This window comes from Carassius auratus, unplaced genomic scaffold, assembly GCF_003368295.1.
Source record: "Carassius auratus strain Wakin unplaced genomic scaffold, ASM336829v1 scaf_tig00215022, whole genome shotgun sequence".
NCBI lineage: Eukaryota > Metazoa > Chordata > Actinopteri > Cypriniformes > Cyprinidae > Carassius > Carassius auratus.
In genome coordinates, this window is record NW_020527908.1 from 72,106 (window position 1) to 216,284 (window position 144,179).

The window sequence follows — 144,179 nt, forward strand, 5'->3', positions numbered from 1 at the left end:
GAAATGAATTGCATATGGACTAAATGTGGAGAGCTTTTTAATACTATTACTTGTTGTGATCTACATTTTACTCGCACAGAAATACTGCCACAAGTGGATAGGAATGGAAATGTGAGATTTTGTTGACTGTCGTAATCACAGCAGTTGCCAGTACTTCATTCAGGAATCAAAAGAACAGGTGAAAGTACGCTGCTGTGTATCATATCACTCCTCGAGGGTCATGTCATCTGAATTAGTAGGCCTTGTAAATACAAATTCATTAGTAATGGCATTTATTTATTGTATTTCACAGTTTCAGTCAGTGAGTCAATCAGAATCATTAACCTCTCTGAATGATTCAGTGAAGGATTCGCCAAAATTGAATTTGACCGAGAACACAGTGCTGTATGTTTTGATTAGCTAAAAGAAACAGCTCATATTAGTCATTTGTTTGTGAATAGAACTGTATTTCTTGTGCCGGGTGTTTGTTTTGAAAGTGCAATTCAGACTGCAAGTTTCCATTCACAACATGGGTAAAGATGGCGGCTTAAGAGACTAAAGAAAACAATTTAAAATCAAGCTTCTGACTGGTTCTTAGAGTGCTGATATGTGGTTGCTAGGGCGCTGCTATGCAAGCTGTCCTGGGTGGTTGCTCTGCAGTTGCTAGGGTGTTCTGGATTATTGCTACACTGTTGCTATGCAGTTGCTAGGGTTTATTCTAAAACAAACAGATTTTTTAAAGATTTTTTCACAGTCAATCAGAAGCAAATTCTAGCTCTTGACCTGTAAACCTTTCAGTTTGGACGCCCATGGAGGGAATCGGTAGTTTGTATGTTTGTGGGGGTGTCCATGTTTGCTCTGAAAGCTGAGTTCAGAGGCAGGGGGTTCATGTGAATGTATTTGCATTTTTGTGAAAGCACGCTGCGCTCTCCGCTGTTCTGGAATTGATTCCATTTGAAAACGTTTCATTAGCCGTGCATAGAGGGGGAGCTTTGATTTGACTTCCTGTTTCAGTCCTTCTTTCTTTAATCCAGGGCCTTTCTAATATTTGCCTGATAGCGAATAACTTCCCTTGAAACATGGGACTAATCAGGCATGTCACTGTGCCGTGAAATTTGCTTTCAATTCATTCGTAATAGGCAGGATATTAGCAATGTCAGACAATCAAGGCTTCACAGGAGCCAGGTCTGAATGAATGGATCTGCTTTATTTGCTGCTCTTGTTTTTTGTTTCCCATTGATTACGTTATTAGTGTTTGTATCCCATAAGCAACGTCGAGCTCATCTGGTAAACAAATAAAAGATCTCATTAGTGATGCAGTGATGGGTTTGATTCAGACAGACTAATGTGGGACCATTTGTTTCAGTCCTATCATGGAATGAAATGATGTTTTTAGCGCATCATGTCTACTTTGCACATCTCACAGACATGTCTTCTTTGCGCTTCGGATCTTCTGATTTGAGAACGTGTGGCTTTCAAACCAAAGGACGCAGATCAAACACTTGGGTGTTTTACTTCAGTGTCCACTCATGATCTATTCAAGCTTTTTTGTAATGGCTCCTGTCAAATAAACAAGCAGTTGCATCTTTTTATTCTGTGTACTTGCTTATTTGCTTAGCCTCACAAGGTTTTGTGATTTACACCCCCCCCCCCACCCCTCGACTCTTATTCCTCAGGGATTGTTGTGATGAAAAAAAAAACAAAAAAAACATCATACTTCCATGAAGTACATACAAATTGATTCACCTTCTCACAGTCAATCAGTATGCTTCCTTTAGGCTGCTCCAAAATCCCTCCTTTGATATTTTTCCCTGAACACAGTACATTTTCTCAGAACTAAGCTTCATCAAGTGTCCACAGCATGCTTGGGTTTCTTCCTTTCCTTGTCCCCTTGTCCCAACCTCCATAAAAGCCTGTCAAACCCATCCATCATATCATATCATCCTCATTCTCCTTCTGCATTGCAGAGAGGTTGTTGGGTCCAATGTGCAGGGTGGTCCGTGGTGAGGGAGAATCTGACTTGGGAGTAAACTAAAGGGATTTGGTGGCAGTTGAGGAGAGACCAGACCCACAGGCTGTGTTTGGTTCAGGCTGGTGTCTACATTCCCTAGAGGACACGCTTTACACATGGAGCTCAGGGCAGGATGAGGCCTCACAAGCCAACTTCCCTGCCCTTCAACTCCGCTCTGTACTCTTAAGATAAAGGATGCCTGTCATGGTATATTCCCCTTTCTGAAAGGAAGGCAGAATAGATACTGGGCATTCTTATCTTCAATGAAAAGTGGGAGAACTATGCATACTAAATAGTGTATTTTTAGTGCAACTTCAAAAATACTCTTAATAAAAATAAATAAATTTAAAAAAGTAAGGTTATAAAAAAATGAATAATTTTAAAGTTCTGAATAAAACAATAATTTCACTATAAGATTATATTATTTTTGCTAATTGTTTGTGAAATTTACTAGCAATTTCTGAGTGAAAAATGTTTCTATATTTAAATATAGAATATGTATATATATTAAGTTTTCAGTGCATGGTCCTACTATAGTAATTACAAATATAACAGTAATAGCATTTTATTATATTATGTAAAATGACAAGTAACTAACCATTAACCAAACCTTACCAATAATCGAAAACCCAATATTAAGTACAGTACATAGTAAATAGTAGTTAGATAATATTACTCAGTATTTATTTGTGTAATTACACGTCACCTTATAATAGTGCAATCAAAAAGGTTTTTTTTTTTTTTTTTTTTTCACTTTGACCAGTTAGTTAGGTAAAAACCAGCAGTGAAAAACTGAAAGATTGCCCAAGAAAGGAAGCGACTCTGGTTGGCAGGTTCCCATGGGTGCTGTACTTACGCATGTTCACATAAAGGCAGTTTCTGTGCTTCTGTGCTCTCTCTAGACCACAGTGTGGATTAGCATATCTCTCAGGGTTTATGTGAATATTTTCAATCTGTATAAAAGCATACTGTTCTGAACAGCACTAAAATTGCAAAGCAGTGTGTAAAGTCTTTCTGTAGAAAAAGGATATTCATACATCAGTAATGAAATGTAAACTCTGAAAGAGCGCTTACAAATGTGAATAATGAGCAATACTTTTCATACAGGTATGGGTGTTTCTTCAGCTATGTGCACTTTTGTATCCCAGGAGTTGATTTTTATTAAATCTAATAGATTTACTTTTTTTTCTCCCTTCTGTTGTGGATGGTGTACAGTGACGAACATCATGGACCAGGTAAACAAACTAGTGTGAGTGTGTTTCAGTTCATAGAAAGGCCTGAGGCAATTCCTCTACACAAGCCTCTGACAAGTGTGATGTATGACATCAGCAGTGTCATCATCATGTTCATGGTAATGAAATCACATTGTGAGTAGACTCTACACAACTACACATCACTCATACACTGGAAGACCTGCATATGTGCCTTTACTGCCTTGGGTGCCATGACCAAAGGGTGTAGGAACAGCCAAAAATAGAGCGTTTTTACCTTCAGAGGAATTATCCAAATGTTGTGATGATTCCACCCTATCTATCGAGAAGAAGAGAGAAAGTCAGAGCAAAAGGAAGCAGAGCAAGCCAAAGTAAAAATCTAGGAGACTTAAATTGTGTTAGGTTATTTTCAGCATTTTATTTTTCTTCAGCAAGGATGCACTGAATCGGTCAAAAGTGACAGTGAAGACATGTTTGATGTTACAAAAGATTTCAAACAAATGCTGCTCTTTTGAACTTTCGAACAAAGAAATACATAATTATTTTCAGAAAAAATATTAATAGTTAACATTAATAATAATAATGATGTTTCTTATGCAAAAAATCATATTAGAATGATTTCTGAAGGCTCATGTGACACTGAAGAGGGGTGTAATGATGCTGAAAATTGAAAATAGCAAATCATTATTTTAAATTGTAATAATATTTTTACAGTATTACTATTTTGGACTGTATTTTTATGAAATAAATGCATCCTTGGTAAGAGACTTCCTTTAAAAGATATCCTACCAACCACAAGACGTGTATAGCTTTCCTTCTACTGACCTTGTTCAAAACAAACAAGTGGAAGTTTTATTTTTCCTTACGCGTCCTTCTCTATTTGCCATCATGGATTCAATTAAATGGATTTTAATACATAGCTATTTGCACAGTCATATAGTATTTGTTCATGGAGAAATTATAGTATCTTTTATGTATCAATTAAAATTTTCAATTTATCTTTGACAACATTTAACTTTTATTTCTGGATATCCTTGATATACAGTACGTAGACTGGTTGATAAACATTTAAACAGATTTTAGTTTACAAATGTGAGTGAGGAATGAGAGCAGACTGCCTATAGACTAGCAGCATGTGTCAGTTGACATATGCTTATGGGTCATTTGTATGCAGCAGTTGCACTGCTGAGAAACCCCACAGGAAATAGACCAGCCACCAAACAAGCCCCAGATCCTCTGAACTCCCACTGTCAAGGTACCAATCTAACTCAATTTTATCATGCTCTCAAAGTGCTACCCAGCCTTGTGCCTCTGAAGCTATCCTCCTTCAGTCTCTTTTCTTTCCCTCGACAAATTGTGTTTCTGCTCATGCTGTGTTCTTGTGTTTGCTCTCACAACAAAGGGATCGGGCAACAGGATCTGACAGAGAAGGAATGGCAGCGGACAGGACAATTACGCAATCCCCCAATGTGGAGGATGACCTTAAACACTTAAAGCTAAAAGAGCCTGGCCTGGGCCGCTTGTGCTTTTTCTCCAGTTACACTGCTTGACCTGTTAGTTGATTTTCTCCCTTTCTTTCTTTTATATCCTCATTTACCAGACATGATAAAATAAGAATTCAGTCTGGTAGGAAGTGTTTAAATAATGTATTGCAACAGTGACTGGCCAGTTTTTCAGCGGCCTTGGTTTTCAGAAGTATTTTTCCCATTCATCAGCACTGCGAATCATGAAATGCAATGGGGCCTGGCTGGGGCACTGCCTCAAAAGAGTGTGGTCGCAAAAATTACCAAAATGAGCATGCTATTTCTACCTGATCTCTTTCATTTCATTTTATCACTATAACCTAATGTAGGTTGATTAGGTTTTTGTTCTGTGCTGAGTTATACAATCAAATCCTCTCATTATAACTTACACAAAATGTAAATAATAATTTTATTGCACATTATAGAGAGATTCATTGGTCATAACAGAACTTTGTGAGATCGCACTGAACAAAGTACACAGGTTAAGTAATTAAGTACATAGAAGAGAAGAATGCCACCCTAGGTAGCTGCCTATATTACCCATGCCATTATCCGGCTCTACCTGATGCAATCCAATCACATGATATCTGGTGGGAAACACCTGGGGCCATTTATGACATCCACAATGCTGCATTTCAAATAAACAGTTCTTTTGAAGTTCAGCAAATAATCCTAAAAAAAATTTTTATCAGTTTCCACAAAAATATTCATAATATCTGAATGATCATATGACACTAAAGACTGGAGTAATGGCTGCTGAAAATTCAGCTTTGCCATCACAGAAATAAATATTTGATTTGTTTTAAAATATATTAAAATGCAAAACCTTTTTTACAGTTGTAATAATCTTTCACAAATTGTAATAGTGTAAAGTACCAACCCAGTGTATGTCATTGTATAGGAGCTTAAAGTACGTCTGTAAGATTTGTATGTAAAATTAAATGAATGGAATTTATTTTTTTTAACTGGGAGTCTCGATTGGCTGAAATAAAATCTGTTCGAGAGCATTCTTATTTTGAGGGACACAGTGGCAATTTTTTTTGTCAGATATGGCCTGATATCTTGCTGCCAACGCGTGAACTGAGGCCATCTCGACATCAATACCACCATTGTACCTGAGTGAGTTCTGGCAGGCTGAGGGGCATTACAGGAAATTACTGTTATCTGCCTGTGAGATAACAAAGACCCACCCCCCCCAAAAAAAAACATTGAACACGAGAAAATGCACAATACGCTCTCCAGCAGTTATTCACACACTGCATTTGTACAGTCTCAAGAGAGACTCAAGTGCCTCTTAAAGACAGTAACACTGCACTGCATACTAAATGTTAAATTAGTTTCATTATGTTTCAATCGTCTATTTCTTAAATTACCATTAAAATGTTAACCTGAAAATGTAAACCTTATATTACAATTAAAACTGGCTACATTAAATTAATAAAGAGCTTAAAATCAATCAATCAATCGGTCCTCCCTTGTATAGTACACCATCTCTTACAAACAAACACAACATCACTTACTTACACTGATCTGAGCTTTAAAAATTATTATTGACTTTACTCAGATCAATTAAATTTGTGTCATATTACAGATTTTTAACTAGTTATACTTTAACTTGGTTACTACAACTTTTATATATTTGTATTTTTATAACATAAGCTCTGTCATAAGATTCATTGTGAGACCCTGAGCCATCTTAGCCTCTTTCCTCCAACCCACCCCCCACCCCAGATATGAACGTCAGAATGTAATTATACAGCAAGGAAAACAAAGACAAGCGTCCTGACCCTGCGCCCCTTAAATCCAAAAGGTCATGTTTGAGTGACAGGTGGGATGTTTACGAGGACCTGTGGGAAGAGTGCAAAGCCCTCCACTTCATGTACTCATGCTCTTTTCTTCTCATACCTCTCTGTAACATTATGTGACGGTAGTAAGAATTCAGAACTATAGTATGGAAGTGTAAGCTCTCCGTGTTTGTAAAGTTTGTACTTTTTTGTTGTTGTATTTTTTATTTTATTTTATATATTTTTTAAATTTTAATAGCTTTTGATATCACTTTGGAATCAGCACTAGATTTGGTTTCCAAGGTGCTCGACTATAAGAATGAGATAGCTTTACAAAACGGCTTGCATCAGTGACCTCCCTAGACTGATCATCCAGACTTGTATCTCACATGAGAAGCCGGCAAAGAAAAATCGTGTGTGGTTTGTGAAACGGAAGTGAGCACTAGGATTTAGGAAGACAATTTGATGTTCACCTATATCTGTGCCAGACAAAACAATCTTGCTGGAGGAAACATTTAATACAGCAAGTATTGCCCCCATAATATTGCCCTCACATACTTATTATATGCCCTCACACTATATATATATATATATATATATATATATATATATATATATATATATATATATATATATATATATATATAGTGTGAGGGCATATAATAAGTATGAAATTCAATTCAAACACTATTCTTCAAACTATTTGTTCATCAAAGAATGCAGCAGTTATGTAATACTGTATATTGTCAGGCTCAAATGGTGTTTGGTTAAGCCTTGGGTCACAATACAAAAAAACTGTTATCTTCACAAGGCATTATTATGAATTTTATTCATAAAACAAACAGTTTGTTGTGGATGCTGCTGTTGTACACCTTCCGAGTCACAGGGATTTATATATGGAATCATTTATCCTCAAGCAACAGCAGACCTCATTTTGCAAACTATGATTTTATCTGATGGGATGCCAAGCACTTGCACTTGTTCATGGGTGAACATTAATAAATGTTGCTATTTTTCATGTTTGTTTGAGAAGACATTTGACAAAGAGTGACACAGCTGACTGTTTAAAATAATTACTGTAGATGAGCTGCAAGGAGGTTTAAAAAGTTTAATACAGCTTTAATTTATTTTCCGCACATGTCTACTATTTTACCACGATTTACAGAAAAATGTAATTGAGTGTAACAATAGCTCATATATCAAAACATTTTGTCAGGCATATTTAGAACCATAATGGTAAAATTATATTAGAAGGCTTACATTTAAGAATCACTGTGCAGCCCCTCAAAACTAATTAACTGTCATTTTAAATCTTTACCAATTTTTGTCCTTCAAACCACTTTTTATTTTAATAAATAGAGGTCAGAATAAGTACAGTATGATGTTTTTGTTACACTAAATGATGATGGAACATTGTTTTACCCACATTTTACAAAAGTCGTCTGAAACAATAAAGCAGACACAAAACAGACACTTGCATTTGATATGCTTTCTATGTATATGAAATCATTTTGTAAATATAATTTGATGTGGACACCAAAATGGGACATTTCATCTTTGACCCAAATAACATAATTAGCTACAAGATACTTAAATGGAATATGTAGATTTTTTTCACATAATATTTTGCTGATTTTGAGAGAAAATGAACTGGAATTCAGCTGAATGGTCATAAATAAACAAGATTTTTGGGAAAACAATCATGTACAGTATGGGGTAGGGGGTTTACTGAATTTAACAAATGGCTAGTTTTTCATTCTTTTCATTCAAATTTAGAGTATCTGAGATTACATGAGAGCTCAATCTAAACCCGTTACAATGAATCAATGAATGATTCTGATGATTGTCTTATTAAATATAAAACTATTTATAAAACAAATTTGTTTGCTTCATATGCTTAGTGAACAAAATTGCCTGACTCTCTGAAGACTGAGTATATTTGAAAAGAGGTCAACGCCAATCTGTGATATTTGACTACTCACGTTCAGCTTTGATTCAGATCTATAAATACAAAGCACATCAGACTTTTCTTTCTTTTTTCCCCTCTTTTTTTATTAAGGGAGAGTCCATTTAATCCATGTCTTATTAAGTTGTACGTGAGGGATAGTGAGGGAGTGAGATCTTCACTTGTTATTTGCACTCAAATCTCTTGTCCTTTTACAAGCCATGACCCTGGAGGAAACACAGTGGGAGCTTATTAAATGTTTTAAACCTCCCGGCCTGGCTTCGGATCCACACCAACAGACTCTGCTCAAACAAGGTCTTGATGCTTTGGATTTGTACACATCTTTCAGTCTGGGGTAAGCTGAGCTAGGGTTCAGTTAACATCTGTGTTTGCTGTGCTCTTAATGGCAAGGTAACATTTCTGTACTGGGTCTGAAGTGGGAAAAGTGAATCTTATCCTCACTCTGAGGGTAAGCTCAGACATCTTTCTTTCATATGCATTGCTGCAGTGTTAATTTGTATATATATATATATATATATATATATATATAAACCTTTTAGTCAACTGAATATAAGATTTTGGTCAACTAAATGATGACGGCTGTCATGATCCTGCCCTCGTGTCCTTGATTTTTCCTAGTCTTGAGGCAGGATCATGACAGACCCTTGTTTTGTGTACAAGCGCATGGCCTTGTCTTTGGGCCATGTGCTTGTGTTGTCTCGTTCCCTTGCCCCGCCCCCCTTGTTAACCTAGTTGTGTCTTGATTGTCCCATCTGTGCCACCTGTCGTGTCTTGATTGTTTCCCCTATTTAGGTCTCCAAGTGTGCTCTGTCTTGCGTCGGTTCATTGTGATTGTGATTGTGCCTCAACTGTGTCCTACATTGTGATTGTGTGTGAGATTGTGCTGTACCCGCTGAAGTCCTTGTATCACCGTGAGTGTTTATAGTTAGTATTTAGAGTCCTTGTTTATCTTGTCAGTCCAGTCCTGTTTTAGTTCTTTAGTCTTTACCTTGCTCCGTGTTTTCCCCCTCGTGGGTTTTGTTTTCCCCTTTTTGTTAATAAACCCTTTGTTTGAGAATCCCTGTCTGCACCTGAGTTCCTCCCTTACCAATACCTGACAGAATGAACCGACCACCAAGGAACTCAGCAGACAGGAGGCAATGCTGGATGGCATCAGCCAGCCAGCGAGATTGTTTTGAGGGCTCTCGCCTTGTGGTGTTCCGGGGGACCAGGGGAGGTCGTTCCGGAGTGAGCGGGCGAGAGGAGGAGCCCCAGAGGTCCCCACCTACCCAGCTGCCGGCGATCCCGGAGGGTCGTGTCCTGGCCGTGGCAACCCTGGGGGGTCAGGCAAGCCCCTCCCAGAGTCCTGAGGTGCCCTCCTCAGCCAGCAGTCTCCCCATGAAACGAGGGAGACGGTTTTCATGGGAGTCGGCTTCAGAGTCTTCGGCGTCCGAGTCTGCCCTGTCCGAGACCAAACTCCCCCAACCCGCCTCTGACCCAGCTGTAGCCTCTGCACCGCGCCCGAGGAGGAAGAGGAAGAAGAAGGGGCCTGCCGGTCCTGTGACCCTGTCTCCTCCCGAGTCAGCAGCGGTGAGCGTGCCTGAGCCAGCAGCGGTGAGCGCTGGCGTGCCTGAGCCAGCAGCGGTGAGCGCTGGCGTGCCCGAGCCAGCAGCGGTGAGCGCTGGCGTGCCCGAGCCAGCAGCGGTGAGCGCTGGCGTGCCCGTGCCAGCAGCGGTGAGCGCTGGCGTGCCCGTGCCAGCAGCGGTGAGCGCTGGCGTGCCCGTGCCAGCAGCGGTGAGCGCTGGCGTGCCCGTGCCAGCAGCGGTGAGCGCTGGCGTGCCCGTGCCAGCAGCGGTGAGCGCTGGCGTGCCCGTGCCAGCAGCGGTGAGCGCTGGCGTGCCCGTGCCAGCAGCGGTGAGCGCTGGCGTGCCCGTGCCAGCAGCGGTGAGCGCTGGCGTGCCCGTGCCAGCAGCGGTGAGCGCTGGCGTGCCCGTGCCAGCAGCGGTGAGCGCTGGCGTGCCCGTGCCAGCAGCGGTGGGCGTGCCCGAGCCAGCAACGGTGAGCGTGCCCGAGCCGGCAAAGAAGAGAGCTGCAGTCGTGAGAGCGGAGGAGAGAGCCGCGGCCGACTCTGCAGCAAAGACTCTTGTACAGTCGGTCTCTTCCCATAAGGAGCTGCCTATTATCCTAGCTGCTAAAGCTTTTTCTGATTATTTGTCCCGTCTTGTCCAAATTTTAGAAGTCCCCGTCAGTCCTGTTTTGTCCCCTGACCCTGTCCCCAGAAGTCCTAAGTGTCCAGCCGTTGTCTCCCCGTGTCCTGTTGATGTGGCCCCGTGTCCTGTTGATGTGGCCCCGTGTCCTGTTGATGTGGCCCCGTGTCCAGTAGATGTTGTCGTCCCGTGTCCAGTAGATGTTGTCGTCCCGTGTCCAGTAGATGTTGTCGTCCCATGTCCAGCTGTCGTCTCCCCGCGTCCCGTAAGTCTTGCCCCGCATCCCTTGTCTGCTCCTATCATGTCCCCTGTCAGTTGTCCCGAGACCCCTCCCCGCCCCTCACCACCCAGACCTGCCCGTACCCCCCGTCGTCAGCCTTCGTCCTGTCCTTCTAAAACTCCTGCCCCACCCACTCACCCTGGTCTGCCCCCCATGAACTTTGTGGTCCCGCCCCCTCCCCTTCCCTGTTTGTTTTTTTCGTTATGTCACCCTAACCCTGCCATTGTGTTTTCATGTTTGCCTTTGTTATTATTAGTCATGTCTTGTTGGTTTGTGTCTGTGTCCCAGTCTGTCATGTCAGTCATGTCCCGTGTTTGATGTTCCCTTGAGGAGCGTCTGGAAGCCGCTCCTTAAGGGAGGGGTTCTGTCATGATCCTGCCCTCGTGTCCTTGATTTTTCCTAGTCTTGAGGCAGGATCATGACAGACCCTTGTTTTGTGTACAAGCGCATGGCCTTGTCTTTGGGCCATGTGCTTGTGTTGTCTCGTTCCCTTGCCCCGCCCCCCTTGTTAACCTAGTTGTGTCTTGATTGTCCCATCTGTGCCACCTGTCGTGTCTTGATTGTTTCCCCTATTTAGGTCTCCAAGTGTGCTCTGTCTTGCGTCGGTTCATTGTGATTGTGATTGTGCCTCAACTGTGTCCTACATTGTGATTGTGTGTGAGATTGTGCTGTACCCGCTGAAGTCCTTGTATCACCGTGAGTGTTTATAGTTAGTATTTAGAGTCCTTGTTTATCTTGTCAGTCCAGTCCTGTTTTAGTTCTTTAGTCTTTACCTTGCTCCGTGTTTTCCCCCTCGTGGGTTTTGTTTTCCCCTTTTTGTTAATAAACCCTTTGTTTGAGAATCCCTGTCTGCACCTGAGTTCCTCCCTTACCAATACCTGACAGACGGCAACTGTAAAAAGCCATACAAAACTAAAAAATATTATCCATATATTGCCTACACCCACTTTGTATTATTGCAACATCTCTAATATATGTAAATGAACAATAGTTACACATACACACATAAGAGTTATGTGTACCTGTGTACTGTAAATGTCCCCTTTCTATTTGTAAGCAACAGTCTGCCGGATGATGTAAAATGAAATGATGAGTTTTGACCAAATCAAAAAAAATACACTTTTTGCAGCATAAAAATTACAAATGCTGTGTTTAAAATGAACTTGGTCTCTCAGAAAAACAATAAACATCATTCTTTTACTTTTTTGAATGTTCTTAGAAACGCATCTTACCTCGTGACAATGCATCTAATCAAATAATCTAGATTAAACTAGTGGACTGGGAATTTTGGGAATGTTGTAACATGTTAAGACCATTATAATAATCAAAGCTGTCTATGCCCATTTGCAACAAATTTTGCAGAGATTATAATTTTCAGCTTGGTATATGATTTTGATTTTTTTAATTAAAAAAAAAAAACATTTCCCAGAAAACAACACATAAAAGGTCAGTTTATGAATCTTAAGTATATTAGTAATCAAGGCCTGATATCACTTCCTTGATGTTGAGTGAGTCTTGATCTTTGCTTTGCCTTTTGTGTGATAGTTTTGACAAGGCGGCTGAAGAGAATCAATAGGGCACATGAGTAAGTGGAGGTGTTGAAGAGGGGTTAGTGGAGTGGTCATGCTGTGGAAACAGATGAAGTATCAACTGCACATCACCATCTGCCCAGCCGCATCTGACTTTTAAAAACCCAAACAAGTGCCGCCGGGGATTTTATTATATTTTTTCTGCCTGCTGCTATCTGATAATACAACCCCTGTTTCTGCTCCTCCTCCTCCCGCTGTGCTGCCTACAACAACTTAGTACACTTTTGGAATGTTTTTCCTTGTCCATTATTTATCCTAGGCCGAATACTGGCTGAGCTTCACTTCAGATCTTCTCTTTTGCCTTTATTCAACACAACCAATATGTCGCTCTGGTGTTTTCTTTCCTATTTCTTTCCTTAAATTCCAAACATTTAAGACTAAATTTAAGACTAGGTCATACATTTACTCTGCCTTATATCATTCTAATGGGGCGGTCACACTGCACTTTTCTCTCCATTGACTTCCATTCATATGCAAGCTTATGCGAAAAATTTCGCATTTCGCTGGTTCCAAAGTTCAAGTTTGGTGAACTCTGACCTGTGAATTCACATCACGTGAAGATGTGGGACCAGTAGAATTATGATTCTACGTAGGATAAGTAGAAGTATAATTTTTTATTGCTTAGGGTGTATATATTTAAATAAAGAGAGAGATACTGAGAGTCCAATATAATAAGATGCTTTCGATGCCGTCGCAAGAGACAGTACAAGCACATATTAATCCATGTTGTGATAATTGAGGAGAGACCATTTTATCTTGCTCCCGCCCATATTCGCAGTGGCGTCCGAAATAATTTAGCACATTTAAAGTCAAGTGTGACCGCGCCTTAAACCTTATGCTTCTCTGTCTTGCTCTATTGTTTTTATTTTTTACAGAATGTCTAAGCTACTTTTTCCACCTTAAACACAGATTTTTACTGTGAAAGAACGTTACTAAGTGCACTAAAAACTGTTCATTTTACTTGTGCACTATTCATTGTGCACTCAAAGCTCCAAAATCCAACTCAACATGCATCGCCAAAAAATATGTTTATGTTTGAATGTTTTTGAATGTTCACAGTTAAGTTTGAAGGTAATTTTTTGAATGCAATTTGAGAACCATTGTGGAGGAGAATGTTTTATCTTAAATTAGTCTCACATATTTAATACATTTTTACTTTACTTATATAGTATATTTATAATATAAATATACACTTCATTGCCATGTTTGGGGTAAGACTTTTGGGGCGCAGATGTTTGTAAACGAATACTCTTTTGTTCAATATTTTTTTAAATATTTTTTAATACTGCAGAAAATAGTTGTGCTGCTTAAACAAAAAGTGTGGAAAGATTTTGTCAGGTTCTTTGATAAACAGAAAGATTAAAGAGCAGCATTCATGTGAAGCATAAACACAAAAGAAAATAAATCTTACTCTTTTTTTTAAACCACTTAAGTAGGAAGTAACGTATCTCTTTATGCAATTTCATATTGCCTTTGTAGAACAAGCTCTTATAGTAAAATAAAATATTTTAATTTATTACATGTAATATATTTTAAATACATTTGTAATTTGCAATAGTAAAGTATCAGTTTAGTACATTTAAAATAGATCATTTTTAACTGTCATAGATGACATACTACAGCTAAATGCATAATCAGGTACTTAAAATGTGTTGTATTATGTTAGTCAACACATGTATGTGTACATACAGTTTACTTTAAACTACAACTAAAGGTAAAACTTTATTTTGATAGTCCACTTTAGACATTCTACTAGCAGTAAGTAACTTTGCAAATACATGTCAACTAGCAGTTAGTAGAGTATTAGTAGACTGTCTGCTTAATATCTTCTAACACTTTCTTTGTCTACTTCTTGTCAACTTATACAGTACTAAGCCTAAACCTACTCCTAAAACTAACCCTAAACCTACCCTTACAGTCTACTCTGAGAGATAGTAGACATGTAGTTGCAAATTTCTGAGATTTAGTTGATATGTAGTTGACATGTAGTTACAAAGTTACTTATAGTCAGTAGAATGTCTAAAGTGGACTATCGAAATAAAGTGTAACCCAACTAAAAGATTACTAAAACATTTATTTAAAAAGTACTTCAAATTGAACTATATTTATTACAAAAGTGTACTTATAATTGTGACAGAGTCAACAACATCCACAGCACCAGACCCCTACACACCACCCATTAGTTCTCATTCACTAGACCTCTTCACACCACCCATTCGTTCTCAGTCACCAGACCCCTACACACCACCCATTCGTTCACATTCACCAGAGTTCTGATCAGCTGCACCTGTCTCATCCAATCAGCACAGGCTATATAAACTGCTCACCTCACTATTATCTGGTCTTGTTGTTGTTACCTGTAAACTGAACAACCCAAAGCATGTTTTATAAAAGCAGTAGTTTGTTCAATGATAATTTGGGTCATGAAGCCATAACACGTTTGTTCAGCCAATGACAATAAAGTGTGATTACATCACCAGCATAGTTAAATATGTAATTAATCCCCAGGCTATATATTACCACACCAAATGGGGTTAATTTACCATGTGAGGACACAACAACCAACCCCTAAAAACATGGGAGTAGAAGGATAAAATAGAAAGAAAACGCATTCAAGGCAATGTTTACAGAAATGTGTTTGGACGGGATAAACAGTATCCCTGGCAATAGATTAGAGTGGCATTTCCCATGGCTAGAACTCACTCTATACCCGTTCCCTCCATTTCTGCTTACAAACTGATTTCCATTTAGAAGAAAACACGGCCAGTATGTGTGTATATGTCAGTGTGAGCAAGTCCAAGTATTCACATAGTGTATGTGTGTGAAGAGTTGTATAATGTAAGTTAACAGGATTAATGTTTTCTCATTAAGTAAAGACAGATTCTTGGCTTTTTCTTTTCATTCCTTCCATTCATTCAGTTAATTTTACATCACTTGGCAAGGAACCAATTAACTACTTCATCGATGCCATTGATGGAGGGAATACAAACCCATTATAAAAGTATGGACCAAGCTGAATGGAGCAGGATGTCTTTCTCACAGGGTAGACAAGATCATCTTAAATATTTACAACACTGTCATTTTAAAGTAATGCTATTGCATATAGCTTTGCAAACACACTATTTTAGTGCTACATTATCGACAGTTTAGCGGATTAAATGCAGCAATTTATGGATTTTGAAGCATCTGAGTGATATTTAGTGCCATGTAACTTTGGGCATCTTTTTTTTTAAAATAAAATATAATTAAAATATGTCAATATATACTTAAAAAATATGTGCAGTCTTTGCTTGCCTAAAAGAAAATTTAATTAGGCTCCATTGTTGTTACTTTTGGCTTTTGAATAATTGAAGTCCCCATTAGTGCCTCATTTTATAATCATGTTAAAATCTTCCCCTGTGGCAGCATTAAATTAAAAGAGGAAAGGCAATACGCTGTATTTAGAAGTTTTAAAATGCATGAAACTCCACCTATTACATTTATATTTCACTTTTGAAAAACCATAAAAGAGTTGTTGTATAAAACTAAAAAGTGTGTGTGTGTGTGTGTGCGTGTGTGTGTATCTGGTTCTCGAATCTGACTGCTGAGAGCCTTTTCCAGTGGATATTGATAACAGAACTCCAACTTTTTCACTATTTCTATCACTGTTTGCAGTGTTTATCACATTAAGTGGATGTCCAATTCACTATAATTTTTTTAATAATACAGTTTTTGTGTGTCAGAATGTAGTTTTAAGAGTTTTTTAGGCAGTAATGTAGTTGGTTAGACTTCAAATATGTGGTTTGTTATTGAAAATAATGTAATTTGAACATTTGCCTCAACGTTTTTATAAGGTTTGAAATCCAGAGTGTCATCTGCCGTTCAGCGCTCATGAACCTTCCGAGAGCAGCCATCTTTTTTTTTCTTCTTTTTTTTTTTTGGTGGGGGGGGGGGGGGGGGGGGGTTTGCCGTTGGCTCTTATGTCTCATTTTTGGGTAACTCTAACTGCCAGTTTTTAGTCTCATTGATCTATTATTTTGTTTCAAAGCAAACTGAGATTTGAATCCATGATGGAAGGAAGTAGTTTTGCACAAAACATGGTTTTCAAAGACACTCCGATGTTGATACTTTTTTTATTTACCGTATTTTCCGGACTATAAGTCGCAGTTTTTTTCATAGTTTGGCTGGTCCTGCGACTTATAGTCAGGTGCGACTTATTTATCAAAATGAATTTGACATGAGCCAAGAGAAATAAACCAAGAGAAATGAACCAAGAGAAAACATTACCGTCTCCAGCCCCGAGAGGGTATACTGTGACTTATAGTCCAGTGTGACTTATATATGTTTTTTTCCTCATCATGATGTATTCTTGGACTGATGCGACTTATACTCAGGTGCGACTTATAGTCCGAAAAATACAGTACACACTTGTGCTCTCAAACTGTTGTACAAATGCTATAGCACGAGTAGCAGTGAGTTATGGGTGTATATCAGCATGTATATTATTCATATATTATTATTATTATTATGTATATTATTCATATATTATTGGTATCAGCTTATATTATAACTGAAATGTGGTTACATGGAACTCCAATTATTTTATTCAGTCAAAGTTGTTATATTAAGTCAAAAATATTATTTAACATCACTGAATAAACTTAAATGCACCGAAATAATAATAATACAAATAAAATAAAATAAAATAAAATAAAATAAAATAAAATAAAATAAAATAAGGGTGATTGCACTCCTGTTAATTGCACTCAGGTGTCTTCACTTGATTGTCATTACCCTGCCTATATTAATCGGTCTCTTTCTGTTTGTTTTCATTGAGTCCTTACCTTCTGTCAGCCAGTTTCCTCGCGTTCCTAGTTCCTAATTCCTATTCTTGTTCTTGGTCCGGTTCCTATCCCTGTTTGTTTGTTTGTTTTGGATTGATTTTTGGTTTTGACCCCCTGCTTGTTGGATTATGATTTGGATTACCCATTTAAACTCACACTGCGTTTTGATCTCTCGTCTCCTGTGCTCAGTAATTTGTATGTAAACTCTTGGAACATCATTAAAGAGTAACTTGTGAGATATTGCTCCATCCAGACATCAAAAACCACTGGTCTGGTCTGATCTTAGAAATAGAGGAGAAACTGCACTCAGTCTGTTCAGATCAGGTCATCTCAGCCACTGTATCTGAAGAGCGCTGCAGGACGTCTCCCCAGGATAACATCATAACATCAAAGGAATCATGTGCAGCCATTGCCTCAGTGTCAGTTAACAGTGGGAAAGTAACAGCATAACTTTGCAATACAGTCAGATGAAATATCTGTTCTCGAATAGATATATGATCTGTAATTGTCACCCCAAAAATGTATTACTACTCTATATACATCAAATAAATAAATAAACAAATAAAATGTAATGTAACTTTAATTTGTCAGGTCGATTTTGTTAGATGATATGGAAATTGTATGTTGCCAAAAAAAAAAGAAAAAAAAAAATACATAAATGTTACAATATTAAGCAAATATATATCATATGTATTTTTTAAAGTCTAGATGCACGCATTATTTAACATCACTGAATAAATCTTAATAGATTAGCTTACACCAACAATACAAATTTAACGTTGTAAAAAAATAACAAACATGTTTTACAGTCCAGATGCATGAAAGAATTTTGCCAGACAACATTTAATATTTAAGATCAGGGCTGTTGTTGATCTTTTTTATCTAGATACGTGCTGCAATGCAAGAATGTATGTACCCGTCTTCAGATATGGTGGTGCAAATGCCTCAGGGTCTGGCCTGCAATCATGGAGGTAATCATGAATTTCACATCATACCACTTGAGGAGAATGTGAAGATAACAGTCAGAAAGCTGAAGCTGAAGCTGAATTATAATTGGATCTTTCAAAAACACAATCACTCAAAACACTGAAGTACATTATGAGTAATCAAAACATGTAATGAATCCATGTTGCTGGCTAATAAATTTATTAATTCTATATAATTCTAAATGTAAAAGAATCATAATATCTTTATCCATTAAAATACTTAAACTATTAAATGAATAGTTTACCATAAATTAATACAATTTGCTGAAAATTGCTGATAAATCTCACTCTCAGGTCATCCTCAGATGACTTTTTCACAAAAGTAATATTATAAAGAACTTTGCAGTTTAAAGTTAAATTAAAAAAAAATAATTAAAAGCTTTTCGCTTCACAAAACTAAAAATTGATGGACTGGAGTAGTGTTGTCAAAAGTACCAATATTTCAGTGCCAAGTCAAACTTACAGTACCAGCCATTTCACAGTAATGAGCAGGTCAATCTACTAGCCACTAATACTGTAGGTGACTGCTTTCACTGTAGCCAATCACAGAACTCAATCAGACCGTTAGTCATTACAGCATCGTTACCACTCATACCTCAGGTTGTTAAACAGGGGACTTTTTCACCTAGTCCTAAAACATAACTGATCATCTGGATCCACCCAGTGACTGCTGTGAAGAGAGCAACTGGCAACTAGGGAATGACCTGGTGACAGCCTGGAAAGACAGCTAGCAGGAGGGAAAACCCCCAGTGGGCCTGCCCCAGGTTAGTTCCCTGTGGTAGGAGGGACCTGTCACTATTAGTGTACAGATCTCAGCCACTTGTGGCTACAAAAAGTTCAAGGAAGAAAACACCCCCAGAGTCAGCAAGAGTGGGGGATGATGATGACTCACTGAAAGACTACATGGCTTCTGACCTAGGAACGAAACAGACATCGAGGATGATGATCAACAAGACACCTTAGATGACAACACCTACTCCAGGAATCCCCAAGGAAAATAACTCTGTGGACATCAGCCAGTTCCGCCAAATCAGCCTCTTGAACGTTGAAGGCAAAATCTTCTTCAGTGTAGTGGCTCATAGACTGGCAGTCTACCTGGAAAAGAACCACTTCATTGATACCATGGTGCAGAAAGCAGGGCTTCTGGGCTTCTCTGGTTGCTTAGAGCATACAGACATGATACAGAATCAAATCCAAGCTGCAAAAAAGGATGGAAAAGACCTCAATGTTGTGTTTTTGGACTGAGGTCTAACTCAGCTCAGGGCCAACAGCTGGTTGTCGAGGAGGTGCGTCGACAAGGGCATGCAACAATGTTTGCAAAGGCTGTCTCACAAGCCAAGCAAGGACAGTGGATGAGATGGGAGGGATTTGAGAGGAGAAAGTTCTCTTGGAGGGAGCTGAGGGGTATGGAAGCATTTCATATCAGCTTCATCCTGCGTGCTATGTACGTCGTCTTGCCTTTCCCCTCAAAGTTGGCTGCAGATCTGAACCAAAGGCTCTGCTTCCCTTCAGAAATCACCATAACGAACCTCAGACAAGACCTTGTGCTCTGGTCCTTCTCACTCCACATTGTGTACATCATAGAGTATACTGTTCCTTGGGAGGCTGCTTGCAGAGTAGGCTTTTAAATGCAAGAGATTTACTGTAAGTACACTGAGCTGGCAGCTGAGGCTGAGCAACGCAGATGGAAAGTGCCCAGTGGAAATCGGCTGAAGAGGTGTCGTGGGCAAGTCAACCATCAGTCTGCTTAAGGAATTGGGAGTGCAAGGCCAAACTCTACACTGAACCCCCAACTTTGCGCTTGCTAATGCAATGCTCTACCACTTATAGTTTTATAATGGTACTGAAATTGTACCAAAAACCATGTATTTTTACTGATATTGATAGCGACTACTAACATTTTGGTACAGTGACAACCATAGTTGTGTTAATTATTTGTGATGTTTTTATCAGCTGTTTGGATTCCCATTCTGACAGCACCCATTCACTGCAGAGTATCCATTGATGAGCAAGTCAGGTAATGCTAAGTTTCTCCAAATCTGTTCTGATGAAGAAACAAAATCTACTTTGTAAATGGCATGAGACAATTTGTATTTTTGGTGAACTATTCCTTTAGATGCATTATTTTTTGCATGAGAAAATAAAGATGAGATCCATGCACAAATACACACATTGTGCACTTTATTTCAGTTTGCTTTATATTGCTGTTTGTGTTGCTTAGAGACAAAAAAGAAAATTCATTTAAAGCAATACCTAACTGGGACAGTATTCTCACATTAAAAGAGAAATGAGAAAATCATCAAAAAAGGAGAGTTTGGGGGCCTTGAACATAAATAGGCTTGTTTCTTATTGTCCTTCTTGGGGCTCAAAGTAATCTTTTTTCTCACTTTCATGTTTCCCCCAGACAGCTTCAGGATTTTCTGTCTCCAATTAAAAACATTCAGAATAAATAATGGTGTGAACTTACTCAGCCTGATGTTCAAATATTAAAGTGGGACTGATGGAAATGTCTGTCAACGGTAGTACAACGGCAATGTAATTATGATTGAATAGTAATAGTAATTACATTTCTTAGAGACTTTTGATGTTTTAATGAATTTGGGTATGGAAGTGCCATCATATTTAATTTGATAAACAGGAAGATCTGAGGAGACTTCATTGTTAAAGGTGTGTGTGAGCTTGTATGTATCTGTGTGCTCAGGGCTGTTTCTAGCCAATTTGACGCCCTAGGTGAAATACCGCCCCCGGCCCCCTCCAATTACTTACAATGGGCTGAATCTCCACAAATCAGTGTCATTACTATGTCAACCAATTAGAATGTGACAAGAAACTGGTGTCTGAAAATAATTTATAAGTATATATATATATATATATATATATATATATATGAAGAGTTCAGATGCAAAAGCCTCTAAGTGCCATCTGAAATTTTCATCTAAAATTAGGATTTTTAACAGGCTCCTATATTTATATTCAGTTATTTCACTTTACTAGCCTGGAAAAGGACCTGCACATCACAATTAAAGTAAAATGACTCAACCTAAGCATAGGACCTTGATAAAAATCCTAATTTTAGATGAAAATTTCAGATGGCATTTAGAGGTTTTTGCATCTGAACTCTTCATATATATATATATATATATATATATATATATATATATATATATATATATATATATATATATATATATATATATATATATTCTTTTCAGAGTTGTGAGTTCCACAAATTTGAATGCATTATTTGTAAACTGACCGTTAATATAAACATTTTGCATAATTTATTATCTGTAATATCATTGTGTTTTCTCTACAGCCTTATGTAACAATCCCTAGTAGACAAAAATCATACATAAATTAATTTTATTACATGTTTAGATATTATCAGTGCCTACGTTTTTGTCTTTATCTTTTTTTTGTTCAATTGTTTTGTTGTTGTTTCTTGAAACATTGAAGTGTAATTTGTTGCATTATTATTTCAGTCTACATATTCACTACACTAAGTATATATAAAAGTCTGATCAGTGGCATAAACGAATAGGTGCATCTCAATAAATTGGAATATCATGGAAAAGTTAATACATTTTAGTAATTTAACTCAAATTGTGAAACTTGTGTATTTAAAAAATTAAATGCACACAGACTGAAGTAGTTTAAGTCTTTGGTTCTTTTAATTGTGATGATTTTGGCTCACATTTAACAAAAACCCACCAATTCACCCTCAACAAATTAGAATACTTCATAAGACCAATACATATTTTCTTTCCTTTTTTTTTGTGAATTGTTTTCCTTCTGGAAAGTATGTTCATTTAATATACATGTACTGAAAGCAAAAGGAGCCCCTCCTTTTGCTTTCTTTTCTGCCTTAATTCGGCATGGTATGGAGCTGATCAGTTTGTGGCACTGCTGAGGAGGTGTGGAAGCCCAGGTTTCTTTGACAGTGGCCTTCAGCTCATCAGATTCTCTCTGGGGTTCAGGTCTGGTGAGTTTGCTAGCCAGTCAAGCATACCAACACCATGGTCATTTAACCAACTTTTAATGCTTTGGTGGTGTGGGCAGGTGCCAAAACCTGCTGGAAAAGGAAATCAGCATCTTCAAAAAGCTGTTCAGCAGAAGGAATCATGAAGTGCTCCAAAATTTCTTGGTAAATGGGTGCAGTGACTTTGGTTTTCAAAGAACCCAATGGACCAATGCCAGTAGATGACATTGCACCCCAAATCATCACAGACTGTGGAAACTTAACACTGGACATACGGAAACTTGGGCTATGAACTTCTCCACCCTTCCTCCAGACTCTAGGACCTTGGTTTCCAAATAAAATACAAAACTTGCTCTCATCTGAAAAGTGGACTTTTGACCACTGGGCAGCAGTCCAGTTTTTCTTCTTCTTAGCCTAGGTAAGACGCCTCTGATGTTGTCTGTGGTTAAGCAAATTCCTCGACACGTCTGTGTGTGGTGGCTCTTGATGCATTGACCCCAGCCTCAGTCCATTGCTTGTGAAGTTCACTCAAATTCTTGAATCGAGTTTGCTTGACAATCCTCATAAACCTGCGGTTCTCTCGGTTGGTTTTGCATCTTTTTCTTCTACACTTTTTTTTCTTTCCACTCAACTTCCTGTTAACGTGCTTGGATACAGCACTCTGTGAACAGCCAGCTTCTTTTGCAATGAATGTTTGTGGCTTACCCTCCTTGTGAAGGCTGTCAATGATTGTCTTGTGGACAACTGTCAGATCAGCAGTCTTCCCCATAATCAGGTGTGCCCTAACTCGGTCCTGGGTTTAAATCCTTCCCCAAGTAGACACACCTGAAACAGCTAATCAAGCTAGGCATACTATAAACCTACAGGCAGGTGTGCTGAAGAAAGTTGGAGCTGAACTCTGCAGGACACCGAACTGAATATCTGGACATTTTGGAGAAGACCAGAATGGCTGTCGGGCATTCATGATGTCTGGTTCATCATCAAAGAAAAAGTGTCATATTAAGTGACGCTGAAAGCCAACAAACGGGGGCGCTATGCAATCTATTTTTGCTTATAAGTAACTGAAACTCACATGACAGAGAGTGGGCTCTTGATGGCAAGCAAAAGAAGTGAAGATAAAGGGGTTGGGAGAAGCTAATAGAAAAAAGAATGAGGTTAATCAGGTTATCATCAGGTTATCTTTGACTGCCGCTCTCACTATACACAGCATGTAGCCTATTGCACTATAGTAAAATCCCAGGCTATTTATCATTCCGCAGTGTTTGGCACTAGTATTCCATTCATTCACAACGGGACAGCAGAGATTCTTCAACAGGTTGCATTTGAGAGATGTTGAGTTAGCGTAGAGTAGAAAATAGAGTAAAAGAAGTAGCCGAGAAGGTGATTAGTCTGATTAACATGACACACACAGACACACACACAGAGAGAGAGAGAGAGAGAGAGAGAGAGAGAGAGAGAGAGAGAGAGAGAAATACTCAAATTGATGTATCCTGTTGTTTCAGGTTTCTAGATTCTAGGTTTATTTTTATCATTGTCATATACAGTTTGCCTTCTGCTTTTTTTAGATTTCAAGTATTTTAGTTCATACAATAATACTTTTATTTCAGTCCTCTGAGTTTTTTTGTTTGTTTGTTGTTTTTTGAAACATCACATAATTTGTAATGGTTTTACTGGTTATAATGAAAATTGTATTGGTTTTAATGGAAACTGTAATGGTGCCTCTTGGTCTCTACAGGTAATTGTTCACCTTCATTTGGTGGCTTTTGTAAAAACCACTAAATCCTAATGTAATATGACCCAAAACACACTACACGAAACCATTATTTAATGGTTTAATTGATTAAAAGTTGATGGTTTGTAATGGCTTTTGTAGTGGAAATCATTCTCATTTCTATTGTTTTTGTCAGCAGGGTCACAATGGGTTTTGTGATGTTATTTGCCATCAGTGTGATAGGATTGCTGTAATATTGTGAGATAGTAGCGACTGTTTGTAGTTGTGGTGGACCTATTTGAGAGAAATTCCAGGGCCGTTTCTTACTCCCAGTCCGGCCCTGGATTCATATTCCTGACACTCTTATCATCCATTAATCCATCCATCTGTACTTTTTCACTGCTAAATGTTCACAAAAAAAAATACTGTTCAATTGGATTTTCTACTTTTCTTCTGTGTATCTGCTTGAATTAATCATTTAGTGAATCTTCCACTTAAAAAAGGTTTAATGCTTAATGGGTGCTGTGTCTTTTCTAAACATTTTCATCAGTGACATTTACCTTGTTTGGTGTCAGTGCAATGAAATGATCGCTGTGAAATGTCCCTTCACCTTGGTCAGCGTGTTTCTTTCCTCTGCGTTCATATGTTTAATTGGCAGCATTGAGAAGCGTGAGCTCTTGAGATTCTCTTGGTGATTTAATATGATCAATAACGTCAAAAAGGATAAAAGGAAATCCAATGAAACAGTCATTACCTTTATCTCATTATTCATCCCTGCTCGGCCCATCGTTAGTCATTTAAACTCATGCACAGAGGCGTCCTGACTTAATGAAAGCCCTGAATCTCTTCTTTTCCAGAAGCTGAAAAAGAAAACAGAAAATTACCCAGAGTTTGGGGATTTGTTTTCCCATCTGTGCATGCACTTCATGTTGAAAAGTTATGCAATTGTATCCTTTAGGGTTTCACTGTCTTGAGGACATTATGTTAAAAAATAAAAATAAAAAAAAATTCAGTAACAGATGGACAAATATGAAATCTTTCATATCTTTGGAATGCTATTAATAATAATCTCGCTACTGTAATAATCTTTCAAATGGGTGCTGAATTATTGCATCAGACAATCAAATGAAAGGTACAGTATCTGGAGCATTACATGATGAAATACTCTTTCTGAAGTGACAGATGTAAAATATACCTCATACCACCCTGTCTGAGAGATTTTTTTTTTCTCCAAAACTCCAAATGGTTTATTGTAAAGGTGACTTTCAGATAAACCAAAAATGCTTAGCAAGCTACTGTATTAAGTTTGACAGAAGTGCAAAGCAGTGCTTTTCTGTTCTGATGATGTATCTTTAGGTCATTTATGATGCTTTTATCCTTAGAAAAGCATAAAACACATATTATCAAGTTATGAGTCCAGTTTTGAACGAGCTTCAAAATATCATATATAATTTATAAGCTAAAAATGCAGCCCTTGTAAAAACTCTTCAAACAGCTTGTCCTTGTCTCCATCCAAGCAATCATTCATGGCCTGGATTCATAGTGTCAGATGTTCACACATTGTCTTTCTGTTGCCCAGCACTGTCCTTCAAATCGATGCCTTGCTGACAGTTTAATGGCCCTCTAGCATGTGTAGTCTCAATGGTGTTCTAGTGTTTCAGAATAAGATTTGATTATGCTGACCACAAGTGTACGCATTAATGCCCTCACCTTCTCATAAGTGCTGTTCACAAGCTGCCCATCCTTTCACCATCCATTACTGTAGAGCATTTTCTGAGGAGACCAGCAGATGCCACAGTGGCCGTGTTGTTGCACACTATTGGATAAAAGTCATTTTGTTTTAATGGAGCAGGGCATGATTTGTGGGAAATGCAGTACACTTTGTTCACTAATGTGAGTAATTCAGAAGCAGGAATCAATCTGTAATGACAATGCAAATCATCATGCTTCATGAAAGTCTGAAGGTAGGGATGTAGGAATGGTGGTGAAGCAATAGTTCACCCAAAAATGAAAATTTGCTGAAGATTTACCCTCAGGCTATCCAAGATGTAGATGTTTTTCTTCATCAGAAGAGATTCAGAGAAATTTAACATTACATCACTTGTTCACCAGCAGCATTCTGACGGCACCCATTCATTGCAGAGGATCATTTGATGATCATATCATGTAATGCTAAATTTCTACAAATCTGTTCTGGTGGATGAGGAAAAACCACATTTATTTCACATAAAACCCTTGGTTTTAACTGAAAGCTTACATTATGAAAACCATTTGAAGTGCATGTAAGGTAAACAGAATCTCAATATCAAAAATGAAAGCAAACGCCTGTAAGAATAATTCAGCTGCATGGCAAGCTATACTCTAACTAACTTACTCTGAGAGGGGGAAGAAAACCAGACTGTGATACACACACTGTGCTTGGGGGATACTATGCCCCGTGGCTCTGTTTCTATTTCTCAGAATCATTTCTGTGCCTAGAAAGATCTCATGTTTTTCACAACAGAATCAAAACCAGAGATGACTTATGATAGAATCATTCGGAACACTGGCAGAATATAAATAGCATGCTGAGATGCTTCGTTTCACCACCCCAAAAGAAAATTACCGTAAAAAAGACCTGCAGTTAATTTTTCAGGTGTATCCCTGCTGAAAAATCTAGTTTAAGCTTCACATGCTTTCAACTGAGTAAATAATGATTGCAGAGTGCTGTGAACTTTCAGAAATTACACTCTCTTAAAACACATTTTTCAAAGTCTCAATGGCTTATTTAATTTGTGCCCTAGAAAGGTGTATAAATGATTTATTGTGTTTGATGGTATTCTTTCTGTGCTGGAGATTTTTGGACTAAAATGCCCACACCTGTATCTTGCTAATGCTAATTCAATAGCTAACCATATATTGTCACGTTCGGTGATACAGAAAACAAGGAGAGATCCAAATGCAGGTATGATGTTTATTTAAGGGCAAATCCAAAGGGGTAAACAGTCCAGGCAGGGTCAAAACCAGAATATCCAAACAAACAAGAACACACTACAAGGGTCAGACTACGGATAGCAGGAAACATTGACAAGGACTCCGTGACACATACTCAGACAGACCGGGTATAAATACACAGATGGTGATGAGGGAACTGGAGACAGGTGGGGAGTCATCAATTAACTCAAACAAGGAGGAAGGTGACCAAATAAGGGAACAGACAGTTAATAAAGTGCCAGACACCGTGGGAAAGGAGGACACCTAGTGGAAACCCAGGGAACACAACCCATACATTGTGACAGTGCCCCCCCTCTACGGAGCGGCTCCAAGACACTCCACGACCGACACAAAACAGAGACCAGGAGGGAGGCGGACAGGTAGAGGCTCAGGGGGAGGGACAGAGGGCCAGACTAACAGAGGGGAACAGGGACAGGAGTGAACACAAAAAACAAAACAACAACAACATGAAGCCCCCCCAGGGCGGAGCAGAAGACCACCACAGCCGTGTGGTCAAGGCGGAAGCCCTCCAGGGCGGTGGTCGAAGCCAGAGTCTAGTCAGGTTCCGTTCCGTTCAGCAGTGACTAGCCCTGACTCTGGAGAGTCCTCTGGAACCAGCCCTGACTCTGGAGGGTCCGCTGGAACCAGCCCTGACTCTGGAGGGTCCGCTGGAACCAGCCCTGACTCTGGAGGGTCCGCTGGAACCTGCCCTGACTCTGGAGGGTCCGCTGGAACCTGCCCTGACTCTGGAGGGTCCGCTGGAACCTGACTCGACTCTGGAGGGTCCGCTGGAACCTGACTCGACTCTGGAGGGTCCGCTGGAACCTGACTCGACTCTGGAGGGTCCGCTGGAACCTGACTCGACTCTGGAGGGTCCGCTGGAACCTGACTCGACTCCAGAGGGTCAGCTGTGACTGTCATCCTCTGCAGAGGCGCTGGGCAAGCAGCCATCTTGGGCCATGACTCTGGACAGGGGGCCCTCTTGGGTTGTGGTGCTGGGCCAGCGAGCATCTTGTGCTGTGGCGCTCGACCGGTGGCCAATTTGGGCATTGGCGCTGGGCTGACAGCCATCTTGTGCTGTGGCGCTGGACTGGTGGCCATCTTGTGCTGTGGCTCTGGACCAGTGGCCATCTTGGGCATTGGTGCTGGGTTTGCGGCCATCTTGTGGTACTGGGCTGGTGGCCATCTTGGGCATTGGCGCTGGGTTAGCGGCCATCTTGTGCTTTGGTGCTGGGCTGGCGACCACCTGGTGCTGTGGCGCTGGGCTGGTGGCCATCTTGGGCTGTGGCGCTGGCTCAGCAGCCATGACGTGAACCGTTTTGGGAATCTCTAGGATCTTTGACAGCATATCGAAGTAATCGAGAAACGTGTCAGCGGCCATCTTGGGCGTTGGCGCTGAGCTGGCAGCCATCTTGCACCGTGGCGCTGGACTGGTGACCACTTGGTGCTGTGGCTTTGTGCTGGCGTCCATATTGCCTCGTGGCGCTAGGGTTGGTGGCCATGTTGTGCTGTGGCGCTGAGCTGGCGGCCGTCTTGCTTCGTTGTACTGGGTTGGCAGCCATGTTGCCTCATGGCGCTGAGCTGGCGGCCATCCTGTACTGTGGTGTTAGGCTGGCTTCCAACTTGCCTCATGGTGCGGGGTTGGTGGCCATGCACCGCAGCGGCGCTGGGTTGGCGGCCATCTTGTGCTGTGGCGCTGGACCTGCGGCCATCATGGGCAGTGGCGCTGGCTTTCTCCATCTGCCATGGTGAGACGGCAGCTCTGGTCCCTCCCACATGAGCCCCGAGTCGAAGTGGGGCCATGGTGGAGAGCGATGCTGAGCTTCCTCTCGCCCACTCCCTCCTCGGCGACCTCCCCTGGTCCCGTGAAACATGACCAGGCAGGTTCCCTCAAACCGATTGCTTCTCTCCCGCTCGGTGGCTGGGGAAGAAGCATCAACCGACGTACCGCTGGATCTCATTTGGGACGGAGTCCTTCTGTCACGTTCGGTGATACAGAAAACAAGGAGAGATCCAAATGCAGGTATGATGTTTATTTAAGGGCAAATTCAAAGGGGTAAACAGTCCAGGCAGGGTCAAAACCAGAATATCCAAACAAACAAAAAAACAGACAAGAACACACTACAAGGGTCAGACTACGGATAGCAGTAAACATCGACAAGGACTCCGTGACACATACTCAGACAGACCGGGTATAAATACACAGACGGTGATGAGGGAACTGGAGACAGGTGGGGAATCATCAATTAACTCAAACAAGGAGGAAGGTGACCAAATAAGGGAACAGACAGTTAATAAAGTGCCAGACACCGTGGGAAAGGAGGACACCTAGTGGAAACCGAGGGAACACAACCCAGACACTGTGACATATATGAATTCCTTTATGTAAACCTAATAAATAATATTTCCGCACTGTTTGGATAGTTTGATCATCAGTTTGATTAGATATGACATATTATTAAAAAAGATATATTCTTTGTGAAAGTTTTTCCTTCACACATCAGATATTTCACATCTGATTTTTCATCTCTTCATGGTTGTCTACTTTGTTAACAAGCATATTAACTCTAGAAAATAAATAAATAAATAAGGGCAGAATTGTTTGTTGTGGAGGACTTGATGCTACAGCTGTTACTGCTGCTTAAGTACAATAAACATTTTATGATTTTCATACAGTAGTTTAAGATCGAAAGTAAAAGAACGATGAAATCCATACATAAAAGATCCATCTAAAGAGGCCAAAATTAATAATATAAAATCATTGTAAAATGTTGTTTTAAGTGACCTTCATAGGACAAAAACAATAATGATAGTAAATCTAAAGAATAAGATAAAACATTCAGATTTAAATAAACTCTAGGAACATGAAATGGCCTAAAGTTAAAGAAACACAATTCATTCCATGAATTAATTGGCATGTCATTTAATCAAGCAAGTTAATCAGCCTCAAAATAAACATGTGAACAACTGGAAACATTACATGACTCTTGCTGGAGATTGCAGATTCAACAGAAGAATAATAATATTGGTTATTGTTTAAATGTCTCTTGTTGTTCGCCTAAAGTATCAATTACCATTGAAACCAGACTTTAGGTTGGCTAAAATGTTTTCAATCTGATTTATCCATTTGGACAAAACGATTTGTTTTGTTGACATCCAAAACCCATTAGCCTTCCTTCAAACAAAAACAAGCAATAACATGGCAAACTTTTCCATTTTTCTGTCTTTCCAAGGCCGGCAGTAAGTGGTGGGTGGATGAGTATGGAGTTTGTTGTGGCACATTTACTGTGTATTCATTCACCTCAGACTTCAGGGTGTAGCAAAAATTCCCCTATTTCAGCTGAGGGTGAATGTCTGTTCTTTCCATGTAGATTAGCGGTTCACAACTTGTGGGTCGTTACTCAGAAATGTGACAAAGATAATGTCACACACAGACATAAGACTGCTTTTAATGTTTAAATGTATAGTAAACACTAATAACCTTCACACCTGAACTTACTTATGGAATAACATGTACGCTGTATATGTGTGTGTGTGTGTGTGTAGTATACATATATTGGTTGTTGTTGTTTTTCATAATTGTGAAAAAAAAAATTAATTTTCTATTCTTTTTCTGTTATATTTTGCAACTATTTTATGACGTTACTAAATGGTTGCAAAATATAATATTGTCTCATGATCACACACATACATCATGGAGGCATCTATTTGTAAAACATTTTTTTGAGTGTTTGCTCATCTGCAAAACGTCTGTATAACATTTCCTATCAGATGTTTTTAATTTAGAATGAATGTAAAACAGATCTTTAACAGATATCTTGCAGACGTACGTGTGCTATCTGGGTCTATAAAACTTATAAATGAGTCTAGCAACACTCATGTTTTTGAAAGACCACGGTCACATTCTAATGCTAAAACCTGTGTCATTTTCTGAGAAAGCAACATCAACACTCAACACAGAAAACAAAAGCACGCATTGCACTCAATTGTCAAGCCACGCTCGTCACCAGAGGGCTGTGTTAGGATTGGGATCCCGCCAGACCCAACACAAATATCGCAGGAATAAGCAGTTTTACCTTTGCTGCAGGCGGGAGTGGGTGGTCAAAAATATAGCATGGTGCACATAACCGCAATTTGGCAAATAACTATGGCGTTAGATTAACAGTAGATTTACTTTGGGGGTGCAGACTTGACACTAGCGCAGCGCATTCAACACGAGCTGAAAGAGTCAGATTTGACTGATCACTTGGAGAGAGTATGGAGAGATGACTGACAATCTATGCTGGAGGATTTGTTGCTCAACAGATCCTGAGCTCATTGACAAATCTGTAAAATGTGCTCCTTTTACACAGAGTATGCATGATCACGAAATCAAAAGTGAACAGTGCCAACGCTCATTCAAAATGTTTTCAGTGCCATGCATATTGAAAGCGGATCCCTGATGAGCAAAAATTACAAACAATATAAATACAGGTTTACCTGAAAAAAGCATACAATCTTTAGTTCGTATCATGAATTATTGGTTACCCAGAGCACGAAACAAAGAAAATAAAAAGTGAAAGAAATTCAAGAGACATTTACAAACCAAATAGGCCTAGTAAAAATTTTCCTATTCAGGCAACAGTGCAAAATGTAGCTGTTAATTCATCTAACCCTTTCAAAAATAAAAAAAAATAAAAAAAGTTTTGAATGTTTTGATGCCCAGTCTAAAATCTGTGTCCTGAAACAAAACTATTTTTACTCTTTTCAGTCCTCCTTATTCTCTTTGCTACTCACTCTTTGCTTTTGTGCATCTCTCTTTTTGCTTCTCTGTTGAGTGGAAAATTAACTCACAGATACTTTACGTTCCTCTGTCCCCTCTGTTTGGAGGCCGGGGGGATGAAAGCGGAAGAGAGAAAAGAAGGTGTGAGATGAGAATTCATACTTTAGATCACAAGATCTGGCTGATAAATGGCAGCAGACATGTCATTTATCACCGGGCTCACTAGGGAATGGAGACTCTCTAACTATATGGGAAGAAACAGATACTTTTTCCACAAGGGCAGATAAAGAAAAAGAGAAGAGAAAAACTGCCAATCAGTTGAGCAAATTAGCTGCAGAAAATGTCTGGCGGAAAAGAAATATAAGTAATGTGATGTTGGTGTTACTATGTCAGAGTGATTCATTGCCTGGACCTGTAGTCATGCATGAGGAGTATGTGGTGTTTCACACTTTCTGATGCCTGAAGACACCTGCAGCCTTTTGGCTTGTGGCCTGGTTGGATTGGGAAATATTTTGTAATAGATGGGATCATGAGGAAGGTATCTGGAGAGAAATGTCTATGGTGCTTAATCTGTCAGTTGAGACAGGGACTAGTTGTCATACTTTATGCTCGTTAAAATGTTTTTAGATTATATTACAGGGGATTAAAGATCCTTTTTACATGCTTTATATGGGAGTTTTATTTATAAACACAATTCGGTGTTCAGAATTGTAAGAAATAAACTCAAAATTGTGAGATGGTAACTTGTAATTCAAGTTTATAATGAGATCTAAACTCGCAACTCTGTGAAAAAATAAAAACAAAAAAAAAAATCTGAATTGTGCGGTATAAACTCCAAATTGTGAGAAATTTCCTTTTTTAATTCAAAGCTAGAAATAAGTTTATATATAAACTGAGAGACAAAAACTCTGTCAAAAAAAAAAAAAAGATAAGTAATTGAGTTTTGTCTCAAAACCTCTCAAAAAAAAAGAAAAAAAGAAAAAAAGAAAAAAAAAATTGTATAATGCTTGTGACAACTAGCCCCGGTGTCCTCTGTATATTATAAATGTAAACCAGCTGCCTTTTGTGTAACAAGTTTTACAAATTCTCTAAAGTAAAGATAAGAAGGTTCCAAATTAAAAACAAATGCCAGTTTGTTCTTACTGATGAGTTTCTCATTATATAAACATTAGATGATAGTCTCAGAATCTGTTCAGCTGTCGGTTGTGGCCAAGAAATAATGAAGCTTTTATTCTATTGAGTATAGCTTGTACTGTGAACATTCAGATCAATCACTGGGTCGATGAGAGGTCTCTTTTGAGCAGAACAGATGCAATGATGTGTAATCATGAAGCTTTTGATATTTCAGTAGTTAAAATCAATACTCCTGTGTTATTGGCTATTTGAGGGGAAAGCAAGATGACTGTAGAAGACAGCCTTCAAAGATTCAGAAGAACGTAAGCTTTACATTCACAGAAGCTTGTGTGAGAGGTCCCTTGGTGCAATATCTTTGACTGTTTTGTAAACAAGCTAAAAGACTCTTAAGAAAAACATGGATTAAATTCATATATTGTCTGCATGCACTGTGTGCATCCAAATGTAGTTTTTTTAAATAAACATTTTACTGTATTTTTTTTTTGTCCAGATAACGCAGCCCTATGCTGATGTAAATCATTAAAGCAGAACAAGCATATATTAATGTGTGTAAAGCTCAAAAGCTTTCTCTATATTGCTTTTAATATGTGAATTACTTGCCCTGTGGCTAATATGTGTTTCTTCAATAGAACAGAATACACTGCTGTGAAAACTAAACTAAAATAATAACAATAATATAATGAAGGATAAAAAAAAATAGCCTGAAGATGTTGGAACAACGCTGAAATCAATTTGAAATAATATATTCCCATATTGACAGTCTAATGCACATAAAAGCATATCTACAAAAAAAAAAAAAAGAAGAGATGAAGGACAACATTTTTACTGACACTCTTAATGTGCTCAATGAAAAACAGACACAATGAAAAAAGAAACTATTAGCTTTCATATCGCATCATCTTGGATTCAGCTCATTTTCATTTAGGAATATTTCACCTGAGACTTTTGGATTAGTAATGCTCTTTCACTGTGTTTGTAAGTTTTTTTTATTGTATTTTATTTTTCTTGTGTATTTTATGTGTTAAGAGCACTTATCTGATCACTGCACGTAAAGATGAACTGAACCCATGAATGTTGTGCAATGGATATGATTAAAGAACGATATCTATTCATTAGTCTTCTTCCCCATGCTTTAGGAGAGTTTTTAAGAAAGATTATCTGTTGACTCGATCATCAGTCCAATTGAAAAAAAAATCATTTTAGCAAATGAAAGTCTGTCTTTATAAAAGGCAGAATATAAGTGAGCATACAGTGACAGAGATCCTTTCCATTATGTGCTTATATGATGATCCTTCATCTAAACACACCAGAATGATGACTGGTGCTCCAGTGCACAGCAATAAAATGTCAAAATTATGATCATTCACCAAGAGCTACAAAATTCTCCTGATAGCACAGCTTTTCCTGCATTTGTCAGGCTGTATAGTCTATCCATAGCCAGGTCATATGCCTCTCACATAATGGGGCCTAATTGCAAGCAATTACAGGCTCCATTATAGAAAATAATGGTCAGAATTTATCATCTTTGCAGACAGAGAGGAGTAAAGGGAGTTTCATATGGTTAAAATGTTAGATCAGCCAAGCTATTATTATTTTTTATTTTTTTTGTGATGAAAGAGAAGAGATATTTACAAGAGCCATCAATTAATGTGTTCATTTTGACATTAATGGATTTATGTGGAATTCATAGTTAAATTGAAGTAACAATGATCTGCTTTGTTGAACTGCTGACACTAATGGCACAGCTAAATGTGAAAAATTACAAGGGTAGTTTAACAATAGCTACTTGGATTTTTAAAGCTTTTATCGTAAGGTATTTATTAATTCCTGATGAGAATATAATGAATAAAATTAGCAATTATGATGTTCGTAACTACCCTGAAATTAATGTTATCACAGCATAATTGATTTATCATTCACAATGAAACTACGAGTGTGTTTTATCATAAACAGCGTTCACAAAAATACAATTTATTGAAGAACTTTTTGTCCATATACCGTTCAAAAATTTGGGCATCTATAAGATTTTTTTGATGTTTCTGAAATCTCCTGGACTGCATTTATTTGATCAAAAATACAGTAAAACTGTAATAATGCAGAATTGTTACAATTTAAAATAGCTGTTTTCTATACTAATATATATTTAAAATATAATTTATTCCTCTTATGGAAAGCTGAATTTTCAACATCATCAATCAAGTCTTCAGTGTCACATGATCCTTCAGAAATCATTTCTAAAATGCTGATTTGTTCCTCAAGAAACGTTTCTTATTATTAGATTTGTTAAAACTGTTGTGCTCCTTCATATTTTTGTGAAAACTTTTTTTATTCATGTTGTTGTGGTTTATTTATTTATCACTTTAACTATAACATTCTGTATTTTTCCTGGTTGGGTACTATTGGTTGATTTCAGATAATGCCTGCGAGGACATTTGGTCCCCACAATGTAGACAAATCATGACACACACATACTGAGATACACACACACACACACACACACACACTTTGTTTTTGTGAAAAGTGGGGACATCCCATAGGCGTAATGTTTTTTATACTGTACAAACTGTATTTTCTACGACCCTACACCAACCCTACACCTAACCCTAACCCTCACAGGAAAGTTTGTGCATTTTTACTTTCTCAAAAAAACTCATTTTGTATGATTTATAAGCGTTTTGAAAAATGAGGACATGGGTTATGTCCTCATAAGTCACCGTCTCCTTGTAATACCTGTGTCATACCCATGTCATTATACAGAGTTGTGTCCTGATATGTCACAAAAACAAGCGCACACATTCCATCATTTGTAAAATTTCACGAGAGCACATAATTAGCTAGAGCCCTGCAAAGTCCATTGATTTGTCTTTTGTTGTGATAAATTATCTCTCACAGTTCTCTCCATGTGACATTTGGCGAACTGAAAGTCAATAGGACCCCGGAGGCAAACGTTCCCCCTCAGCTGCCATCATACTGTCATGTTTGTGTAAGTTGCATATGTGTGAAGTTGTGCGGTGTGACACGCTCCTATACCTACTATAATCAAAGTCCTTTTGTTGACGTTGTGTTAACTGCTATCATGTCTTCACGTCCTGATATGATGGGTCTTGCTTCTCAGATTTGTCTGAGATCAGAGATGTGGGAACGAAATAATTTTTTATCTAAAAGTAAGTGGCATGAGTATTGATTATCTCCTAAGAAATATGCGGGTGTGAATGAGGAAAACGGATTGTGTTTGGGTTTGTATGAGGTTACTACTGCCCGTCAATATGAATTACAGGCTATTTAGTAGCAACTATTTGTCTTGTGTGACTCCAGAGTACAATGGAAATTGCGTACAGTATAATGCCGCAATCCACACAATGACCGTAAGGCAAGATTGTATTTGATTCTGTCTCAGAGTAAAAAATTGAAAAATAAAAAGGTAATTGTGATATTTCACAAGGTCTCTTTTCAGTTTTGAGAATCAGAATCAACAGCCCTTTGATTAACGATCTAAAGGTTGGTGCTGCGTGATTTGATGTTGAATTTTCAGTCCAAACTCTTTCCACCTGCTGTGAAAGGCAGCTGTTTGACCTCCATGACATACAGTAGACAGAACATTTACCTTTTTTAAATTCAATCAAAAATGTTTAGAACCTGAGACCTTGACACATCTGGCAATGTGATTTTATATCTTGCAATGTGACTTTAAATCTTGTATTTTCTATTTTTTTTTACTAGTAATTACAACTTTATATCTGGTAATGGGATTGTGTATATCTCATGGTGTGATATATCTCATGGTGTGGTCTCATAGGTTGCATATCCTACACTTTGTCATGAAGAAGATCTGTAAAGTTACAAAGACTAAAGTCTCAAAACCAAAGAGATATTCTTTATAAAAGAGATGAGGGAAGATTTGCATAACGCCGCCCAAATGGTCACACAAAGAAAGAAGGTGTGCCTTTGATTCTCTCTGTTGCCGCTGCCATGTTGTGGAGTCGCTGTTTCCTTGTGAAAGTGACAATAATTAGTTTGGCCTTCCAAAAGAGGACACAAGTGGTTAAGTTGTATTTACAACACTGTTTCAGAACAGTTCAACCCAAATAATCAGATGTATGCAGCATATTTTATGGAGGACTGTTTCCTGATCCTGGGAGAGAAGACTACAATGCCGGCTGTTCTGACTCAAAGTCTGTAAGTACATTTACATATGTACAGTATTTGCCACTGATGATTCAAACGCAAGTTTTGAGCAGCGCTTGTTGTTGGTCATCTCTCCGATCATAAATGTAGACATGGTTTTATTTTTACACAGCACAATGCAATGCAATACGAAAATAGACAGTATAAGTCATTATAATGAGTAATTATGTCCACACTGGATGCAAAAAATGCCTCGTTTGTAATGGGTTTTATTGTTTTTGTTTCGTTGTGCCAGGACACGGCATCACAATATGTTAAAGGGTTAGTTCACCCAGATAGCAAAATTATGTCATTAACAACTCACCCTCATGTTGTTCCAAACCCATAAGACCTCCACTTATCTTCAGAACACAGTTTAAGATATTTTAGATTTAGTCCGAGAGCTCTCAGTCCCTCCATTGAAGCTGTCTGTACGGTATACTGTCCATGTCCAGAAAGGTAAGAAAAAAGTTAGCAAAGTAGTCCATGTGACATCAGAGGGTCAGTTAGAATATTTTGAAGCATCGAAAATACATTTTGGTCCAAAAATAGCAAAAACTTCGACTTTATTCAGCTTTGTCTTCTCTTCCGTGTCTGTTGTGAGAGAGTTCAAAACAAAGCAGTTTCATATCCGGTTTGCGAACGAATCATTCGATGTAACCGGGTCTTTTTGAACCAGTTCACCAAATCAAACTGAATCATTTTAAACGGTTCGCATCTCCAATACGCATTAATCAGCAAATGACTTAAGCTGTTAACTTTTTAACGTGGCTGACACTCACTCTGAGTTCAAACAAACCAATATCTCGGAGTAATTCATTTACTCAAACAGTACACTGACTGCTGTGAAGAGAGAACTGAAAGTGAACACCGAGCCGAGCCAGATAACGAACGAAAGATTGACCTGTTCTCTTTTTTATATTTTATCATTTTTATGTTTTTACCCTGAATAATGCTATGTTAAAAAAGGCTATTTAAAGGCTCTATGTGTTTGAGCTTGAAAAGTGTTGAGTGAATCTCATTCACACTGTGAGCAAAATGATATGCTATGCTTTTCACACATTTGCCCTAAACCATAAAGAATTTGACATGTGCTTTTCTTTATCATCTTCAACGTATGCTTGATGTGTACATAATGAATCTTTATGAGATGAAAAGCCCCCTCCTGTGATCCAAAATTAGTTTAACTCAAAGAAATTTCAGAGTCTACATTCTTTGGCCTTAAAGGAACAGTATATTCATAGTGTCATATTTACTCGCCCTCACATTGTTCCAAACTCATGTGCTGTTCCTATTATCTATTTTTTTATTTGTACTTTATTTTTATTTTTTTACTTTTTTTTTTGGAACACAACATTAGAAAAAAAAATATATATAAGTGACTGAATTAAAAAAAAAGATAAATGTTCTGTCTACTGTATGTCATGGAGGTCAAACAGCTGCCTTGCACAACAGGTGGGAAGAGTTTGGACTGAACATTCAATATCAAATCATGCTGCACCAACCTTTAGATCATTAATCAAAGGGCTGTTGATTCTGATAGTGTTTTATTAATGGCTTATCTGAGTAATATAGATCCATGCAAGGTGGATGGGGTGCTGGTTGCTTCTGCTGTGAGAGGTGCTTTGATCAGCTGCCTGATACAAGGCAACTCAAATGCAACCTGGGACGGGGTCATTGTGTGGCATGACAGTCACGGTGGAGAGATATCAGCCTGCTGCTGACCACACCATCACACTGAATCTGTACAACATTAGAATTATATTAAAGATATCATTATTGCATTGACATGCAAAGAAACACCCTGACTGCCCAATGGGAGAAGATTGTTAAAATGCATTTGCTGCTGAATTATGGATTTGAGATGATACTGAAATGTTGGGTTACACTTGCTGGAGATTTCATGTACCATGTATTTCTTTTTTGTTCTTGGTCAACAGCTAATAAGAAAAAAAAAAAAAAACATGCCTAAACATTCTGATAATAATGTCTTTGTTAAATGTAAGATAAAGGGTGATTTCAGATAAGTAGATTTCCCCTTCCAGTTGTTATGTATTCCTGTGCCTGGTTAGAAGTGAATTCACAACAACCTTCAAAATGAAATAATATCTGTGACAAAGGGTGAACAGCAGTTTGATTTGATGAACAGTGGTGGTGATTGCTCACTACTGAAAACTGGGCCAGCAGGGCATATACTTGCTAATAGTGTTAAATTGTTATTTATAAGGTCTATTAGTTGCATTTCAACTGTAAGTGCTCACATATAGTACAGACAGTCTTTAGAGTTCTTCTTCTAATACTGTAAATTACAGTAGTATGATACTGTATGAAATGCCATAGTTCATTACAGCACTACATTTATAATGGTCCAAGTACTTGACATCTGTTTTTGTCTTTTTTTTAACTCATACACTGTAAAACGTAGATTTTTACAGAATAGGACTGTAAAATATATGTTAAACCTGCTATTAGGTTAAAGGTGAAGCATGCTGTTTCTCCTCTATTAGTGTCACTTAGCAGAATTAAAAAAATTAAGCATATTTTCAAACAACCTTTGCAAAATGCCCACTCAACACGTCCTTTCAATATGATATCTTGCTGTACAATATCTTACCAATTTATCTTGGGCTTGAAAAGAAAGAACTAATATGTGGCAAAAACATAAGTTTAGTAATTATTTTTTTTTTGATTATTTTAGTGTTGTGTCTTGTGTGTTTCCCTAATGGTGTTCTAGTCTATGTAGTAGACTAAAAGTATTATGTAAAAAGTGTAGTATTTCTAAATTAATTATATTCAGGTAAAAAAAAAAGTAGGTGAAAGTTCTTGGATGACCTTCTACTTCCACAGAGATTCTGAAGTGCACATACGATTCCCATGCAGCCATGGGAAAGGATAATTGGACAGGCCACTTGTGATTAACCTGAATTATCACATGGCTTTCTGTTGTGCCATCTGTGTCATTATGGTGGTTGTTCTTACATTTTAAAAGCAGATTTTGGTAGTTCAAGTACAGTAGATGCTACAGTAGATGCTATACTTGTCACCAATTTTTTTAATGTATTTTTTATTTTTATAATTTTTTAATAAATGTATAACTAGATTTCTATATCAACTGCCTTTTTTTTTTTTTACACTGTAAATTGAGCAGGACATTTTTACAAGAAATTATAATGTGATATTGACCATTTGACTAGAAATGGCTGAAGTTTTAATACGCGTTACTGTCATTTGATATTTTTTTTTAGTAACAGAGTAATTTAACAAGTTATAATTTTCAAAATAGTAATTAGAGTATAGTTCCAAGCCGAGGTCTCTATACGTTACTGCCGCGTTACATTGCTGACAGAATGCAGTGTTTTATAATCTAGAGATTGTAAAAAGGATATAGCACACGCACTGTCAAGTCAAGAGCATTAATTTGATTACATTTTCAGAGTAACTTGCCCAACACTGATCTACACTGAACATGTAAATTAATACATTTAATATACATGTAGATAAAAAAAAAACTGATATTAGCCCTCCAAACCAACAAATGAATTAAAATCCCATTTCTATACACAAAATTGATAAAACATGAATAAATGACCACAAACGTGTTTGACGGTCTTGCACAAAGGGAAGAAGGATACCCATTGCATTGTTCATTCATCTCATGATCTATAATAACACTCTACTCCCATTGCGCACATGCAAACACACATACCCACACAGCAAATGTCAGTATATCTGGGAGTATAGCATCAGCTCAGACCTTCTGCTTGTGCCAGTAATATATGACATTATACACAGTCCCAACCATCTGCTGGCGCTGCCTATTTCCCCCTAAACTTTCTCTTTCTCTTTCTCTCTCTCTGTCTCTCTCTCTCTTTCACCTGAGCCAACATCTCATCATCTCAGCCAAACAACCTATTTAAAGTGACATGTAATTCAGAGCAAGGATGCCTTGGAAAAAATGAAAGTGTTCTCTCCCACATGAGGGACATCACTGCTGTGGAGATGCACTCTCTGGCTCATTTGGGAAGATAGATGACTTTTGTTTACTGTTGAGACTTTTCAGGTGAAAGTCCTCACGCCTGCAGAGCTGAGTTTGCTGCAGTGCATTTTTTGGTCATAGATAATGTGGGTAATGTGATAGCAAACGTAACCCCTTTTAACGCTCTCTTATACAGTTAGAAAGAGATCAATGTACTGCAATGGAGAACATGAAAGGCAAATTTCCAGCTTGAACTGAGCACTGCATTTCATGTCCTCACTCTTTAGCATTATGTGAATCATAGTGATGCTCTTTATAACAGTCATATCTGGCTTTAGAACAAAGACAAACCAACAGGCATGAAAAGGTAGGCTGCTTTTAGCACAAACATGATGAAACATTTAAAAACAGTCGCCACTCTAAATGAGCAATAACACAGTGGGTCATTTGAGGTTCATCTGAACAAACACATAAATCTAAAGAGAAAATTAATGCAGCTGTCTGAGACGTTGCAAATGGAGTCAACATAAGCCATGCATACATTTTTATAACTGGATTCATCCAGATAAAACTAGGAATGCCTACATCACCAAAACCTTTTTTTATGCATAAACTAGTGTTTGAGGTATGTATAAGGACTAATTTACAATTAGCACTTTATTTTACAGTCCTGTTCCCCATGTACATACCATGTACTTATTATTGTAATTACAATAACAATGTAATAACTAGGTACTAACCCTGAACCTACCTATTAAACCTAACCCTACCCTATGTAGTTACCTTGTATTACCAGGACTTTCTTTGATAAATACACTGTAAGTACACTATAAATACATGTAAGTACACGTACTGTAAAATAAAGTACAACCTTATATTTATTTGGTGGCAAACATTTTAATAAAGTATCTGTAGTAGCCATTACAGGAATACTCTTCTACAGTAAGGTCAAATGTAACTGACATTGGTTCTCTGTGGTTGGATATGATCTGGACAATCCAACCTGATCTCACGGAAATTCGTACTTATTTTACGAGGTGGCTTATTCGTACGAATTCGTACGACCACACTCGTACACATTCATACGATTGTTGCCAAATCGTATGTATTTTACGATTTGCACAATTCGTATGAATTTGTACGAATGACCTACACCTAACCCCGCCCCTAAACCTAACCATCACTGGGGTCGTATAAAATCGTACGAGTGTGTTCGTACAAATTCGTACGAATAAGCCACCTCGTAAAATAAGTACGAATTGGTCGTGAGATAGCGTTGGACAATCCTGGAGGAGACTCTTCTGGAGCAGTAGTTCAACATATTTTGAAAAAAGTAAAAAGTTACACTTTATTTTTATGGTCCCCATTAGACAGTCTGTTGACTATAACTAATTTTGCAATTGCATCTCATTACAATATTAGTAGACTGCTAGGTTAGGGTAAGGGTTAGTAGAATAAGTTGACATGTACTTGCAAAGTTTCCTACCGTCCGTAAAACTTGTCTTCAAGGTTTTTATAACAAGATTTCAAACAAATTTGCCTTGAAAATGTATACATTGCATTTAGTTAAAACATCAATTTATGTGACTTTCTTTGAAATTGACTTCTGTTTCCATCAAAGGCATTTTCAATTCACTTCTGAATGATGCTTATTCCTGACATTCGAAACTATTACTAAAAGGATTTGAGACTATTGACAAAAGACTTGACTTAGACTTGGCCCCTAAAGATCAGAGATGTGTATAGAACATGTCTGCTTTCTGCAATAGGCTGTATTTGCTATTGGTTGTAAATTCATATACATTCACTACCCTATCTTCCAATTGTATTGTTGAAATCTGCTGTGACCCTGGTTAAAGCAATATCATTGTCATCATTCTTCCTGTACATGGTAGAACAATTGCACTTGGTTTATTTGTAAATTGGAGCTCTTTCTCACCTTACTGTGGCTAGTTATTGTTTGTATGTGTGTGTGTGTGTGTGTGTGTGTGTGTGTGTTGTAACCTGGGGTAGTGGACAGAATTAGACCCTGGCTGCTTTTTAACTTAGATTCGGGGGCATTGGCACAGCTGCAGCTGGACAGAGAACAAAGGCCGTGAGCTTAAGCATCCATCATACATGCAAGGGAATTGTGTGGTTTTCCTTGTGACACTGTATTTCCTCACTGTACAGCATTTATTTATGTTTTGCCCTATTTAACACATTATTAGGGAACACATCATGACTATTTAAACCAAGAGGGTTGGTGTCTGCTCAGATGTTTGATCCAAATATGCAACTTTTATTTATTTATTACTTGAATTTGTGATTGAAATCTGTCCTATTTACCAAATGTATTTGCATATCTGGAATATGTGTGTTTAACTCAAATAATAGCAATGCATTTTATTATTTTAGTGTTTAATGTTTAGAGTTTAGTGTAGTTGATGCAATATTTTCAAATTTGATGGATCATTAATATTTTAGTTACACTTGCCGGACATTTTATACCTGATCTACCATGATATACAACAGTCATAAACATCAGAATAACATTCATCTGTTTCAGATAAAACAGAATGTGCTTTTAACACTACTCATTGGACCTTTCACTTTGAAAGTGTTGAGAAACATGCAAGAAGCAAAGAAATATCACAGTAATGTCGTCACAGGTACTGAATGAAAATGTTACACAGATTTTGTTTGTTTAAAATGTTGGCCAATCGAGTGGCATCTTCCACAGATATGCATACAACAAACATGCATGGTGATCACAAATATTGGCATGTTTTGGTTAAAGATTTTTCTTGTAGCTAATTAAAAACTGTACAAATAGACAAACATATATTACATGTATATGATTAATTTCTTTGTTAACTGTCTTTATGTTTTATCTGGCCAAAGGCTTCTTCCAGTGGCCCTTCAAATAAGAAGTAGGTGCATGACGCACATGTATGAGTCTGATTCAGTAACCTGTCATGCATGTTCTTCTGTTTGAGTGCCAAACATCAAACCAACAAAAACACAGGTGCTGCTGAACAATTGAGAGCAACAACCACACTGGATTAGAGTCACATAATCATGCAAAACCAGTTTGGTTTTCCCAAGGTGTCTACTTGAGGCTGTGTGGGTTTCTGCAGAGATTAAGCAAACTGACAGGGTATGGATTGGGTGTTATGTGATGGGTCTTTGTGCAGGGGGACTCATGCTTGTCACAAACTATTTGGAACACTTGAACTGTGCTGATGTGGACTGAACTAAAGGCACAGTAGAAGATATCATTATCTGTGTAGGGAGCCACTCAGAGTGCCTCAGATGGTCTATTCGGTTCATGCCATGAGGTGGATTCAACCAGGAAAGAGGCTGTGAGTCACTCACAGACTGTGTAAACTGCGGCAGACAGACTATAGACACCGAACACCTGTGAAGGTGTGATATGTGTGGAAATGTGTACTTAAAATAAATAAATAAATAAGAGGCAAGAGAGCGATTCTGCTGTTCTACATTCTGTCAGATGGTTTGACTACAGCTTGCATAGTTTTGACATTTTATTAACAAACATCTGAATGTGTTTACCACTGTAGCTTCTGATCAAGAGACTGTGTTAAGCTGAACACACCTGCTTCGGAGATTCTGTTATGCATGAGGTTGTTTTTCTCTTTCTTTTTCTGTTTCTTCTCTTTGTTTTTTGTTTAACATTTCAAATGTTTTGTCTGTTAATCTCTGAATATTTAATATTTGTACTCTTCTTGACACATGTATAAATGATTATTTAGATTCGAGTTCAGGGTGATTAAGTGGATCAAAGTAACACAATCTGCAAAACATCTTGTACCCTGTATTTGTGATCAGTGATTTCTGTCGTACTGTTTTAGAGATAAAACCTTCTCTTGCAAGTAAAAATAAACAACAACACCTGCCTTCCAGCCCAGTTTGAGTGTGATTTGTCAACGTGGAGATGGAATCATGGCTGTAGAACTGTACACAATTGCACAGTAAAAATGGTAACAGGTAACTATTTATACCAGATCTGTGTGTTAACCATTATTTTGATTCAGTGAATTTATATGAGATATAATTTAGATTTATATGTTTTGAATAAAGTTCCTATAGAATGAAACTTGCTAAAGAGTAATTTTATGTAATTTGGATTACCTTCATTACCTTCCTTCCGATAATTCCTTTATACAAATTTAAATCATTGCATGATTTGATATAAAAAACTTTTTTATTAATATGTAGATATTTTAATTTCTAACTTTAACTGATGCCAAGTACCAACTCTTTATAATCAGTAAAGCTGTCTATACACTGTTTAATGATTTAATCTCTCACTTGCATCATGTGTTCATCTGCACTTTGTTATTTATGATGAGAGAACACACTCTGGTGTTTCAGCGATGACTCCTCTAAACGCCTCTGATTGGCTGCTGCATTCATAAACTCAACATACTCATGTGTGATTAGTTATAATGCACAACATTGTACAAATGTTGGAAAAAAAATGTGTGGTACAACATTTAGCAGATCTAAATTTAATGTTGCAGTAAACACTTTTCATTTCATTTTCATTTTATTCGCGATTGCCATTGCCAATGGATTTAGTTTAAATGCAGCAACATTTTTTTCCATGTGTGTTTCCATAGTTTCTACAAGCGGAAACCGATAGCGCAGATATTACGTAATTGATTACAATGAACAGGGATGAGCCATTATTTACATTTTTATTTCTCTAGATTTACAAATGTGCAAGTGGTTTGTGGATATTTTATTACGAAAATCTTACATATTGTGCCTTTAACATTAAAATAGTAAAAACTTCAATTAATTAAATTAGAGTTGTTTCCAATGCAAAGAGGGCAATCAATCAATCATCAATCAATCAATAACTAAAGAAAATACTTTATTTTCAAATATTGTACTTCAAACTTTTAGTTATTTTAAATTCAGAGTGTTGCTTGCCATTAATAAGTGAAAAGTGTTGCAATTCAGATTATACATAGTCAGTTACTACCCACTGATCTGCATAGCCTTTTTCACAGTGTGCTTTTTATCAACAAAATAAACTATTTGGCTCGAGAAAATCTAAGATCAAACATCGATGTTTGTGACTCTCCATTTTCCCTATGGCTGTCAGATGAACTGTGCATTAATTTTACTCCCAGAGATAACAGTAAGGTCAGAGACGGTAAATTGGAATTCATCAGATCCTTTCACATACACACAGACAGATAGGCAGGATCACAGAGGTCCTCCATGTAGGAGCACAAGCAGCAGCAACTGTGTACCTGACATAACCTTGTCTTGTATCGGCTCTGGCCATGTGCAGTCCTGCAGAGGAGGACAGTTCAAGAGAGGATTACAGTTCTTTATCCGTTGAGGAGAGAGGGTGGGTGTTACAGTAGGTCACATGAATATAACTCTAACAAGGAGTGTTAAGGTTTAAACCTCTGGAAAAACAAAAAGTGAGAGCAGCTCTTCTAAATTAGGAAGAAGAGGGCAAGGTTATTAGAGTTCAGAAAGAGTTGTAAAAGGAGAGTTTTCTCCGTTTCTTATTTTGATATTGACTAATTCTATCCTTTGCTCCAGTACAGCCATGAGATTTAAACTCAGATCTTTCTCTGCACAAGCTAAGCACAGCTTGAGGACATATGCTCTTCTCTTCTCTAGTTACAGTGCTGCCTGATGTTCACGTTAGCTCATTTACAGTAGCAGAACCTGGTTTAAACCACCATCATGGTCTTCTGCCAAATCGAATTCCTCTTATTTAAGAGAACCTGATTGCATTTTGCCTTTATGACATTACAAAATGATTATATTGTTCTGGTGCAGGACTGGTCAAGAGGGCTTCATTTTGGAGTCTGAAGACTTATGCAAATTATGTTTAAAATTATACAGATGACTTTTGGGATGATGGCAAGCCTACAGCTTGGACATGATTATATTTCTAAGAAATATAATACACATAGGAATACGGGTGTCTGTTTACACACTCCCTATTTTTGTCTGCTTTCGGAAGCTCGTGTAACTCACAGGTTTGATATCCAAAACCAAAGGCATTTTGAAAACGTTCCTACTTATATGCAGATTAAACTAACCCACCAACTGCGATGCCGCTAGCCTCCCTAATGTTTCTGGCCTGCTAGCAGCTGTTCCAACATTAATATACAACAGACTATTCCCAGTGCACCGACTACATTTTGGGAAATTCTCACTGAGCGTGCCTGCCTGTAAACAAGCTTTGCCATTAAGCTGAAAGTCCATTCGCACCCAAAAACACACCATTGGTATATAATAAAACTGATACCCCACAAATACTGTAATACAGCCAGAAGGTGTTTTCTCCAACATGAAAGAACATCTACTTTCCCTCTTGGCGGTGTGTAATCCCCTTGTGAGTCTGCTGGTGTGGTCTAAATTTGGCTCGGTGACTCACTAGACCCAACGGAGGCTTAATGGCACCAAATCGGTGGGATTCTTACCATGCTGAAATGAAAGACACTGGCCTAACCAAGGACACTGCTAACCTGACAGATTAGACAGCAGACGGATTAAAAAGAGACATTAATTAACATAAGAAAACCCACAATGGTTCAATGACAATGCAGCAGATTCAAACCTAGAGCCGGCTATGCAAGCTTTAGCTTCCCATTGCTAGAATCTATGAAAATAACAAAATCCGTTCAGACAGTCAGACTGAACCCATGGCAGTTTGGCGACTGATTTCGGAAGACAACTCGAGCATTAGAAAAAGGGGCTTGACAGCAACATGTACATGTCTTCATCATCAACTTATAGTCGGGTCATTTTTCTCCAGTCCGTTGTCTTGTCTTTCAATAGAGCTGCTCTGTGATTTATGAGAGGTCTGGAATGTGTTCAGGCAGTGACATACAGCAAGACTATTATGGCAAGTGATCTATACAGCCTTTGATGAGTAGCCCTTCCCGCCACAACACTGGGAAATTCCATTTTATGAAATTTTAGTACATTAGGAGGGCATTTTATCTAATAATCCAGCCAACGTTTGTTCTTGTAAACTTTTCTCTTCTGTGATGGGTGCAACTGAACAGGCAATGAGAGATAACTTTAACAGTACATTGCATAAGAGGTTAATCTGAATGACACACTTTCATAAAGAAACAGCACACTAGTGATTTTTACCCTGCACCACTAAAACATCACTCTAGTTCCCATTTCAAAACGTATACAATTACTTTAGAGTTGAATGTTCGAACTACGGTTCTAAAAATTACTAAAACAAATCAAAAGTATCATAAAACTTCTATATGTGCACTGTATTTTAAGTTTCTTTCTATTCCAAGCTTTATATGAGGAACAGACCCACATATTTATTCAGTGATATCTTATGAAGTGTTACAGCAGGTTTGATATTGTGTAGAATGACATCACGATGGAGGCAAACATTTTAAGTAACAAAAAAACAAAACAAAAATTTTTTAAATGTTTTTGTATTAGTACATTATAAAATATGTTGAAGCTAAACACATTTCAGTGTTTCATCTCATGCAAGCTTGTAATAGTATCTGAAGATTTGTGAGAGTTTAAGAGGAAACCTCTGAAGGGGAAAATGTCACAATATCGACATTTTGGAAGCACAGGATAAAAGCTGCCAGTGACACTTGCCTTAGGAGAATGCCCTGATCTGAGAGACAGATCTTAAAATCTGAAGCCTGTATTTGTTATATCTAAACATACATAAAATGCATTATAATATAACATTTATAGTCATTAATGTAACTCAGGCATCAACATTATGACAAAAAAATAGTCAAAAAATACAGTCCAACCCAGTGTTCTGAGATATTTATTAACTTAAACCTTTTACATGTGTGCTATTACATGTGTTTTATAGTTGACCTAACAATTTAACGCACTCTTTTCATTTACACAAGTCCCCTCGCAAGTCTGCCAGTGTGCTGCAGGAGGAAAATACCAGTTAGCACAGCTTTACTGGTAAAGTGAGCGAGTAAAATTCAAATATTTAATACAAGACGATGAAGAAAAGTGTATACATGTGTTTTAACGTGTACCTGCAAATTTAACATAACATGGAAACCATCTAATCTGGCACTCACCTGAACCTTAAGTCATGATTGACAAATTCATCTAGAGATACAGAATAGTGGTTGATGGTACCAAGAATTTTCCAAATACAAGTCCATTTTATAAGTAAAATAAATAAATGTTGACCAGCAAGACTCCTTAGTACAACCAAACACTGCAGAGTCATCCAAAGAACAACAAACTATACTCTTGTCTTTGGCCAGGGTTCCTTGTCTTGTGAAATCCATATAAGCATTCCTCCAGCAAATTACCATATCTGACAATCACCATTATTTCAGCCACCTGTTTCTAGAAATGATGTCAGGTTTATGTTTCCCAGCAATATTTACATCAGACTTGCGAATAGCATAATTAAAGTATGATGTTTTCACAAGCTGTGTAGCTAATTATATCAGAAGATTACATGAATTAACTTGGGTGATGATGATGATGATGATGATACGGCATCTCTGAAGAGATTTGAGTCTTCAAACCCATAACATAAGTATCTATTCCTAAATAATTTAGCTTAATGGTACATCTAAATCCAGCTTGAGGAGTTGAAAAATGCCCCAAACCCTATTTAAAACCAGCCAGCCTAGCCAGGCAGAGAGACCATATGTCCTTGAATGCTCACAGATCGCTGTTCTTCCAATTGTAGTATAGTAGTTACAGTTGCAAGAGCAATACCTGATCTCGTCAAAAGTTGCATGTATCCTTTGCCCTAAAACTTATTAATTAGCCATAGTGTGTTGAGTCAGCTTGATCCCCTGTTTGTTAGCGCTTTGATTTACTCACCCGTCGCTGGATCATTTAACATGTGGACTGGAGCGCGTAACCGTGGCACGCGCGCTCGCTTATGCCTCGCTTCTCAGGAGCGCACTGCCTCCGTCAGAGCCAGAAGTCTATCTGCAGAGCTCCGCCATCCGAAGTTTCTCACTGCCTTTGCTTGGGAATTTTATTTCGGAGATAAACAGGAGTGGGAATATCCTATAAAGGAGCGTTGCTTTAGTAAGCCAGACGTGTCAATTGTGCGTCCTTTTTGCAGTAGTAGAACATCAGCATTGGGAAATATGCGCCTGTCCACTCGAAACTGCCACAAGTAAACGGTTCAGACGGAAACCTGGGGTTTAGTTACCCTGCTGAGAGGAATAGAGAACTTTTACCTCTTTATATGAGGCTTTGGATTATTTAGACGGAAAAAAAGGATCATGGTCCGACAAACGCTGGATACAATTTGGGATTTTTAAGGTCACAGAACGTTTAGAGCAGCATCGGTATTTTAGGAGGGTTAAGCAGAACACAGTCATTTGGAGGGAACATATGACAGCACGAACGGCACCCTTTAACGCACGCGGACCGTCTAACAGAAACAGAAACATGTATATCTATATCTACGGCTTTCTGCTCTTTTTAGGTAAGTTTGTGTTTAGATTTACAGCTTCTTCTTTTTTTCTCGAGATTTAGCTTTTTTTTTCTAGTCGAAGTGACAGCAAAATCTCCCCATGCTATTTAATTTTATTTTAATCTTTAGGTTAATTTTATTTAAATTACTTTCCTGTACCGAGTAGGATAATGAAATGAGAGAATTATATTATATTTTGTTACCATGATAGTTTATGAAGTTATGTGAAATTAAGGTGAGGTCAGTTCGATAAGGAGTAGGAAAAAAAAGAAAAATACGACATTCATTCATCACATGTCTGTGGGATTTAAAGACATGAATTTGTCACTTCATAGTACTCGCATATTTAAATATGTGGTAATTATGTATGTAAAGTTACATGAGCTGGGTTTTTTTTTTTGTTCTGAAGGAATGTAACTGATCACGTTATCTTACAGTTTTATTTGACGTCTAATGGTAAACTAATTAATTAGTACCCTATAGTTCAAATCCCACTCATTAAGAGTCAGTGTAGCCTATAGAAAATGAATTACAGTATATTAAAAAATGTTGCAATAAAGGTGATATTCATCAAGGTCACTTTGTAGATTTATCACTATCCATTGCACACTGACAAGACTTGATCCTTAATGCATACCATATGATGAAACTTAAGATAAATATTTAAACAGTCTGCAGAACATATTAACCATTCAAACATTTTGATATAGACATTCAACAGCCAGTCACGCTTTAAATTAATGTTGCAGTGTTATAATATAGGTGTGGAACTGCCTTATACAGTAAGTAATATTAATATCTATTATAAACTGTAAAGTGTTACCCAACTACTTTACAGATTTTCTTCTTTTCACACATTTGTATTAGTAGAGCATCTTGCAGCATTTCTCTGTTTTTTTTTCTTCAAAAAACAAAACAAAAACAAAAACATTTAAAAACAATCAGGAAGCATTCATCTGTGATTGTCCAAGGGTGTGTCTGCATCTTTCATTCTGGTTCTTCTCACTGATGTGTTCTAAACAGTTTTAAGGATTAAATAAATAAATAAATAAATAAATATGCTGATGTGTTTACACCTGTAGGTGTCACTGGTGGGTTGCACCTCTGTTGTAATGAACATGACCAAAAAAAATACACTTTCATACACTTGATCTTGCAAAAAAATAAAATAAAAAATAAAAAAATCCTTCTTTCGTACACACAGATAGAATTGTAAAGGCTAATAATTGTGAAAAAGCCATATTGACACATTAATATGAGGACAGTGTACAGAACATTTGCCAGCAGCAGCATTAAATCCATTTTAACAAATACAAAAAAAAAAAAAAAAAAAAAAACTAAGACTGTTATTTAATAGTGACTAATGTCATGCTAATTAGAAGTCTTTTGTGCGTTGTATATAATTCCCTTCGAGGCATGTTTTTCATAGTTTGACACCACTCTGAGCTGTCAAGTGATCCTTGTGAGTCATTCAAATGGTTCAACAACCATCTGGTCATTGCCACTGGCTTGATGGACTTTAAATTGCACTCTTTGGCTGGATTAGTCATTGACTAAAATAATATTTTATAATGACAAAATGAGCGGATGCAGGCATTGATGTCTTTATAGATTAATTTGTCATAGATAAAGACTTGTTAAACTTTTATCCTGTTATTCTATTAGAGAACAGTTTTACAAGGGCATTTCTCAGCCCATATGTATGTGTATGTATGTGAATGCATGCATGAATGAATGAATGAATAACCTGAACATCCGTTTCTCTTCACCCTCCTTCATAGATGAGCTTGTGTTGTCCATGTCGGGCACTTCCTCTCTCTCTGAGTCTGGGCACCAAGACTCAATGGACTGTTTAAGAGCCACCGAGAATTGTAACCAGGACCAAAAGTGCAGCCATCGCTTCAGGATCATGAGGCAGTGTCTGGCAGGCAAGGACAGGAACACCATGTTGACCAATAAGGATTGCCATGTAGCCCAGGAAGTGTTAAAGGAGATGGCTCTGTTCGACTGCCGCTGCAAGAGGGGAATGAAAAAAGAAATGCAATGTCTGCAGAGTTACTGGAGCATCAACAAAGGCCAGACTGAAGGTAAGGCTCTGTGGGATTACGGATCCATGGGTAAATAGTCAGGTAGATACACATGATCGATCGCAGGAAGGCATTGGGTGAGGTTGAGGATAGTAGTCATATATTTAATATACTTCAACGTACTTCTATAGCATTTATTAATCTTAGTTACACTTACATTACATTTATATTTAGTCATTTAGCAGACACTTTTATCCAGGGAGGATTCTAGAGGGCACATAACTCTGAAGAAATGAATTTAGGTAAAGGGGTGCAGAGCTAGAAGAGGTTTTGTAGGCAAAAATTAATACCTTGAATTTTATGCGAGCAGCTACTTGTAGCCAGTGCAAATTGATGAACAGAGGTGTGATATGCGTCTTTCAGCTCATTAAAGATTAATCTTGCAGCAGAATTTTGGATTAATTGTGGAGGTTTGATGGACATGCCTGGAAGAGACCTGCCAAGAGAACATTGGAATAGCCCAGCCTTGATAGAACAAGAGCTTGAACAAGGAGTTGTGTTGCATGTTCTGAAAGAAAGGGCCTAATCTTCCTAAGGTTGTATAAAGCAAATCTGCAGGACCGGGCAGTTTTAACAATGTGGTCTGAGAAATTCAGCTTATCAATCACAACTCCAAGGTTTCTAGCTGTTTCTGAAGGAGTTATCGTTGATGAGCCTAACTGGATGGTGAAATTTTAATAAAGTGAAGGGTTTGTTGAAACCAAAAGCAGTTCTTTCTTAGCCAGGTTGAATTGAAGGTGATGGTCCGTCATCCAACAAGAAACGTCTGTTAGACATGTTTAGATGCGAGCAGCTATCGTCGGATAATCAGGATGGAATGACAGGCAGAGTTGAGTGTTATCAGCATAGCAGTGATATGAAAAGCCATGTTTCTGAATGTCAGAACCTAGTGATGCCATGTAGACAGACAAGAGAAGTGGTCCAAGAACTAAGCCCTGAGGCACCTCAGTAGCTAGATGATGGACACCTCACTTCTCCAAGATACCTTGAAGGACCTATCTGAGTTAACATAAGACACATAGTTAATGTTAATTTCAACAGTTACTTATGCATTATTAAAATCAAAGGTTGTGCTTGTTAATATTAGTTAATGCATTGTGAATTAACATGAACTAACAATGAATGACTGTATTTTGATTAAAGGGGGGGTGAAATGCTCGTTTTCACTCAATATCCTGTTAATCTTGAGTACATATAGAGTAGTACTGCATCCTTCATAAATCCAAAAAGTCTTTAGTTTTATTATATTCATAAGAGAAAGATAGTCTGTACCGATTTTTCCTGGAAAAACACGACCGGATGGAGGCGTGACGTGTGGGCGGAACTAAAGAATCACGAGCGCGAATAGGCTTTTGCGTTGAGAGCATGTGGAAGCTGTGACATTACCGTGAGGGAAAACCCATCATCCAAAACAAACCATGGCTTACAGTCAGATTCAGCCGTTTATTTATGATCCAGAATCAGATCCAGAGGCTGAAACTGAACGAAAGCAGCAGCAGCAACGACTCGCTCCGAGCGGGGATCGAACCCGGGTCTCTGGCATGGGAGGGGATGCACTAACAAGGAGGCAGAGATATTTGAAGCAGTTTTACTCACCGCCTGCGGTTCCAACACACGATCGTGACCCTTTTTCCTTGGGATTGCATCATCCTTAAGAAATAAACGATACGCAAATCCGTCGTCAAACTGGGCCTTGTGAACAAGCATCTTCGAAATGCAGGGAACAAACAAAAACACTTGCACTCCGTTGATGCTCTGTAAAAATAAACTCCATCCACTGGTCCCTTAATGCTGTTTTTTTTTTGGTAATCTGTGCAGGGTTGTCTTGCCCTGGCAACCAAAAACACACTTCTTTTGTGACTTTTCGCGACGCTATGATCAGTGAATCGCTCTGATCAGTGAATCGCTCTGATCAGTGAAATGTCTCTGCTCTCTCTGCTCTGCTGTACGGGAGCCCGCGCTCTTCCGGCAGAAGTGCCTTAGGACCCATATAAGGAATTTCCGCTCCATCTAACGTCACACAGAGCCATACTCGAAAAAAACTTTCCGAAACTTGTGACAAACCGGAAGGAGTATTTTGGGAACAAAAATACTCCTTCAAACGTACAACTTAATTTTTGAAACTTTTTCCATGTTTAGCATGGGAATCCAACTCTTTAACAGTGTAAAAAACTCAGTATGCATGAAATAGCATTTCACCCCCCCTTTAACTAACATTAACAAAGATTAATAAATGCTGTAATAAATGTATTTTTTCATTGTTTGTTCATGATAGTTAATACATAAAAGTGTTACCAATATAGCTATATACTATTTAGAAACTATTTGAAAACATACAAATATGTTACTGTGATTGTACAATTATTCTAATGTAAGAAGGTTTTAACATCAACAGCTAGAGAAAACACATTTGTGGAGTAACTAAGTTACCATAACCTCCCCACATGACAACTAGCCCCAGTCTTTCCTCTGTCACAGAGAGTGCAAAGTGCATCGCTATTCATATATACAGTGCAATGTGGGAAAAGAGTCCAAGAGCAGTGGATTGAATGTGCATTAGCTGGCAGTGCTGTCCGGCCCATTAATGAAAGAAAACTGTCCTTGTATACTGACATTACTTCTCACTGGGGTAACAGCCAGAAGTAATGCAGCATGTGCAGACAAGGGAAGAGGGTGAGGATGGAGCATTGCGTTGTCATGTTGGCATGAGCTGAATATATATGACTTGATCAGCTTTGGCTTAACACCTCAATGTGATGCAGCTTGTCCTTCTGCTCTAAAGCAAACACAATCCAGTTTGCAAACTTTTTTATTTTTTTATTTTTTTTATTTTTGATATTCACTAAACATTACTTTTCGGCTGGAATGTAATTTCTGATTTGTAGTCAAGCTAGACTTTGATGCTTGAGAGGGTTTCCAATATTCTCACTGATGCATTTTTTTCATTAATATATTATGATTTCATATATTACTTTTTTTTTTTTTTTCACCATCAAACTATCCATACATTTGAAAGCACTGAAGTAAGACTGGTTGGAAATCATCTTGGGCCTGAACAGAAGAGTCATACAATACCATGATGTAGCAGTCTGACTCAACTCACAGTTAGCTGAGCACACATTCACTGTGTTGAACACACAATGTGTCATTCCCTCTGGTTATGTGAAATGCAATGTCACCAATTGATCTATTGCATCTGATCTGAAGTTGCATTGCAAGAAACTCTGTGTAGTTATACAGTGCTTTTACAGATAAAGAGTCATTCTGTTTTGGTAGTATGGCTCATGTGCCCTGTGGCTATGGAAAATTATTTATGTCTGCACTGATCAAGCAAATGCAAAGTGAACTGTTTAGAGTCAAACCGATTGATTGACCTCCTTTTGAGCAGTCATGCATACAGTACCAACCCCTATATGAGCAGAGCATTCAGAGCTTATTGGCTCTACTCCCTTAATACTGTTAACAAGATGTTGTTATAGATTGTTTATGAGATGAAGATGCATCCCTTATTGCCTTATTGTGCACTGTTCTTGTCCTATTCCATAATATCAGAGATTGCATCCCAATGCAAGCTTACAATACAAATCTAAGCTAAAATTTAATGATGGGAATTGTTTATAGTATGAAAATATTACATCGTTACAATGAAAAAAAAAGTTTGTAACCGACAAAAGAGGAGCGACGACAGTGAAGGACGAGAGAGAACCAGACCATCCACAAGCTGGGTGAACTCCTCCGCGGTGCCTGTCAGTGGCACTGGACGGCCCTCGGTGGACGGCACGACACTCCTCCGCCACCCAGTGGACTGCGACGGCTCCTCCAGTTTTGGCCAGTTCGCTGCTCCTCCTCCTGCCGAACGGCGCCAACACCTCCGCTCCCTCACGGACGGCCAGCAACTTTAATTACAAAATAATCACAAAACAGCTTGACAGCCCCTCACGGACGACTGTCACGCACAAACAAAAGCAAAACACAAAATAAAACCCAGGCCTGGTCCTCTCTCGTCCTTCACTGTCGTCGTTCCTCTTTTGTATCCTTCTGATCTCCTCCGTGGGACGCGAGACCGGTGAGTGTCGCAGGTGTCGCTCATTTCCCAATCACTACTCCGGCCTCGCGTCGTTCCCACGGCTCTAAGGCCCCGCCCCATTCATCACAGAAAGTTTTATGAAAAGCAAGATCTAAAGAACAACAATCATTTGAACTAAAATGTTTTTGTTGTGATTTTTATCAATTGAATGCACCATTGCTGAATAAAAGTAATGATTTCTTTAAATAATTATCGACCCCAAGCTTTTGAACAGTAAAACATTGTTTAATTTTAGGAGACCACATTATGTAACACCACTGTAGGGTCATTTTAAGGTACAACAACTGCATATATCATAGTAGCTCACATAAATACAATCTTATAGTTTTGTTGTGTTTATCTGCAGATTTCCCATGTCAGTTTGGAATTATTTAGATAAACAGTTGTGTTGTCCCACTTAAGAACTTTGTAGCTGAGTGTTATCATTACAGCAGCTGATTTTTCTGCTGAATGTATTTTATAAAACCTTTTTTTTTGCCATGACTTTACAGGCACATTTCCCAGCAGAGCAAAGCATGCGGAACATGCTGAAATTGCAGTCAGATGCAGCATTATGCACAGGGGTGGATAAATGTAGTCTAAATCAGAGACTTTATAAAAGGGTGGAGATGGACCACTTGTAAAAAAAATAATGGGAGAACTGATTTCATGAATTAATTTATGATACCATTGTTAACCCAGAGGTTTTGCTTTACCATAAATGTCTTTATTTGAACATAGTGTTGAAAAGAATATGTGCACATATATAAAACATTTTCTGACCCTCCATCTAGTCATCTCTATAGCCATTCATCCATCAGTGTATCAGCTAAGCCTAAATAGGCATGACAACACTCCATGCCGGTGCAAAAGGGAAGAGTGCTGTTTACCTTTGGGTCCTGAGAGCCGAATTCATCCGATTCTCCACCAACATCATAACAATAGATTAGAAAGTTGACAAAGAGTAATTGCTTTCTGCGATGTGTGTGCAACGGAGAGGTGGGAAAGCAGTACAGAGGCATGACCTGATATGGGAATAGTATTAGATTTCATTTAAAGGCTCCAGTGTTTCAAGGCTGCATATCCTCTGTAGGATGAATATATATATATATATGTGTGTGAGCAGTTCAGCGGTACCGGTAAAAAGCTCCCTGTTGCTATGTAAGGCTATGCAAGCTCTGTTCTCTGTCTCTTTGGGTTATCGTGAATACCTTTCTTGTGTGAATACACAAGGGAGAGTGATGTTTGCATACAGAGAAAGCTGGTCTAACTATCTCCAAATGACCTCGCAAACCTACTCAGTCGAGTGAAAGCTATGCATTAGCATTTCCCTTTATCTCTTGATGGAAGTAAACTTGAATTAGAAATTTTTGCTCATAGGCATGAAGCTGTAGTGTTCATGCCAATCACATAAGGCATAAATGCCATGTGTAATAACTCTGAAGCAGGAAAATGGCATAATGATAATACTGATTAATTGATGCCTCCACAGTTACGTATATCAAATATTTTTTTCTTGCAAATATTTTTCTTTTATCATTAATGCTTTTGCAATCATTGAAGACGTTTTTTTTATGGCCCCCAGAATGTGTCTCACCCATGCTAACCAGCCATTATGAATTTCTATGGTCTTCCAATGACTTTTAAGTGATTTGTGATGGATAATGATTAACCAAAGATGTATAAAAAAAGGAATTTTTTACAACAATATAAGTCTTTATATCTTCTTTCAAATATGTTAAAAGTAGTAATGTATCCAAACTTTTGACCGGTATACAAATAACCATATTGATCAAACCTTATATTAGATGTTGAATTGTTTCCGTAAATATGCACTATATCCTTAAGTCAAGTGGAAGTGAAAAAAAAAATTAATTACTAAGCAGAAAAGAAGTTAATTTCTAGTCAGTTATAAATAACGTTATTATAACGTTATCATCCACAGAATTTATACTGTAGTATACAAACAATCTGAGGTCCTTTTTTTAAAAAACATTAAACAATGTTCTAGTGTGTTTGCTTTTTGACTTTGAATGCAAACTTCATTTGCTTTTGCTTTTGTAGCTATTTTGCTAGTCAGTTCCCTATGCGATGCCATTCATTGTACATGCAAATTCAAGCCATCATGTCTGGGAGGGTCAAACGGCGCTCACGCTCTTTTAAACTCACAATAAACCAGTGAACAATCTGTCCAGAAATGACGCTGATTAACAGAAAGGGTTAATCAGCTAATTAAGTTAGAATACATTGCAATCACTCGTGCATCAGGAGCTGTACTTCTTTCCATATATTTTTATCTTTTGCTACAGCAAACATTCATTCCGCTTTGAAACAGCAACAATAACTAGTTGAATTGCAGGTGAGTGACAATTCAACTATTTCCAAAGAAGAATGAGGCTAGGAGCTATTGTGCTGCCTATCTTGACAGGTGATGTAGTGTATAAGGGAAGTTATGGGTATGAAGGCCCCATCTCAAAGCCAGAGGCCCTGGGCAATTGGTGCCGGCCCTGTGAAAGACAAACATTCGTGGACAAAAAAGAAGAATACAAAGTAGTAGACTATTGTGATCAACATAGCATGCATTATGTGGTGTTTTAATTAAGACTGAATGTTGATTGAGTACTCCCTGAACTGTAGTACTTTACTAGCACTGCATTAGTGAAGCTTTATCACCTGCAATTGCTTGAGCTGTGCACTTGTGGACACTGTCAGTATGGCACAGAGTCAGCCATAATTAATTTTGAACCATTGTGCAGTGATCCAGGTTTAACTTAACAGAAGGCTAATTGATTTTGACACAAGCTCCCTCGGTTGCCTTGCCAAAGACGAACACTTTGTAAATAATTTTACCATAGGGAAAACTAAAGACACTGAGCGGTAGGAAAGGCTTGTGATCTGAGTTTATACCTGAAGGAGATTCTGTCTTAAGATACAGACAAATAGGGCTAGGGGAGTTACTGGGATCATAGTACTGTTCTTCAAAGTTGAGGATTTAAGAGAGACTCTGTTAAATGTTACATTAAAATATTATGTAAGTGCTGCTAAACATGACAAACTTACAGATGGAAAAAAACCTATAGAGATTTAAAGAAACAAATACATGTTATCTGGTTAGTACAATGTGCCTGTGCTCATAATGATTAAAAAAATAATATTTTACAATCTTGACAGTGTCATTTGTGGATAAATAGAATCGCAGGGTTTTTCTACTTATCTGTCTTATATATATATATATATATATATATATATATATATATATATTGATCTCAGGTTTAAGGGACTGAAGGGTGAAAAAATTATACTAATATAAATTTTATGAGGGCCTCAAAGGCTAAAATCTATTTTATTATTATAATATGCTTAATCTGAATGCTGTATACAGTTTTGTCAACCATGGATTTCATTTTTCCTGGTTCCCATGGATACTCTGGATTCTACGTATGCATCACATCTTGTAAATTAAATGTCTTTAATTTCCTATAACCCGCTGGTCTATAGTAATAGACTTATCACCACAGGGGATGTCCAAGACTAGATGAAATGTCATGTCTTCTTAAATATTGTTTATGAGAATTATGCTCTAATTCATTTTTGTATTTAATTTGAAAGTGAAAGATGAATAACTTTCGCTTCAAGGTCACTGTATTGTGTGGTTGACAGGTACCTGAGCAGGTGAATAAACTGTGTGAGATTAGCAGCAAGGTCCAGCAACAAGCATTTCAAGGTTACCAGATAGCAACAGAAATGTAATGGCATAGGGCTCCCATAGTTACATGCAATATTATTATTATTATTATTATTATTATTATTATTATTATTATTATTATTATTATTATTATTATTATTATTATTATTAATCAACATTCTTTATCTTAAGTAAAAAAAAAAGTTTTTTTTTTAAAAAGATATTAAGATCAGCAAGTATTTTTAAATTGAAGACATGTCTTATCTTGCACAATTTTGCTTTTATATTGCTTAATTTATATTAAGGGCACTTAGAAAAATACTGGGTCTCACTTCATTTTAAGTAATTTTTTTTATAGATTTAAATTAATAATTTGGCCCAATGCACTTATTGTGTACATAAATGTTTTACATTGTACTAATATTTTAAAAATATACCTGCATCTAATTACATCTGTAATAAATTTCTGTAATTACATTTATAATTACATTGTTGACCTTTCTCTTATACCTACCCATACCACCAAACCTGTTCCTAACCTTACCCATATCCCACCTCAGTAGCAGCAAAATTGTTATACAGTGTATTTATTTTTTTGATGTAGGCACATAGTGCTTAAGGCCACTTAATATAAAGTGGGACCAAATACTGGTGCATATTACATATCAAAGAATTATATATTTTTATTTATGGGCCTGAAAATTAATAAAATCTTAATTCAAGTGAAGGTTATGGAAATCTCAATAACAAACATACACTTTTCTAGTTATGCTGAGCTCTAAAGCATTTAATTGCTTAGAAATTGTTAGTGCAGTCTCTATAAAATGATTTAAAAAAATCCTTATAATCACAAACCACTGAAAAAAATCATGGAAATTCATTGATTAAAATGTATGGGAACCCTGACAGCTGAAGACTTACGAGTTCAGACCCTAGAAGGGTCTGTGGTTTTCCCAATGGAACCATAGCCAGCAAAAGTGGGAAAAAAAGAAAACATAGAGTTTTGCTTTCCGGCATTTTTTCCCCTCTCTCTGTACGCTGGCTCTCTGGAGCTATGATACCAATGCCAAGCGCAAAGTATCTTTCCCCAGAATCTAGCTATTAACTCTATGACCGATAGGAACAGTCAAAGTCTATTACCTCAGTCATCCACTTTCATAAAGACAGGCTGGCCACAGGGAGGCGATAGGACGCCTCACCCCCACCTGCTCTATTTGTCCTCTGCCCCCAGCCCCCTCTACCACAGCCACTAAATCATCAGCACTGGCCCTAGGGCAGCTCAATTGCTCTACACTGGATCATAGACGGTTTCTAAAACTGCCAGCCAGCCGGGTGGACCCACACACACACACACATACGCACATCCCGCATTTTCCCTAGAAACATTTTAGTGCGTATGTTTGTGTGTGTACAACAGAGAAGAAATACGATGACAGGCACAGGCACTTGTATCTTCTTGTGAATCTCTTTTTAATGATTTCCATTACTGTAAGTGGAGATGCAGCGAGACAGTACTGTAAGATTGATGAGGCTCTAGGTGTAATGTTAAAACAGTCTGGGCGCTGTGCTGGGACTCTGAGCAGCCAGTGTTAATGCCAGGGCTTAGACTGGGGAAATACCTTATGACTGTACAGGACTGTGCATCCAAAACCAGCAGCCACTGCAAAACTACAATCAAAGATAGGACAACACATTATACTCCCTGCTGAAAAGACCAGCTTAGACCAGCATTATTATCCAGACTAGCTTATGCTGGTTTACTCTTATTAAATGCTGGTCCAGTTGGTGTTCATTATAAAAACAGGACATTAAATCGGCTCAATATATCGATCTACAGTTTGAAGTCTGTAAGATTTTCTTAAGTTTTAGAAAGAGGTCTGTTATGCTCACCAAGGTCATGTTAAAAATACAGTAAAAGCAGTAATAATGTGAAATGTTATTAGAACAAAATAAAAATGTCTTTTAATTTCAAATTAATATTTGTTTTAATATTTAAAATTAAAATATAATTTATTCTTGAGATGCAACGCTGAATTTCCAGCATCATTACTCTTGTCTTGTTTCACACGATCCTTCAGAAATCAGTCTAAGATGCTGATCTGATGGAAAAGAAACATTTCCTATTATTATCGATGTTGAAAAAAGTTGTGCTGCTTCATATTTTTGTGGAAACCGTACTACTATATATTTTTAACGAGTAAAATTTTTAAAGGAGCAGCTTTTAAATGTTTTATTTTTTATTTTTTATTATTATACCAAACCTTAGAATGGTGCTTGGGTAGTGATGTGTTACACAAAAAAGCAGCATACAAAGAACAGGCCCCTGGTGTTTTCAGCAGGCTGGACAGAGACAAATCTCACACACCATTCATGAACATTTAGAGTAAAGCGGTTTTAAGGAATTAACGGCAGCTGCAAAACATGTATTTAATGACTGAGACAATTGGAAGAACTTTATCTGTCGAATCACCAATAGTCGGACATGATTGAATTAATAAAACTACAACAACACTGATATATATTCACCCATGCCCTCAACATAAAGATGATATGGGAATTTTCCTTAAGATTTCCTATTTCAGTTATGCCTTTTGGCACTTTCCATTTCAGAGAGTCTCCCTCCTGCTGTTCAATATTGCCACTCATCTGGAATGATGTAGTTTGAGGAATAAATGCCACCACAACACGAGTGAACATGGTTGCCAGGCAAAAAAGGACAAGCATTCTTGCTGGGAGGAATATAGGCTCACAGGTAGAGGATTGTTTTAGCTCCATTAAACTGGAAATGGATGTGCTCTTAGAAAATGTAATGAAAGAAAAAGGCAATTATTCTGCAATATGCTGAGGGTTATTCTTCACCTCACTATGCAACTCCCATTTGAGCAAGCACGTTTCCTTTTTTTTCCCAAAAAAGATTGTGGGTAAAAAGAAAATGTTTAGAAAACAAACAAGAAATCAGCATATTAACATGCTGCTCTGAAAGAGGCATTGAAACCCAACTGAATTATACCTGCTTGCCAAATGTAGATGTTAGTAGGTGGCCTAATTATGGTTTTGGATAGCTGAATTGGTTAGTTTTCTCTTTTTTTTTATTTATATGTCCCTATTGCAAAAGTCTCAATCACGAGGAAACACTGTTGTGGTGTTTGTATTTTGGCATGTAACATAATGTTAAACACTAACTGTCAATCATATCAAAGTTCTAAAAGTACTTGGTCTCATGATGCAACAACTGTTCTGAGTTTTTAAAAACAACAGCAAATGCAGCCATATCCATTATTTTCTCTTTCCAAAAGAACCATGCAAGATGGAAAAAAACTATTTTCCACACTGTTGAAGTAAAACATTATTTATTAAAAGGCCTAGGTTTTCCCCCACTAATAACTGATTGAAATTTTATTCATTTTTAATACACCATTGCATATAGAGCATGATTACCCCCCCCCCTTTTTTTTTTTAAATATGCCATAGAGGTGCATACTATAACGAAATGAAAATACCATGAATAAATAAAGCATGTTAATCAAGATGGTCTTGATTTTCCCCAGCCTCAATGTATATAATTGTGGTGAACTAAAACCAATAAACAAACAAATCAAATTTACTTGAAAACTTAAAAGATAGCTGTTAAATATCAAGCAAATTTAAAGAGGACCTATTATGCCCCTTTTCACAAGATGTAAAAATAAATCTTTGACATCCCCAGAGTGTTTATGTGAAGTTTTAACTCAAAGTACTTTACAGATATTTTTTATAGCTTGTTAAAATTGCCACTTTTAAGGTATGAGCCAAAACGCATATTTTTTGTGTCTTCCCCTTTAAATTCAAATGAGCTTCAAGAGGTTTAAAGAGCTCCAGCTCCGGCAAAACCATTGCTAGCCTGTTCTCTTTACAGAAAATGCACTTGGTTTAAACGTCAGTAATCTGATTGTACTGTGCATAAAAAATGCACTTTATGAATTACACAGACGGGAGCACAGCGCTATAAAAAATAACTCATGGTGCCATCGAAGCCCCACTTAGAAGCCCCACTTGTGATTCTGAGCTCGACTAATGCTAGCAGTTGACTTCACATTGCTTTCCTATGCAATTTAAACCCCCACTTTCCCATTCACAATCATTCTGGTAGCACGTGAAGGCAGCATCAGTGAAAACAGACAGACAACATTAGACACATTAGTGTCAATAAGGTCTTTCAGAAAGGCAATTTGGAAAACGAACACATTATACATAGTTCTTCTGGAGGTGTAACGTTAGCTTGATCACGAACAGTTGGCACTACTCCATCCTTTAGGAGAAACTTTTGTGCAAAATTTGCTTTATACTGACCCTCAAAAACTGGTATTATTTATATTTTATATATATATACTGAAAGCGGAGTGATATAAACAGTGTATATATTATGTTATATTATGCACATCCGAGGTGGTGATGTGGCCGTTACACCTCAGGTGTGCATTATTTTGTAATAATTCAACGGCCCATTGTTAATTATTCCGCTTATAATATGGTAAGTTTATTTTTTTATAAATTTTTTTATTCACAGTACATCAGTGTTAATTTCGTTAACAAAGACGAAAAATATTCGTTATAACAAACATTTTTTTCTGAGACTAAGACGAGATTTTGACAAGCTAAAAATAATATCGGATGCCGAAATTATGACGAAATTCATGCCACGTCTTCGTTAACTAGACGAGACTGGACTATAACGTTATTTGTTATGCATTGCTATTGTCCTTCAAAATGTGCATCCCTGTCTTTGGATTGTGATCGGATAAGGGCCGGAAGAGAAATGCACAAAATCAGTGAGCACCTCAATTAGACTTTTGGTATTTTATTTTTTTTTGTCTTGTTCTCATGATCAAATAGCTTCTTTTTCCGTGAGCTAAGACATATCTCAGGTAAATTCAGACTTGAGTCTGATTAATACCCCAGCTGTGAATGAATCGGGCTGGAGTAAAAAATGATCACTGGGTCGAACAGGAGGAGCAGCCAGGTGAAATTAAATTAACTCAATCTTGTCAGCCACACAGAGACTGATTATTGTCCTCACCCCTCTCACAAATCTCTCATCTGCCTCTGTTTGCTGTAGAAAAGGGGACAATGTGGTGGGATTCCAAATTAATCCTCATCTCTCTTGAAGAATGTTAAGGCCCTTATATTGTTAAGGTAATTCATAAAGCTATAATTTATTAATGAATATGATGCAGTTTACATCCATAATGAGGTTTAGCTAATCAGAGGTAATGCATATTAATTCTCAATACAAATGGAAAAAGTGGTATAATTTAGAAATTTGTTAGATGAATACACTTTTGAAGTACTTGTACACAGTAATTAATTATATAATAATTAGTGTTTTAATATGTAAAATGTATACAAATGTATACAAATAGTACTCAAAATATTAAAAACATGCTTATTTTACGAGACAATACCTGCTATTGATTGTTTTTTTTTTTGTTTATAAATCTAATCTTGTTTGGTCACTTTAATAGAATATTAAGGGTTTAAATGAACACATTTCTGATTTGATTTTGGAACAAGGCTCTGTGAAGACATTTGGGTTAGGAAGACAAAAAAGATTGGGAAACACTATGCAATCCTTTCAAAAGATCCCGCAATACCTTACTCATATTGAAGTATAAATCTGATTCATGACTACATGTCTCATGAGGCAGAAGACGACATGGTTTTGAACTACTGAGTATGAATCAATCAAAAAGATATAGTTTAAAAGTATTTTCAGCTGTTTATTGATGCAGTTCTTTAATGTCACCCTGCACTGTGTTGTAGTAGAAATGTTGCGGCTCCACTATTCCTCAAGAACTCTCTGATCTTTACCTCCTAATTACCATCTTGATTTCCCTAGAGGTGTCTGAATGCTCTTGATAAACAGAGGTTTGCTTCTGTAATTAATGTACAGATTTTATGCGACACACAATAGGTGTTAATGCAGGATGATAGTTTTCTGACATTTGTATTAATATAAGCTTACAAGTTCCTTACAAGTTCAATTTAGAGAAAATTATCACTTGTCTCAAATGCTTAGTGCTCAGCTCAGTGGTTCTTTTATATCTATATCTATTTTTATTTTTATTTTTTATTTTTCAGAAATGTGTTCATGGTTTTAAAGAATGATAGGATCTAATGCAATCTGTACATCTTGGAATTTGGGTAAATTCTATGAATTTAGATGAATTTGCACCATAAAGTATATCTTTGAAATAGTTTTTAGTTTTTTGCTCTCCATAAATGTTTTTTATACTGTACAAAACATATATATTGTATCACCTCATACACAAACCCTACACCTGAACCTAATCCTCACCAAAAACCTTATGCAATTTTACATTTTCAAAAAAATAAATAAAATAAAATCATTCTGTATGATTTATAAGCTTGTTTTCCCATGGGAACCTCAATGTAGGTCCTCACAGTGACACGAGTCAGTGTGCATTCAGATTGAGATCCCCAGATAGAACCGGGATAGAAACAAACACACACACACACACACACACACACAAACAAACACGTTTGTTTTTGTGAAAAGTGGGGACATCCCATGGGTGTAATGGTTTTTATACTCTACAAACTGTATATTCTATGGCCCTACACCAACCCTACACCTAACCCTAACCCTCACAGGAAACTTTGTGCATTTTTACTTTCTCAAAAAAAAAAACTCATTCTGTATGATTTATAAGCGTTTTGAAAAATGGGTTGTGCCATTATGTCCTCATAAGTCACCCATTCATTTTAATAGCTGTGTCATGCCCATGTCATTATACAGAGTTGTGTCCTGATATGTCACAAAAACAAGAGCACACACACACACACACAAAGGTTATGTAAATTCAGGAACTTTGTAAGTATACCAACAGGATGTCTCTAAAATAAACTATTGGATATTGAGGATTGAATCTCAGTCCGTTTCTGTATCCTGTGTCTGTTTTGGAACTGGATCAAAGACCTTGTTCAGTCAAGCTGATATTGAATGTCTTGGCTGATGTTTTTTTAGACATTAGTGCTTGCTTTGCTTGAATTACTTGTTTCCTGCTGACCTAATGGAGTATTAACAGGATAGCCGGGGCTTATTAGACACAGTTTTTGTTCCAAACATCAATGTGGTGAACAAAGGAGGTGGTGACAGCACTGAAGAGAAATATGTCACTTATTAAGGAAGGCTGTTGGAGTGTTAACTACATTCTTATGCCAATGAAGTTGAAAAAAAAAAAAGAGATATGGATTACAGCTAAACATACAAGGTTGTACCAAGAAAATCGGTTGTTTTAGTGTCAACTCATTACTGTATTTGTATGAAAAGGGTCTGCAGGGTCTAATGGCATGACATTATTTGAAAATGTTGTCAGGAGATGTCGTAGAGGTCACACATGTTTTGAATGTCTAAGGATAATGGTGCGGCTCCTCATTATCTGGTCCTTCACAAACAATTATACAAAAGCAATTATCCAGCATGCATCAGTGAAGCGTACCACACTGTGATTTAGCTGCAGATTGGGAGCTCTGCTGCTATCATCATTTTGTTCTGTGCTAAAAATTTCACTTTGTATTTTTACGACTAACTACACAGGCGAATAACCCCGCATTTGAAGCCTAACTTCAAATATTCCTTTTTCTTTCAACAGAGCAGCTGATTCTTAAGCATACTTCCTCCATTATACTGTGCTCATTGATTATGTGTTTATTTTTCACAGCGAACAGACTAGGGTAGAAAGTAGACTGTGGAGAAATGATTCTTTACAGTTACGGTCTTCCAAAAAACATCCATCAAAGTGGTTGCTCCCTTCACAGGAGATATTTTATATATTCATCTTCATCACCTCAGGACTTGAATTCTTTTCTAATGGTTTACATATCTTGAAGCAAGGAATGACAAACAGCACAGGGAAACAAAAGCCTAGGATGAGCCGCACCTGTATCATGTTAAATCCATATTTAGATGCATTTTATTGTGTACTAAATCGCTCTCGCTCCATTTAATACAGATTTTTGACCAGAAAACAACTGCAAGGACTAACTCAACTGAACAAAAGTGACAGTTACGACTTTTACAGACAGCAATCTAGAATGATTTCTAAAGGATAAAGTGATCTTGGAAAATTGAGTAATTTTAAATACAACTTATTCAAGTAGTTTATGACATGTTGGCATAACTAATATCTAACATCATTGAATTATTCTGCATGTTTACAATGCTTGATGTTGTAAACAAATAGATAAGCAGACCATATGTTTGTTGTGTGCTGTACTTGTCCATGTCTTTAAACTTACTGTAAGCACAGAAAACAGCTGTTCAATATGTTGAACACAACACGTTCTCAATAGAAAAAAAGAGACCACCCAAGAGACACTTTTTATCCAAATAGTGGCGTGATATTCAGAGAAAGCCACAGCTATATTTGCACCATTCGCTCTTTTATGTCCACTCATTGTAAAACTCGCAGTTTTGAAGAAGAAATCCAGATCTGTGGTGATATTCATGTTAAGACTCCTGCCAAGATTGCCCGCGTGCAGCTGTGGAAGCCGAAAGCAGTTCGGCATCTCTCACCTGACGCTACAGTGAGATGCAGAGTGTTCTCTCTTAGAAAACCTTCAGACTACGTCTGCCTGTTCAGCTGTCACCTCGGCACTCCTGAGCTGGGCTTACTGACAAAAAAGAGACAGACACATACCAGAGACAAAGATACAGAACACAATAAAGAGTGAGAGGGAGAAAGACACGAAGGGAAAGGCAGAGACAGACTCCCTGTGGTCTCAGGTAATAGGCTGTCTCTCCAAATGACCACCAGAGTTCACTTCACATTGCGATGATTGCAGGTGAAGGATTGGCAAAGGGAGAGCGAGTGAAAGATGGAGCTCGTATTCAGATTGAAATGTCACTCTGGAAAGGACATATGCTAATTTATATGTTCTGAGCATTTAGGAAGTGCTGTTTAAAACAGCTTCACACTGTGCATTGTGTTGTCAATGTCAAACACAACTATTCAGTCACAACAAAGAGGAAAAAATAAGAGTCCCAGCGGAAAAGCTGATCACTCGGAGGTTGCTCTGTCACAGCACAGGATATATAAAGGAGTTCTCGTATAACACTGGAGTATCAACTTCTCTGATGCTTCTCGTAAAATTACTTAGGGAGAAATAGAAATAGACACAAATGAGACCATTGCTAACACGCTGAAAGAGTAATGGGAAAAGCATCTCAGATACTTTATTTTTTATTAGAAATGTTCACGTTCATGTTAAGTCTGACTTTTGGTTAAAGACTTGAAGTCTTCTTCAGAAATTCTAGTCTTTTAATTTCGGAATTAAAATTCATTTTGTAATATTTTATTGAAATGATTCAAATGTGTACTCAAAATAATGACTAATATCATGACTAGAGTCATTCAATTGAAAATGATCTTGACGTGTTTTATCCGTCGTTGACCCTTTAATATTTCACATTTTCAGTTCATCTGTAGTATCTTTCATGTGTAATAACTTGAATGACAAAATTTTTATAGCCTAGGTTTCCAATCCTTTTATAAAATTGTATAACTAACTGTTTTTGCTGTTTGGCTTTGACTGTACCAGACATTTTATACTGTGGTCTGTTCATTTCAGTTAAGGTAATTCATGCCATGCTGTTTGTCTGTCTAACTGCAGAGTGAGTACTTGACACTCAGTCAGCAGGTGGAGTGATGTTTAATATGCACTGTTCCATGATAGTGATCTAATGTGAGTTAGGGACTGTCTGAAGACATATGTCATCTGCCATCACATCTCTACATGTGCACACGTCCACACATTGGCCGTCCGCCTTAGAAACCGCTGTGACAGTGGAGCTCACAGTATGATAAAATGAGACTGACACATCTTAAATACTCCAATGATCCGTATTCCCCAACAGAAAAGAGGACCGAGTGCCCCCCACCTCTTTGAAGGTGTGTGAATCACATGGAATTATTGTGAATTTTCAATTCTGGATTAAAACTACCGAGAGAGATAGTCACAAGGGAGTATTGCAGGAAGGGGCTGGAAATTTTATGATTTTATTTTGACAAGCACAAGCTTCACACACTCAAGGCTGAGGGTTTTCCCTATCTTCCCAACTCAGCTCAAGAGACACAAAGCTTCATTTGACAACTAGTATACACAGAATGTAGAGTAAAACAGAAAAGTTCAACTGCAATCAGTTCAGTTTAATATACAGTTTACACCGTTTTTGAGACATTGCTCTTTTTATGACACACACACACACACACACACACACACACACACACACACACACACACACACACACATATATATATATATATATATATATCCTTCTGGAAGTTTTATGATGGTTTAAAACAGCATTCAACAAGCTTGTATTATTTTTACATACTTGTATTTCTTCTTCTGCTTTTTTTTTTTTTTTACATTCACATACTTTAGCACTATTGTATACCATTTGCATTTTTGTACAGTACTTCATTATTGTATTTCCTTCAATGGGGGAAAGTGTGAAATGCTGGACTGCAGTTTTTCCTAAGTAGTGTAGCTAACAGCAAAACAAGAGGTGCATTTGACACATCTTTTCCTTCCGATGAAAAAGGGCAAATGCTTTGTGTAATAAACGTTCTCCATTTGGTATTACACCATCCTCTAAAATAAATAAACTTTAAGTACATAGTATGCATGTAACCCACAATACAACACACTCTACTTGGCCTTCCATTTTCCAATGTGATGAATGAAAGCAAAACTAACTGGGAATTTAACTTTGTTTTTGGCTCATCCTTTTGTCGGATGGCATTTTTAGAACAGAACTGGATTCAAATGCAAAATTCTCCCGGATGATAATTAGATGTCAATCACTGCACTAAACATACAACATAATGAGATCATGTGACAACAATGTAACGTACAAATACGATGTATGTAAATGTAACATTCAAATGCCACGTAGCATTTAAATGTTTATTATTGCCTAATGTGTACTTTAAAAAAAAAGTATGTACTATGCTCAACATGATTTTAATAGCCTTATCTTGTTGTTTGTTTGTTTTAGGTGAGGACTTTTATGAGCCCTCTCCTTACGAACCCATGACGCCTCACCGACATTCAGATGCATTTCGCCTGGCGTCAATCATCTCAGGTAAACATCAATATTTTCATTACAATTAATTTTTGTGTTATATATACATTCTTGCAATGCAATGCTCTGTTTATTGTTGATATTGGCTTCTTTTTCATTGCAATCTCTTGTGATACTACGAAAATCCATCACTGAGTGAATTATTATTATGTTCCAGTGCAGACCGGTAAAAGAAGCTTCTTTTCCCTAACTTTTGCTTTTAGTACATTCCAAACAATTTACAAAGAGAAATGAAGATAAATTAGTTTTTTTCCCCTTCTTCTTCTTTCTAGGATAAAGAAATAGGAGCAAGTGATTATTCCAGTGAAATAAAAACCACTCTAGGCATTTTTCACCTTGGCATGAGTTAAGTTTAATGTTTAATTCAGTCATTACAGACAGTAGAGGACAGAAATATTGCCTCCAATCCATTATCAGAGCCTCACAGAGCCTGGAACAACCAGAATAACTCAGTTTTATTCAGATTTGGGGGTGGGGTTCTTTGCATATTTTCCTTCTTCCTCTATGCAAAATAAAAACATCACAGCTGGGAAATGTGGACACACAAACAGCCTCCATTAGTTGATGGTGTAAATATTAGGTGATTGTGTAATTCTACTAAGAAGTGAGTTAAGTAGCATTTAATGTTTCTGTTGCATGATTGTATATATTGTTATGGTCATCACATCTTCGGTTGATTAAATATGACAACATGAAAGGGGAAAATGAGTTTTGGATGAATTGGAGACTGATTTAAAGTGATAGTTCACCCAAAAGTGAATATTCTGTTAACACTTACTCAACGTCATGCTTTTTCAAACCTTTTTTAGATTAACTATTTCTCCAAATCAAATCAAGACAGTGATCCAAAGGATTTAGCGTAATGAAACCTTTAAAACCCTTTCTAAAGAAGGAGCCCTGAGATACATCTCATTGCGTTTCACTCACAGCCCTCACTGATTGAGATGGCACCTTTTGATTTGATGTGACAGCTCAAGTCATTAATCCAGACCGGCTGTCTCTGTTCTTTTACGACAGAGGGTGAGCACTAACCGCAGCACTAACACTGACATATTGAGGGTAAAGCTAGCAGACACGCTGAGCCCGTATCCATTCCCTGGCGGGAATCTCTCACAATCTGGAAATGGAACAGCCCTGTGTGCCATATTTAAGATCAGGCAACATTAATTGTGATCCATTTGTGGTCCGTCTGCTGTGATACACAGCCTTGGATTCAAATAACACTGGAAGTGCCATAGTGTTACTGATATTTCTCTAAAGTTAGTAAGTGGATAGTATTAGCAAAAAAAATAAATAAATGTACATACATATGGGGAAATTCACTAGGAATTAATTGTCTATTATTTTGTTAACGTTCGAATTCAGAGACAAAGTGTGTGAAATATAAAGTCACATTAAGGTATGAAGTCTCAATTGGTAGAACTGAAATAGTCATTATTTAGGCTATTTATTTATTAGGCAGAATCAGGCTTCTATAAATACTTGCATAATTAATAACCTGTCCTCCAACCAATATGCTTGTATAGGTCGTTTGTCCAAATCCCTGAAATGCGACCCATCAGAGCGTATACTACAATTGCGCCCCTATTGACAAAGGGTCATTTTCATATTAATGTTTTGCACTCTTTTATTTGCCCTCTGGTTTGTGTTTCGTGAAGCTCAGTTGGTAGATTATTGCGTTATACCTTGATATGTAATCATGTTATCATGGGTTTGATCCCAGGGAACGGACGTGCACGAAAATGCCTATGCTCAATAAATCATAATTTAGCATGATTTCTGTGAGGGTTAGGTTTAGGGGTGGACTTAGGTGTGGTCATTCCAACAAATAAGCAACCTAGTAAAATATGTAGGAAATACTGAGAACGGTGTAAAAAGCCCACACTTTGCATTTAAATAAACGTGCGTTTTGATTGGTAATGACGTTAAACGTAATTTCATGACGACAGACGCAATGCGATACTATCATTATTTTTACGCCCGCTAGAGGGCGCTTTACTTTAAAACGTGACTATAGGTTGTAATAAGGTGCCTATATGGTCGTTTTTTTGTTGGAGGACAGGATCATAATTAATTACTACTAAAAGTTTCAGATCAAAGGACTCATTTTCAACTGTATGTCCCATAATGCTTTGCAATAAATTTTTTGTTTTGAACACCCCTGTAAACATTCCCCTCACAAGGGTCAATAGTTCAGGATCTCTGAGTGCCTTTTCATGTTGTGGTTCACATTCTGTTCAATTTGATAAATATCTGGCCAGGGTGACAAATATTTGTCATCCTGAAATACGACACAGCCTTTTATGACACAACGTAAGACTCTCTTCGTGGGTCATTTCAGGTGGCAACGAAGACTCTATTAACAGGAAAATCTTTTTTTTTATGCTTGTTCACTTTCTTTTTTTCTTTCTTTTGACAAATCCCTCAAGCCTAGCGAGCCGGAAACACTTTCCAACTGAATAAGCCAGTAGAAAAAGAAAAGCAGATAAATAGAAGACTAGAAAAAGTAGAATGTAAATTAAATGAACCCTTTCAGACACAGTGGTCTGTGAGAAATCACCCATTATTTTTCACCATTCAATTTGCTTTAGAGTTTAAAGTAGGAATCTTTACATTTTGTGAAATTGTGTTTCTCTACAAAGTTGGGTGCACACAGTCTCTTGGAGCTTCTGAAGAAAAACAGAGCTACACTAGTTAAAGCCATTTCTGTAATTGTTATTGATGTAAACAGGCTCCACGGTCAGAATTAATGAGGTCAATGATAAAATATTGCTATTTTTATTAAAGAAATAAGGGGTTTTGCATAACAGCCACTGTGGATTTACAGGAAATATAAAATCATATGACAAATCAAAATGTTGATAAGCATTCTGTGTTTGAATTGGCATTTTACATAGTCAAACCATTCTGATCTGTATGCAAAACACTTCTGAAAGTGCACAAAAATACAGAAACTGTAGTGCTTTGGACTAAGAAAACACCTCAAAAAAGTGCCTGCATAATCAAATTCAACAACATGGATGTTAGTTTGACCATTTGCCACCCATTCAATCAACTAAAATTGAATGTTTGAAAGAAATTCAATGACTGTGTCTGAAAGGGTAGTTGCAAAATAGCAGAAAGGAGATTATTGTGGCATGAGAGCATAATCTCTGCAGGTTCAGAATAACATAGTCATGCAGTTTTATTATACTGATAGTGGCTTTTAGATTTACACTAGCTCCTGATCAAATCTTCTGTGCCAATAAAACAGCATTCGGAGTGACAGGTTGAGTGATGGCAGTCTCTTTCATAACCATTCCTTGTGTTTAGTATCTCCATGCTGCGTTTATTTGCTGCTCTGTGTTATAATGGAGGTCCACTCTTATAGTCACTGCCAACCATTACTGTCACAACAGGCCAAAGACGAAGGTAATAATAGTGCGAGTATTAAAAGTGAGACTTTATGTGCTTTCTGCTCATATTCAGAACATGCTGTGCCTCACACATGCCCACAAATACACATGTGTAAAGGGAACTGGGCAATATACATGAGTGAGATTGATGATTGATAGGGCAGTCTTGGCCTAATGGTTAGAGAGTCGTACTTGTAAGGTGATACCCTTGAGCAAGGCACAGAACCCCTGACCCCCACAGCAGTATCGCTGCCCACTTCTCCGAGTGTGTGTTCATGGTGTGTTCACTACTGTGTGTGTGCACTTGGATTGATTAAATGCAGAGCACAAATTCCGAGTATGGGTCACCATACTTGGCCACACTTCACTTGCATTTTACACGTTAAATTGTCTTATAATGTCATGTTAAATTACATCTCATAATATTCAGGATTCATTTTTGTCCGTATTGCCTCAAGCATTTTTCTATTCAGAGTTCAACATTGGAAATGATTGGGTATATTTGCCAGGCTAAGTCTTTAGGGGAGATGAAGCAATAGCTACATGCAGCGATGCTCTGAGACAGCATGCAGAGCCAATGATAGCACACCTGGCAATGAAAACTCTCTAATTTCTGGCTGAAATTAGCAAAGATGACAGCGAAGTCAATATGTTTGGTTCCTTTAGATCAAACATTCATGAACACGAGTGTAAATCATCAATTTTAAATCTTACAAAGTGTTGATTTTGAATTCTGTTTCATATTACTAGTGGTGGGACAACTTTTATTAATTGATCTAACATCACCAGTGACCAATTTTCAGTAAAAATTCACAGTTTTAAAATTACCTCAAAATACACACATCCAATCAGATTATAATAAAATTAAACATTAAGAAAAACTTTTATTTAAAACTATTCAAAACAAATATTGAAAATTGATTTTTAATTGTAATTATATATTGTATATATATATATATATATATATATATATATATATATATATATATATATATATATATATATATATATATATATATATACTTTACCTAACAAATATAGCCTTGATGAGAATAAGAGACTTCTATATAAAAATATATTCTAATATTATAGTATTATGATGACTGAAAAATCACATTTGACACTATTTTGATAATTATTTTTTTTTAAATATATCTGAATAAATATGAATTGCACTTCTAATTTTCAATCTTGCAGTATGCATATATTGCTACAGAACATTATGTTTTATGAGATTCTGACAAACTTAACCTTCAGCCTTCAGACCAATTCACTCCCCCCCCCAATTCTTTTCAAAGGAAAAACATTGTTAAAAACACCCAGCACAACCTTAGTTCAATACATTGTTATCTTCTCTCTTCTTCCTATTACCTTATGCATATTTTTTTCCCCCTTTACTGCTGGCTATATTAACTGTAAAAGCACATTTGAAATTCATACTTCACTTTTGCCTTTGTGCCCCTTCAAGGGAGAAATGTAATGAGACTTTGTTTATCATGTGGCATCGCTGTCAAAAGGGAATGAGATATGGTCGGCGTTACACAAACAAGCCTAGGTCATAGCCACTGTTTATTAAACCAACAACAAGATGGTGGCTTTGCGGTCCATGCTGATGGCTAAAGTTTGAAAGTAAACAGGAACCGCACAGAATTTTTTTTGTCACATAATGAGGAATTACATTTTTTCTAGATGTTTTGGGATGAAAGAGATCATTACTGTAGCTTTCAGCAGTCAAAACCTCCTCCCCAGTTTAAAATAAAAAGAAGTTTACAGAAATTCACCACAAAAACAAGTTGTTCTGTACTCCTTCAACACATGAGTCCATTTGAATGCACAGCCGCCTACATATGCCTGTCCCGTCAGTATGAGGTAATATGGAGGATAGATGCTATTATTGTTCTTGACTCTGTGTAGCACCTGCAGCTCTGCAAAAGGATCTCTCTCAGGCCATCCAAGACGTAAAGGAGTTTCTTGATCTGAACAGATTTGGAGATATTTAGCCATGCTCGCTCATCAACGGATATTTGCAGTGAACTAATTTTTAGCCTGAAGAAATGGTTTGAAGTTAAAAACACCTTAATTATATATTGGATTATTTAAATTGCCTGTGGATTGTGGATTGTGATGTTCTTACCAGCTGTTTGAACCCTCATTCTGACGGCACCCATTTAAAATGTCAAGATAATGATTTAAGGCTAAATATATGCTAAATGCTAAATCTATTCTGATGAATAAACAAACTCATCTACATCTTGGATTGCCTGAGGGTGATTAAATTTCCAGCATATTTCCATTGTTGGGCGAACTGTTGCTTTAAAGTTCCGGTTTTTCGTGCTTTTTTGAAGCATTGATTGTGTTTAAAGTGTGCAATATAACGTGTTCATATTTTGTGAGTAAAAAAACACAGTATTTTGCACACAGTTCACTTATCTGTATACCGCTGTTTTCACTGTCATAAAAATGGGCTGATGTCTTGTTCTATGAAGTCCCTCCTTCAGAAATACGTAACGAGTTCTGATTGGGCCAGCTGTTCCTGTGTTGTGATTCGACAGCAGCTGAGCGCAGGCTGCCCTCCTGGAAATGCGATTGGGCTAGTTTTGAGAAGCAAGTGGGCAGGATTTTTTGTTTTGAAAACCTGGAAATCCTGATCTGAACCCACGTGAATTTATAATCACAGGAGCGTTTTTACTGATGAGATTCACATGGAAATCACATTCAATTTTTTTGCACAGCCCTAACATCTAGTTAACAAAGCTAAACAGCGTTGCCCTTTGTGTATTAAGTTACAGAAAATGTTAAATGCACCAACTTAAATAATAAAATACACTTACCAGTTGTGGTCTGTAAACAACGCCTTCTCCAGACAAAGAGGGAACTGCTCCATCTTTCAAGAATAATCTTTGTGCGAATCCAGCATCAAACTGATTGAGATTGTGGAAGCTGTCCTCAGCAAAATGTGCTGCACATAGTTTTACATGTGGATTATAATTTTCGGGAACCGAGTTAAACATAAATTGTAACCATTGATCTCTAAGTACCATGTCCCTGGGAAGGCCAAACAAAGGTGATTGGACTCCGAGATTAAAATAACAGCGTTTCGATGACATGGCGACAAACACAAACACAAACCCAACCTCTTCCTCTTCCTCTTCTCTGTCAGAGGGCAACAAGACCACGCCCACTTTTTTGTGTATTCCTGTGGTTTTAGTGACGTCATTACTGCAGGAGCTAGAGGGATGTAGTCCAAACGGGTCGTTCGATGTAGGCGAATTCTGTTATAAATATCTCGCCTGGCATTGAACTTTGAGCTTTAGAATTTTACAGATATTATTTATACTCTAACAACAAAAATTACACACTAACTAAATTTTAAAATATGGGATCACGAAGAACGCATTGACTAATGTTAACTAATGTTAACTAATATATATATATATAGAGAGAGAGAGAGTTTTCTGTTGTAGAATTGTTTAACTAATATTATAAGTGAATCTCGGGGATCCATTCTGTATATCAGACTGAAAAAGTGTGGATCTCTCTTCCTCTCTCTCCAAATAAGTATTATAATAGAAGGAGATAATGAGTAATGAGAAGTAAAGAAAGGCTTCCCATTCTCCTCGCAGCAACAGCAGAAGCTAAAGACTTTCTAACGAGCTCACGCACCTCAGAGGAGATTACATCTAAACTGTGGCACTTCTCCTAATTGCAATCAACACAGGCAGTGCCAAGAGCTGTGAATAACCCAGACTGAACCTGCTGTCCCTTCAGCCGTAAGTTACACAAATGGGCATATTATTCACATTATATGCCTATGAGTGATTAGTATACACTGTAAAAATAAATAAATAAATGTTAGAGTAGATTTTCAGAGTAAAGTTGTAAATAAAACCAAGATTATTAGGATACCGATCCAATAAAATACTAGTTCAGGCTTTCTACTTCAATTTGTTATGTCACTTGTCATTTCTTTATAGTTATCTGTGGAATTTACTAGCAATTTTTGAGTGAAAATTGTGTAAAAGTAAATCCTACACCAGTTTAGTAGGTACTGTATGCTTAAGAGTATTTGCACATTAAACCCGCATGCCTTACAAACTCAAATTGGTTCATTAAATTATACTGGTTATCATACTTTTTATGTTATTTCCTTTATTATTGTGGCCCAAATGCTTGTCTGCAGATGTCCAGAACAGGTTTATGGTTCTCTATTTCTTTCCAATAAAATTCAGTCTTGATTTGAATGTAAGAAATCTTTTGAATTCACTGTACAGTTGCACCACCATTCTTGTGAACTTTTGGACAGCTGCAAACCTTCGTCTATAAAATATTGCATGATATCTGAACATCTCCCAATATTTTGTCCTGTTTGCTTCTGTTTGGTTCCCATCCCTTCTTTAACCAAGCAAATGCTTTTGCATGCAGAGCGTAGTCTGTGCTGCAGCTTCCTCTGACCTCCAGACGCTGGACGTATTTTATGTACATTCTCACCAACCAATTTCATACCTCATTTACGGCTTCTTCCTCCACTGTGAGACACAACTAAAATTGCTCTCTAGCAAACACACACACACACACACACACACACACACACACACACACACACAACAAGAAAGCTTGAGAGCTACTGAATCAAATTTAGAAACACTCTAAAACCACACAGTATTTTTAGATCCGGGTAACCTTTGCTTGCCATGCATTCAGATCGTTGCAAATGGCTTTTGTCGACTTAGATAAATAACATTTAGGGTGTTATTATTGTTATGGAAACACAAGATCGCACCAATTACAAGATACGTCCATGACATAATGTTCTCTCAGTCTAAATAGCCATAGATTGCTCTGCAAAATAATGTTCCTAATTGATATTTTTATTATCTTTTCTTCTGGGGGGGGGGAATATATCTACCAAAATATTAATATACATTATTAATTGCTTTATTATTTATATATGCATTATTAATTATTAACTGCTCTACAGTATGCACACACATAAAATAATTATACCAATATATTAAGAATTATTGATAAATCTCTCTCTCGCTCTCTCTCTCTCTCTCTCTCTCACACACACACACTAAATATATATATATATATATATAAATATATATATATATATATATATATATATATATATATATATATATATACTTTTACTTTTTATAATATATATTTTTATTAGATAATTAAATAAATGTGATATATTTATTTATTGAATGTGACAGATTTGGTTTAGTTGTATTTTTTTAAGATTTGGTGCAATTTCAAATTTATTTCAAATTCAGAGTCAGTAGATGTACCTCTATGGATTTTGATCCTTGGGGAGTGAATCTTTTTAAGTTTAAAAAAGCAGAGGGAGTGAGGTTAACAGGAAGGGAGGTTTCATGCATTGATTTCACTTGCCCTGAATTGTATTGATAGCATGCAGGAGTCCCTCCTGTATTTAACTGTAGTGATACTTGAGCTCGGAGGCAATCTGTGCTGTTTCATGATCAAATATCTAACAGATCATTTTATTTGCATTGAGCAGCCATAGTGGGGGTGAAATCACAAGTGCAGATCTCCATAAAGTATATAAATCTGTAAAACAGTCGTGGTCTGTCTTTAATGAGGAAAGATGTTTTTAATGTAAACATTTCCATGTCTTATTAATGGGTCTGAACATGCGTATGAGCAACGATGTCTTCTCTGAAACCAAGATATCTCCGTACAAACATCAAGATAGTTAATAATATCAATTAGTCTCAAAATATCTTCAAAGGGCTTCATGAAAACCCCCGAAAGTCCTTTGCTGCCATAACACAAGGTAATTTATATGCCTACTGCATTTTATTTACATAAATATTATATTTCCACTCATTTAGAGAAAACAGTTTTGACATTTAGATCATTAGCACTTTATTCATAAGTAACACAAACCCATTCGGAATGAAATTCATCTTTTACTCTCCACAAGGGGTCTGATAAACCATCTGTTCTCAAAGTTATACCAACACCCACTGGGTTTTATTAGTTTCTCTCGCTCCATCTCTCTCTCTCCAATCACTAGAGCTGCAGTCAAGGCTGGAGACGCCATTAGGGCAACATATCAGTGCCGACCTTCATACTCTTTTAGAGGTCCAGAACTTCCCCACAGTCTCCAGCTGATAGTTCCCCAATCCCCAGAACACTTCATTCAGCTTCCTTCAACACAACACTTAAAGACGTTGCACAGCTGGATACATGCTCTTGTATCCCTTTTCCCACTTTTTCTTTATCTTGAATGTACTTATCAGTCATTTGCACTATATACTATTACAGTATATATACACCACTTGAGGGATCAGTTAGGTAGGTTTCAGTTGGATTTTAGATAATATATTGAAACATCTTCAGTTTTAGCAAGGGTACAGCTAATAAATTAGTAGCCATTATTTTGTCAGGACCTCATTCAGCAAGAGGTCGGGATTACATGGGATTATGCACAGCAAAAAAAATTGCTGTGCCCATTCAAACTCAGAGTGAATTTGCACATTTTGAGTGCAATATAATTTTTTTATACAAACAAAGTTTGGGGTTGAAAAATAGAATTTGCTCAGTATAAAAAAGAAAGAAAGAAAGTTCCCAGAATTATTATACAGTATGTGTACCAACATCTCTGTGTGTGTGTATTCTGAAAGTGTCCCAACCGGGACACTGACTTGGAATCAGATCTTAGAGTTCATTGTTGTGCTGGAGTTGTCCTATTCATCTAACAAGGAGTGTATGTGGGACAGTGCAACTTGTAGTCTCTTTTTTCTTATGCACACCCACTCTCAATTCCCCTCTCACTCTCTTTATAATATTCTCACAAACACCCTCATGTTCAGTTTCACTTATCTTTTCCTGCTCTCCTCTCATAGGCATACAGTCTGGTACAAGTAAAGGCCAGCCACACTGCTCAGATCCCAGCCGCCCATGCAACCCCTGTCTGGACGCCACCAAAGCCTGCAACCTGAATGAAAACTGCAAACGTCAGCGCTCCAACTACATTTCCACCTGCACCCGTGCGCAGACACAGGGCCAGCAACCCTCACAACCTCAGTCGCAGGACAGCTGCAACAGAAAGCGCTGCCACAAGGCCTTGCGTCAGTTCTTTGAGCGTGTTGACTCGCAATACAGCTACGGGTTGCTCTTCTGCTCCTGTAAGGACCAGGCCTGCGCTGAGAGGAGGAGACAGACCATTGTTCCCTCCTGCTCCTATCAGGACAAGACCAAACCCAACTGTCTTCAGCTGCGCAACACCTGCCGTCTGGATGTGCACTGCAGGTAAGCGAGTCAGTGCGTTTCATGATAGTCCTGAAATAAAGAGGCATTTATTCATTTACCGGATGCTTTTTTATCTAAAACCACTTACCATAGCTACAAAACAAGTGATTCCCTAAGAAGACTGTTACATAATAAGGTACAGTTTCCATAAATCTTTTAAATTTCCATAAAACTTTTGGATCTTTATTTATAACTATGGCTTTCCCACAATGTCTCCATGGAACAGCAACCACAAACTTAATACAGTGAAAATTCCCTTGGATCTGGGATTATAAGGGTAGTTCATCCAAAAATGAATTTTCTGTCATCATTTCCTTTTCTTAATGTCATTCCAAATCTGAATGACTTTTGTTCTTCTGTAGAAACACAAAAAGAGACATTTTTAATAATGGGCTTGTCGCTTTTTTACATGCAATTATAATGAATGGGGACAGATGCTTTTAAGCTTAAAAAAAAGAGAAACATCATGCAAGTTTACATTTACATTTTTATGTATTATAAAAGTACACTGTAAATTATCAAATTTTTTTTAGTAATCTCTCAGTAATTTGTGAAATTTTGAAGCAGACATTTTATTTTCTTGTTAAATATAATCAAATAATCTTTGTTTTATTTATGCCGAAAATAATTTTACAGTGCAGTCCATTCAACTTGTATGCCATATTTGATATTATTCATTATAAGTCTTATATATTATTAGTATATCTTATAAGTGCTACCATGAAGTCATTATTCACTGAAAATGTTATTAAATGATTTCATTGTATGACTTCATAAGAAGGCTTAAACAGTTTGTACTCTTTTTATAATATTTGGTGCTTTTGTTTTCTTTTTGAAGCTTTAAAGCTCCAGTTCCCATTCTCTCATGCTTCAAATGGACACAAAAGCACAATAAAAGTATTATAAAATATAAACCCGTTTTTCATATAACACAGCTGTATTGACTTTAGAAGATTTGGAGGAAATATACTTTAGAGACATTCACTTTCATGCTATTGAAAAAGATTGTCCAATGTATGTGCAAAAAAAAAACTGCCTTCTTAGGTTTTAAGGAAGAAAGAAAGCCATATGGGTTTGGAAGGTCTTGTTGGATGAACTGTTTCTTTAAGTGCTTTGCTCAGGGGCTTTAGTAGTAATGTGCATTGTTCTCAAGGGTTCAGTGGTGTTGGCTCATGGCTCACTCTTTGCTGAACCAGCAACCTTACAATTAACTGCTCTGGACCTTAACCACTACAACACTCCAGAAAACACACACTACATTTGAAGTACTTGTTAAATTGAATGTAGAGTTTATATTTGATGTTTGCTAAAGCATACCTTGCACTCATTCCCCATTTAATTTTAAGGTCATACACAATGCATTTAATGTTGCTTTGAAATTAAAGCCTGCTCTTTCCATCCACCATATTCTATTACTGCCCTGAGCCTTTGCCAGGAAAGTAATTGCAGACATTTTAAAAACCTTCTATTAGAAACAGAAGAGACTTTCTGCTAATTGACAAGACAGTGTTCAATTAGGCTGAACTGAACATTAGTACATCACTTTTACTGTTTCCCAGTGATTCAACAGCCAACTGATTTATGAACACAAGCGTATCCACGACCACTTACCAGTGGACCATTGCTGGATTATTCTGTCAATGCCTGTCAAGAAATCAGGTCTCTGTAGAAAGAAGGTTTGGATTAAACACAGATTAGTTTTGTAGTTTTTGTTATAAACGATTATATATATATATATATATATATATATATATATATATATATATATATATATTAGGGCTGTCAAAAATAGCGGTAACGACGTTAATTAGTTGTTTGTCGTTAATTATGTCAAATGTTTTAATGCATTTCACGCATGCGCAGTGTGACAAATTATTCAGGTCAGGAAAGTCTCGTCGATCTCTGAATTCTCAAAAACAGCGGCGAGCGCCGCGACGAAAACACCGAAGAAGCTAAAGGTTTTACCCCAGTTACTCTCAAATACATTCATGCCAAGCTCGATAAACAGAGATGTCTTTGGTAGTTGATACGCTGGAGCTTCTTCCTGTTATAGCGTCCTGTGTTTCACACTGCGCATGCGCAGAACGCCTACATGCAACGCAGCGAAAATTACAGCTGTTTGGAAAAGCATATGCATTTTTACTTGGTTTTACTGGCACTTGAAGCCTTCAGAACGTGAAAATATCGATCCTAAAGTATTGTGGCAGAGCAAATGAACACCTCCCAAAAACAAGAGTGCCCAGAGTGCTGCTTATGTGATGGTGGCGCATGTTTGTGTTTCTGAGTTCATTCTTTCGAGTTTCTCTATGCATAATTTCATAGATATGTGGCTATATTTAACCACTGGTTCACCTAAAACTCTTACACTATCTGTAGTTAAATGGCATGGTTTGATATAGTGCTCAGGTAAATTTGATTCAGTAAATGTTAAACTTTTGAAATTCAGAAAAAAAGAACCAAATATTGATGAATCAATACATGAAAATTATGTATCTGTGTCCTGTTATTTATCTTTTGGTATTCATTTCGGGAAAAAAAAATGGTTAGGATTCTGGTGTAATTGCAAATAGTGATTAATCCTGATTAATCCACTGAAAATTCTGATTAATTTGATTAAAAATCTTAATCATTTGACAGCCCTAATATATATATATATATAACTGTGTGTGTGTGTGTGTGACCCGCAAAGGTGTAAAGTATTTGAGTAAATGTAAATAATTACTGTGCTGGACTATATTTTAGGATAATCTGTAGTTTCCAAGCTATTAGCAACTTTTACTCTCTACTTCACTACGTTTTCTACAAAGTATGTACTCTTTACTCCACTACATTTGTAATTGTATTGTTGCAGTTACACATTACATTATGCATGAAACCTATCTTTTATGTAGCAGTTTTCTGATACAAAATAATTGATATCACCAACTACAGGGCACCAAAGGAACTATATTTTATGTATTTTGCCCTTACTCACCCGAACTTGTCAACAAGGCTACTTTACGTGAATGTGAGTTTGTTAGCAAGTAGCTCAAGTGAATCACAGGTGCTTTATATATGAGATAAGGACATGACTGTGAGGCCTAAATCAACACGTCTAGGGCAAGAAGGCTTTGACTTATTAATTTTGCTTGACATTATTTTATTTATCCGCAAATTTATCCTTTTTGAAGGTTTTTTTTTTTTTTTTTGAGGTGTTCAGTTTTATTTTGGTTTTAGTCAAAATGTACATGATTTCTGTCCTCACAAATCAACCTTTTCTTGTTTTTCACCTGCATGTCTCTTTGACTAGTGCATTTTTTAGCCCATATTTAGCATAAATAAAATACGTAAGAACTGTTAAAATCAGATACTTTATTTTACAAATAAGACTTTTACTCAAGTTGTTTTGGAACTGGTGACTAGCAACGTGTAATGGAGTAAATTTCACTGTAAGGTTTAGGTACTTTTACACAAGTATGGTTTCAGGTACTTCTTACACCTTGTGCTGGCAAAATGATTCTAAATGTGCACATGCTAATTACAAGCTACATGAAAAACAAGTGAAAAATGTCAATTATGTTTGAATTTTAGGTTTTCAAAAATGTGTTAATTAAGCCCTTGTCTAGCAATTCCAGTGCTCCAAAAAGTAATTTAACATTTAAAATTATCTTTATTTGAACTTTTTTGCAGAAATCTACCTTCTTTGTTTTAAAAAGTTTTTATTTTTATTTTTTTTTTTTATTGGAATCCAAGCACTTGTGTCTGACGTTTCAGTTTTGAAAGGAATGTGGAAGAAAGACAAAATGTGTAGGACTAGATTGATGTTAAGAGTTAAGTCACAAAACGTATCTTACTCGTCCGATCCCCATATACACATACAGTACAAACAGAATTACAGTATTTTAAAATATCTTCCTATGGTAGGAGGAACAATTAAACTTTTGTAAAAAAATATTTTAACAGTGGCTGGCAATTAAAAAAAAAAAAAAGAACTGGTGGCGAAATAGTTAAAAGCTCACTGTATTCTGTGGAGGTGAGTATCATGAGAGAGATGGACTGAGCGAGTGTGAGTACCTGCATCTGATACAGCATTCATTCTTCAGCTCAATCTCATCTTCACAATAAAATTAGTTTGAATGTCCATTGAGGACAGTGATATCTTTGTCATACTAACCTTTCATCTGTTAAGGCCAAATTCCAATGATAGCGCTAGTTGTTAACTGCATCTTATAAGCTGTTTATAAAAGTAATAAATACAGAAAGCGGAGTGATACAAATGGTGAAATAGTTGGAGGAGTTCCATTATCACTCTAATATTGTACTCTTGTAAGCCAGTCAGATTTGAGGACCAGAAATAACTTTTGTTTAAGTAAAGAATAATTGACAATGGCCCATTGAATTATTGGAAAATAATGCACACTCAAGATGGTGATGCCGCCATTATTTTAATTTTAATTTAACAGCAATATGGCAGCAGCGTCTCTACAAATAGTGAAACTTTAAGTTAATTTTCTACAAGACCAGCGCCGCTGTTACCTCACTTGTGATAAATGTCATGCAGCTTTTAAATTTCTAAACTGTTTTAGGTTGTACTCACACTAGGCACGGTTGCCATGAACCGGGCCCGAGTACGATTGTCCCCCCTCCCCACTCCCCCTCTGGCCTGCACTCACATATAGGGTTTCAGCATTCGTGCCGGAGCACGCTTACGTCATTATGGTGCGACATTTTCGGGGTAAACAGGAAGAACGGCGCACACTGAACACAATGGATTGCATCGCTCTGTTTTCTTTGTGGATAATTTTGTGTTGTTTGGTCCACAGCCTGTTGTTAAACAGATGTGTCGCCTTAGTGGCGCGAAATTTTTCACGTAATCGTGCTGCTCGTATGAGGATGTTTGCAAGGTACCAGCTGAAGTGCAGCAAGGACTTTGCAGTTTTTAGTTTTTATGCGTTTTGCACCTCTGCCGTAGACCAAAGCGACCCTTTCCCTGCCATGTTGGTTTTGGAGCGTCGCAAAACCGTGATGCAAAGCGTCCTTTTCCGTGCTCCGGCACGGTTAGCGCTCACACTGCATGCGAACCGCGCCCGAGTCCAACTGAACCGTGCCCTGGCCCACCTCTTCCAAGCGGGCCAGGGCCGGCTAATCGAGCCGCGCCCGGGCACGATGCGGAGCACTCACACTAGTCAAACGAACCGCACTTTGGTGGTCAAACGCACTCGGGCACGGTTCAAACTGGCAGTGTGAGTACACCATTAGTGATAAAATCATCAGAGTAGGGCTAAGTACATTTGTGTATATATATATATATATATATATATAGGGAGAGAGAACGGGTGAAATAGAGTATATGCTTTTTGTACATAATAAAATTTAATTTTGTGGAAATATGTCATTTTTTATCATATTTTTAGTATATTTATTTGCTAGGTCAGTGTTATTGTGGGTTTTGGGTTCTTTTGCTGTTTTAGACTGTAAGAACCTTTGAAATAACTAAAATAATTTGGCTAAGTGATATGGACATGTATTGCAGTCAAGACCTGCCTGGAACTATGTTCGCTGTGCATTTCCCTGAAAATAATTGGACACCTTAAATCATTTGCCAATCAGATTCCGGCATTCAATGGCCCCATAGTAAAAAAAAAAAAAAAATCTGAATTTTCCCGTTAGGGCTGACAATGTTTCAAAATCATTACATTGATTGTGAACTTTCTTTTATATCTCACAGTATTGACTTTAAGTTTAAATCTCATATCTGCAAGAGAATTCTAATATATATAAACATAAATTTCAAAGTGTGATACTTTTATCCTGTGTCAGAAACAGGCTTCTACAGGTTTCTAATATATCAAGTATATATATATATATATATATATATATATATATATATACTTGATATATATATATATATATATATATATATATATATATATATACTTGATATATATATATATATTAGGGATGCACGATATTGTCACGGTTTTACGCTGCCTGAAGGAACACGGAGCCGAGGATAAACGAAATAAGGCTTTTATTACATCCAACACAGGGGATATCCAACATGGAGCACAGAGGTAGACACACGTAAGTAGCAAGTGATCACAAGTGAGGACAAGTGAGCACAAGTGAGTAGCTAGTGAGTAGCTAGTGAGTAGCTAGTGAGTAGCTAGTGAGAAGACCCGACCAAACAGAACTGAAGGACAAGGCTTATGTACAACAGATAATTGGGGAAACACAGGTGGATGGAATCATTAAATTAACAGGGACATGGAACACATGAGGAAGATAATGGACACACCTGGGAACTAATCAAACACGGAAAGACAGAAACTGGGTCACGGGCAAAAACACATTAAATGAGTCCAGGTGTGTGACAGTACTCCCCCCTCCCGGTAGGTGCGTCCTCGCACCGTAGAAACAACAGGGGGAGGCGTAGGTGGGAACTTGGGAGGAGGTTCCGGTGGAGGACGGACTTCCAGGAGGGGGCCAGCAGACAGGGACCACAGAAGGAGGAGCCAGGGAGGAGACGGAGGAAGGAGCCAGGGAGGAGACAGGAGCAGGAAGAGCCAGATGGTCCACCAGAGACCAGCCAGGACGGAGATCCAAGGTGGAGTCGACGGCGGGAGGAGCCATGGTGAAGGAAGGGTCGACGACACCAGGGGGCCGACAGGCGGAGACTGCACCGGTGGGTGAGGAGCCCAAGATGGAGCAGCACAGCCGCAGAGCCAGGGGGACGTCGAGTTTCCGGAGGGCCTAGGTGGAGCAGAAGGCTCAGGCGACCAAGGCGGAGGCAGGGTCCTGGCAGACCGCTGTGGAGCCGGAGCGACCGAGGATGGAGGTGGAACCGGAGGGAAGGAGGAGCCTGACAGAGCCGGAGGGATGGAGTGACGAGGTGGAACCAGAGGAGTGGAGTCCCGAGGCGGCGGATGGTCGACGACTGACCAAGGTGGAGCCGGAGGGACGAGGGAGCCCGGTGGAGCAGGTGGGATGACAGGCCACGGTGGAGACGAGGGAGCTAAGAGCCAAGGCGGAGCCGCTGGGTCGAAGGACCGAGGAGGAGTCCAGGGCTCGGAGGCTGGAGGCGGAGACAGGGCCTTAACACGCCAAGGCGGAGCTGGAGACTGGCAGTCCAGCGGCGAACCACCGCGCCCCGATGGCGCGGACTGAGGGTGAGCTGCGGGACTGACTGGCACCAGCAGGGATGACGAGGAACTGGCTGGTCTAGGAGGAGGAGAGAGGAGAAGGATGGGGGGAACGACAGGAGGATCAGGGCTGGATGGAACCAGCGGAAGTGGAGCAGAAGGACCAGCAGGTTTGGGAGGAGGTGGGAGAGGGAGGCTGGGAGGGAATGCAGGAGACACAGAAGATTCAGGGCTGGGTGGAACCAGTGGTGAAACAGAAAAATCATGGCTGGGCGGAACCAGCGGAGACACAGAAGATTCAGAGCTGGGTGGAACCAGCGGAGACACAGAAGATTCAGAGCTGGGCGGAACCAGCGGAGACACAGAAGATTCAGAGCTGGGCGGAACCAGCGGAGACACAGAAGATTCAGAGCTGGGCGGAACCAGCGGAGACACAGAAGATTCAGAGCTGGGCGGAACCAGCGGAGACACAGAAGATTCAGAGCTGGGCGGAACCAGCGGAGACACAGAAGATTCAGAGCTGGGCGGAACCAGCGGAGAAACAGAAAACTCAGGGCTGGGCGGAACCAGCGGAGAAACAGAAGATTCAGAGCTGGGCGGAGCCAGCGGAGATACAGGAAACTCAGGGCTGGGCGGAACCAGCGGAGAAACAGAAAACTCAGGGCTGGGCGTAACCAGCGGAGAAACAGAAAACTCAGGGCTGGGCGTAGCCAGCGGAGAAACAGAAAACTCAGGGCTGGGCGTAACCAGCGGAGAAACAGAAAACTCAGGGCTGGGCGTAACCAGCGGAGAAACAGAAAACTCAGGGCTGGGCGTAACCAGCGGAGAAACAGAAAACTCAGGGCTGGGCGGAACCAGCGGAAATGGAGCAGAGGAAATGACTGGAGGAGGTAGGAGTGGGAGACTGAGAGGGTATACAGGGGAATCAGGGCTGGACGGAACCAGCGGGGAAACAGGAATATTAGGGATTACCTCCGTAGACCAGTCCATCAGATCCAGAACTTGCTCCATATGGCTTTCAGAGACTGCAAACAGCTCACCCTCAGACGCAGGAGTGTGGGCAGGGCTTTCCTCCACGCCCTCGATCTCCACAAGGACTCCCACGATGCACGGTGTTGCCGGCTCACACACCTGGTCAGTCGCGCTCTCGAGTTCCGGCTCCCTGTCAGTGGATGGCTCGGGCTCTGCGGCTGCGGTGGGCTCTGGCTCCGTGCGGCGTGATGGTGGCTGGCTGGTCTCTGGGTCGGGAGTGGGGCTGGCGAGGTCCTCTATGGGGCAGACGGTGAGAGAGGAGCCATTTCTCGCCAGAGTCCACTCCACGAATGCGGCGAAATCCTCTCGAGGACCATCTTCGGACGACAACGCTCTGCATTTGGAGTTCAGGCTGGTGTTGTAGAAGGTGCAGAGCGCGCCGTCCGGGTAGCTGGTGGCATTAGCTAATAGGAAAAACTGTCTGGTATGGTCCTCGAGAGAACGCCCTTCCTGCTTCAGCAGGAGGATGAGGAATTCGGGACGATAGAGGGGATCCATAGACACTAAGAAAAGAAAAGACTGTGAAAAAACAAAAGCAAAACGGAGGGAAGAACACGCAGTTTTCTATTTTCTCTTTTGAGGTCGGGTCTTCTGTCACGGTTTTACGCTGCCTGAAGGAACACGGAGCCGAGGATAAACGAAATAAGGCTTTTATTACATCCAACACAGGGGATATCCAACATGGAGCACAGAGGTAGACACACGTAAGTAGCAAGTGATCACAAGTGAGGACAAGTGAGCACAAGTGAGTAGCTAGTGAGTAGCTAGTGAGTAGCTAGTGAGTAGCTAGTGAGAAGACCCGACCAAACAGAACTGAAGGACAAGGCTTATGTACAACAGATAATTGGGGAAACACAGGTGGATGGAATCATTAAATTAACAGGGACATGGAACACATGAGGAAGATAATGGACACACCTGGGAACTAATCAAACACGGAAAGACAGAAACTGGGTCACGGGCAAAAACACATTAAATGAGTCCAGGTGTGTGACAGATATTGGATTTTGGCCGATATTCGATATGCCGATATTTTCTAAATAATTTTGTCCGATGCCGATACCGAAATCGATATATATACAAATATATACTGATATATTTACAAATATATACTGATATATTTAAACTTTAATTTTACTGAAGATAAATCCATGTATCTCTTCTGTACTGATTCTACCATAAATTTATTATTTTACAGATGTAGACAGACATTCACATCTGAAAAACAGGTCAATTATTTCACTTGGAGAATATCGGTTTGGCTCATCGGCAGAAATATTCATATCGGCCGATACCGATAATGGTCATTTTAAGCTTTTATCGGCCGATACCGATGTTGTGCCGATATTATCGTGCATCCCTAATATATATATATATATATATATATATATATATATATATATATATATATATATATACACACACACACACACACACACACACACATAAGAATTCATTTGTCATTTTAAATGACCATTTTAATTCATTTTATTTAGTTTTAGAGTTTAGTTTTATTAAATGCATTTAGTGCTGATACACCAAAGGAACAGAAGCCTGATCATTCACAAATATGAAAGAGTCATGCATATTATATGCAAATTACAGAAATGGCATCGAATATGGATTTTCTTTTAGTCTTCAGATACCGTGAATCATCCCAATGCTTAATCCATGGCTGTGCTGGAGGATGTGGGTAGATGAGCAGTTATCTGTAATTCTCAGCAATGTAGCAGAAATAGCCACACAGTGTGAGCAGTTGATATGTTAGAATAGAGCATTTCAAAGAAAAGTATTCATTCGATTTGATACACATTAATGTCTTTCAAATTCTAAGACAATTTGGTCTTGTTAACATGGCCTTTGGTAGTAATGTGCATTTAGCAATGACTGATAGGTTCATTGAACACATATGCATAACCAAATAATCACTGGAGCATTAATGGAAGCCAATTATATGAATACTCCCATGAACGATTGAAAATAAATAATCATGCAAAGACACACATGCACGAATTACTTATAGGACAGAATACACTGTTCCTGTGGTTTCTTTAAATAAGTGAATGTGTTGTTCAAGTACTCAATCTGGGAATCGTCTATACTGCATGTTTCCCTGCTCATTTTTGACTCTGAAGTGGTATGAAAGCACTTTGAAGGAGAGATCAGAGATATAAGTTAACTGGAGATTTGAAGCAGAATTAATGAGCTATTTTAAGAGGACAGATTTGTTCTTGTGTGGCATAAATGTGCTATATTTAGCATTAGGTTCTTTGGTAATAAAGCACTGCTTCATCCAATGTATGCAAGCAGTCATACAATCACTGTTTGTGTGATTGCAACGGATCGACATAAATCTATTATTTGCTCTGCGTGGAGGCACGTCTGTGTAGGTGTTTACGTGGGTGTGTGTTTATGTGAAATAGAAAGAAACGATAATGTAGGCGAAAAGGCTCTTCTTTCTGATGACTGCTTCGTGTTTAGGGTCAATGGAGGATTTACTGTTTCACACTGTGACACAAACCAATAGTGCTGCCAACTATATGTATAAATCGTCGCCTTGGAATTATAAGGTTCTGTCTGACATTTCTGTCAAAATTTAGTTATCCGCATATTTTTATTCGGTGACAACTTATTTACATTGTGAATTTTAGGAGAAATGTAACAAAAAGTTTCTATCTAAAAAGTCGAGCACTAACTTTGTTCTATAAGGTTCTATCTGTGAACCAATCAGCACATTGGTTGAATGGCTTTACTGCAGAGCAATTACTGTATGTAATGAAATATCAGTGTCACTGTTATTAGACAGTGGATGTGGTGAAAAGATGGTTTTGAAAATATGGTTGAGATCGCAAATATGAGCTAGATGCTGAATGTAGGCTACTAGGGAAGTGCGATCTTAAGAGAAGATAGTGACGGTAAAATCATCTGTTCAAATCTAACCCTTCCAAGTCTAAAAAGGTACTGGAATAGGCTATGCTTCATTTAATTATTTTTGTAATTAAAATATCAGGAGAGTTTTACACTATTGCAGCAGTTACGGATCCATCTGTGTAAAATATAGCCTAAGTCTAGGTCACTAAATACCTGGATATGTAATGATTGGTGAAACACTGATGCAGTTTAATGTTTAAAAATGTCTTAAATTTTACAAAATTAAGCTTTAAAAATCAAATTGTCAACAATTTAACTGATGGGTTCTTAATTACAACAATAAACCTCAGACTGTTATCTCGGCCATACTGATCTAAAGAGAAAGCCATTTTCCCTGTCCTGCTTTTTGTGGAACAAAGTCCTGGTCAGATGTATTAAAGTAGCTGCCTTAACTATAATCCTACCTAAAATTATCATCTGGACTGACTTTTTTAGAATTAGAAGGTGCTATCTGCATTTGACCTGTTTCCAAAATCCCCATTTACACATTTAAAGGATTTTAATATTTTATATTTGGAATATATTTAGATTCTCTCTCTGTCATTTTTATTTATGAAAGAGACTTGTTCCCCATATCAGTTTTGCTATATGGAATCCAAAAGCTCAAAACTACTCAGAGTGCAGATAGAACCTTTTAATTCCAAGGTGGTGAAACATTAATTATAGTGTAAAAAAATGGTCAGGATTTTATATATCATAAATGACTGTAAAATGTTGTTGGAAAATGTTTATGTTGTCACCATTGTGGTGATAAGTGTTCCCTTGCAAAAACAGTTTTCAACATAAATTTTTCTTAAGCAGCAAATCATGTGACACTGCAGACTGGAATAATTGCTCCTGAACATTTAGCTTTGCCATCACAGGAAATTGAAATATATTCAAATAGCTAATATTTATTTCAAACATAATAATATTCCATATTAATATGTCAATTATTGCATTCAAATAATATGCTTTATAAGTTCATGCATACCTTAGAAAGGTTACTGTTTTGGACAGAAACGCTAACTCAATTCCTGGTCTATAAAAATATACTGTAAAAATACAGCAACTAGTAGCCAGGACTATTCTAGAAAACCACAATAATATTTTACAGTGTAGCCTATGTATGTTTGTTCATGTTCACAGTAAATGTAACATTTTAAAATTGTTATCAATTTGCCCATCTTGAATGACAGATTGCTATTTGGATTGGCATTATTAAACATGCTTTATAACTGTACTGGGCCATCTTAGAATAAGCCTGTCTTCCCAACCGTCTCCAGAATCCCCATCCGTCCTCACCTGAAGGCTTGAATACATTGCAGTGGAAATTGGCCTCACATCATGAATGGATAATGAATGACACTGTAGCCTCATATAGGGCATGAGTATTTAAAGCCACAGGAGGCCCCACAACCTCACTAATTCAACACTCTTTGGGTCAACCTCAATAGCCTCATTCATGGACAGTATCTCATCCCGTTAAAATGTCACTGGAGGTCAGTAGCTTTGGGCCTTGGCAAGGAGCATCAGAAATGTATGTGCATTGTGTTAGGGTGACATGAGTTTGAATCTGGTTTCTGGATTCATTCTTCTTCCCTTCATTTTCTGTTTTTTCTCTGGGATTAATTTTTGTTGGAACATGAAAGATCTGGATTTTAGTTTATTACCATCATCATATGCCTCTGTAATTTTTTAAAACTTATAAATAAAATATGAGTACATATGTTTAATGAAAAAAAAATATATATCTGCATGTTATCATTTTGTCAAGAACTTACAATATAAACTCCAAATGTGTTTTTTTTTTTTTCTTTTCTTTTCATTTCTGGTTCCCCAAACAACCTTTCATTGAGCAGATCTTAATTTATTTTTTAATCGTGCTTATACAGTGGCAATTTTTTTATAATAATAATAATAATAATAAAATTTAATTATATATATATATATATATATATATATATATATATATATATATATATATATATATATATATATATATAATAAAAGAATCAGAAATCAGTTAAATGGCATTACATGTTTTCCCTCTCTTTTTGAGAGTCTATTCTCTTGCTTTCATAAGGCATGTTGAGCTTGAGTGGACTGCCCCTAACCATGCCCTATTTATGTCAATGTGACAAAAAATTAATGCATTTGTTTTTTGGCCCAAATCCTAGTCTTGGTATTATCCACCTTATGTAATAGTTTTCATTGGAGAATAACCAAGGTTTTTAGCAAATCTCATTCTTTATTTGGAGTTTTATTCTGAGCAGTTCTTGGGCATATTTAATTTCCAGAGACTGAATAAGCAGCATGACTACTGATATTATATGTTTAATTAGTTCTAATGTTCACAACAGCTTTAGCATTTACACTAATATAGACATTGTTCTTGGTGTGAACAGGCCTTTAGATGTTATTATGAGGCCATATGGCCTCAATTATATTTGTGAAGGTACAAATGGAATTGCATATGGTAGATTCACTGAGATCATATTTTTTGTATTATTTATACTGTCATATTTGTGATTAATTTTACCGTTATTATCATTAGGTATAATTCAAAGATGATAGCTTTTTAATGGATTTTTAAGTAGCAAAATGGTTGTACATTTTAGACCAAATGATCTGTAAAGTGGTCATACAATCCTGGTAAAAAGAGAACAAATACAGCTTTCACCAGCTAAAACTGCTGGTATTAACTGGTTTGAACTGCTCTTTTGAACACTCCTTCCCCTAAACATGTTTTCCTCCTAAACATTTAAGTTGTAAGTTGTATTAAATGCTACTACTTGTTTCAAAATGTCCAGAAAACATTCAGATGTAACATTCCCATAATGTTTGCAAAATTATAACATGGAATGTTCCTTTGACATTCAAATAGCCAATAATTTCTATTGATGGTTTGAACATTCAGAGAACATTTGGAAATAATATTTTCATAATGTAATGGGAACTTTAACAAAATGTTCTGAGAAAATATTTTTGCAAAGTCTCAAGGCAAGTCATTTGACTTGGTTTCATATTTGTAACCACAAATGAAATCAGACAACTTTCTCATTAATGTTGTTTCTTTTGCTCAAATCGCATTAAAATAAAGCAATAAGCCCCAAGAAGCCGTGGGTTACAGTTAATTTATAATAGCTAAGGGAAGTTGTTAGGCACGTGGAAACAATGTAGTTCCTCAGAAACAATTGTGGTTCCAACAAAGTGTTTTCCAAGCAACACACTGAAGTAAACAAAGGTGTAGTTTGTAGTGTAATTTATAACAGCTTCGAACACAGCCCAATAAGAATCAAGGACCGGAACTTGATTCGGGACCAATAAGAATCAAGGACCGGAATCAGTTTTATAAAAAGCTTAAGCTAGACCTGCCAGTGCATATGCACAGTCCTAAGTATGCATCTCAGAACGCTGACTGATTCTACAGTAACCAATACTTAGATTAATATTTAAGAATTAAGCAGAAGCTTTTATCTCAAATGACTTACAAATGAGAAAAAAAAAAAAATAGAATAGAATAGAATAGAATAGAATAGAATAGAATAGAATAGAATAGAATAGAATAGAATAGGTAAGTGTTCAGCTGCTCAAATTTAGATAGACATGTCATTCCACCATCTGGGAGCAGTCCAGAAAAATGTTAGTGAGAATGACTTTGTGCCTCTTTGGGATAGCACCACAAAGCTTCATTCACTTGCAGAATGCAAGCTTCTGGAGGGCACAAAAGTCTGAACTAGTGAGTTTAGGTGTGTTGGTAAAGATCCAATGGTTGTCTTGTAGGCAAACATCAGTACCTTGAATTTGATGCAAGCAGTATTGGCAGCCAGTGCAAAATGATGAAGAGAGATGTGATGTGGACTTTCTTTGGCTCGCTGAACAGCACTCTAGCTGCTGCATTCTGGATCAGTTGCAGAGGCTTGATTACATGCTGGAAGAGAGCATGTCAGTAGTCTAGTCTGAAAAGAACAACAGCTTGGACAAGGAGGACAAAGTGTATGTTAAAGTCACCGACGAGTACCAGAGGAGTACCCTCCCTGAGGAAAGTTTGAGAGTAACATATCCAACTCATCCAAGAAGCTACCCAGTTGATTTGGGGGAATATAAACAACTACAAAGTGAATTCTAACAGGGTGGGTAATAGTAAATGCATATGATTCAAATGAACTGTTGCCAGGCAGAAAGAGATCGTAAAGGATCAAATTTCCATTAATTTGAGATAAGTAGACCAGTACCTCCATCACCCCCAATTTGGCGAGGGGTGTGGGAAAAGTAAAATTAGTGGAGAGGACTGCAGGAGTGGCAGTGACCTCAGGTTTGATCCAAGTCTTAGTTAGGGCTCATGAGGGGGAGACTTGAATGAGTAGCAACAGATGATATAAAGTCTGCTTTGTTTACAGCAGACTGGCAGTTTCAGACACTATTTGGAATAGATAGTAAAGTAATTGCGGACATAGGGACAGAATGCAGATAGTTAGGATTGTGCTGCCTCTAACGTACAGAGTGCGATAGATGTTAGTAGTGATAGTAGAGATTTAAAAGAACATAGTGAGTAAAATTGACTAAACCAAGTAGATGAGAACAAGCTGTAAAAAAAGTAAAGAAAGGCTAGAAAAGCAATACTCAAGAGCCTTGTCAGTGTCCTTGCTCGGTGGAGTCGTGCAGGTAGAGTCACCGGTCTTTACACTCGTTGGTCTTTAAACAAGGGCCGCCGCAGCTGTTGCGGTTTATTAAGCAATCATATACTTGCCTTATACCTCATTATTCAATTTAGCAGGCCATGCCTTACCTCTTAGCAAAATGAAATTGAAAAGCCACAGGATACACATAAGAACAAACGCGACTTCAGCAAACGTTTAACACTGTAAACATAGTGAGAAAAACAATGTATCCTAGCAACAACAACAGCTAAAATTTACTGAGAAAGGAAACAAAACAAAACACTTACAAGCTGATGTCCTCTTCAGTTGCTTCACTGCTTCTTCTAATAAGCACTTGCAAACACGGTAAATAAGTACTTTACCTGGCTTTGGCCATGCCTTACTACTTATCAAACAAAACTGAAAAGCCACAGGATACGCACAAGAACAAACGCAAATTCAGCACATATTTACCACAGTAAACACAGTAAGCAAAACAATGTTTCCTAGCATACAACCACACTAACATTTTATGAGAAATATTGTCCTTTTATGAGAAATATTGCAACTGTCCTCTCCAGTTGCTCGACTGCTTCTTCTGGGACCGGCATCTGCAGTTACGCGATGACTTCTCCGATTAGCGATTGGCTATTTTATTCACAAGGCCAAGATACCTTCGATAGAGTGACCATATTGAGCATCGCATTTCTCCCCATTCTAAATTATAACGACACGTCTTGGGTATTCTATAGTCTTTGATTTTTGTTGCCTGGGTTAGCAGATCAGTCTGTACCCTTACCCCCTCTAAAAACCTGCAAACCAGACCACTCTAACCAGCAAATCTAAAGTTGTTCTGACAGATCGGTTGTTTCAGTGTCTCCAGTTTTGATTATTCAGAGGTCTGTTTTCAGTATGATTGTTGTTGTAGATTCTGTTCTTTGATTGGGAGCATTTCAAGCCGGCCAAATTCATTTAACATTTGAATCTCTGTATATTGTGATGCTACAGTGATGATAGTCATGACAAGTCATATCAGTTTTTTTTTCTCAGAAAGAAGAATGTAGTTTAAGGATATCTGTCCAGCACCATTTGCACTGAAGTTCTTGCTTGAGCATGCAAACAATTTTTGCTCTGATTAATAGTGCAGAAATGTTGTTTATCTGTTTTGATGGGAACTGGTGGGAGGCCAAATATACTGTAGGAGAGTCAAGACTGGTTTGGAGCATACAGCCCAGGCAAATAAAGCACAGACTTATAGGGTTAGCTTCTGATGCCTCCAAAACAGGAGCTGGGTCAAGGTTCTGCTGGAGAAGTATATGGATCTGACAGACTTTCGTACAGCAGGATGTGGTGTGTTTTCCAAATACGGGTAACATGCCAAATGAGCAGGCTGTCCCACTGCTGAGTTTATTTATCTTTGCACAGCAATGCCAGATGTGCGAGAAAGGCTTAAATATGCATGTTGCAGCAAGAGGTAAGTGAATAACAGAGCTATCAACAAAGTTTCAAACTCAGTTTTTTGTGTTTGACTGAAGAAACTGCACAAATGAGCTGTGCTCCAAAACATAGAGAGGTGACGTGTTGCCTTTTGTCTATGTAAGGTGCTGTTAACAGAGAAGAAAAGTGCACACACACACTGTGAACACACACCCAGAGCAGTGGGCAGCCATTTATGCTGCGGAGCCCGGGGAGCAGGGCACCTCAGTTGTGGTATAGCCAGCCCGAGACTCGAACCCACAATCTTAGGGTTAGGAGTCAAACTCTCAAACCATTAGGCCATAACTAACAATGAAACAGAACAACAAAAAGCTGAACACATAAAACCATATCATCAACATCTCTCTTGTTTTTCTACAGATTTATATATGTACTAAGCACATGCATTCTGCTGAAGTACAGAAAAAATTCTTGATCGGCCAAGTGAAATGGCTTTTATGTGGAGTGATAGAAAATCTAGATGACCAAAATTGGATGTAGCCAGTCACATCCGTCTGAGTGCGGTGTACAGTTAAATAATGGATTACAGGTAGAAGGGCGCCAAGCCAGTGATTGCATTGGCTAAAAACGGTGTCTTGAATATGATTCAGGCAGCAGCTGCCAGTGCAGAAACTTGAGTAAAGATGTAACGTGAAAAATAACTGGAGGTTATTAAGTCAAACAAAGTCAAGGGTTTAGGATATATTTGATGAATTGTGTAGTAAATGCTGTTTTGATGGTGAGAAGTGAGTTCCATTAGACCACTCACATAATAATAAAAGCCTGGACAAGGAGCAGAATTAAAATAGTATCATGAAGGACCTTGTTGTACTTCTGTTGTGTAAGCAACATGATTCAGCTGTTTTCATAATGTGCTCCACAAAACCAGGTCACCTGTGATAATGCAGGGATTTTACACACCTGGAGGCTGCTTCTGCATATCTTTAACTAAGATGGAGAGACATTTATTGTGTAGTTGTTGGTCTTATGGCTGAATACAGACCTGTAAACACAATGCATTCTTCTACAAAAGATGTTTGTGATGATTCCCTAAAATGCTAAATTCTAAAATTCCAAAACTAGGGATCTGCCATAGGCTAGATGACTAGAACAGCTGTTGTGCTGGGAGTGTTCCAATAATGAAATGCCTCTTTAGGCAGCTCACTGGGTTTGGAACAGAGAACATGTAATGACAGAAGCAAGTGATTTAGTGTAAACATTGAATAATGTAGTAAGAACAGACAAACCATGAAAAATGTCTTTGCCATCACAGAGATCAACAATGATTGACCAGAACAGACATTTAATAATCATTCTTCATTACTTAAGAGGGGAATACCTGATTTAACTAAAACATCTGTCTGGGCATTACAGCTGTGTTAAAATATCACAACAAATGAGTAAGAAGACCCATAAAAGACATAGATATAGGAGGCACATCATGAGGCATCACATCATTTGACTTGTTCCGCTCAGAGCTCTGGATTGCCTCTCACAGAGAGAAAGCAAAGAACCGATAGATTTTAACTCAGGTACTTTGACCCACTTCCCTGCTTTATCACAACCCTAACTAGGATGAGCAAGATTTGTGTAAGCATCAGGACTTCATATGGAAAGAGAAAGGATTAATTGAAGCAATGTGTTAGTGGCGAGGTATCTTTGGTAGAGCAAAAAAATTTAAAGGGTTTTCAGAATTTTAAAGGGTTTTGGAATATAAAATATGATATGATATGATGTGATATGGCAAGATTCTGAAGTGTGCATCCGATGGAGAGGATTTGTAAATGTAAATTATTTTCTAACAGAAGCAAAGTAATCACCTATTCAAAAGAAGTACCTACCAGTGGATGCGTGGGTCAATGTATTAATAACCCGCACCCGACCGACGTTTTCAACTAACCCGCCCACAACTCGGACCGCAAAAAAAGGAAAATAAAATATTGTACCCGACCCGCTCCCTGACCTGCATTTTTTTTTGAAGTAGTAAATGCTCATCATTGCATCATTGGGCCATAGGCGTAGGAACTAGGCACAAATTTTGTCAAGAATTATAAAAAGAAATGTCAATAAGCTCATAATTTGTTCATAATTAGTCTAGTCTGGCTATGTCTATTTTGATGTTTCTGTTCAGCAGACAGTGAGGCTAGGGTTTGTTTCAATCAGTGCTCGTGAGCGTAGAGATAAAATACGGGCAACTGATTGATAAAACACTGATCAAAATTAAGATGCAATTTATACAAAAAGCAAATCTTTTAAAAAAAGTTTTCTATAAGACAAAACTTAATGAAGTCATCAAAATAATGTTTTACCAAAAACAGCATCTTCACCTTTTCTCTTGCCACCTCCATCTCTACCTGCAGACTGAGCTCATGCGTCATCTTCACGCCAGTTATTCAGCCAATAAAGTGTAGGCCTATGTATTTCAAAATTGTGTCTAGTACTATATTAATTACAAAGGTTTAATTGGCATCTTTATTTCAAATGACCCGACCGACCTTGACCCGAATATCATTAAAAATATTTTTGGATGACTCGTAACCGCGGGCAACTGCGGGTGACCACTGGCACCTGCTCATTTTGGATCAACCCGTGCATCACTGGTACCCACACACAGAGAATGCTATTTTGGATGCAGCCATTTTATTAGTGAGCCATTGAATTATTCACTCAACTGATTCATTTAGAAAAATGTTGTGTTGCTCAGAGACGTGCAGTAGTTAATGTTGTCGTGGTGTTGAACTCTTTTCAAACTATTTCACTTGTAATCATGCTATGGACAGAAACAGTTGAAAAATCCTTCAAAATATCTTATTTTGTGATGGAGAAAATAACAATGAACCCTACTGTACTTCTATCCTCTATGGCCTTGTTTTAATTTGTGTTTCATTATGCTCTACAGTTTCTTAAGCCTACAATCATCTAGACTGAAAAAGCTGCGCTGTCTTCTTTTAAGTTAAACATTTAAAATTTACTATATACAATATGAGGAGAAATGATTCTCTCTAGGGTGAATCAATACATCTGAATGTGCCCCCCCCCCCCCACCCACTCGTTGTTGGAAGATGAATCTAACGTAATAAGGCACAGTAATGGCCCTCAACGTCGATAAATCTGAAATTCAATAGAGATTGGACCATTTCAATTGCTTTCTTGACGTAAGGTGCAGGGCCCTTTTGTTTGTCTGTGTCAATCATTAGTCTCAAAGTGGCTCAGCTCTTTGTCCTTCAAGCCAGCATCAGAAGAGCTCTTTCATTCTCAAGTACAGGGTAACTCCGTCATTTGCCCATTGAGAGGCATAGCTTCAGGCGCTCCATGTGCAATGAAAGCAGTTTGAATCTTTATTCACAAAACGTTAAAATGTAAAAAAAAAAAAAGAAACTGGCCTCTGTGCCATCAGATTACGTAATTTCACGTAAACATGTACCATTTGAGCCTGTAAGGGTTAAACATGCAGTATGTACAGTATTTTCAACATGCTGGACATTGTGCACATTTCTGTCAAGCATCTGTCCTTCAGTCCTTCAGTAAATATCCAACTCATTTGGATGATTCAAAAATACTGGAAACTAGAAATGATTAATTACAAACTACCGCTCCATTTAATTCCTGTACACTTTGAATCCTAAGATAAATGTTAATGCTGCCTCTGTTTCAGTGCAGTCCATAGCAATGAGAAGCACTGTTTAAAATATATTAATTACTCATTTGCCTGAAGAGCACTGAATCGAGATTCATCATCAAAAAACAAAACAAACAAAAAAAAAAGACCTGACCAAATTACAGTATTTTAAGCATCATTTATTATTGTTATTATTAAAAAACTATTAGTGGTGCTCATTTTGGGGTTTTCTTAGAGAATAGAGAATCTAAAAGGACCTTTCTGACCCTTCGAAGGCAGACAGGCTGTAATTTGAGCAGTGAGTGGTCCACTCACGTATAATAGAGGAGTCCTAGCGAGAACTGAAATGTGCTTTATCTTGATGCCAGAGCACTTTCTTTCCAAACAATCCTAGAAAGCCTTTTCTAAACTTCAGATGAACAGTAAATTATAGCAGTTATATTGTCCTCACCTAAAAGGCAAAACCTGCTGCTACAACCTTTCTATCTTGGTCTATCCTATCAGCTTTTGCCATGAAAAAGTAGGTTTGGTAGGTTCTTGCATCTTCTCTGCTGATAAGATACTTTTCAGTTACCATAACAGCTTCCCCTTGACATAAAAGCACACTCCTCTTGTGGCTTAAACACATAAGCAGGATGAGTACTTCATTTGACCAAGATGGAGAAAAGTCTGTCTAAAATGAAAAAAAAAAAAAAAAACTAATTACACTGAAACAAAAAGAAAAAGTGCAATGTCCTCTGAGATTACAACTAACACCGTTAGATGGAGAGAACAAATAAGACGTAGAACAAATAAGACAAGCCTTATACGCTTCATTAGCTGAGTAATGCAGTAGAAACTAAAGGAGATCCGGTTTCAGAGTCTTTCGTCATATGATAATGTCGCTGCTGTAGGTGAGAGAATAATATATATATAACTATTGACTGAGTCTGCGACAGGCAGCAATTTCAATTCCTGATCACATGGGGGGAAACAGCATCCATCACTTGTCACTATGACTTTGAGCATCTCGAAAGATGTAGCTGAAGAACAGGAATGCTTTTCTCCAGAGGGATATAGAGGGAAAATAAGCAACAATACAAAAATAAATCAAATATTACAAAATAAAAGATCAAATAATGTATAAACCACTAATTTCTCTAAAAAAACAAACACAAAAAATCTCTTTCAGAAGGAAGCTGCATCTCTTTTGTCTACCTTGAGCTCCTTTTTTTTTTCATTGAGAAATATAAACAAAAAGTCACATGAGAGGATATAATGTCCACATTGCTGTGATAGGCTACAATGTAAAAATAAATAAATAAATACATTGCTTGTATTTAATTTTATTTAATGTAATTTGCTTGCTTCTTTAAAATAATAATAATAATATTTTAAAAGATTGAATTTGAATATTAATATGCAATAATATTGTAATAATAATTGCTTGATGTAGTCCCTAAATAAAATAGAATAAAAAAATTAAATAAATAAAATAAATAAATAATAATAATATTACAATGCTGTCACTCTAGTGGCACCTTTCAAAACGTATTAATATAAAATTATTTAGGTAATATTATGTAATAAGGTATAAAGAAGTAACTTTTAGTTTTTTATATTTTTAGGGTACCACCCCAGTGACAGTTTTGTACCCTTTTTTCTGAGAGTGTAGTGTAAAGTTATTAATAAGTAGTTAATAATAATAATAAAGGTTTATAGTGTCTAATATGCTGTGTACCTGGGAACTTTGTAAAATATCAAATGTAACTGGTAAATGAATTTACATTGGACTGAAGATAAAACAAACACTGAGGAGAACTTTGCTTCATCATAGGTTTACCACACACCACTGCTGAACAATGTGTTTTAACTTACAGGCTCATTCGCAATAGACTTTTTTTGTTTTGCATGTTATAAGGGCAAAGAGTAAGCCTTGATTTTTCATGGAAACCCTTGCAATAATTTATATAGAATATGGGCTTTTGCATTATTTATTAGTTATTAATGCAATGGAACAAACTTTGCTTTTGCCAAAAAATTGTCAAGTATATATTTCATTGGACATTGTTGGTTTTGCTTTGAAAAACAAAAACATTGTAAATGTATTACAAGATATAAAACATCTTGCCCATTTGTCATATTGTGCAATAGTTAAAACAAGTTAGAACAGGGAGCTCGGAAAGTTTTGTGAAGTTTTACGACTTCTAGACCCTATTCTTTCAAGTTTTTATATCATGTTGGGAACCCAACTGGTACAACAATATTGTTGCACTTCTCTGTTTGATTCCAGCAGTGTGAACAGATGTAATTAGACATGTAAATCACAGCGGGATCTTTAGCTGTATGCTGATTAAAAGGTGTATTTACAGAGGAGGGAGGGTGTATGAGTTAAACTGTATCTGTGTTTAGTAGTACTAGATTCCACAGAGACCTGCTTCTAACTGTACTTTCTGTCTGACTCAAACTTTAGAGTGCAAGAAAGGGCACTGGAACAACAGTGTTTGCCAAGTGGGTTCTGAAGGAGAGGTTGCTAAGACTGGAGATAATGTCTGTAAAATACAATAATGATAGTGTGATGCAAGCCAACTTCTGTAATCATATTTTAATAGTAGGGTGGTTTCAGAACCCATTGTTCTGCGGAGCTACCTTAAAATGTATGATCCAGTTCCAAGGCTGATAATTAATTTATGCAACTGTCGATTTAAACTTTTGTTCGTTGTAAAAAAAAAAAATCCTCTTTGGATATATATATATCTTACAGACCACAACATTATATTATATAGATGCAATATACTTTTATTCAGATAATTTCTACAATCATTAATCATATTGATGAATTACAATAAAATCAACCTTTTAATTCTATGAATTTAAAATTATATGAACATAAAATTGTGAATAAACATTTGGACATACAGTATGTCACCCATACATAAAATGCTAATGTTTTAGAAGCTGTCTATCTTTGCAACATATGAATATGTATGTGTGCTGGAGCCAACAATACCTAAAGTATGACTACTAATGAGATCAAGCACAGTTCTGTTCTAAACCATTCCGATAAGGTATCAAACAGCAAAGAAATGACCATAAATGTATATTACGTAAAGGACTGATGACTATACTGTATGTTGTGTGTGTGTGGGTGCTCAGAAACATCCGCTGTGTCTGTTCAATTGTTGGGCCACCCAGCAGTATTCCCAGATCTCCTGCAGGAGGAGGACAGAAATACTGCAAGTCAATGGCCTCTGTAAACTTTCCTGACAATGTTTAAAAAATCTTTGCAACAACAAATTGCCAGTGGTTTATTTATTGCCTTATACAGACAGAGATTGGAAGACCAAGCTATAAGAAGACAGTTCAAGTATTTGCGGAAGGTCTTGTTCTCTCTTATGCTTCACAGAGGACTTCCTGTCTTCTGTCTGACCCTCAGGATGCCTCTGAACCACAGACATGCTGCAGTCACGGTCAGCAACGATGATTAACTAATGGATGGAGGAAAAAAGAGAGAGAGAGAGAGAGAGAGAGAGAATGAAAGACAGCAAAAGAGAGAGAAATGGTCATGATTTCCCCTTATCTTGAAGAAAAAGCAGTGATGTGTGAAGCTGAAGATGCCTCTGAACATGCACAGACTCTGACACAAAACTCTGTCCTTTGTGTATTGCAGCTGGTCTCTTCAGGCATAAACACACACGCACAGACTTTCCCCAAAGTTTCACCCCTAGGCAAAACTATAGACTGACCGCACTTTGTTCTTTATGGAAAGTAGCTTCATGTTGGCATGTTGCTGTTGTGTTTTTGTGCCAAGGTCACGACTGGCTGATTTCCACACAAACTGTCAGATGACCCCTCACTCCATCAGCGGCTGCCTCAACGATGACTACCAGGCCTGCCTTACATCTTACACCAGACTCATTGGTGAGTCATATATAGATAGATAGATTCTAAATTATAAATATTTTAAATAATTTTACTACTATATTATACCACTATTAATATTATTATTTTATTTATTTTTATTTTTTATTTATTTTTTATTTTTTATTTATTTATAGCTTTTATTCAGCAAGTATGCATTAAATTGATCAATAGCTGTTTTTTTTTTTTTTTTTGCATGTAAATACATTCAGTATTTTTGAACATTCTATTCATCAAAGAACTTTTAAAGAAAAAAAAAGAAAAAGATCAAGAAGCACAACTGTATTTAACACCGATAATAGTTCATTGCTAAATAAATGTCAGCAGCAAATCATCTTAGGCTATTAGAATGATTTCTGAAGGATCATGCGACATTGAAGGCTGGAATAATGATGCTGAAAATTTAGCTTCGCCATCACAGGAATTAAATACATTTTAAAATATATTAAAATGGAAAACAGTCATTTCAAATTGTAAAAATGCCTCACAATTTGACAGTTCTTTTGATCAAACAAATGCAGCCTTGGTGAGCAAAAAAAAAAAAAAATCTTACTTGCTTTTGAATGGTAGTGTATAGAATAATATTTTAAAAATCAATCTAAACAGATCAGGAGAAAAGTACTATTAATATTTAACCAACCTTCTTTGCACCATCTTTAGTAAACATTAAAAGCATATAAAATATAATTAAACTAAATATAAATATAATAAAACACAACTTTGACCTATGAAAAGTAATGCTCATGTGCGAGTCAATTTAATAGTTCACTGTGATACACATTATTCAAATTACCTAGAATATTTCATTTTGTTTGTTTTCCCAATAGGTACAGATATGACTCCTAACTACATGGACTCGGGTCACTCAAACTTCTCCATCTCCCCCTGGTGTACCTGCAGAGGCAGCGGGAATCAGGAGGAGGAGTGTGAGAAATTTCTACAGGACTTCAGAGAAAACAACTGTCTCCGTAAGTCTTTTGTTATGAAAGCTTTTCTTCTGCAAAGTCTGTCCCTTCTAGCTCCACTTGTCACTCAGCTTTCAGCATTTACATTCAATTCAGAATATATACTCCGCTTTTTGATAAGCAGTTGAGGCTGTGGCACTTATATGAGCATGTGTCTGCTTAGAAATAGGTTTCTTTACTACTTTTTAATCCTGAATGCTGCAGCTAAGGTGACAATGTTTGAGACCTGCCATGTCTTGTATTTACTCTCCATCAGAAAATTCATTCCATGTGTGGAAGCTCTACCCACCTCCAGAATCATAAATGTCTGATTGTTTTGGAACTAATGCCATGCTTGTTGGCAGAAAGTAAACGTGTAGGCTGAGGCTAAATAAGGCTTCCAGCCTGACTTGTTATCATGTGCGGCTACAGGACTCCTTTTTTGGTATTTCATAGTGATAATGTGTCAGTTTTTTGCTTATTTTATAATGATTATCTAATTAAATGTATTCATTCATTCATTCATCATCTAGATTTACAGATTTTAGATGTAGTTAAACATGTTCATTTCATAGCATTGAATACTCCTAGCATTACATAGACTAAATCTGATTATTACGGCTTTTAGTCTCTGTGTTAAGAATTTACCTTTGTTTACAGACTTTCTGTATCAATGGTTATAAAAAAAAATGCATATTTAGAAATAGGCAAATAAAATTATAATTATTAGGAAGCAAATAAAAGACAATCTAAGAAATTCCACCCAACATGTTTGATTGCTTGTCAGGAATATCTTCCAGAGAGTGAAATATGCAATAGAGCGGAAAACGAAAACATAAGATAATAAGCTACAGAGCTTCAGGCATTAGCTCAGCAGACATTTCTTCCGATATCCCACTGAGAGATAGGCTGAGAAAGATTTCTCAAGTCAAAATAAGCATGGATACAGTATCATTTGCATGGATTTCATGTAAATCATGGCTCTGTTACCAAACATAGTGTGACTGCATTTTAAGGATTTGTAGGCAAACTTTCAGGTGACAGTTAACCAAAAGTTAACAATACCTTGTTATATGGGTGAATTGCAAGGTACCATTACATACTGTATATCCTTTTAGCAAACAAGATCGCATAATAAACTGCAATATACATCGAAGATTGGCAGAGAAAATGTATGCAATGTTATAAATGTATGTCATTACATAGTAGAAAGCAATAAACACATTTGTGTCATGAGGTTTGATGTTAGCAACATGCTAATATGAAACTCTTTTGAATTCAATAGTCATATCTCTTGTCTGCTTTATATTAGCAGCATTATTCTTATGCTGTTGGAAAACTGTGGTTAGTGAACTTGTTTCCTATTAAGAGTGTTTTATATAGTAAACACAAGCTCATGGAGGCAGTAGATAGCAAGCCAGCTGACATAATTGTAAAACTGCCTGTGTGTGTGTGTGTGTCTTGTTTTTCTAGCAATTAACTGATTCCAAATCTGCAAGCTTTACAGAAGTAGCATTTAACTGAACTGCTGACCCCCAGATACAGATAAATATTCCTTGCTCCTTACAAACCCGGAGAAGACAACATTACTTTTCTGCTCAAGGGATCTTGAGAGTTGAAGTCTCTTTGACTTTCTGCGGAAACATTCTCTTATGAAAATGTGCTTTGAATATATGGGGTTTTCCCCCCTTTCTCTTCCCACAGGAAATGCTATCCAGGCCTTTGGCTATGGGTCGCTACCCAAGCCTGATCCTCAGCCTACTACAGTCTCAGTGAAACCTGATCTTGAGCTCACTGCCAGCATCCCTAAAACAACTATGGAACTGGAGGAGCCCTGCATCATATCATCCTGTGCTAATTTAAACGTAAGTCAGATTTCATGTGATCGAGTAGTTTTAGCATTGTATATTGCATCGTGAATTTGAATGATAATGTGGATTTGAGTCAGTTATACCACAGTGAAAAAGAAGTGCCCTTAATTGTTATGAATGCACACTTGTACTTTCAAAGACCATAGAGGGTCTATTTTAAAATTTCTATATAAAAAGTGTACTTTTTTCCCACAAAGATAAGCTTAGTAAGAAACTAAGGTGTTGTAGTCAATGATGCAGAAAGTAAAAGAAGCAGCTGTGTGAATGAATTAGAACATGTTGAGGTTAGTAAATATTTACATCTCACCACTTACAAAGCTGCATTTACAGAAAATCAACACACTTTCTTCATCTATTTTAGTCATACATATTGTAGTGAAATAACAGCAACATATTTACATATAGGAATATTGTATGCTAACTGTCACTTTGCATTTAATTAGCATTTGATTTGACTTATTGACAATAGTCAAGCTATGAACAACTGTAGAATAAACAAACTACAAGAAATAAATTAGTTGACATTTGTACCTTTGTTTGGTTAATTGCAAATACACACACACACTGCTTTGCAGAGTTTTTCACCTGAGTGCAGAATACTCTCCAGAGATGTTGATGGGCTCATAATTAACATATTAAAGTTGAAAATGTAAAATGATTGAATGTGCCTCTAAAAACAGCACAAATAGACCAGACAGAATAATGTGTCCTCACGATTTGCCCAAGGAGCCACACAAATGCACGTCACTATTTACACTGTATGATGTGTTCGCGCACATGTGTGTGTATCTATACATGCTGAGCCAGTAGAGCAATGCTTAATTTATTGTAAAAATTATCATTTGTGAATCATGCATTACCCAAGTAGAAAGTTTATAATAAGAGACTGCCTGAGGGGAAACATTGTTAAACTTTACCATTCTCCAGAAAATCAGAAACGTGTCAGATGTACATCACAGATTAACCCCATAGCTGAAACTCAGATTTTTCTTCTGGTCCCACTCAACTGAAAGATGAATAGTTTGCCATGGGCCATTTTTCTCATTCTGACAGGTAGAGAAAAAATGGACAAAGTCTCGCTCTGTTTACTGTGTTTTAATTCCAGGCAGAGTTCGACATCACAGTGATTTTTGAAGGGGGCGCTTTGCTCTGTCTAGCAAGTCCAGTAGCACTTAAAGTTTGCCTGAGGCAGGAAGGATGTTCCCTCACAGAATCTACATGTAGAAGTGGCATGTCTTGCTCATGGGCACAACCGAGGCAACAACTCTATTCGCCCAACACTATGAAATGTCTCCAGTGCTATATTGGTATGAATGATCAGAAATTCATCTGGTTATTCCTATCATAGATATTGTATAAATCATAGATATTGTAATTTTTAGTTGTAATCATTAACATTTTTTTTTTTTTTGCTTGGTCAACATTTTTTAGGTTATGGTTTAGTGAAATGGAACTGTAATGCTGTCGACTTTATTTTGATAGTCCACTGTATACATTCTACAAACTTTAAGTAACTTTGCAACTACTTTTCAACTAGCAGTCATGAGAGAATTAGCAGGATGTCTGCTTAATATCTGCTAACACTTTATTTTGATGGCTATAACTTTACAAGCACTCAACAAATTATTCGACTAACCCTAACCCTAACCTAAAAGTCTAGTAATATTCTAATGAGAAGTGTAGAGTAAATTAATGACAGTTAGTCGAAATGTAGATTCAGAGTTATTAGAATGTCTAATGCCATAGACTTAGATTTAGACATAGATGTCACATTCTTATTTTGCCTAATATAAGCCATATTAGAATTGTCAAAGCCGGTTCATGGACACTCAGAAGCAAGTTGACTGTCCGTCTGCAACCGTAGTTATACTGTATACCAGAGGATGCGCAAATTTCTGGAATCTGGAAAAGTTATTTATTTTTTTACTGATTGTTATGACAGATTTACCATTCTAAAATGATGGCACGTTGACTTGGACAGCCTGGAGTGTATGAATATGAATCTACATATATATATCTATGTTTAAATTGGACTATTGAAAGAAATCGAAGAATGTTCGTAAACCAGTCAGAAACAAGCATTCAACGGCCCTGTGGTATAAATGGCAATATTTACCTTTGTTGTTGTTGTTATTGGCCTAAACACCTTGTAAAAATATCATATGTGCCAACAACACAATGCACGAATTTGAATTAATTTAAAACATACAGTTTGAACCGATTCACATTAATACGTTTTATCAATTTACAGCAGGTTATTTCCCTAAAGTTAACGGAATAATCAACCCCAGGGCCCACTATGACTGTCTTTTCGAGGTGACCAAATATGGCAGTTATTGCATTCTCCAATGATACAGTCATGGACGTTGCCATTTTCTTCTTTAATAAGAGAATTTCTGATTTAAATCAGAGATGCTGATTTTGATTTAATGCTTTCAAATGGACAACAAAGAATCAGAAAATGATGCTGCCTTCAAGTCCACCTGGGAAATTCTTCCCATTCGTTACTATGGCATGTCCATCATTGAGATTTAGCCTAAACAAAGCAAACAAAAAGAAAAATGTACCATGTGAACAATATATCCAAATAACTGCATCTGAATTAAAAAAAAATACTACTTTTTTTGCAAAATCATTTATTATAATTCGAACATTCACCAGTATTACATTGAAAATAAGGTTTCCTCTCACAAAGCCCTGTGTACCAAGAAGACTGATTTTGTGAGTATTCATGTGTTGTATGTAGCAGTGCAAGGTGTCTTACTGTGCAGTTCTGTGTAAACAATTAAGACGTGTGAAAGTTCTAAAGCAAAAAGCTAACATGTGAATGAGTGGAAGAGAAATGGAGGAAGATGTTGAGAAGTGCAGGGAAGAGAGGAGGGCATTAGCAGAGCTGTGAACAGAGATCTGGGCTGATGTCAACAGGCAGCTGACACACATCACCGCTCTCGCTAATTAATTGGCTTTTAGTCACTGTCCTCTGTTTCTCCACCACCACCAACATCCCCGCCTGTCAACACACAATTTTGGTCCCTTCCTTTGTATCTTGCTTTGTCAGTCTGTCTGTCTCTCTCATTCACTCTTTGCTAGGCTGCGGTTCTGGCAGTTATGGCTTTTGCCTAAGCCTGCATCTAATTATGCATGTTTACACAGGAAACACTGAAAGTTCACTGCATGAGCCAATGCTAATTCAACACAATCACTACATTCATAGATCAGGTGAAATGGCACACAAAACAAAATAAAGAGACGTACCATACACAAACACTGATAAATAAAATGTTATTGGTAACTGCAGTAGTATTTATTTCACTTAAACATGTGAATAGTGCATTTGTAGATATGTTCATGAAAAGGAAGATATAAACATAATGGGGTAAATTTACTAAGACTGAATCGCACCTATTGATAGTGTTGTTTATTTGCATGGATAGTTTTTGCACCCGGTTCGCTAAAGAATCAGGCAATGGTGCAAAAACACAGGCTGAACGCAATTAGCACGATAAGCCAGTTCTGAATAGAATAAAATAAATAAAATAAAATAAAATAAAATAAAATAAAATAAAATAAAATAAAATAAAATAAAATAAAATAAAATAAAAAAACATTTTCCCACACTATAATTACAAATGAACTAAACTAAAATAACATAAAATAAAAAATAAAATAAATACAAAAACCTAAATAAAAAATAAATAAATGTAAAAATATAATAAAATAAGTTAAAATATATAATTTTCCACAATGTTAACAAAATTAAGCTACCATCAAACAATCCATGCATACTAAATACATGAATATAAATACATATAAATATATAGCAATAGTAATAATACTGTATAAACATATATATTACAACATTTTAATAGATGACTTCAGTGAACATTTTGATTGATGACTCAAAAAAATCAGCATTTTGAACAATTCGTTTAAATAACACTTGGATCAGCTCTTTAAAATGTAAAAGTGCACTCAGTCATATCAAGTTTCTGCACATATGTGTGGTTATAACTCCATGTGATAATCATTTGATGAAAACACAAATAAAATGGACCAATCTTAAGAAAATGGCACATAATTGTTTAAGAATATACAACAAATTGTCTAATTTTCATCGACGTAGCCATGCCTGTATTGAAAATCAATATTATAAAAGACTTAAATACAAAGATCAAGCATCTTTTTGTGCTTGCTCAAACTAGTTTGGGGGTTGTTTATGAATAAGACATAGGGGTTTGCGGTGAAATCCCTCACACTCTTTAACAGCTCTTATAATGCACTTACTTTCACAACATCTTGAAATCACTCATTATAATAGTCCTTCATGCTTTTCCTTTTAATCAGGGGAGGAGAGATTAAGATCGATTCAGTCTCGGGTAAACAGTTTTGTGTGGAGAGAAGGCTGACTAAGGGAGCGGGACACAGCGGACACAAATTGAGGCACTAAATCCCAAAGGGATACAGTCTCTGCCTCCCGGACGTTGTATGTGTCATGTGGCCTTTGGGTTTTCTGGACTACAGCACCTGATTAAACCAACAGCTTTGTGAGAGGCAAACAGATACAGGGTGTTGCTGCAAGAATGCGATTTTAATTATAAAACGCTGAGAGGTGTTCTTGATATCTTTAGAAACAATTCAGCACCGAAACCAGGCATCGGCATTGTTCACATGCTATACTTCTGTCCTATCTTGAAGGTGTCTGGAGATGATATCATCTCCTCTAAGCCTCAGTGGTCTTATTGCAAATGCCAACCTGGCCGCGCAGATGTACTCCAGGCCTTGCTGAAAGGTCTCAGTCTTTATTCTAACGTAATTGAAAACAGATTTATTGGATTAGGGCGAGTCTGCATCTGTGCGAGTGCGCTAGTTCAATCCCACCCTTCTTTGTCATAAACAATACCACGGTGACGTCTTGACAAACAAGCTTTGATGACCTTGTTTGGGAGTGCAGAATTTTACAGTGTGCCATGCAGGAATAAATATATAGTTACATGAGTCAAAAGCAATGGAATGATTTTTACCTCCTTGTAAAAGCCTTCAAAAGTATGAGACCTTATGAGAATTCAGCCAATTAAAAGAAAATGGGCAAAAGCGATGGCTTAAAATAAAACAAAATATGTAGAATGGGACAATATGTATGGACAATCTGTATGGACTCTATCATACTATTGGCAGGAAATGTAAATTTTCTAGGTTTTAGTAAAAGCTGATACCATTAAATAATAATAATAATATGTTTTTTATATATATAATTTCACACATTTTGAACCAACTTTGTATTGTTACTTTGTCAGTTGTACAATGTGTACTCTTTTACATGCACCAAGATGTTGCATTATTTTTGTACTTTTTTTAATCTCACTGTATCTTAAAAATATATCATAAATTATAGCTTTTGTCATTATTTGTAATCAAAAAAGCGGAAGTAAAATCTTTTGACAGCTCCGGGGCTTTTGCGAAATGTAGATATTGCACTTCTGCAGTTTTCGTTTAGAATTGTTTATGCAGGGTGTGTACAAAAACAAAGGAAAGATGAAAAAAAGGAAAGAAATAAAGAAAAAAAATATATATAGCTGTAGCTAGCTGTAACAAAGATCCCTCTGACTTTTTCAGCTCTGCACAAAAAAAACGCATCTCTTTGAGCAGAAGCTTAAGAACTGAGTGAAATAATGACATATTTTGATTGATATTCCAGTAGTTCAGATAAATCATTCTGCATCAAGAGCCTCATCAGTCCGTTCATTACACTTCACAGATCTGTAGAAGAGTCTGTGTCTCTTGGAACTTTTCTGTCAGACATGTTACATTATTGGACTGGATCGCTATATTCTGGAGGTTCTAACCCCAAGAAATCTATAAAGAATAAAAGAGTGAGCCTGATAGCGCTTCACATAAGCCTCATTGTCAGATGATAGATAAGATAGACATGCATTACTGAGGGGTAATGTAGATCCCTCAAACAAGACAGTATCGTATTCTACTTAATTCCATATCTGAAGGATAACCTTATTTCCTTGCAGGAACTGGATTGCTATCCATCAAAAGACTACATCTGCGGAAGTGAGGTAAGAAGTGCACCCAGTGAGTTGGGGCATTATCTATAAGTATCTCTTCCTTGTGCATGAGAAAAAAAGGCTTGATGACTATTGCGTCCAGAGGCAAAGCACAACTGCATGACTTTATTGTAAATATGTTGTAATCATACATATCCAGTGTACAGACACTTGCTCAACATGTACTGCAAAAGCTTTAGGTCAATATTACAACACCTGTCCAGAAAACTGAGAAACATGTAAGAAATTATATTTAGCATAATTTAGATTTTCATCTTTCATCTAGATTTCTTTTGTATTCTGACATTGTTTTCATAATGATGATTATTAATAGTAATAATAATACAATAATATAAATTTGATTTACTGTAATAAATTAAAAGCTTTATTCATCGAATTGTAAGTTATGCAACAACAAAAAAACATGATGTTAGTATTTGTCAATATATGCTGTATATGTAGAAATAATGTCAGTTACATATAATATATCAAATAAATTTGCACTGTAGTAGTAGTAGTAGTATTCCAATAGCACACACACACACACACACACACACACACACATATATATATATATATATATATATAATATATGAGTGTGATACAATAATGTTTTCCAGCATGACCTGGAATTATTTTCATGAGGTTTGCATAGTATCTGGTGTTTCGTATAATCATAATACTAATATTATTTATATTGTTTTTTTTCCTGGCAGGTTCCTGGCAGTCCACCTAACACAAGAGTAGAGTACCCCAGAAATTCAAGTCCAGGCACAAAAGCCCTAACGGATGTTTTGATCCTCGGTCTATTGTTTGCTCTTGGAAACCTCGCTATATAGATCTACCTGAGCTTCGTAAGCCAGCGCAGTGAGGAAAAGGCTGATGGGAACCCCCTCATGATCATCTTCAGACCAAACTAATGCCTCTCTCCTCTACTGAGGCTTTCTTTCTTTCTTTCAAATAAACACCGAACAGAAAGAACACAGAGACTCATATTGAAAAGACTGCTGCATCCTTGCCATGGCCGAAAGAGAATGTTGCATACCAAATGAGCAAACGGCCAAGAAACAGATATTGCGTACTTAGCCGCTTGAGTCCAAAGTCTGGTGCCTGATTGGTGGACCTGCCACTTAAGGCACAGAGCTTTCCGATCTAGTGCACTACTTCCTGCCGCCCACACCACCTATAAAAAGGGCGTCTCGCAGCTCCCATCAGGCCTGAATTACCTGTTGTCTGGCACTGGATTACACCATCTCTGAGAGGCATTCTCCATCCCGGCCCAGTGCCCATTTATTGGATTTGCTACGCTCTTCTTTGACAGCTGCTTTAGCTTTCTCATTGCGATTATTCTCTTTTGGTTCTGTCTTTTTTCCTTCTTTTGTCCATCAGTCGAACAGGAGTAATTACTTTCCCGTGGTTCTTTTAAACGTGAAGTGTTTGAAGTTTAAATCTGTACCCTGTTGACACAGTGCGAGGTGGATGTCAAGGGCGCTCGTTCTATACTTAGTTTGACATATTTGAAAAAGGAAAGAATGTCGAGATGAAGTTGATGAAAATGTACCAATGGATCAACAGAAAAAGTAGATCTATACAAACGGCTTTTGTGTGGGTTTACAATGTCAATGGGCTGCCCACACATGTACAATTTTGTCTGTGAATATGAATGTGTTTCTTTCTAAAAGTACAGCTGTTGATTATTATGTGTTGTCTTTAACTGAATGATGACGAGACTCTAGAGAAAGCAGTGGGAGTGACAAGAGCTGTATGACTGAGGAAGACCTGGAGGTGCTCATTCCACAAATCATTATTAGTCATACCATAACTGATCACTGGTGAAATGGAGTTCTATACAAGAAAAACAAGGATGGCTAGCATTTTGGGACATTCATTGTCATGTGAATCATTGTGTGCAATTTATGATGTGGCCTTACTCTTTGTTTTTGTTTTTAGTTGCTGTGCAGAGAAGGTCGAGTTTTGATGTTCACAATGTTTCTAAAAATGGACTCACACCGATTCACAGGTTCAGTAAATGCACTAGATATTAACTCTCATAAACATTCCAAATACTAAAGTTATGAATAAAACAGACATTGGTATATATATTTGTATATACACCAATGTCTATATCAATGTAAAGTTCAAAACTATAAAGATTTATATATTGTGCCCTAGGCTTGTTACATACGTACCATTGCAAAGCAGATGATAAATAGGTTTTGTGTAAATATGGCACTAATGGGAAATGGAAACACATTAAAGATATGTCGTATCAGTGGGAATCTGTCCGTGAAAACATCAAAACATCAACAGGCAATTTTTTTTTCATTAAAAGATTATTCAATACTTTAAAGTACTAAGATTTATGAGTACTCTGAGATTGTTTCTTAAAGGATCCAATTATTTAATAATCAGCTCTATTTTACCAGATGCTCAAAAAAGAATTTCTTCTCATTTGGTGTGAATGTCCCTAAAATATGTTGAAACATCTGGATATATATACAGTATACACACACACAAACACACACACAATATATATTATTATTTTTTTTATTTATTTTTTTTAGGGGGCCATTATGTCAAAAGACAGGTTTGTCATTATTAAATGAGAACAAGCGCATATTAAACTGTTAAGAAAAAATATCCTGTTGCCAGACACTGACATTGCGATTCTTGCTTCGAAGTGATTTTCAAGGGAGGAAACAGAAGTAGTAGTAAAAAAAAATATGTGTGAATTCTCTGAAAGGTGCCAGTTTACATTTAGTCTTACAACCTTTTATCGAAAAGATAAAGTGATTTTGAATCTCACTGTACCTGAGCTGAAAGCATCGGCCATATGCTCCCCAAAAACAGCACTGAAAGAGTACATCAAAAAGGCCCACTGGGGTTTGGATAATGTTGTGATAGAAGTGCGACTATTGAGTTTGTGTGTAGCTTACATGTACAGTACGTTTGTGTATGAGATTTTTAGCTATGGTTGGGAGGGGAGGGGATTTGGTATCAAGTAGAGACCATTTGAATGACAAATGTAAGCTTCAGATGCAAAGAAATGAACTATGAAGAAGAGCAGCATTTCACAGAGACATTCATTGATGCTTTTGCTGTGTCACATGACTTTGATAAACCATCGTGATTTGATCACCTCTGGAATTAGCAGAACTCTGCATCATCTCATCACTGCTTTGATGTAAGGGTCACCTCCCTTTGTAGACTGCTGTGAGGTCCAGATATGCTAATGCTGTGCTTGTTTCCTGATCAATAAAGCCACTTCAGTTTTTACTGCTTTCCACATTTGTTATATAACTGTGTTACATCACTGTGTTGAGGACATCCACTATGAAAAAAAAAGTCATTTTGCAAATGTGATACTTATGATGATAGTTAAACTGGTCATGAACTGCCCTTTTTTTATTATTTTGTACTGTTCTCTGATGTCCACTTATAATGTTATCATGATTGTTCAAAAAATAACTTTGGAATCATTGGAACGCTATGTTTGAATAGGCATGACACATTGCAGACAGCCTTGTCTGACAGCCTACATCCTTCATAGATGGACGCAGCTGTGATTTAGGTTAAAAACACATAAATACAAAAGGTCTGTAATTACAGACAAAGGAATAGTAATCACGTAATAAAAACAGTTACTCACACTTTTGTAGTGCGACATTACTGTTGAATCCAATATGTTGGTACAGCATCGTCCTTTAGCTTCAATTTTTCAGAAAATCCTGCATGGAACTGTGACTTGTTTGTAAATTAATTTGTGGTAAAATGAAGGACCGAGTTCGTACTGGTACTTAAAGGTTAATGCTCTATTGTGTTTGAAAATACTGCACAAATACACTAATTCCTAAACAGCAGTGTTAACTAAACTAAACAAGAGATAATAACACATTTGCTAAAGCAACCATGTCATTTTAGCTCACTTCTTTAAGTATTTGAACTATTTAATCAAGCCTTGTACCAAATGCTTCACATCTCAAGCACAATGCTGTACGAGGTGTGCTACCGAGCATGTTTACCACATGGTTATGTGATGCATTGATGTGATGGTTAGATTATGTGATACATTTTCTAGTAATCCTATCTTTCTCTCAAATTTACATTTATAATCAGACATGTACAAAATGTATAATTTTTGCAACATTGTTGTCACCAAAAAAGAATAAGAAATATAGAGATGTTTATTATTGTTGTTTCAAACAGGCTTCCTAAACATTCCCCTCTATTCCATTGGTCAGTCCAACAGAAAGCCCCGCCCCAAACTCACACTATTGGTTGAGGTGTTGCTGTTGTCGGAAAGGTTGTGATACTCAAACAAACAGTAAATTGAAAATACCACAGCACCACGATATAGAAACAGTTTGTGTTTCTGCTTATTAAGCTGGGGGAAAGTATTTTAAGCTTAGCGTCAGAGTTCACCTGTAATAGAGAATAATAACCCTATTAGTTAAACATTATGAAAACATTTTTGTCATAAATATTCCAGTTTTCAGCAAAATCGTGTGATGGATTCTAGCTTTCTCAACGTCAGGCACCAGTTCTGAATTATGTTTTATGACTGCTGGTCTCAGCTTTTTATATTGTACTGATATAGTGTAATATAAGCCTTTGAGACAGTCCCATTGAGTTAAACAAAGAACAGATTGCATCCCACTTTCCTTTTTATTTGCCAGCTCAATATGATTTATTGCACAGCGTTAAGATGTTATCAGGTCATTTTGTCCAAACTTTATCTCAAGAGACATTTTCATTTGTGAGCAATTTCTTCACTGGCCATTTTATGTATTTATTTATTTTAATCTTTGACACACATTTAAAATAAAAAGGATTTGACATAGCTTTGAGTATCCATTTGGGATCCACCTTCATTATGCAGAACTCTGTCCGAGAAGGGTCTATATTTGAAGCTGCCTTTCCATAATTAAGTCTAAAAATGGATAGCTTGTGCTGTAGGTTATGTTTATATATCCTTTGTCATTTTTATTTTCATCATTTTATCCAAAATGAAATACATCTGCAAGCAAAAAACACCCAGACTGAGGCTCATACACTTCTGGAATATCAACAAAGCACGTTTTTTTCCGGCAAAATTTTCATAAATGAGAGGCTAATTAGTTTCTACAGCATACAAAGTGTATTCAAACACTCTGTTTGCTCACTATACGTGACGCCCCTGTAAATTAGCCTGTTAATACTCCAGACAGCAATACTGAGGAAGTGATAACCCTCTTTTATCTAGACTTTTATTTATTTTATCAATCAAATCCAAATATGTCTTGGAGAGTGGAGATGAGAGGCGTGTGATGTAAAACTTCCAATCTGAACATGAGTTGAGATTTTGCCTGTACTTGAGTTTAATGGCATTGTCAAAAGTGATAAAACAAGAGACAAAGCAATCCAGAACCCCCTGCTGTTCAGACTGTGTTTGGTTCAGCGTGTGACAGCTGCATTTTTTCACTTTGAGTTTAACTCAATTTCTATCCAGCATGTCTGTGCATTCACCGCGTCTGATCTTAAAGCACAGAGAATATGTTTAGAGACGTTTCAAGAATCTGAAAACATTCCAGCGCTGCCGGTCACTAATTCTTATTGAAGAAGTGAATGGTTAAATGCTTTCCAGTCACCTTTGACTCTGATATTGGCGAGTAATGGTGATAAACTTTAAGACTTCCCTAAGATGTCTTCCCTTTTAAGCCAAGCTCTGCATGTTTCTGCTTTGGCTCTTTGCCATCTTATAGACTTTACAAACTTTGTAATTTCCATCTCATTTTCATCTTCTCTCTGAACTGCCAGAATGAAGCTCTAGAGCAAGAGCAATTCATTTTGAAATGACTGTGTAAGTTTACACAGGTTATTTACTTGGATATGGATTTCTATGTTAACTAATATTTCTTAGATTTGCACTACTTTTCCTAATTAAAACAGATACATACAGTACAGACCAAAAGTTTGGACACACCTTCTCATTCAAAGAGTTTTCTTTATTTTCATGACTATGACAATTGTAGAGTCACACTGAAGGGATCAAGGGCTATTTGAGCAAGAAGGAGAGTGATGGGGTGCTGCTCCAGATGACCTGGCCCCTATAGTCACCGGACCTGAACACAATCGAGATGGTTTAGGGGTGAGCTGGACTGCAGACAGAAGACAAAAGGGCCAACAAGTGCTAAGCATCTCTCGGGGAACTCTTTCAAGACTGTTGGAAGACCATTTCAGGTGACTACCTCTTGAAGCTCAACAAGAGAATGCCAAGAGTGTGCAAAGCAGTAATCAAAGCAAAAGGTGGCTACTTTGAAGAACCTACAATATGACATATTTTCAGTGGTTTCACACTTTTTTGTTATGTATATAATTCCATATATAATTCCACATGTGTTAATTCATAGCTTTGGTGCCTTCAGTGTGAATCTACAATTTTCATAGTCATAATAATAATAATAATAATAATAATAATAATAATATAGCAATAATAATAGTGATGACGATGATGATGATGATTGTTGTAAAAATAGAACTGGGTTCAGGTTACAAGAAAATTTGCCATTATTATTAATATTATTTATAAAAAATGCTATTTTTAGGTAAATGTGAAAGAAAGAAAGAAGTATATGTAAATAAATATGTACAAGTTCTTTTTTTTTTTTATATAGTGTAACCAAATCAGGTTGGTCATTTGTATATAATGTAATTTGTATATAATATATTTATGATAATTCCAAAAATAATGATTAAGAACTGATCATGATCATCATTAAAACTTACCTTCCTATATTGAGTTTTTTTTATACTGTTTCTTCAGTTACTGCACTTTCTTTTCAGAAAACAAGACTGCATGTAACATTGACAGGGAGCAGTGTTGTGTGAGGAAGTGCAATGTTGTGCCTTTAATGAGTGTTTATGAATATGTGCTGACACACGTGATTAATGCAGTTGTATTCTGGCTAGTGAATGTTGCGGACTAGGCATGTTTTATTCGGTATATATCTGAACTAATTAGCACTTCATCCGCCCTCTGAAACCACTGAGCTGAGTCAGACACACACTCATAAGCTACATTGATACACATATGCAGAAATCAGCAGTTCTCTATCAGGCCAATCCACCATCTAAAATACTGACACACCAAAAGTGCTGAAGCCCATTTCAACTACATTACAAGTCACATACAGTAGTAGTGTGGAAGGGGGTAGTTAAATAATGACAGTATTTTCCATATCTGTGTGAACTATCCCTTTAATACATTAGGTTCTGTGCTGAAAATCTAACTTGGTGTTCCTCGGACCAGCAAGAACCACAGTGGACCAGCCTCTCAAAATAATCTCTCATTATGCTATATTATGACCACAATTTGAATTCAGACTTTGGTAACACTTTAGTATAGGGTCCAATTCTCACTAATAACTAGTCACTTATTAGCATGCCTATTAATAACATATTGGCTGTTTATTAGTGCTTATAAAGTACATATAATGCATGACATCCATAATCCTATCCAATAACCTAAATTTAACAACTACCTTATAAACTATTAATAAGCAGCAAATAGGAGTTAATTAAGGCAAAAGTCATAGTTAATGGTTAGTTAATAGTGAGAATTGGACCTTAAAATAAAGTGTGACCCAGACTTTCTTTCAGTTCGCACAGGTTTTGTATTTCATTTTGGAACAGATTGGTAGCCTGGATAATTTTGGCAATGTTCATAAGTGGTACATACACTCAGCTCAGATCAATGAGGTCTACGACAACTAAGTTTCAAAAAGAATCACAAAACCTTTTAAGTGAAGAAAAACAAGCTTGAAAAAAAGACTGCATCAAATATTTGGTAATAAAATAGTATAACACGAAATGTATAAGCTTTGTTTTGTAGGTTTGTCATTTTTAAACACCACAATATTGTTATTCCCTGTGTGAACAAAGTCAGTACGTTTTAGTCCAATGCAATAGCATTAACTTTTCCGGCAAAAGAAAATCCCCTCTGAGTCAAAATAGCTGGAGCTCATTTTTGCATGACCTCCTGACCTACACTGCTGATACCAGCTGACAGGGATGACATGTATCTCGGTTATCACCCATTTTTGTCCATAACAACCAGAGGAAGGAAGGAAAAGATCCTCTTGGTTCTCCACCTGTTATGTCACATTAATGTCTGATGACTTCTGCAGAACAGTAGTCCTCTTACCGAGGGTGTTCCGGTCTCAGTTGTGAATAATTGATTTGCGTTTAACCCTCATGGGAGGAGTGTGTGTCATGATTTCTTTTAGCTCTGTGAGCTAGAAGAATATACGAGACCTCAGTGTGTAACTAGAGTCAGCCATTTAGTGCAGAAACAAGGAGATAAGCCCTATCATGTCCCGCTTACTAAACACATTTCCTCTTATTTACTTTATCTTTGTCTGCTTTGTAGCCACATGTCTCTGATCTGCAACATACCACATCAGTATGTTTATTTATTTTTTTGGAGGGGGGACAGGTTCCCCAGAAAACAGGTTCAATTTGGTTCAAACAGGTTCACATTTACTCACTTGGTTTCACCTGTGACTTACTTTGGCCATTGTGTCTACGGCTGTACATTATGTGAACTGGATACAGGCATTTTGGCATGGGCATCATGCCAGAACGTTTAGCTCTGACAGCACAAGGAACTGTGCTGAGTGTGTGTGTCAGCACTGAGCTGAACAGGGCAGACGTACACATTTTTTGAGCCGAGGCACAGGAAGGACTTGTAAAGCCTGTAAGCTGGCACAGAGCAGAGGCAGGGAAAGGCAGAGCCTGGCTGAGATGGTAATACATCTCAGTGAAATCAGATTCGTAAGAGCTTCCACCCACTGCTTGTCGACGCAGGTGACAGCACAGCACTAGTCAATAATACACCTCTGCAATAAGAATTAGCAACTTGCAAAGACAAAGACTCTCACTTCTCTCACAGCATGTCACCCTGCAGCCCGAGTCTGGTGTCCCACTGAAGCTTAGCGGGGCTGAGCCTGGTAAGAACCTGGATGGGAGAGCTCCTGGGAAAACTAGGTTGCTGCTGGAAGAGGTGTTTGTGAAGCCAGCAGGGGGTGCTCACCCTGTGGTCTGTGTGGGTCCTAACACACACAGGGACACTATACTGTCAAAAAGCACCATGCTTCGGATGAGACATTAAACCGAGGTCCTGACTCTCTGCGGTCATTAAAAATCACAGGATGTCTTTCGAAAATAGTAGAGGTGTGACCTCGGCATGCTGGCCAAATTTGCCCATTGGCCTCTGACCATCATGGCCTCCTAATCACCCCCTACTCTACTGATTGGCTTCATCACCCGGTCTGTGTTTGATTAGGGTTAGAGCTAAACTCTGTAGGAAAGTGGACATGGCAAGCCAGATTTGAGGATCACTGCTTTAAAGGAATGTCTTCCTTTAAAGGAATAGTTCACCCAAACAATGAAAAATGAAAAGTTTGTTTCTTCATCAGAACAGATTTGGATAAATCTAGCATTATATAATTTGCCAAAAATGGATCCTCTTCAGTGAATGGGTGAGTCCAAGGAGATTCCAAACAGGGTCCAGTTAATCCACAAAACTCAAGTCTTTCAATTAACATTTTGTGAAGCAAAAAACCAGCATGTCTGAAATAAACAAATCCATCATCAGTCAATAACCATTAATAATACTGCTTCCTCCAGTAAAAAAACTCAAATTGTCTGAAACAGGAGAGAAATATGCACAGATCAAGCACTAAACAGCTCTTAACAGATCTGTCAGTGGATTTCAATTTGAGAGTAGAACAAGGGATGGACTTTTTCATTGGAGGAAGGGTTATTATAGATGTTGGACTAGTATTTTGGCAAGAAGCAATAGTTTAAATGTAAACCATCTTGATGAATTTATTCTTTACATACTGTATATCCAGCTTTCACCATACATTAATTGATGGACTGGAGTTGGATGTGGATTACTTGGAGATTTATTTGGAGTTGTTTGGACTCTCGTTTTGATGGCACCCATTCACTGCAGATGATCCATTGGTGAGCAAGTCATGTAATGGTACATTTTTCCAAAATATTATGATGAAGAAACAAACTCATCTGCATTTTGGATGGCCTGAGAGTTGGTAGATTTTTTTGGCGAACTATTTATTTAAAGGAAGAGTTCATCTAAGATTAACATTCTGTCATTATTTATTATACATTTTCCATTAATAATTTTCATTTTGGGGTGAACTATTCCTTCAACATCAGTGTAGAGATGCTGAAAATAAATAAATGAATGCAAAGTTAAGTGTAAGCCAGAGTGAAAAATGCAGTCATCAAACACAGCGTGAACAGCAGGGGGTCTGGAACTGTTTATCAGTTTTGACAGCACCATTTAACTGCTTCAAAATCAAAACCACAACCCATATTCAGATTTGTTATGTATGTGTTTGTGTTAGTATAAGAGTGTCACTCACAGTGGTTTCAGGTATAGGAAGTGCTTTCATTTCAGAAATATATTGATAAAACATGTCTAGTCTGCAGCATTCACTATCCATGCACATTTCCATAAGCACTGATCATAGTCAAAGTATTGCACTTCTTCACACAATACTGCTAATTGTCTTTCTGTGAAGAGCTTCTTTTTTGTTTGTTTTTGTTGTTGTTGTTTTTTTGTAACGCTATGCTTGATTTGCACAATGAAAAATGAAGATGATACTTAAATCAAACCTATGACATTATATTGGATATTGCATGAATATTTACATAATCACAGATGACTTACTTGTTCCTGCAAAATGGATGTAAATGAAATTAGAACATTTGAACAATAACAACAATAAAACTCTATCAGTAAGTGGAATATGGCTTGACTAATGAAGAAGGCGCGTGGAGCAAATGCAAACTGCATGCAGACAGACAGACAGACAGACAGAGAGACAGACAGACAGACAGACAGACAGACAGACAGACAGACAGACAGACAGACAGACAGACAGACAGACAGATAGATAGATAGATAGATAGATAGATAGATAGATAGATAGATAGATAGATAGATAGATAGATAGATAGATAGTGTATGTATTTAGGTATGTATGATGTACTACTGAGGAATGTTAAATATTAGGTTGTTTTAGTGCTCTACTTTGCTTAGTCTATTTGACTAGTCCTTTCTGAAGAATTGGACATAAAATGAATAATTTATTTGGAGGGGCAGAAATAAAACCACTCATTCCTGTGTCCACTGAAAGGGAAGAAGGAAAATCTAATTATTTTAAACAATATACAGAAATAATTTCCGTTGCCTTCACTCTTTCTGCGCTCCTCCACCATTTTTTTTTTTTAAATCTCATAGGCGGTGCAGCACAAACAATGTGCTGCTCTATTGTGTAATTAAGCCTTTCAAAACGACATCTGCTTTTGACTTGGCAGACCTCTTGATGCAACAGAAGGCTATGGAAGGACCAATAAATGAGACCCATTTGATCTGAAGTCACTAACTCCATCTATCACTTACCCATTCCTCCATTAAATATGTTTAGGTAATTAGGCTAAATTAATTAGCAACACTGGGGTGCAGTCTACCAGGAGTAATTGCCTGAACTAATCCCCTGCACACTGGGATGGCATAGAGTGTTACTATTTGCTTTACATGCTTTACATACATCACTGATCTATAATATAGAATATATAGTTTTATATATAGATCAGTGACATACATGCATTTTTCATTTTGAAACAAAATAGAAAACGTTATTTCTTTTGACTTTTTAAATTTCATCCAATTTAAAAAGAAATGCTTCCATGGCCATTCTTACAATTTGTTTCTCCTCACTCTTATTTTGTATAACAGTCATATATATTTTTATATATTATTCTAATATTAACAAGCTTCTGTTTATATTCTCACCAACTGCATCAACATGCCCTGCACAGTAATGACCTCATGAACCATGCAAGAATATAAAGCCTACTTTACACTCCAGCACTTCCTTCCTCTGGGTAAGATGGAGTTGTTCCTCAGTGTTTTTCAGAGAAACTTCCCTTCACACCAATGAAGGGAAAAGCCCAGAGGGTCCTCATTAACTCTGGGTTAGAGGTACACTATACCCAAATCCACTCCCCCACACTTAGTGTCAAGACCCGCAAGACTTTTTCTACACGCTCAGCATTCAAGGAATAGCTTCCAGGCAGGACAGCACTAAAGGCCAAATTTAAACGAATGTTACTTTGTGACTTTGTAGGTAATCCAGGAAGGGCAGATAATGGTGTAAATTAAAAGTGTTAACAGTTGTAAGATGCTGCTGAGACACTGGGCTTCCAAGGGAGAAAGATATTATCTGTTCATGGACTGAAAATCACAGCAATTTGCTTGTCTTCGAAAAGCTGTAGGATTTGAATGTGTAGATGTATAACGTTTGTACATGCCTCTTTAAATGTAATTTTTATGTAAATCATTAGGTTAACATCGTATGGAAAACTGGAATATGTTGTGACGGCTAATTGTTTTAAACTGTAATAGACATTAATTCATTCATTCACTCATTCACATTCACACACTTATTTATTTATTTGAAGACAGAGTTCTCTATGGAGTTCTCTAAGCTTGTTTCCGCCACAGGATGAAAATAAATATACAAATAATAAAGGTTTATATCTCACAATTCGAACTTTATTTTTCACAATTTTGTCTTTTTCGCAATTCTGAATTTACATCTCACAAAAAAAAAATTCTGCCACGAAATATAAAATAATAAAAAAATATTTGCTAATTATACCTCACAATTCTGAAAAAATGAAGCTCACATTATGATATATAAACCTAAAATTGCAAGAAAAAATAATACAGAATTCTAAGATAAAAAGTCACAATTACCTCATACATCAACGCTTATAAACCATACAGAATGAGTTTTGAGAAAGTAAAAATGCACAAAGTTTCCTGTGAGGGTTAGGGTTAGGTGTAGGATTGGTGTAGGGCCATAGAATATACAGTTTGTGGAGTATAAAAACCATTACGCCTATGGGATGTCCCCACTTTTCACAAAAACAAACGTGTGTGTGTGTGTGTGTGTGTGTGTTGAAACAATTTGTTTTTAAACAACAGCAATCAATCTTGGCTGTTAAAAAAATGAACCTACATCCTGCAGCAGCAAATTTCCATCAAAAATATATTTTTCATTTGCAATGAATCGCCAACAGGTAAGCACCCTGAATGCCTCAGTATAACTATGCTCACATACATGTGAATTTAATCACAAGAAAAATAAATAAATAAAAGAAGCAAGAAGACAGAACACAGGGATAAATGGAAGAATTAACGAGACATTTTTATGTTATTTTTTCCTCTCTCTGCTCTTCATTTTCAAAATGTTCTGGTGGTCATTATGGAGGGCAGAAAGGAGCAATATACTTCAAAGAAAACTTTTATTTTCTTTATAACAAGTTCTGCAGGGAAATGTAAGATGATTCAGGTTTTTCATGAGTACATTTGAGGTAAATGATTTCTGCTGTGAAGTCTGCTGTGCCTAGAGCTTTCATTATCAGCTAGTTGACATTGTGACAATGCTTTGGTAGACTCAGTCTCATCAGTTTCTTTAAGTCTTCGAATTTACTTCAAATATGTGAAGCTGTCTTTAATACATGCAATGCTTTTGAGTCAATTGGAAAAAGACAAGTCCACCTATAAAAAGTACCACGGAAATACCAAAGCATATAAATAAGGTAATCATTCAAGTACGATGTTAAAAAATACTATCAAAATACCATCTGATATCATCACTCTACCATGTTACTTTTTCTAAATGTGTGTTGGAGCAGTTACAATAATGAATGAGGGAAAAAAAATATGCTAAATGAACAAGAAAAAAAGTATATACTGTTATCTTAATTAAATTAATTTTCTAATTTAATTCACTGAACCTTTAGGAAGTCTGATAAACGTGTCTTTCAATGGCTCTGGAAAATGAGAGACAGAGGGGAGGGGAAAAAGGCTGGCATAAAACATTCTTGTCAACCCATTTGCAGGTGACAGCAGAATATGCACTAATAACTACCTGAATACGACAAAACATTCACCACCCTGTGAACAAGGCTCTGTATTTTTACTCTTACGGAACAAGAAAGGCAGAAAAGAAGGTGGAATACATTATCTGTGCTATATTTGTTCAGTAGACAGGAAGAAATTCACTAGAACCATGTCAGACTGGTGCTATACAAGAAAAACAGCATCGGTGCTGATGAAATAGTACTTTAGGTGCCAAATAAATGTTAAACCTCTTGGGAATCGAGTTTTGTTAGACCAGATCTGTTCAGAATATATATTGTAGTATCTGTGATTGTATAGAGAAGGGTTTCCTGAGCATGTTTTAGTGTTGCTGAAGTGTGGAAACAATTGCGTGTGATTATCACAGACGCGTTCAATATCTAGTAATTAAGCCGTCAATGTTTGCATTCAGATTCGACAGCATTCTGTTAATGATTTCCTGTTTAAAGGAAAGATTCCCAATGAAAGACAAATGAAACGCGACCTTTAAATGTGTTTGAGAGGGCCTGACACTTGATGTTTACGGTTCGAGGGCTCTGTAATAAAAATGGAACACCTGATGTAGGAGACTGTCAGAAAATCTCACACCCAACCAATCAAAGTGTCACAATCACACCCAAGGGAAAAAAAAATGAAGAGATGACATCAGAAAATTACTGGAGAACCAGGTCATTTGTATGTTTTAAAGGGAAAGGGGAGTATGTTTAAATCAATAGTTCATCCCAAATTGAGACTTCTGTCATCATTTACGATGTACAAAATGATTTGTTTTCAGCTGAGATGATGGTATGTTGCTTTTACTGCTTGTCTGCAAAGGTTTCTGAGATTTCCTTAATCATAAAGGACATATGTGGCTAAATACCACTTTGACCAAAAGTGGCATCTTAGAAAGCATCATGATTAAGTTGTCTAGGTTTTCAAGACAGACTTTATGTTGGGAATGCCACAATAATGGATTAAAATGCTGTCACTGGTTATAGAGCAGGACACTACCCCTCGTCTGTGTCCTGGCACTGGAGTACAGCATAAGCACCTTCAGAGGCTGGAGATTTGATGGAATCCTGCTGTCAGGCCAATCACTTGTGGTCTGTGTGACCATAATTACTTCCTGTGGCTTAATAATAAACGTTGAGACTCTAGCCATGTTCGTGTTCATTTGCCCCCCACTGTTAGACTAGAGTGCACTTTAAATGACTTTGTGTTACACAGCGTTGCACTTACTAATCACATATCAGTCTGTACAGGTCAGTTTCCCACTGCAGCTGCATTCATTCATGCTGCAGAAAGCTCATATTCCTATAGTGCATGCAGCTGTACTCAGATATTTTCTTAGATGTGCTATATATAATAGGTTTATACTTATTATACCTTTAGGATTTGAACAGCCTGTACAGATGTACTGTACTGTAACTCTGTCACACTACAGTAGAATGTCAAATCTGGAATACACAACACAACTTTTGCACAACACCACAGTTTACAGGCTGGATGATTCTACATTAGTTTCCTTTGCAGTCTGCAGATTTGAGTTGACAGATTTCACAGAAAATCAAGTGGTGTATGATGGGCACAGTTTTTTTTTTTTTTTTAAGCTTCAGACTATGATTCTATCCAGCCAGATGAGATCAAACTTTTGTGATATTTTGAGATGATTTTAGAGTACATTTTCAAACTCCTGTCTGATACTGTGTGTGATCCACAGTGTTTAGTGTACGATGCCCTGTTTTTTCTCTGTAAGTATTTACAAAGTTGCCTAGCGTTTTAAACTCTGTGCAGATCTCAAACCAACTGATTCATTCTAGGAACTAAGCTGACTGACTTTGCAAGTGAGTCATTGAATAATTCATTCAGCTGATTCACTGAACAAGCAAACGGGAATGTTGTGTCTAAAAGTTATTTGTTATTATTATTATTATTATTATTATTATTATTATTATTATTATTATTATTATTATTATTATTATTATTATTATTATTATTATGTGAATTGAACTGTGAGTGGATTTGTCAGAGAGTCTGATATGGAAGTTTATATCAGTTCAACCAATAAAATGTATATACTCAACTTCTACAACCTTTTGATATCTTAAAATAGTCCTGACAATTAATGATGCATAGGTCAATAATATCCCAAACAAGGGATAAACAACATAACACAACAAATTGTGTAGACCCATATATAACACTATCAACTTTTAAATATTTAAATATAAATGAACATATATTCAGCTTATGATGAGAAACACCATCCTTGACATCCTTCATTACGACAAATTTACATGGCTCTGCCATTCAGTCTCACTTGTTTAAAGATCGTTGTATAATAGTTTTTAACTACATACATGTGAATCTGACAGCTGATTGGCTGGTTAACTCTGGTAATAAGTATGCTTATAAGTGTGTAAATTGATTAAACAAATGCCTCTGTTTTGTTAGATTATTATTATTATTATTTTAGCCATGCTGATATAAAAAAAAAAATACAGCACTTATGCTCATATGAAATTGATTAAATACAATGCAATAACATTCATACATTTTTAAGTACATATGTTCAACACAGTACAGTGCTGGAAAAAAGGCTAGCTTGGAGGCAAGACCAGCAGCATGTGCTTTGAATACTTGACACTTCTTCAGGGCTTGGTTCACTCTCCTGCCTGACCTTCCATCGGCCCTTTAAGAAAGAATTCACCAACTACAAGCTCCTCTGGCCTGACCTGGTCACTGCTACCCAGTGTTTCCATATTCTGGCCTCTTTCCCAGGAAGAAGTTGGCCTCTTGTGGTGAATGAAACAGAAGTCCATACTGCATTTCTGAGTAATGCTACTCTCTCTTTGAGTTTAAGAAATGTACCTGACTCTGTCTCACTTTCTAATGAAGTTAAATGCATTTTTGAAGGCAGCTATTTCATGACACATTCACATACTCATACAAAACATATTGCCAACTGTAGGATACAACCCTGGAAGAAGCATGCATGCAGTGAAAGTTACTAGCAAATTATTTCAAAACAAAAGTCTTTGTAAAAATGTTAATCCTTTTATTGTTTTCACTGATGGCAAGGCCAATTATATATTTCTCTTTTTTTCCCCCTTCTTCCTTAAAGGGGGGGTGAAATGCTATTTCATGCATACTGAGTTTGTTTACACTGTTAAAGAGTTGGATTCCCATGCTAAACATGGACAAAGTTTCAAAAATTAAGTTGTACGTTTAAAGGAGTATTTTTGTTCCAAAAAAAACACTTCCGGTTTGTCACAAGTTTCGGAAAGTTTTTTTTTCGAGTATGGCTCTGTGTGACGTTAGATGGAGCGGAATTTCCTTATATGGGTCCTAAGTGCGCGCTCTTCTGCCGGAAGAGCGTGCGCTCCCGTATAGCAGAGCACTGAGAGGCTGAGCACAGACATTCATTCGCTGATCAGAGCGAGAGCGTCGCGAAAAGTCACAAAAGAAGTGTGTTTTTGGTTGCCAGGGCAAGACAACCCTGCACAGATTACCAAAAGAGAAACAGCATTAAGGGACCAGTGGATGGAGTTTATATTTACAGAGCATCAACGGAGTTGTGCAAGTGTTTTTGTTTGTTCCCTGCATTTCGGATTGCACATCGTTTATTTTTAAGGATAATGCAGTCCCAACGGAAAAGGGTCACGATTGTGTGTTGGAACCACATGCGGTGAGTAAAACTGCTTCAAATATCTCTGTGTTGTTAACTTAACTATCAGCGCGTAAGCACATCAAGTAAACAACATGTTGTCATCAAACTGCACTTTCCACATGTACAGCTTAAAAAAAAAAAAAAAAAAAAAAAAGACGACATAAAGTGGAACTTAGTCATTTTCCAAAGCCGCTAAGCAAATATATACAGTTTCAGTACATACCACATAGCATACCGCCTTTGCTGATGCTGCTCTTGTTAAATTTCAGCCTCTGGATCTGTGTCACAGCTTCCGCATGCTCTCAACTCAAAAGCCTACTGGCGCTCGTGATTCTTTAGCTCCGCCCACACGTCACGCCTCTAGGCGCTCGTGTTTTTCCGAGAAAAATCGGTACAGACTATCTTTCTCTTATAAATATAATAAAAATAAAGACTTTTTGGAGTTATGAAGGATGCAGTACTACTCTATAGGTACTCAAGATTAACAGGATATTGAGTGAAAACGAGCATTTCACCCCCCCTTTAACAACGACAATCAGAAACCAATCACTTTCTCAATGATATGCTAGTTATTTAATTATCTAAGGAATCATAATCATTATTAATGATATAATGGTGGAGTCAGCTGGTCTCATTTTTTAATTTGTAGTTTTATTTTTGTTTGAATTACTTTTTTAATTTTGCCATTTTTACTCTGTAGGCATTTTCAAAGAACAGAGTATAAAGGAAGATGAAAAGGAAAATGAACATGAAGATCGCCTCTAGTTAAAACGAAAAACCTTATCTAAATAAATGCAGCTCAAAGTTCTCCTCAAATGCCACTGAATAAAGGTAAAGCCCATCACCCTAAAGCGTGTTAATGCGCTCTGAGGAGAATCTTTTTAGACAGCTTCTTTTTTTCAAAGAAAAGCCTGAGAAGACAAGCCATTAAAAAGAACAAACCTTTTTTCATTTACTTGCTACTTTCTTTTTCTGCATATTTCAGCTGAGGAGTAGACCAGAGATGTTACATAAAGCACTCGCTTTAATGATTCTGCAGATCATTTCTGTAATATGTCTAGAAAGGTCAGCATCAAATAAGCATGAAAAAGATGACAGGAGAAAGGATCATGCTAATGAAAATTTCTCTGTCACTGATCATTTTCCAAATCCAGGAAGACTCTGTTTAAGAGCCTAAATGAGAGAGATGATGCAGATGTTGAAAATATTAGTCATGAACATTCAGTGCAAAAATAATTGTTTTAATAAGTAATTTCTTGTTTTCCTATTAAAAATCCCAACACAGTTAACTAATTAAAACTAGATACATTAATTTGAGACTTGTTTTCATGGAATATATCTTGAATACATAAACTGATTTATGCTTACAGTAAAACAAGAATAAATTAATATGCAGTGAGAAAAATAAATTTAGTTGAGGGTAGATTCTTTGAAAACAAGTATTCACCCTCTGGCCAATCAAAATGTAGATGAGTTTGTTTATTCACTGAACAGATTTTAATTAATTTAGCATTACATCACTTGCTCATCAATGGATCCTCTGCAGTGAATGGGTGCCGTCAGAATGAGAGTCCAAACATCTCATAAAAAACATCACAATAATCCACACGACTCCAGTCCATCAGTTAATGTATTGTGAAGTAAAAAGCTGCGCGTTTATGAAAAACAAATTCAATATAAAGATGTTTTAAAGGTCCCATGACATGGATCATTTCCTTATCTTTAAATGCTTTTTAATGTTCTCTTAGGTGTACTTATATTGTTAGTATGATTTTTACATTTAAAATTTAGAAATAAAAAGCATTTTTAGATCCTGATATTAGCCCTCTGGCTTGAATGCTCTGTTTGAAGGGGCGTGTCTGAAATCACTGAAATCACTGATCACAGATCAGGCATTAATGAACACTGTTACTCACTGTTTGTGCCGGTGCTGTCGAATCCATATCATAAAGGTCTGTTTGAAACGCCTGTGCTGACATTGCGACTGAATTATATGTAAATATTTGGGCGGGCAAAGCAGAGAAAGGAGGTAACAATTCTCGTTGCAACGTCACAACGAGGAGATTCAAGATCAGCCCGTTTGAGCTTCCATTTTCTCAAAGGCAGAGAAAGATAGAAAAATCTCAATTTACACCGATTCAAATTTCTAGAAACTCGGGGACCATATACAGGCTAGGGGAACTTATATTAATCTTAAAAAACCTCAGAAAGTGAAATTTTCATGTCATAGGACCTTTAACCTAAAACCATTGTTTCCAGCTAAAATACAAGTCATCTATCCATAGTATTGTAATATTGCTTTCTCCAGTAAAAGAAAAACACATCTCACTTGAATCAGAAGAGAAACAATTATAAACATATATGTTGGTGGATTTTGATGTGAGAGGACAACAGGAGATGGAGTTTTTCACTGGAAGAAGAGTTATTAGGAAAATTGAAACGAGAGTTTAAACTTAAAACACCATAATGAAGGATTTGTTTCCTACAAACACACAGCTTTTCATTTCACAAAATGTTAATCGATGGACTGCACATGTGTTTATTACTTGTGGATTATTGTGATGTTTTTTTTATCAGCTGTTTGGACTCTCATTCTGACGGCACCCATTCACTGCTGATGATCCATTGGTGAGTAAAAGATGAAATGCTAAATATCTCCAAATGTGTTCAGATGAACTCATCTATATCTTGGATGGCCATAGGGTGAGTAAATTTTTATTTATGGGTGAACTATTCCTTTAAAATGTTATAGTATATTTAAGTATATTTACATATATTTTCGTTTTCTAGAACTAAAAAAAAAATACTGATTAAAAGTACAATCACATAAGCAACATGTCAGAGCTAATTTTGCAGGTAAACATGTCCATTGTCAATATAGCAATGCTCACACTGTCGAATTCAAACCACGCAGCTTTCTCTTGGTCAAAGCGGAGAATCTGAATGACCAATTTGAACATGACGAACTTTATTGCCCAATTATCAGACAATTAGAGTCCATATTTTATTGAGCTCTACAATTATAAAACCTTAACTGGCACCAAAGGCTCCTAGACCATTTCCCAAATGGGATCAGAAAGATTAAATGGCGGGATGCCCTTACTGGTGATTTAGAAACAGGAGACAATAGTATGGAGCCAGAAGAGTCTCAATAAAGATAAATGCACACACTACAGTCACATATGCACACACAGGATTCATAGATGCACACACATGATTCATAAATGCACACACAAGATGCACAAATGCGCACAAAATTCACAAATGCACACACAAAATTTAAAAAGCACAGAAGATTCACAAATGCATACAAAATTCAGAAATGCACACAAAAATCATAAACACACACACAATTCAGAAATGCAAACAACATTTACAAATGCACTCAAGATTCACAAATGCACAGGACAAGATTCACAAATGCACAGGACAAGATTCAGAAATGTATTTCTGATGCACACACACATATATCTTGATTCACAAACTGCTTGCGGTCTGTGAACTTCACTGCATTTGTGTGTGAATTTTGAGACTCCCCTGACTTGGCTCTACACACAAATGCCTTTTTTTAAAAAGGGAATGATCAGCAACCAATCAGATATCTCCCTTCTTTTAGCCAATCACAAGAATGCACCCCATGTGGGGGGGATTGTTTACTTATAAGCCAATCACATGAACGTGTTCACACAGCAATTGTATTAAATTGTATGAAAATACAGATGTTTAGATTACAATTCAGGTTTATTTTTTATTATTTTTTACTAAATATAAATGTAAAAATGTCTCAATACATATAGCCCAGTGACTGCAGAAAAAAAGTTAACCATGGATTCATAAATTTGCAATGGGCAATTATTTCATTTTATTGAAATATTTTAATGAAAGTAAAAAAAAAAAAAAATGTTTAAACCTTTTTGAATATTTAAATATATCCAAATATTCTTTTGGATGCAATATAGAAGTCACTTTAATTATAATATTCAGTCCCTACATGAAGAGAGAGTCAGTGGTCCGCTGCGAGAGGAAAGTGGCTCTCTGGCTGCGAAAAGTGGGTCTCCGGCTGTCGTTCGCTTAGGAAAGTGAGTTGATCGCTGCGTGAGGAAAGTGAATCATTCGCTCAACTTCGCTGCTTGAGGAAAGTGAGTCGCTCGCTGGGTGAGGAAAGTGAGTCGTTCGCTGCGTGACTCGTGAGGAAAGTGAATCGTTCGCTGAGGAAAGTGAGTCGCTCGCTGGGTGAGGAAAGTGAGTCGTTCGCTGCGTGACTCGTGAGGACAGTGAATCGTTCGCTGAGGAAAGTGAGTCGCTCGCAAGGGGCAAGGAACTCGACCGGAAGTTGAAGTCGGGTGGGGGCTGCCATCTTTTAGCAGAACTTCACTTGCGTTAGCATTCCCATTGACTCCCATTCATTTTGGCGTCACTTTGACAGCGAATAACTTTACATCTGCGGCGTTTAAAGACTCTGTTTGTCCATTATTTATTTCTAAAGATACACGACAATATATAAAGGGCTCCATTACCTTCTATGTTACATTATGGCCCCGTATAAACAGTTTTTGTAAAAAATAGGCTAACGATTGCGTCATAACCACTCGGCTCTCTGTCGCATTACCGTACAGACAGGAGGAGAAGCTCGCAGGCAATTAACTTAATATGGCGTGCTGGCGTTACATTTTAAAATACTATACAAAATAATTAATCAGAATACTTACTCCTGCTCACTCACGACAAAGAACTCCCCGCTCAAGCTCGCCGTCTCTGCAAGATTAACGATGGCAGTTTGCACGCACAGCCACTTAGAAGATTTACATCTGGCAGACAGGTTGCTGAAGTCGTCAAGCTTCGTTTGAGTCTGCGCGTCAGAAACGGAAGTGCTAAAAAACGCTAAAACTGGGCTTCATTCGTCTCAATTGAGTTCCAATGGGGTCGCTGTGTCCATTTCTTTTACTGTCTATGGTCGCTCGCTGGGTGAGGAAAGTGAGTCGTTCGCTGCGTGACTCGTGAGGAAAGTGAGTCGTTCGCTGCGCAAAGTGAGTCGCCGGCTGTGTGAGGTAAGTGAGTCGTTCGCTGCGTGAGGAAAGTGAGTTGTTCGCTGATTGGCTTATAAGTAAACAATCCCCCACGTGGGGTGCATTCTTGTGATTGGCTAAAACAAGGGAGATATCTGATTGGTTGCAGATCATTCCCGGTTTAAAAAAAGGCATTTGTGTGTCGAGCCAAGTCAAGGGAGTCTCAAAATTCACACACAAATGCAGTGAAGTTCACAGACCGCAAGCAGTTTGTAAATCAAGATATATGTGTGTGTGCATCAGAAATACATTTGTGAATCTTGTCCTGTGCATTTGTGAATCTTGAGTGCATTTGTAAATGTTGTTTGCATTTCTAAATTGTGTGTGTATTTCTGAATTTTGTGTGCATTTCTGAATTTTGTATGCATTTGTGAATCTTCTGTGCTTTTTAAATTTTGTGTGTGCATTTGTGAATTTTGTGTGCATTTGTGTATCCTGTGTGTGTATTTATGAATTATGTGTGTGCATGTATGAATCCTATGTGTGCATATGTGACTGTAGTGTGTGCATTTATCTTTATTGAGACTCTTCTGGCTCCATACAATAGAGCCTGGAAAAACGGTTCCCTCGAGCTTTCAATTCACGCTTTAATTACTCTTAATTAATCACAAATGTACTAGAATATTAGCTATCAAAAGTGCAGTACTGCTTTTCAACTGACACTAAATATTCAGAATGTGATCATACAGACTGGAAAGGAGACGAAAGAAGAAAATTAGCTCAAAAATGTATCATACACGCATGAATAAATTGCATACGATGACGAATAACATGTGCAATCACTGGAGCATGAAATCTCCTCTTTAAAATCCCACATAATTAGGAGTGCTGACAAGGTGCTCCTTTGTCCATGCAATGAAATTCAATTAAAATAACGGAAAGAAAGGTGTAGGAGATGTGCAGACACTTCAAAACCTCAGTCTGAGGATGAAATAGAATGTTTTTAAAGGTGTCTGTTATCGTACGGATGCACCTGGCTTGGAGTACTGGCAGCATTTCGCAATTTGTCACAGAATTAGTGGAAAAGCAAAACTCCCAACTTTTATAAGCAAAGTGGACAAAATGCTTTCAAAGTGCATAGAGAGAGAGAGAGAGAGAAGGGAACAGTCTCTGATTGTGTGAACCTGAAAGGACTGAATTTGTTTGTGGCCACTCTGTGCGAAACAACAGAGATATTCTGTGTCAGCTGATGCATAAAACAGACAGAGAAACTGGTCAGAATATTATCATTTAAAACCAAAAGAGCCTTTGAGGTGTCCGCTGATACACAATGGAGCCGTAGTGTGTCAGATACTGACCTGCGATATCAAATATTCATGTAGTCTTCATTCCAGCGAGCTTCATTTCCAGTGTTGTTTGGTTAGTAATCTTGGAATAGAGTTGTGCAGTAATAAATCATGTAGTGTATTGGTTGCTGTTGTGATTGCCTGTGGAAATCAACACACTTATATTTTATAAGGCAGCAATAGTTTAAACCCGATGCTAAAATAAAGAACTACAGGTGCTTTACGAAGGTTCATGAATGCTAAACACTGATATGCGGTTGATTCTGTCTTCTTTATAGACTCTCTTTAGCATTCATCAAAGGTCTCTGATGGCAAACTGTCTGGCTTTCCTCTCCATCAAACAAGTAGATTAATGACTTCAGTTTAAATGCATGACTGTTCTGACCTATTGCTCTTCACCAGACAGCCATCAATAAAATGTGTGTGTCAGTAAGTGAGTAGTTACCAAACACCAAGATTATAGCACGTAAAAACACATTATTGTGATCTCAGATTAAGAACATATTTTGTCTTGGGCTGGTGGGATTTGTTTATTATAGTTATAGCTGTGGAGGATTCCTGTAGAGATACTGCAGAAACATCAGCGGCTTACACACACCTAGTGACGTTTGTACACTTTAATGCATTGCATTGGAGACATTAATAAGGCCACATAAATATTTAGTATTCATGTTTGGAAAGGCCCATAACTGCATATTCTACAAACAGAAACTGATTCTCCCGTACATTAGTTTGGAACTATTTTCTTTGGTGAGACAAAAATAGGTGGTAATACTGTCTAAAATATGAGTTACATAAAATGTGATATAAAACAATATAACAATGTTCTAGCTTAAGTAATATTGCTTAATGTATCAATTTATGAAGTCATTTGCAATGCCTCTTTAATACTTTCAACTGCTACAGTTTTAGATCTTTTTGGGAGTTTATCTCAATAAATTTTGATATGTGCAATTAAATAAATAGTGAATATGTAATAAAGTAGGTCTAAATTGTAATCGATAACAAATCAAAAGGTAGTAATATATACACTTAAGCGACTGATATGCACTTTAAAGTATACTAATATGTACCATTTAGGGGTAAATAAGGTAGAAAGATGTATTTTTTTGCTTTTGAACTCTAGAATACTGCCCCATTGACAGATTTGTGCCTTGAAAATTGTGATATTTATTTACTGTTGTAGGATGTCTGTACTTCCAAGTATTCCTAATCGATCCAGTTCACTGACCTTTCTAGAACATGTTCTATCAAAGGGAAAGCTAAAGAATGTGTGTTATGATATACTTGAATTGAATGGGACATAGTATACCATAAGATTTATTCTGGCACAAGTATGCTCACTCTGTACCAGCAGGACTTAATGTGTTATTCCGTTTAATTCAGAGTTCAATACATCTACATCTCCCCTTACCTCTGACCCCTAGCCCACCAGTTTGTGCAAGTGTTTGTGTGTGTGCTGAGATGACGTTATAGCTGTGCATCGAGTTGATGATTTATGTGCAGGCTACAACCTCTCCTGCAAAAACACAGGCAGACAGCAGCTTTAGGAAACCTTTCTATAGGGGAATGTGTTTATTTGTGTGTGTGTGTGTGTGTGTGTGTGTGTGTGTGTGTGTGTGTGTGTGTGTGTGTGTGTGTGTGTGTGTGTGTGTGTGTGTGTGAGTGTGTCCATGTACACGCAAGCAAAAACAAATGTTTGTTTGGATGGAACTTCACTTGACTGGACTGTGTACATGCATGGAGTAATCTCTAAATTGTGCTGACAGACAAACTGACTGAAAAAAAATTATATGCAATGCAAATATAGCCAATATATGCACTGCAAAGCATTTTTTTTTTTTTTTTTGATAGTCTTGATATCTAAAATATCTACAATATGCATTCCAAAAAAAAGAAAAAGATACATTTATAAAACTGTGTTTGTGTGAGTATAGTAGCAAGATGTGCTTAACAGTGAGTGATGCCCCATTTAGTACTATCAATTTTTATATTTCATTTCCTATAGTCTTTTATTAGTCATGCAGATTACTGGTGCTTATCAGAAGTTCATACACCATGGTAAGGTCTATCATATCAAAAGTTCCTTACAGTTAACTTAAGTCATAGCACAGCTTTCTGGGCCTTTTAAAACTTGTCAGTTGACCAGTTGTCCTTCAGTTTGGAGTCCTTTCCAAGCTGCACTATTTTATTTCCACAATAATCATGCACCAAAGTCCCTGTCATCTGCATGCCAAACCATGTCTTATTGTTTCTCATGGTCACACAGCTGGTTTTATTTACTTATGAGCTGGATGGAAAACCATACATAACACCTGAACTATTCACATGATTCACAATGCCATTTCTGCACGTGTCTTTGAGGTACACTATCACTAAAAAGTTCAGGGACATGAAGATATTCAGTGTTTTGTCTGTTATGTCCACCAATGATGCATTTATTTGATCAAAAACACAGTAAATTTGTAATATTGTGAAATTGTATTACAATTTAAAAGAACTGTTATCTATTTTAAAATGACATTTATTCCTGTGATGGCATAGTTTAATTTTCAGCAGACATTACTAAAGTCTCCAGTGTCCCATGATCCTTTAGAAATCATTGCAATATTATTTGACACTCGAGAAACATTTCTTATTATCAGCATTGAAAACAGTGTGCTGAATTTTTTTTTTTACTAAAACTTTAACTATGATGTGAAAGAATCTTAAATGTTCAACAGAAGACATTGCTTACCGACCACATAGCTGATTTATGAGGCTGAGATGAATAATCAAGAAATGCTATACAGTGTGTAGCAAAGTATAACAACATTTTACTGTAACATTTAAGCATTGTCTAGTTTTAATGAATATTCATATGTTTACAGCAAGAATGTTCTTTTACAGTATGTGTATTCAAAACCCTCATAATGTATTAGACCTTGCAGTGACCTTTTTTGATCCAGGTTTGCTGGATAGCAGAGCATGGGGTGTCTTTCAAAGGAAAAAGCCAGTTTGAGTCTGTCGGAGGTGATGGATACCAGCGGTGGAAAGTGTAGAGCTGACTGCATGAAGGTGAATGAATGTCTTTATATAGCTGCTCTTCAATTTGAGCCTCACACTCACAAGAGAAATGTGTGTGAGAAGCTGATGCCATTATGAATTGAGATCATTTTTCTTAGACTGCTGTGTGATGTCCTCAAATCCAACATTTAGTGCTTTCTTAGGTGAAATATGTTTCATTGTAAGCAACTGAGAGTTTAAATTGTGGCGGGCAGTGTTTCAGAGCACAGTTTTGTCAATATTTACTCACCCTCGTGTTGTTCCAAATCTTTATGACTTTCTGTCTTCTGAAAAACGTTTAAATGGACATTTAGAAACCCATTGACTGGGTGAACTATAATAGACCTTTAAGCGTCATTGCCAACTCCTCAATATACATCCAAGGCTAAATAACACATCTCCACATAAGTTCATCACTCAGTTTCTCACTCCTCAACATACACAAACACACAAAAACAAACACTCAGTTCCTGAATCAATCATACATAAAGGTCAGTTACAGTATGGTCATCACTAATGGGGTCCTAATGGAGAATAGCGCATGAAAGATGAAACCTTTACACAAAGGAAGTAGATGCATACTTCAAAACATTTTAACCTTGGACAAACTGTGCAATCAATACTGTATATCCCTGTGCTCTCATTCATCTATCAATCCATCCATTCTGCAGAGATATCAGAGCATTACCGCAGAATTAAAACAGACAGATTGAAGGTGAAATGAACAACCAAGCTGCTATGTTACTGTACAATAGAGTTAACATCATCTCCTTCCCAAAAGTGCAATATATTTGATGTTAAAGATGCTTGGTAACGAGAGATGCAAGGACCAACAATGTTTTCCTTGTAAAAAAATACAAAATAAATAAATTGTATTGTATTGAATGTGTACACTTCAAAATTAAAAGTACTTGCAAGTAATATAATACTGATTAATCAAAGGCAACTTAAAGGGGGGTGAAATGCTCGTTTTCACTCAATATCCTGTTAATCTTGAGTACATATAGAGTAGTGCTGCATCCTTCATAACTCCAAAAAGTCTTTAGTTTTATTATATTCATAAGAGAAAGATAGTCTGTACCGATTTTTCCCGAAAAAACACAACCGGCTGGAGGCGTGACGTGTGGGCGGAGCTAAAGAATCACGAGCGCCAGTAGGCTTTTGCGTTGAGAGCATGTAGAAACTGTTACATTACCATGAGGGAAAACCCATCATCCAAAACAAACCATGGCTTACAGTCAGATTCAGCCGTTTATTTATGATCCAGAATCAGATCCAGAGGCTGAAACTGAACGAGAGCAGCAACGACTCGCTCCGAGCGGGGCTCGAACCCGGGTCTCCGGCATGGGAGGAGAGATATTTTAAGCAGTTTTACTCACCGCCCGCGGTTCCAACACACGATCGTGAC

At 37.2% G+C, this 144,179-nt stretch overlaps 1 protein-coding gene across 1 annotated transcript; it reads left to right on the forward strand.

Moving 5' to 3' along the window:
• The first annotated feature begins 49,910 nt into the window (after nucleotides 1-49,910).
• On the forward strand, nucleotides 49,911-119,006 carry LOC113093412 (GDNF family receptor alpha-2-like). Its single transcript, XM_026259201.1, has 9 exons — nucleotides 49,911-50,497; nucleotides 52,267-52,572; nucleotides 71,386-71,472; nucleotides 81,746-82,151; nucleotides 106,743-106,852; nucleotides 107,680-107,820; nucleotides 109,501-109,661; nucleotides 115,688-115,732; nucleotides 116,437-119,006. The coding sequence occupies exons 1-9, from the start codon at nucleotides 50,404-50,406 to the stop codon at nucleotides 116,557-116,559; spliced, it is 1,473 nt and encodes a 490-aa protein (XP_026114986.1). The 5' UTR covers nucleotides 49,911-50,403; the 3' UTR covers nucleotides 116,560-119,006.
• Nucleotides 119,007-144,179: the final 25,173 nt, after the last annotated feature.

Bases quoted from the DNA above. Each gene is read 5' to 3' on its own strand.
- LOC113093412 (XM_026259201.1), top strand. From the start codon at position 50,404: ATGACAGCACGAACGGCACCCTTTAACGCACGCGGACCGTCTAACAGA. The intron at 82,152-106,742 runs GTAAGCGAGTCA...TTTTGTGCCAAG, and splicing joins CGTCTGGATGTGCACTGCAG to GTCACGACTGGCTGATTTCC. The intron at 106,853-107,679 runs GTGAGTCATATA...TTTTCCCAATAG, and splicing joins ATCTTACACCAGACTCATTG to GTACAGATATGACTCCTAAC.